The sequence below is a fragment of the Bubalus kerabau genome, chromosome 9 (assembly GCF_029407905.1).
Source record: "Bubalus kerabau isolate K-KA32 ecotype Philippines breed swamp buffalo chromosome 9, PCC_UOA_SB_1v2, whole genome shotgun sequence".
NCBI lineage: Eukaryota > Metazoa > Chordata > Mammalia > Artiodactyla > Bovidae > Bubalus > Bubalus kerabau.
In genome coordinates this window covers 77,547,237-77,659,858 of record NC_073632.1, presented here as the reverse complement: position 1 = coordinate 77,659,858, position 112,622 = coordinate 77,547,237, and the positions used below count along the sequence as shown (strand labels likewise).

Sequence of the window (112,622 nt, the reverse complement as noted above, 5' to 3'; positions counted from 1 at the left end):
GGTGGGGCTGGAAGGCTTCTCTCTTCCTCAAAGTTCACTCCTTTGTTCATACACCCAAAATGATGGTCTCAATAGCTGCTGACTCAAACTACCCATCCTGGCTTTCAGAGCTCTCCAATTCTGAGACGTACTACTCTGGACTCATCCTCCAGGCAGACCCAACTATTTGTCTGAAGGCCGGCTCTAACAGTGATCTGGCCTTCTTTACAAAGACACCCTAGGTGATCTCACTTTGTCCAAGTCCTACTGGTCACCATAATCTCCTTTTCCACCTTTGCTTGTTTCCTGAACTTTTGATGCATTTCCTGTTCCCAGTGCCAAGCCTCTGCTTTGAACCAATTTAATCACATTGGTGTGACCACTAACACACTTCCTTGGGTACACTTTTATGTTCACCCTTTTGCTCCATCTGTTTTGGTCGGCTCCACATAATTTTTCTTTTTGCTAAAAAAGGAAGAAAGCCTCTCTTTTCTTCTCAACCTCTCAACCTCACCACTATCTCCTCCCATGCTTGGATGCCCATGTCATTCCAGTCAACTACCTACAAACTCTCCTGAGCTGACCCCCATCCCCAACCTGGATGACAGAGCATCACACCAAAAGCCTCAAAATCTAAAGGAAATTGCCCAGCTACGTTTCAGAGTTGCTTGGAACTTGTGACCCCTTTATTTCTTTCATTTTTCCCTTTTGGACATGGGGATGTATATCCTAGGCTGTTCTACCTTTATGCTTTGGAAGCAGATAACTTGTTACCTGGTTTCACAGATTCCCTGTTTTTGCTGTTCAGCTGCTCAGTCATGTCCAGCTCTTTGAAACCCCATGGAATGCAGCATACCAGGCTTCCCTGTCCTTCACTATCTCATGGAGTTTGCTGAAACTCATGTCCATTGAGTTGATGATGCCATCCAACCAATTCAACCTCTCTCACTCTCTTCTCCTCCTGCCTCAAACTTTTCCAGCACCAGGGTCTTTCCCAGTGAGTCGACACTTCGCATCAGATGGCCAAAGTATTGGAGCTTCATCTTTAGCATCAGTCCTTCCAATGAATATTGAGGGTAGATTTCCTTTAGGATTAACTGGTTTGATCTTGCTGTCTAAGGGTCTCTCAAGAGTTTCCTCTAGCACTACAGTTCAAAAGCATCAATTCTTCAGCATTCAGCTTTCTTTATAGTCCAACTGTCACATCCCTATATGACTACTAGAAATACCTTAGCTTTGACTGGACAGACCTTTGTCAGCAAAGTGATGTCTCTGCTTTTAATACACTGTCTAGGTTTGTCATAGCTTTTCTTCCAAGGTGCAAGCATCTTTTAATTTTATGGCTTTTTAACTCATAACTGGAAGGGAATATTGCCTAAGGATGCCTCACACCTCAAGTCTGACCTACACCTGATTTAGATATTTAGACAAAATTTTGGACTTGGAGTTTATGCTAGCATGGCTAAGATTTGTGAGCTATTGTGATGGGTGAAATGTATTTTGCATGCTACAAGGACAAGCATTTGGTGGCCCAGAGGAAATAGTTTTGAGGCCGAATTGTATGCCCCTCAAATATACATCTTCAAAACATAATTTTAGTTGGACATGGGGTCTTTAAAGAGGTAATTAAGTTAAAATAAGGTCATTGTGGTGGGCCCAGTATGAGTGGTGTACTTATAAGAATAGAAGTCAGCCACAGACACGCACTGGGGAGGACCATGTGAGGCACAGGTAAGACACAGCCACTCACAAGCCAAGGAGAGAGGCCTCCAAAGAAACCAACCAACTGATATACCTATGAATTGTAAATATTTCTGATGTGTTTATAAATATAAATAATGATATTAATGGATTTTGACATACTGAGAAAAATAGGAAATTTTGATCTCAACTTTTTACCAACTTGATCTTGGATTTCTAACCTCCAGAACTGTGAGAAAATACCACTTTAGTTTTTAAGCCACCCATTTCTGTTGCTATGGCAGCAAACTAATACACTCAGGATAACTCTTGAAGTTAGTCTCCAGCAGAAAATTTGAATTCTTTATATCAGGTTTTTAGAAGTTCTTCAGTGCAGTTCAGTTCAGTCACTCAGTCATGTCCAACTCTTTGTGACCCCATGGACTGCAGCATGCCAGGCCTCCCTATACATCACCAACTCCCAGAGTTTACTCAAACTCATGCCCATTGAGTCGGTGATGCCATCCAACCATCTCATCCTCTGTCATCCCGCTCTCCTCCCGCCTTCAATCTTTCCCAGCATCAGGGTCTTTTCAGATGAGTCTGTTCTTTGCATCAGGTGGCCAAAGTATTGGAGCTTTAGCTTCAGCATCACTCCTTCCAATGAATATTCAGGACTGGTTTCCTTTAGGATTGACTGATTGAATCTCCATGCAGTCCAGAAGACTCTCAGGAGTCTTCTCCAACACCACAGTTCAAAAGTATCAATTTTTCGGTGCTCAGCTTTCCTTATGGTCCAACTCTAACATCCATATATAATTACCGGAAAAACCATAGGTTTGACTAGATGGATCTTTGTCGGTAAAGTAATGTCTCTGCTTTTTAATATGCTGTCTAGGTTGGTCATAGCTTTTCTTCCAAGGAGTAAGCATCTTTTAATTTCATGGCTGCAGTCACCATCTGCAGTCATTTTGGAGCCCAAGAAAATAAAATTTCTCACTGTTTCCATTGTTCCCCCATCTATTTTCCATGAGGTGATGGGACCAGATACCACGATCTTAGTTTTCTTAATGTTGAGTTTTAAGCCAGTTTTTTTCACTCTCATCTTTCACTTTCATCAAGAGACTCTTTAGTTCTTCACTTTCTGTCATGAGGGTGGTGTCATCTGCATATCTAAGGTTATAGATATTTCTTCGGGCCATCTTGATTCCAGCTTGTGCTTCAACTAGCCTGGCATTTCTCATGATGTACTCTGCATATAACTTAAATAAGCAGAGTGACACTATACAGGCTTGATGTACTCCTTTCCTGATTTGATGGGCTTCCCTGGTGGCTCAGACGGTAAAGCCTCTGCCTGCAATGAGGGAGACCCGGGTTTGATCCCAGGGTCGGGAAGATCCCTCGAGAATGGCAACCTACTCCAATATTCTTGCTTGGAAAATTCGTGGATTAAGGAGCCTGGTGGGTTACAGTCAAAGGGGTCGCAAAGAGTCGATCACGACTTCGCTTTCACTTTCCTTTTCCCAATTTGGAACCAGTCCGTTGTTCTATGCCCGGTTCTGTTGCTTCTTGACATGCATACAGATGTCTCAGGCGGCGCTGCCTTAGGCTGGAGGTTTCACTTGGGGGCGCTCGCATCTGGCTCGTGGATCGTGCTTCTCCACAGGCGGAACCATCTGGCTGGGTCTCTTGTTTCTGTGGGTGCCATAGTCAGCGCACACCCAGAGCCCCAGGCTTCCGTGCGGGTTCCGGCTGATTGCTGGGCCCGGGAGGGGACAGTGCGGGCTTGGTGCCCAAGGAAGAAGTTGACCCCGGCGAGTTGAAGTTACCTGCAGGCGTCTCCGGCCCTCTGCCCATCCATTGACAGAGCTCGGGCCTGACCCGTGCCGCGCTCCTGGCGTCCAAGGCAGGCGAGGGTGATGGTCCAGATGGAGACGCAACTACAGAGCATTTTTGAGGAGGTGGTGGTGAGTGGAACTGCCAGGGATCCTGGGCGATGACTGGGTGAGGGGGTGGCTGGGGAGCAGCGGCTCAAGAAATCTGGCCCACGCAACCTCCCCCCACCTCTTCCTTGTTGTGACATCGAGTATGTGTGCAAGGGTTGAGCGATTCTCAAACTGCTGTCAAATTCAGTCTCATTTGAAATCCACAACACCCTTTGTTACAGACCAAGCAGGTGGGTATTGTTTGTTTCTCCTCGTTGCTGATAAGGTGATTTGCCCTATGTTGCACTGTATCATTTTGCTCGGGGAGGCCCCTCTCCCTCCCTTAAAATTAAAAAAAAAAAAAATCATGTTGTTTACTTTTTTTTTTTTTTTTAACAGAAAACGGAGATTATAGAAGAGGCTTTCCCTGGGTGAGTGTATACATGGCAGATCTTTGAGTTTTTACCTAATGGTATCTTTGTAAGATTTTCTTTAGCTCTGTCTTGGAGGTTTATAAGATCTACTATTCTGCTTATGTTGAATTACATTTTTAACACTAGTGGCAAATAATTCGATTTTTGTTTTTTAGCATGTTTATGGACACCCCTGAAGATGAAAAAACAAAACTTATTAGCTGTTTAGGGGCCTTCAGACAATTTTGGGCTGGTCTTTCTCAGGTGAGCACTGCATGTTTAATACAGTCAGCTGATGATTTTTGGCCCTTTATTTTTTTACACTTACTTTGATGTTGCTGTTAAGATTTTTCTGGAAAAGGTGAAATAAAATTGTCATCATCTTTTATTTGTCTATTCTGGCTTCCGTTCGTTTCAACTTGTATTCTTCCAGTAGAGAATCTATATTGAAAAATCAAGTTGACCATAGCACAGTGTGAGTTGTTTTTATAAATCTCTCCCAAGTTAGATTACATAAAACCATTTTCATCCTATTCTGATTTATTTAGTGCACTTCAGAACAACTGTGTTAGGAGTTGTAATGGATAAAAACTTCATTCATTTAATCAGCAAAGGAACTGGTCCAGCATTGATACAAAGATATTATAATAAAGATACTATAGTAAAGAAACAAAGATGCCACAGTAAGGATCCAAAGATACTTTAACAAAATTGAGGCAAGTACAGTAAAACTTAATAACAAAGAGCACTCACCAGAAACTGCAGCCTTGTAAAAGATAAAATGTTTGAACCTTAAAGAATTCATGATCCAGTAGTATATTATTACCTTCTTATGATGCCTTATAAGTAGGAAAATGAGAACTGTTTACAGTTGAGCCACTAGTGACTAAGACTCACTACTCAGAAATGAATTGCATAGTTGCAATACATTTGTTCTTTTACATTTCTTTTACTTTTGATTATTTTCTAATATATTCATACGATACAAAATGCAAAGAGGTACCAAAAATTCCACCCAGTGAGTAAGATTTTCTGCCTTCTGCTTCTCTTAGCTTAGTCATTTGTTTTTTTTTCTTCTGCAATCAGCGTTTCCAGTTTATGTTTCCTTCTGGAGTGTTTAATGCATAGAATCATTGTTATAGAATGTCTATGCCATGTACATTATTCATTAGCACCTTGCTTTTTCCCTCTTAAGTTCTCAAATTGATATACTTTTATATCAATCCATTTAAAGTTACTTCTGTCCTCTGTCTTTCTTCAGTTCAGTTCAGTTCAGTCACTGAGTCGTGTCCGACTCTTTGCGACCCCATGAATTGCAGCACGCCAGGCCGCCCTGTCCATCACCAACTCCTGGAGTTGGAGCAGCATTATATCCTAATATATGGCCGCAGCATCCTTTGTTTAACCAGTCCCCCCGAATCCCAGGGACAGAGGAGCCTGGTAGGAGGCCATCGTCTATGGGGTCACGCAGAGTCGGACACAACTGAAACGACTTAGCAGCAGCACCATGTGATGGGTTGCTTCTTACCTTTTTCTCTTTAAATAATACTGTAATGAATAGTTTTAGGCAGGGGACACAGAATATATTATTGCTGGGTCAGAGGATATTTCTATGTATAGTTTTTATAAAAATAATCTAATAGCTTCCATAAGGGTTTTACCAATTTATCCTCCCACTAGCAATATATCAGTGGGATATATATTGCTATTCCCTCAAGCCTCACAGTAGCATGTTATTGAGCTTTTTGATCTTTACCAGTCTAAAACATGAGAAATTTTATCTAAGTGTAGTTTTATTTTGCATTTCTGTGAGTGATATTGAACATCTTACATCTTTCTAACATTTTAATGTTTTAATAATTGATTAAACACTGTATGATTTAAGATAAAACCCTTGTCTTCAAGAATTTTGTTTTCTGACGGAGGATCCAGGAAGAAAATAAGTATTTATAAACCAGCACTATTTATTCAGCAATAGAAATGTGTATGAGGGACAGTGGTAGCACAGAGCAGGACATCTTTAGAATATTCTGGCAGGTAATCTTTGATTTGGGCACCACGTTTTGGTATCATATTTAAAGTTTTGCAGGTCTAGAAATTGGATATGTCATTAGTTCATAACTGATTTGGCTCTTAGGGATCAGATTCACTAAATTCTCATGAGACTGATGTACTAATTCATAGTGGGTTTTTCCTCCAGTGACAGGGATATTTATATCTGCCATTAAGGGCACTGCTTACAGTGCCTTGCACAGTCTTTGCTAGACTTTTTTGTTGATCATGAATATGTTAATAAAATCATACTCTTTTTGGAGGTCCCATATAGTAAATACGGTGGAAGTTTTAATCTATATAATTGTGTGATTTTAAGCTTAATATAACTCAGCTACTACATCTGAATTTTTTCAGTTCTTTTTAAATTGTTTTCATCCATTAATTTATAATGAAGTATCTCACTCATAGTCTTCATATATACTCCCAGATGCTATTAGCTTTTTGTTACTTATAAAATACAAGTTTAGACCTAAAATGTGATCATTTTCTAATTTTCCAGGAATCTCATGAACAGTGCATCCAGTGGATTGTTAAATTCATTCATGGTCAGCATAGTCCTAAAAGAATTTCTTTTCTTTATGACTGCTTAGCAATGGCAGTCGAGACTGGTCTCCTTCCACCCAGGTATGGTTAATGATGAATATGAGCAATCTAAAAAATTTTCTTTTTTTTAATTAATGTTTAGAAATTGGTTGAGGTGGTTGTTGTAAAAGGATAAGAGAATAAAGAAGGCAGTTACAGTCAACAAAAAGTGCTTCATAGTATCTCAGTTTTAATTTTGAGGATGCAATATTCTTAAAATTGTATACTTCAGGTGCTCAAAACCAGGCAGGCTTTGCCTTTTAGTCCAGGGATTAAAATCACTCACTTTGACAAGCTTTTCCAGGTAGTGTTTGTTGTATTTGTTATAGTCACTGATTTGTTTGTTGAATTTTTTAGATTCCACATATAAGTGATGTCATATAGTATTTGTCTTTCTCTGTCTGACTTATTTCACTTAGCATAATACTCTTCCAGTCTGTCCATGTTATTGCAAATGGCAAAATGTCATTCTTTTTTTGTGGATGAGTAGTACACTGTGTGTGTGTGTGTGTGTGTGTGTGTGTGTGCGCGTGTGTGAGTGAGTGAGAGGGACATCTTTACCCATTCATCTGTTGAGGGACACTTAGGTTGCTTTCTTATCTTGGCGATTATAAATAATGCTGCTATGACCATTGGGATGTGTGTATCTTTTCAGATTAGTGTTTTTGTACTTTTTAGTTATATACCCAGGAGTGAAATTCCTGGGTCAGTTCCAGTTAACTTTTGCTGGATGATGAATTGCCTCAATACTTCATGACTTAAAACAGTAATAATCCTTTTATTATTAACATTCACGATTACAGTGCTTGCTTGGGCAAGGAGTAGGAAGGATTTTCTCAGGTTTTGTGTTTGCAGTCGGATGGTGGCTATGACTGGAGTCATGACAAAGATTTTCCCATTCATATGCTTAACTGTCACCTGAGACATCAGCTGGCACTATTGGCCAGAACCTACATATGCCTTCTCTGTGTGACCTTGACTTTCTCACAGTGTAGTGGAGTCCAGGAGCAAGCATTCATAAGAGGGCTAGGCAGAAGCTGTATCACCTTGCCTTGAAAGCCTTTCCATTTGCCAGTCTTGGACCTGCCCAAACTGAGGATAGATTTTTTTTCTACCCTTTTGACACTGATACTCTTCCTGGGAGCAGCATCAATATCACATTTTAGAAGAGTATGTGGGGTCAAAAGTCTTATTGCAGCCATCTTGGAAAAACACAGTTTGCCACTAATTGGTTAATGATACACATTTAACCAATAGCTTTTGGTACATTTCTTTCTAGCAAAAATATAACATAATTAATATTACTTAGTTCTACTTTGGAGAAGGCAATGGCACCCCACTCCAGTACTCTTGCCTGGAAAATCCCATGGACAGAGGAGCCTGGTAGGCTGCAGTCCATGGGGTCGCTAAGAGTCGGACACGACTGAGCGACTTCCTTTTCACTTTCATGCATTGGAGAAGGAAATGGCAAGCCACTCCAGTGTTCCTGCCTGGAGAATCCCAGGGATGGGGGAGCCTGGTGGGCTTCTGTCTGTGGGGTTGCACAGAGTTGGACAGGGCTGAAGCGACTTAGCAGCAGGAGCAGTTCTATTTTAGGACTTTGCTGGTGGCTCAAGACGGTAAGGAGTCTCCTTTGGGTTTAGTTCTACTTTGGGTTTAGTCTTTCATATAAGTAAAAAATATAAAATGCTTTATGTAATTTTTTGAAAGTGTGCTTGAGTAATGTACCTTTATGACAATTAGTAACACTTACTGTGACAAATATAATATCCAGAGTTTATGGACCTTAGCTATTAGAGAACTTACAAAAATCCTGTCTTGTAACTGGAATGGGTATTCCTTTTTTCTAGGATGGTTTGTGAATCCCTGATAAACTCTGACACACTTGAATGGGAAAGAACACAGCTTTGGGCCTTAACATTTAAACTGGTTCGGAAAATAATTGGAGGGGTGGATTACAAGGTATTTTTTTTCCGATTATAAAAAGTAATTGCTGTCAGATATGATTAATTTTTCGGTGTATATTAATTTCACATAAATGAAGTGGAAGCATTTATAAAATCTGTCTCTTTTTTGTTGTATTTCCTGAAGGAGTTTTAAAATCGCCCAATGTTTCCCACAGCTCTCTGCTCCTCTCCCAACATTCTTAAAAGTGCAGGTGGCTGGTGAACTTCTATGACAAGTAGGGAGTCACCAAGCAGACTCGGTTCTCTCATGCCACAGATCTTATGATGTCGGGGCCCCTTTCCAATGGAAGGGCATAGAGCAGGGAGGTGTGGAATTGAGAAGGGATGCAGGCATCAGCTGACAAAGGGAGCAAATCCTGCTTCACCTTGGCCACCTTGGACACTGTCATTCCTTAACTGGTATCTTCAGCACTCTGCTCTTGACCAAAACCAACAGCATACACTCTCTAATTGTGTCTCATAACACCGCTCAGGAGTTCCACAGCTGCAGAAGCTTCTGCTTCATTCAAGCCACTTGAGTTATTGTCTCTTGAAAGACTTGGCGGATACCTGACCCTGTGCATTATATCTGTATTTCCACTGATCTCAAATGATTTAACATAATTATTGGCCAGAGTCATGATTTCATACAAAATTGGTTCTAAGAAGCCTTTTCTGATTATTTACTTGTACTTCACTTTCCTTAGCAGGTTAATATGTAGTTTTTACTTCCTTATTTGTATGGTGCTTCATAATTGTTTCTTTCATGTATATGTTCTGTCTTTGACTGATCACATAGTTTATACTATGGAATGAAATGTCTTCTCTGTGTATTAGATTCTGCTCTGAAATAATGCAACTGGTAATAGATCTGAATAGATGACCAGTTAGCAGAATAGCCTTATTGACTAAGTTTGAGGGGTTAAAGTATGTGATGGATGATGAGAAAGAGGGAATGAAGTTAGAATATATACCAAAAGGAAGATGCAAAAAAGGTTGTCTGCCAAAAAGTTGAATATTTATTGTCCATGTCTTTCAGAGTATTTTCAAGTTCTTCCAAATATAATTTTGTCTGTTAAGCTCAAATTAAACTTTTTGGTCCCTCGTAATAATAGAAACTTTTCTAATGTTATGAGGGTGAGATAAGCTGAATGGAATGCGAAAAGTTTAATTTTTATCTATAAGTGACTTCCTTTGTTCATTCATATGGCAAGCCAGTCTTCAGAATTCTGCTTTGGAACATGATGCTTCTCTTGGGTTAGTTAGGGGTTTGAATGTTAGCTTTGTTACAGAAAAATTAAAAGTGTGACTTTGAGGATTACATATTTTTCCAAGTATATAATCTTGAAAGCTTTAGGCATTTTAACCGGCACCCGGGACTTTTAAAAAATTTAATCCATGACTTTTTGTTCTATCAGGGTGTTCGAGATCTCTTAAAAGTGATTTTGGAGAAAATCTTGACAATTCCCAATACAGTGAGCTCAGCTGTTGTACAGCAGCTTTTGGCAGCAAGAGAGGTAATTTAAACTTGTCTGCAATTCTTTGATCATCTCCTAAAGATGTCTAGTTTTATAGTTCTGTGCTTTTAAAATTTACAGTAGTGTGTAAAATGTTCCATTTCTTTACTTCTACAAAAATCATATTTTAAAGGTACAGTTTCACTTCCACTGTATTTCCAAAGGAAATTTTACATTTTAATTCATAGTTTTTAATTATGAAAACAACAACATTGATATTATTGTATCTTCAACCATTATAAGATGTCGTCCTATGGGCCACTTTAAAGATCTTTGTGCTTTGTACCTAATGTTGCAAGAATTGTTATTTTAGTCTGTGCCTTCCGGTTGGTTTTCGTCAGTCAGTCGTTTCTGACTCTTTGTGACCCTATGGACTATAGCCTGCCAGGCCCCCCTGTCCATAGGATTCTCCAGGCAAGAATACTGGAGTGGGTTGCCGTTCCGTTCTCTAGGGGATCTTCCCGACCCAGGGATCGAACTTTGGTCTCCTGCATTTCAGGCGGATTCTTTGCCACCTGATCCAACAGGGAAGTCTACCAATATTTAATGTATGTTCAGTGTTACTTGCTATCAGGAATCTAGTCTGTTATTTACTATCAGCAATCATTGTATTAATCTTCATTTTTAGATTTCACATTTAAATGAATTCTTATATTTAAGCCAACTGAATCCATGAAATCATATCTCTACTTTTTAAATATCATTGTTGTTGGATTTAAAGGGCACATCTGTGGGACTATTCAAAATAATAACATAGCCCTTTTATTTTTCCTAGGTTATAGCATATATCTTGGAAAGAAATGCTTGTTTACTACCAGCATATTTTGCAGTCACAGAGATCAGAAAACTATATCCTGAGGGAAAACTTCCACATTGGGTAAATTTGATGTTTTTTTTTTAATAGAAATTTTTATTAAAAATTATTATATTAATCTGATTTTTTGTGTGCTTATTTTTTAATGGTACTTTATCCTTAGATAATATGTGGTTTTTTTTTTTTATGATGCATTTCTTTCATTTCTCTGCTATCCTGTTGAGATAGTTTATATATATATATCATTTCATAAAATATACACAGTTTCATCAAATAGCTAAGGACATGGTGGTATGACCTGGCTTAATTCAGGGATAAATGAACTGGCAAGTAATTGTTTAGGAGGACGTGAAAGAGAACTAACCTTTTAGTAGTTTTACGTGCCAGGAACTGTACTAAATCTTACATATTATCTCATTTTATGTAAATGATTCTTATATTCAGAGCATCTTGATTTTATTTTTCTACTTACTTGTTTTCATTTTATTTTGTTTTAGTTGCTTGGAAACCTGGTATCAGACTTTGTGGATACCTTCAGGCCAACAGCAAGGATAAACTCCATTTGTGGTAGGATTATAATTTAAACTATTCTAAATAGTACCTGATTTTTAGTGAGCTGACTACTGAACCTAGTTGATGGATGAAATCTTATACATGTCTTGGTGACTTGCCATTTTAGTATAACTCTAGGAGCTTTTATACTCTGTAGAGTATAACTCTACTCCCCAGGCACCTGGAAGTCTCAGCAAATCTGTCTCTCTGGCTCTAGCCCACCACATTGTCTGACTCCCAGCCCCTTCCAGTTCATACCTTTGCTCTGTATATAATTTATTTTGTTTTCCACTTGTTTCATGTTTATTAGAGTCTCTGAATTTCCTTTTAAAAATAAGCACATGATTTACAGTTTTTACAGTTCTCATATGTATATTCCTGAATTACTTCTAGAAATCATGGTAGCCTCAGAACAGCCTGGCATTATAGACCCTTATTTAATCAATGACCAAGTTTTAGCACTTTCTGTGAGTCAGGTACTATTCTGGGCACTGAAAATACAAAAAGGAAATGAAAAGGACACTAGACCGATAATTCTTAGGCTTTTAGCTTTCATAACTGAGAGGATATTGACATCATTTGATGAATTACGGAAAGTGGTGCAGGTTTGAGAAGAGAGGATGAATTTAGTTTATGTTATATTGAACTTAAGGTGCCTGTAGGACATCCCAGTGACAATATTTATCAGGCATTGGATACATGAACTGATTAATGGTCATATTACTACATCTAAGGCCTCTAGGAACATCGTGTTTAAAGTTACTTAGTTTGACCTGAGATTAAAGGTCTGTAAACTTTTTCTATAAATGGTGATACAACAGATATTTTGGCATTGTGGGCTATGCATTCTTACAGCTACTCAACTCTGCCATTAGAGTGCAAAAGGAATAGCATTCCAGTAAAACTTAATGAGAGCAGGTGGATTTGGTTCATGGATTGTAGCTTGCTAAACTCTGTCCCTGGACAAATGCAACATTTGTGAGTTTGGAAGTTTTGTACAATTTGGTCTTTAACCAGCTGGGCTAAAAATATTCAAAGAAAATCCCCAGACTTCTAGCTAATTAAAACATATTTTTAACCAGTGCCTGGTTCAGCATGATATTCAGCATGATATTCATTAACATTAACCAGTGCCTGGTTCAGCATGATATTCATTAAATTTGTAGAGTGAATGAAGGACTAGGCATTGCTATGTTCACATTTATTTAGAAGCATTTTTTGTAATACCTACAGGCCGTTGCAGCCTTCTACCAGTTGTAAATAATTCGGGTGCCATTTGTAATTCATGGAAATTGGACCCTGCAACTCTCCGTTTTCCTTTGAAAGGCCTTTTGCCATATGATAAGGTATGTTGCTCAATATGATGGAGCTTTTGATCCATCAGAGTCTTCATCCAAGATTATATATTGTGTAATGCTAAATTGTCTCTTCATAGACTGAAAAAGTAAATATTCAATGAAAGATAGTTTATAACCATATACTATGGTTTATGTCATATGATTTCAGGATCCAAGTTTAGCCTGTGGTTTGTGATATTATTGTGTTTATGTTCCAGCGGCCCACTTCCTGGCCAAGTACTTGGTGTTAGATAATTGAATTTTTAAATTGATTCCTTGTTTTCACTTTTCCTTTACAAAGCAAGGACTAAACATGAATTTGCAGTGTCCCTAAAACTTGGAGAGTGAGCCTCCTTATTTGTTGCATTTTTTTCAAAAGGGGAGAGGTGGGGAAGGACAAAAGTAGAGTAGAAATTTCTCAAGGAGAAAAATCCACATATATCCATAATATGAAATATGAGATATAGACATAAAGCTTTGATGAAACACATATGGCAGATTTATCTTACTATCTTGGGGTTTGGAGGGATGACAGAGCAGGTTATAGGGAGGGCCAGATAGTTTTCTATAAATGTTTCATGTCAAAAATGTTGTAGAGAGTGATTGGGAGACTTATCCCAAAGTGAAGGAGGGTAAAATAGTACAACTAAGGTGACAGTTCACAGCTCTTGGGATATTAGTCAGCAAAACTTTGAAAGATGAAAAAGTGATAAACTAAATGGAATTTACAATCATAGCAGTAATAAAAACAGATAAACTTATTGTGTACTTCCTATATGCCAGGCCCAGTTTTAAGAACTTCACTTCATAACAACTTTTATTCTTAACTATCATCTTACTATTTCCATTATCCGGGTGATGAAACTGAGACACAGAGTGGAGTGTTAACTTTACAAACAGTATGGTCAGGATTTGAACTCAGATAGTCTGAGTCGGAATCTACACTATAAATCCCTGTGCTGTCAAGTCATTTGTCTTCCCAAATCTGGAAATGATGTTTACGTTTATACTTACAGAAGAATGGTTAGAAACTGCCTCCTTTCCTCTTTGATAGATTTCTGGGCAGAAAATCCTTTCCTTACAGTGATGCTTAAGACTTTCACATGACTGTGGCCGAAGCCATTCCTAAAGTTCTCTCTATGACCATGAGCAAGTCCCTTCAACTCAGTAACATCATTTATCAAATGAAGGGTGGGAGCAGATTAATGTAAACACTAAAATCCTTTGATTTTTTCCCACTAGATTCTGCCTACTGTGTGAAGGTAACAAGAGCCTTTAGAGGATTCTTTTATCCCAATTTCAAATTTTTTGAATGAACATTAACTCTGATCTTGAAGCAATGATTTTCTTTATTTTCTTTAAAGGATCTGTTTGAACCACAGACTGCTTTGTTGAGATATGTTTTGGAGCAGCCTTATTCCAGGGATATGGTCTGCAATATGCTAGGTTTAAATAAGCAGGTACTGTACTGTGCTGGACACCTAGTAAATTCTGCATAGAATCTGCACTATTCTTTTCTCTTTTCTTTGCTATAGCTAACTGAGCAAAACAGTTAAGAACTATTTGATGATTTTTTTTAATATATGGTTTATTAAGTAATATATTGTTTCTATCATTTATATATTGCTTTAAGAATGTTTAAATTAAAAAGGAGATATTTTAAAAGTTGGTTTATTTTGCATTGCTTTTTTTTCTATAAGGCCAGTTTCAAGTATACCTTTTGCCAGAGAAACCTACACATGACTTAACCATAATTTTTGACTTTTTTTTTTGTTGTTTGGGTGTCTATTTTTATAACCCTTGGTATCTTCAGCATGGCCTCAATTGCTGGTTTTTTGCCTTTTTTTTTTTTTTTTTTCTTTTTGGTGTATGTTTTTGGTGGTTTAACATGTGGGCGGGTTTGTGCTGACTCTGGGTTCCTTGAGGCTGGCCTCATAGTCACTGTTTTGTCTTTTCTTTTTTTCTTCCTTTATTTTTGTTCTGTCCTGTCTTGTCCTGCCCATCCTCCAATGCTCTAGACCTTGAACATTGCTCAGGTATGTTCACAACCTTACTGTTGTATTGTGACTAACGATACGCTGGCCGCTTTGTAGCCACTGATTCCATTTAGAGAATACATGTATGGTCAGGGCTTGAAATTGGCAGGACCATGCTGAGACCAAGGCCACTAAAATGAATTTCTTCTTGGGATATGAGAGTTGTTTTTGGTGGATTGTTTTTGGTTTTGGTTTTTGGTGTTTGTTTGTTTTTTGTTTTTTTTTTTTAATATTCTTTTTTTTTTTTTTTTTTAATCAAGAGACAACACTTGGCATTTGATAAAGCCTGTCACTTTTTGATGAGTTGTTTTTCCTTCCCACTCCATTTTACTGTTTTTCCTACTTTAGGGCTAAAGCTAGCCTGGTGGAATTTTCAGAGATGGAAAGATTTGTGGTGGCCTTTATCTTTCCAGATAATTAAAACATAAACAAACAACAACATCAATAAAAATACCTGCCTTGCTTTGCCTAAAAACAAAAACAAATTAAAAACAAAACAAAAAAAGAGAAAAAAACAGTTTAACAGAGATACGTTACTTTTACAAGTTGGAGTGGTAAGCGTCACATGGGGAAGTTTTTTTGGAAACGTGGAGATTGACTAAGAAATGTCACACTCTTAGGTGACCCCACACCTGCTTGACAAACACCCTTCTTTGTCAGTCTTTGCCGGAAGTGACCCCCTCCTGGAGTGAGCGCCTCTCAGTGGAAGCCCACCTGTGGCAGGAGGAACACGAAATGGCCAGACTTTATAAAACAAACTCTTATACATTCCCAAGTCTGTTCCAGGACTTTTCACCTTTGAGATTTTAAGCAAAATAGTGATTCTAATTATTTTTGTTAAAAATTTTTGAGCCCAGCATATTAAAATAGACCAGCTTTTTGATTTTAATAAGACGTTCTTGTCCAAGTTGTATAAAATAGCGTTGCTGTTTGCAATACTATAGTGAAGGTTGTGCCAGTGCTTCCATTTATAAAGCCCTATTTTTAAGGACATATAGCTTGGCCATAAAACTTGCTCAGTGTTGAAACTTTGCATGCCAAACCTCACCCTAGTAGCAGTATCTCTTTTATTATTTTAAGTTTTTTCTTCTGAAAAATTTACCAAGTCTCCTTGTTTGGACAAGCCGTTGTTCATGTGAAACTGAAACTGCTTCACAGCACAGTAGCTGACAGTTACCTCACATAACCTGTCAGTGTAACAGCTTAAACACCAAGTCATTAACTCTGATGAGCTTTCACTTGAGTTAGAGGTAAGTATTCAGTTAACCTTGAAAGAATGCTTTCATGCTATGTCTTAAACCTAATTTTTGCAATGAACTTTAAGGCATACTTGACTCAGGTTTTTTTTGCAGTTTGGTGAATAAACATACCCATGGTCATTTGAATCCCGCCCCCCAGATATCCTTAGCCATCCTTAACTTTTTGCTTTTGGAGGGCAGCTCTTCTCAAACAAGAAACTGATGAAACTCTTTAGAGAAGGATATTTCTGATCTGATCCTTTTAATAACAAGTTTCAACCTAAAAAAAGTTTATGACTAAGACATAAATCCGTAAAAAATAAAGTTTATAATGGAAATGCTGACAGAACATTATTAGTATTGATCCCACTGTAGTGTAAACATTGTCAAAAGTTCACAATTCATCAGTAATTGTTTTGGTAGAAAACACTGTAGTGAGTGGATTTGTAAATGTAAGATTTATGCTGAATTGACATATTATTTTTACCACCTAGAAAGTAGGGTGGAAAATGAGAGCACACTGTATAAGAAGCATATGACTAAAAATTAACAAGTTATCATATCTGTTATCATTACAGAACTATATCCAGCACTATACTTTCTTATCCTTTCTCTAGCAATGCAATAATTTACTTAAAGCTTTGAAACCTTTTAAGAGCTGTCCATATTGTATTTTCCAGTAGGAATTGGGCTATGGTACTTTATCCTAAAATCGGTTGCATTCAGAAGGTCATAAATAGCCCAGTTCTGTGACCAGTAGGGTAGAGTGTTCACAGTGGAAGAATCCTGTTTTGTGTGTTTGCACAACAGTTTGTGTTCCTTCTCCTGAAAAAGAGCATTACAAAACAGATTCATTCCTCAAGCTCTTAGATGTGGTGGTGTATGAACTCTGGCAGTGCTAAGACAGTGAAGTACTAGACTGATCATTCAGTTTATCCTTAAAAGGCACCATTGAAAGTGGTATTAACTGACAGGGGACTCCAGTTCTGGTTGGTAGAGAATATGATAAATGAAATACAAAGAGATTTTTCTTCCCAAGTTGTCCTGAATAAATACTGCTTTAAAATTAATTTCTATCTCTGAAATAATGGTTTTTAAATTAACCAATGCCTACCTAAGTGCATGGGCTTCCAAAGAACCCACCTGCCAGCGCAGGAGACAAGAAACACAGGTTCGATCCTTGGGTTGGGAAGATTCCCTGGAAGAGGGCACGGCAACCCACTACAATATTCTTGACTAGAGAATCCCATGGACAGAGGAGCCTCGTGGGCTACAGTCCATAGGATCTCAAAGAGTCGGACACAACTGAAGCAATTTAGAATGCACACACCTAATTATAATATGTTAAAATTGTACCACATAAGCAGTACCAAAACCATTACATGGAAATATCAGGGGCCACTTAATATAGGATATGGTTACTAAGACTGAAGGCATTATCATTTGCCATTTTAAATAGTGGTGGGAAAAAAATCAAGGGCATGGAGGGGATTAATATTCATGTTTCCATTAATGCCTTGTGGCTGATTTTCAGATTGAAAATCTAAAATAAGTTTCCAATACAGTTTGACCATTATGCAGAAATTAAAATGCTAAATTTAGATTCTTACTGCTAAAAAGAGGCTTTAACTAAACATTCATATATGTATGATGTAAGCTAATTCAACTTGTATACCTACATCTTGAAGACTTAAATTTATGAAAGCTTTCAGCAACTTGTGAATAGTCATAGACATAGCATCCATTGGCTACCAGTCTAGTGATTGATAATTAAAGTCATTAAACCGATTTACAGATATGTTCCACTTTATAAAATAATTTATGTGGTAGAGAGTCTTAATTTTAATGAACTTACCTTTTAGCAGTTGAAAACTAAAACAAAACATACTCTAGTTAGCAGCACAGCTCATTTTATAATCCATACTTCTCTCTCTCTCTCTTTTTTTGGTATTATTAAAATTGGCAAGTAAAAGAGGAATGTAAGTTTAAGCTATTCCTAAGCATGGTGTGAGAACTATCCTTGGATTTAACCAAAAACACCTGGGAAATGCAGAGTTAATTTTGACAGATGTTCTTCTACCCTCAGACTAAGTAGCTGCATTTGGTGCCCTAGATATACCTGACTGATTTAACTATTAATAGAAAATTTGGGGGTAGTCTTGAGTCTTAATACATACTGAATGATTGTCAGCTTTGACTTTAAATTTCCTAGTTCTTACTTTGCCAAAATCTTAGTATTTTTGGTTTTCCTCTGAATCATGAACTCTTTGACCATAAATCACTACACTTCTAAAAATATGTAGGTTAAAATTCAGTTCTTTAAAACAAATAGCCAGTACTAACATGGAAAACTCAAAAAAATGACCCAGGTGCTAAAAACCAACCTTGTTTAGTTTATTCTTTTTTCCTGAAGCAGATTGATGGAAGACTGTCATGGGTGGAGGAATAGATGACAAATTGGTTAGTTTCCAAACTAGAACCAAATTCCCATCACTAACGAAAAATTCCTACTGGAAATCCTGGCTTTACTTCTTTTCACAAATTTTTCTGACTCTTGTATACTTCGAATGATCTCACTCTAAATTTGTGTTGTCTGACACATTTCTTAGGTTGTTGGTGGTTGGCAGAACTAGTGAATTTCAAGCCCTGTACACAGTAGTTTTGCATGCTGATTTAAGAAATAGTTTGTAGTGTTGTCTGTTGCACTTTGCTCTGCTTCATAATGATAATTACATTTGGAGGAAAAGTACTGTAGTCCCAACTGGTGGTGTTAATATTGCTCTTCGTAAAACTGTAATGTGGTTGAACTGTGATCATGGCATTGTGTTTTTGGAAAAATTATGAAACAACCATTGATGCTTACTGTTTTGGATAGATGTTTGTTTTATTTGCATGCTTTAAGGAAGTGCAGCTATATTGGAGCTTTACAAGTTTGGAGCTGGCAGAAAGCATGCAAAAGAGGGGATGCTATTCATTATGTTTTGTTTTTTTCCAAATTCGTCCCCATTTTGCATTTTTCCCCTAAATTTAAAGAAATCATATCCCTTTTTCATGGCAAAAGACTAATAATCACATCTAAAGTTTATAGGGAATGCATCTATATTAGTATTGTATTCATTAGTAAGGCTTCCAACTGCCTGGCTATTAAGTCATATAACATTTTATTAAAATATGAAAATGGCTTAAAATATGGCTTAACATTTCTTTTGATAAAAGCTTTTGAATCACTTTCAAAGCATAAACCTTTTTGCCTCTAGAAAGGGAAGTTGCATTTTCATTTTAGTGTTTAAACTCAATTCTTTTTCTTGTTTTAGATTTTAAAATAGTCTAATTAAAAATTAAAGCTGCATAATGTTTGACTTCTAAGAGGGAAGAACATAGCTTTAACTTTGAGGTCTTTTTTTTTTCTAATAGAGGAAGTTTCCATTTCAGTATCAAATAAGTACCACGCATTGAAAAACAGACATTGAATATTTAGATATACATCTGTATATAAAGCTAGTGTAAACCAGTGGTGACTACTTTTAGATCACACACTGCTTTGTTCGCTCTCTTGTCATAATATGTGATTCCTGGAAATCCAGGATTTTCATATTTTGAATTAGATTGTAAAATTAATACTGTTATCACCATTTCATATATCTTTAAAATGATCTTTGTTCAAGAAATAAATAACAGAATTTTCTACTATGTAGTTCCCTCTGTCATTCTGGAACAATGATGTCTGTAGTAAAAGTTAATGGGAAGCCTGTTTTAGGTGAGACCTGAAAACTAATTTTTTATGAAACTCATCCTCTGTGATAATATAACATGATGCAGCTTTAATGGACTAAACCTAGCCTTAACTTTCTAAGTTCAACTTCATTCCATGCTTCTTGGCCTCTTTGTTACAATGAATACCCATTAACTGGTAACTTCTGAAACTAACTGGGAGGCTTTTGGAATACTGTATTTAATCTCTGCCCTACAGCACAAGCAGCGCTGCCCTGTGCTGGAGGACCAGTTGGTGGATCTGGTGGTTTATGCCATGGAGCGATCTGAGACCGAGGAGAAGTTTGATGATGGGGGAACAAGCCAACTCCTCTGGCAGCATCTCTCGAGTCAGCTCATTTTCTTTGTGCTTTTCCAGTTTGCAAGTTTCCCACATATGGTCCTTTCTCTTCATCAGAAGGTAAGTACACACCCTTTTTCAGAGCCACTTCACCTGTTGATTAGTATATTTTAAACGAGTGTATCTAGTGAACAGAAGTTCCGAGCTCTGATTTCTCTTTTGTTCAGTGCTCTTATGGTTTCTTCACTTTTCACTTTCTTGTCACTGTAAAAACTTGATTCAGGTATTCATTACACATATTCACAGTGCCAGGACCAGGAGATTCAAAATGAAAAGGCACTAATATAGTACCCTCAAAGAGCTCCTTACTGGTGAGAAGATGTTGGTATAAACAGTTGGATTATAATAATAATGGAAGCATGTTTCCTTGCAATAGAAATGAAGGAGAAAAGTCTCTGTTAAAGACACCCAAGAATGGCTTTATCAAAGGGGGCTTGAAACTATTGCTTGAAAGACAAGTAGAAATTTGCCAAGGGGCAAAAGAGAGGACTGTGTTTCCATGGCAATAAAATTATCATTTAGAAAGAGGCAGAAATTTGTGAAAACATGAAAGAAAACTATAGAAGGGAAAGTGTTGGTGAGATGAGGAAAGCAGGAAAGTAAGACCAGACATGGAGACCTTTATATGCCCCTGTGTTTGTTCTAAGGATTTAAATTTACTTTGGGAAGTAAATGAGGAACGAAAAGACATCATCAGATACAAGCTGGAAAAATTACTTCTAAGCATCACATATGGGAAGACAGTGATGTAGAGATGAATGAAGCCAAAATCAGAGGCCAAGAAACTAGTAAGGGAGCCCTTGCAGTGGTCTGGGTGAGAGAGGCTGAGGGCCTAAACCAGAAAAGAGGAGGAGCCAGAAACCAGGTAGGCTGGGAAGTGTATTAATAGGACTTGATGGCAATAGGTGACAGAGAGAGTAACAGGAATCCAGGATCACTCACTGGTTTCGGCTTTGGCAGTGAATGAAAGAGGAGGACAGTGAATCCAAAATAGAGAATACGAGTGGAAGAGTAAGTGTGTGGGAAGGGTTGGCTTTAGGCATAAGGCTTTATACACATTGAGTGGGAGTGGGAATAAAATAAGTGTTGTTATATCTGTAACATCTTGATAGCCTGGATTATCTTGGGGAAATTCTTCATAAGACTTGTTAAAATCCTTTTGACCACCACTTACTTACACCCCTATCACCACCAGTGGTTTCTGTTACAATCTATAGGAAACCAGGAAAAGTATTTTTGATAACCAGTCCTTGAAGAGTTAAAAATAAATAAACTTAACCTTTTTGTTATAATAATAACAAACTCTGGTATTTTTTTTTATACTTATCTATTTTTAATTGGAGGATAATCGCTTTGCAATGTTGTGTTGGTTTCTGCCATATATCAACATGAAGCAGCCATAGGTGTACATATGTTCCCTCCCTCTTGAACCTCCCTCCCACCTCCCACCCTAGACTCCTTGTGTTTTGATGCAGTATTTTTAGTAATATTCCCATATTAAACTTGATTCTTGTGCACACATACTTGACTTAATTATGTCTAAAACATTTCATTTTTGATAAGCATAGTTTTGGAGATCAGGGAAAAGCAATATTAATTTTAAAAACTTTGCTGGGTGTGCCTTGAGTAGAGACAAAGTAATCAGTAAATGCCAAAGTTAGATGCTAACTTTCTAAGAACAAGATTTCTCACTCTATTTTTTTCTTTAAACTTTATTTATCTGTTTCTTTGACTGCAGATGTGCATTTAAATATCTTTTACAGTTGGCAGGGCGAGGACTGATTAAAGGCAGAGATCATCTTATGTGGGTTCTCTTGCAATTCATTTCTGGAAGTATTCAGAAAAATGCACTAGCTGATTTTCTTCCTGTCATGAAGCTCTTCGACCTTCTGTACCCAGAAAAAGAAGTAAGTTTGGCTAGTGTGATTAGAATTATGTCTAGTTTATGTTTAAGAATGTTAGTGTAATTTTGTGAAAAGAGCACCGGACTTGAAAAATGGAAACATGGTTCTTTTCCCGGTTTTTGTAATACCTGTAATCATGGGATGGACATTCAGTCTCTCTTGACATTAGTTCATTTCTATGTAAAATGAAGAAATTTAACTGGTTTGTTTCTGAAGTTTATCTTTAATCACTGTCAGATCACAGTCGAACATCTAGTATAGCAAGTTCTTTCTCTATATTTTAAAAAGGTTTACAATTTTTTAAGAGCGTGAAACTGTTTTAATATATACACATTTAAGGACCAAATAACATCAGTATCTGTTAATTTTTTTTTCCTTTGGTTGTTTGCTAATTGAGTATGTCACACTAGTAAAGTCACTGTCATGTCTGATTCTTTGTGACCCCATGGACTGTAACCTATGAGGTTCCTTCATCCATGGAATTTTCCAGGCAAGAATACTGGAGTGGGTTGCCATTTCCTTGTCCAGTGTCACACTAGTGCTTATTATATAAGGTGTTTGAAATATGGTATGTATTGATGATTGCCATTTTTTAGGAACATTTTATTATGGAAGTTTTTAAATGCACCAAAAATGTAGAGTAAATTAAAAAAAGAAACTCTTATGTACCCATCACCAAGAAATATTCTTATTTCATCTTTCCTCCTCATCTTGTTTTTCCTAATGCTGGATAATTTTAAAGCAAATTCCAGACATCTATGTCATTTCACCCATCAATATACAGTACATCTGATGCTGCTCATTTAGATGGCTTATCTCTTACATGTTGTTGAAAAGCATACATGTGACTCTTAGAAATTTTCTATTCATGTTTATCACACTCAGTAAAATAATATGATTAATTTTTTCATATGATGTGTTTAAATTTTAAAGAATAAAAATTTAATGATTGTAAATGCTCTGTTTTCTTGGAAAGTAAAAGCAATCTTTTAATAGTTTCAATATTTGATAGCTGTTAGATCTGATTTGTATTACTGAACAAAGGACAACTGGAGCTAAATTAATACAGGATATTTTAAAAAGAAGTATAGCAGAAATGGATTACTATAATATATATAATTAGTTCATTCTACTCTTTCTTATAATATGCAAATTGTTCTTTTTTAGTTTATCCCAGTTCCAGACATTAACAAACCCCAGTCAACTCATGCCTTTGCCATGACCTGCATTTGGATTCACCTCAACAGAAAAGCCCAAAATGACAACTCCAAACTACAGATTCCAATACCTCACTCCCTAAAGCTTCACCATGAGTAAGTTGTTTGTAGCTTGACAGTTCATTTTTTTAACGTAATAGTGGGTTGAAGGCTAATGATAATTGTCTCAGTATTTATATGAAATATGAAAATCTTCCAACATCCACTGGAGGTAAGGATAAATATTTAATGTGTACATTATAACTAAAAGAACTTAATCAATACCTGCAGCAGAAAACAACTAGAAGATTAACCAGTCCTGTTTATATGTACGGGGATATATATGTATATATATATAATTTTTTTTAATTTTCAGGTCTATTTTTGCTTTTATGTATTTTATCTTAGTTAAAATACTTAATTTCCAAGAATATATAAAAATGTTTCAGAATTTCTTAGATTTGAGCCTGATTGAGATATCACTCACTCCCTGGGCTGCCAGGATTGACTGAAATGATCTGGCTGGCATGCTCCTTATATCATTTCCAAAGCTGTGATTACCCAAAAAAGACGCACTTTTTTAGATAGGACTGGGCTTCCTTCAAGGGTGTTAATTCCCACCTAGACCTTCTGAAAAAGACTGTCATATCTCTTCATAGAAGACTTTAGGGTAGTCAGATTTCACATTTCATTTGACTTTCATTGTATGATACCCCTTAACCATTTTTCCTTAGTGACATCTTTAATGAAGGCATTTAAATGTACTTAAGCAAGTAGATAATAGATAGAAGCCTAGTTCATGAATCTGTGACTTATTTCTTCATTATCTGAATCTTAGTGCAGTATATGTAGTACCTACTTAACAAATAACCATTCATTGTGCACTTTTAACTGCTAACATTCTTTCTGAAATGCTTCTTAAACTTTTTGTGTGTCAGCACTCATTTGGCAGAAACTATGATATCTGTAGGAATAAAGATAGTATACTTGTTCAGTCGCTCAGTCACGTCCAACTCTTTGTGACCCAGTAGACAACAGCCCACCAGGCTTCCCTGTCCTTTACCATCTCCCAGAGCTTGCTCAAACTCTTGCATGAAATTAAACTTTTATTTAAAAAAAAAAAAAAAGCAGATTACCTTCCTGGAATTTATTCTCATTTTTTCTATTTAATGGAACTTGAAATTTTAGGTTCCTGCAGCAGAGTCTTAGAAATAAGAGTTTACAAATGAATGACTATAAGATCGCCCTGCTATGTAATGCATACTCTACAAATTCAGAATGTTTTACGTTACCTATGGGAGCGCTGGTGGAAACTATTTATGGAAATGGAATTATGAGGATACCACTTCCTGGAACGAGCTGTTTGGCTTCAGGATCTATTACACCCTTACCAATGAACCTCCTGGATTCACTGACGGTTCATGCCAAAATGAGGTATATTCTTTTCATTTGTTTGATTTTATGTCAGGGAATTGATATCAGTGTAGTAAAGACGTGATTTCACAATTAGGTGTGTATATTTTATGGTCAGATATATTTTAAAAAACCTTTAGGTTTATTCTATAACAAAAATGGTATTATTATGGGAATTCTAGAATATACATATAAGCCCAAAGAAAATGAAAATAATTGCTATAATCCCTCCTTGAAAAATAAGCATTGTAAAATTACATTTATATATATGTATTCTGAGTCCTTTTTCTATGTGTATATATATGAATTTATAGGGGTTTGTTGTTTTTTTCTCAAAATGTGCTCTTAACTACAGTACTATTTATGGCCACCTTTTTCTCATTGTTGTTCTGTTGCTAAGTTGTATCTAACTCTATTAAACACCTGTTTATTTTCATTTTTTAATTAAACATCTTCTTAGGGCCAGTGCTTTTCAGAACCATCTGTTTTAATTGCTACATAGAGGTCTTTTTTTAGGTCTATATTGCATATTGTTGGATACAGAAATTATTTGCAGTGTCTTAGTGTTATAAAAATGGCTATGAAGATTATCTTTTTGGCTGTCTTTGCACCTATCCATAATTCCATTTTTATTAAATAATTTGCTAGAAGTAGAATTACTGCATCCAGGGATGCAAAACCTATAATAACTTTCTTGTATTGACTATATATATAGGGGTGCTTTTAGAATTGACATTTATGGTTTCTAAAAGACAGAAAAGGCCCCAAGTGCCCACAGGAGCTAAGCTGATGATGTAAGTGAGTGGTGCCTGGTGCTGCATGCAGGCAAGTCAGGTAACAGCGTGCCAGGAAGCTTGTGTATAGAGAGGGATTGTGAATGACTGGAGTGTGTGGGGCTCAACTCACAGTACTGCCACTTGGGCTAATTTCCATTATGTTAAACTGCATACTAATGTAGTTAGTTCTTCTAAATGTTTTTTGGAAAGGACTAGAAATCCAGATTTTTATTTCTAGACTTTCAACCATTAAATATTGACGCAAGCTTCAAACACTGCATAGGTCAAAGAGAATGTGTGTGTGGGCCTCCAGGTGGGGAGAGCATTGGTTCTAGAAAAGCCACTCTGTTTTTCAGACGGTAAATGTTATGCTAGAATCATACATGCACTTTACTGGCTTATGGATGGAGTTGAATATAGCCCTGTTAATACCTTATGTTAATAGGTAATCCTGTTATTTGGATTTTGCAGCTATTTGTTAAGTGGTTCTGTAACAAAAATTAATTTCTTAAATGGTTTTAGTTACATATTTGGAAAAGGAAAACAGCCTAAAACCATTCAAGCATAGTATTTTTTTTTAAAGATTTTTTTTTTAATTGAAGGATAATTGCTTTACAGAATTTTGTTGTTTTCTGTAAAATATCAACATGAATCAGCCTTTGGTATACATATGTCACCTCTGTCTTGAAACTCCCTCCCATTTCCCTCCCCATCCCACGCCTCTGGGTTGATACAGAGTCCCTGTTTAAATTCCCCGAGTCATACAGCAAATTCTCATTGGCTGTCTCTTTTACATATGGTGATGTAAGTTTCCATGTTACTCTCTCCATACATCTCACTCTCTCCTTCCCCTGCCCTGTGTCCGTAAGTCTATTCTCTATGTCTCTGTCTCCATTGCCACCCTGCCAATAAATTCATCAGTACCATCTTTCTAGATTCCATATATATACACTACGATATTTATCTTTCTCTTTCTGACTTACTTCACTCTGCATAATAGGTTCTGGGTTCATCCACCTCATTAGAACTGACCCAAATATGTTCCTTTTTATGGATGAGGAATATTCCATTGTATATATGTATCACAGCTTTTTTATTCCATTCTTATGAGTTGTACCCAAATTTTGCTGTTTTGTGAGCAGAGAGACCCTGATGCAGGTTGAAAGCAACATGGAAACCAGAATCAGTCTCAGGTTGTACAGTGCATCACTACCGTATGTCCTGCATAACCTAAATGACAAAAAAAAGCTGACTCATTTCGGCTAGAAGTTCACATTTATACCAAGTTCCCTATAAGTAGAACAATCCCTGTATTTGTGTTAAAAATCTGGATTTTTATTTTGTTTTATTTTATGTTGTTGTTTCTCCTCAGCCTTATCCACAGCATTGCTACCAGAGTGATAAAACTTGCTCACGCAAAGTCCAGTGTGGCCTTGGCTCCAGCCCTAGTGGAAACTTACAGCCGTTTATTGGTCTATATGGAAATAGAATCTTTGGGCATCAAAGGATTTATCAGTAAGACAGGACTTTCTGGTGTTTTACAACCATTAACCTTTTTCTTCATTCAACATATACTTTACGAGTTTCTAGGAATGTAGAAGTGTGCAGAAGTCACTCTCATTGTAGAGATCACCTGCTAGAGAGAAAAATGACAAAAAATATATATAACTGAAATATAAAATAAATCTTACAGAGAAAAATAGAGCAAAAAAGAGGGATAAGACCCTCACAGAGGATCCAGGGAATGGGATACAATTTTTAAAAGTTGTGGTTAAAAAGTGGGGTGGGGGTGGGGCATGCAGTTGTACTAGGTGCTTGGGATGCAGTAAACAGGACAGGACAGACCTGTCTGTAATCATAAAAATCCATGATCCCATTTGGCTGGCTTGCTGGTTTGCCCCCGGACAGCAGTAAGTTCCAAGTCTGACTGGCAATACGGAAGGCATGTTCCTGCATTGCATTACAATTCAGTGCAATTCAATGTAATAACAATTCAATTGCATTACAATTCAATTCCTGCATTACAATGTCTGTTAGTTATTATGCAGTTCTAAATAATAAACACTTTCTAATATGAAAGTGTTTTTCTGATTTGTGGTAATTCTAATTTTTTACCAATGTGGTATCATTTTAACCATGGTTACTCTTCTTTCCAGATAATTGAAAGTCAAATTAAGCTTTCTTAGCAGAAAGGATGGGTTATGATATAATTTGTATATTAAAAAATGATCCTCATGCTTTGAAAGGTTGGGAATATTAACTTTATTAAAATAATTTAAACAATAACTAAATAAAAATAAATGAAGACTTGAGGAAGGCTAGAGTAATTTTTTCCCATTTCCTGGCTCTTTACTTTCACAGATGAACTTGTCTATCATTTTTCAAATTCCAAAGAAAAATGCAAACTTGGTGTTACAATAAGAATCTGAATTTTCTTGCTTACAAAGTGAAAGTGAAAGTTGCTCAGTTGTGTCCAACTCTTTGTAACCCTATGGACTATACAGTCCATGGAATTCTCCAGGCCAGAAGTGGGTAGCTGTTCCCTTTTCCAGGGGTCTTCCCTTCTCCAGGGGATCGAACCCAGGTCTCCTGCATCGCAGGCGGATTCTTTACCAGCTGAGCCACCAAGGAAGTCCTCTTCCTTATAATTAAAGTACCAATTTTGGAGAAAATTAGGGAAATATATGTGTGTATCTATGTGTTTGCATGTGTGTGTGTTCATGATCAAAATCTTTGCATAGATTTTACTTGATGTGACTTTTTTTTAAGTATCTTTTAATTCATAGCTTTCACTGATTGGTGTCTTAAATTTTCTTCTTCTTCAAGGTCAGCTTCTGCCAACTGTTTTTAAGTCTCATGCCTGGGGTATCTTGCATACGCTTCTTGAGATGTTCAGCTACCGGATGCACCACATTCAGCCCCATTACAGAGTTCAGCTCCTAAGTCATCTTCATACTTTGGCTGCAGTTGCACAAACAAACCAGAACCAGCTCCATCTCTGGTGAGCTCACTGGAGACTGTCTTTCCTTGGATTTGTTAGAAAATTTGTTCAAGATGGTGAACTTAGTCCATTACCTTATAATATTCACTGTTATAAAATTCCTCTGCTTATGGAGTGTTTTATTTCCAGTATAGAAAAAGTAGAGTTCAATGTCTTAAATAGAAACCTACTAAGATAGTTGAATCATTGCCTGGAGATTTTTGGACTGAGAACAAGTACTTCCATGACCTTTGACATTGTGTTTTAACTTAGTGCTTATTTAGGTTATGGTTAAAGTATCATGTCATTTTGATTTTGCTCTAATTGAAAATAATTTCCAAATTTTAAAGATGTCATTTTTGAAATGCTGTGTATCCAGGTGACATCTTTTTTTTAGTCCTTAAAGCTACATGCTATCTTTTTCAAACGGGTAAAAATGTCACATGATTTTTGCTATTAAATTTGACACCTCAGATTTTTAAAAACAAGTTAAACAAAGCTTGTTTTCATACAAAAGAGTTTGTTTTTAATTGAAGAAGAGAAATTTATAGTTTGCATGTTTCCCCATTGTGATTAACCTAGAATTGCATTTAATTCTAGAGTTCTGAGTTTATATGCAGCTTAACTTTTTCATGATTGTGTTTGTTCTCCCACTTTGCAGTGTTGAGAGCACTGCACTCAGGCTTATAACAGCACTAGGTAGCTCAGAAGTACAGCCGCAGTTTACACGCTTCCTCAGTGATCCCAAGACGGTGCTCTCAGCGGAATCCGAAGAACTGAACCGTGCCTTGATACTGACCTTAGCTAGAGCAACTCACGTAACAGGTACAGTGACCATGCAGCCACCAGCAACAGAAACAGATGTGTCAGAGGGTGCTGTGTCTCCTGACTACTGGGCTGGGGGTCGGGGGGTAACATATTGAAAAGATTCTTCTCACTTGTTTCCAAAAAAACCAGTTGTTTGGTTATCTTTACCATTTCACTCATTAAAGCAAGTTCTTCTGTATTACCATTTTAATTTGGTTGAACGTCAGTTTTTAGTCATCTGACATCGTTTTAAAGTCATGGTTCCTGAGCTTTTTGGTTTCAAGACCACTTTATTCTCAAAAATAATAATAGTGATTAAAATTCCCAAACATTTTCTGTTTATATGGATTATATCTATGATATTTGCTTTGTTAGGTATTAAAGTAGGACTTTTTAAGATCTGACTCATTTTAAAATAACAATAAAAAGCCTATTGCATGTAAACATAAATAATGTAATTTTTGGTGTAAAGGAACATAGCTGAATTTAATGTCTGGTTTAAAGGAACATAGCTGAATTCTCTTACATTTCACCTATTATAGATGTTATTTTAGAAGAAGTAAAAAAAAAAACAAAACACTATGGTTTCACATAGATATGAGGTTGAGAAGGGAACCTTTTAAATAGCTTTTCCAGCTAATTATGAATCTGCTTTAATGTCACACAAAATTGAAAAATTGGTCGTTTCTTAAATGTTCGTTGCAATGTAGAATGCAAAGTCCTATCAGGGAACTCTGTACTCAGTCACATTATAATCCACTGATCTGTTTTGTACATTTAGTGGATTTTGTGTTCATGCATATTTTAACTTTATGGATTGGTTTTTTGGAAAACATTGATTTACTGGATTATGTAGATAGATGTTATAAATGTTGACACATTTCATTATACAGTATCAGAAAATTATATTTTTTAACCTTGCTACAAATTTCATTAGGAAAAAAGTCTTTAAGTTTTAGAAAGCTATTAGGCTTGTGGTAGTGGATACATGTTTTCCAAAATTCAGATGTTCGCTTGAAAGGTCAAATTTTATCATTGGTGAACGATACAGTTATTTGTTCTTCTTAAAGTTAGAGGCTCCCTTTATTAATTTTCAAGAAAAATATCTGCCTAATGCCTAAATCTGAAAAACTATATGTTCTTTCAAGTAAAATTGGGAGTCCATGAAAAAAGAGCTAATTTGACCCAATATTCAATCACAAAGTATTTTTCCTCAAGGTAACCTTCATACTTTGATATGTAGCTGGAACACCTTATGCATACTTCCATTTTATCACACAAGATGTTACAAACAGATATACTAAAGGGCTGAGACATAATCTTTTTTACAATTTTATCAGAGATCGTTTTTTTCCTGCTAAGAGTGTGTTGTGGTAAAGATGACAATGGCTGTGAGTATAGCTTGGTACCACTGTTGGATGTGTCCAGTGGCCAGCAGTGCTACCCCACCATTGCTTGGTACCACTGTTGGATGTGTCCAGTGGCCAGCAGTGCTACCCCACCATTGCTTGGTACCACTGTTGGATGTGTCCAGTGGCCAGCAGTGCTACCCCACCATTGCTTTGCCCCATCAGTGCACATTTCAACATGGTAAAGAGGCCAATGGTATCTTAGTATTAGTAGTAGTATTATTTTAATAGTGTTGACCTCATCAAATCCTTGAACGATATTGGGGACCCACAAAGTCTGCAGACCACACTTTGAGAATGGCTATTTTAGAGAAATAGTTACTGAATTTAGCAACCTCAAATACATTTGTGTATACTGTCTTATTTTACATAAATAAACCTCCTTGATTTAGAGGATTATAGACTATAGGTGTTTCAATCGCCAGAAAAGATATCTGCTGTACTCTAACAGTTCTATTTCCTTGGCTCAGTAAAGTGATAATACCTCACTCTCAGGAGTAAAGTAAATGAGCAGCCGTGGTGGGCCTGTACCACTGTTATGTCACTGATGTTCTGTAATCTTAAAAAGAAAAAAAGGTACCAATGTCTTTTGTAATTTTTTCACTAGTTATCTTCATTATTTACTGATGTGATTACTAGTTAAGTGGTGAATGCTCGGCAGTGAAATTCTCTGACTGTACAAACTTGTGACTTTTTCTGTGATATCATCTATGAATTATGGACATGATCTTTTATATCTGGCTTACATTTATTTGTTTGTGTTAGATTTTTTTACAGGCTCTGATTCAATTCAGGGAACTTGGTGTAAAGACATACTTCAGACCATCATGAGTTTTACGCCTCATAATTGGGCTTCACATACTCTTAGTTGTTTTCCAGGCCCACTACAGGTAATTTTGTTTTGAATTATATATTGAATGTACAGTATATGAAATCAGTCTTCCCATTTACTGTGTTATTCTGGAGAGTTTTGATGGCATCCAAAAAATATTAGCTTTTATTTCTCTTTTTGTAAATCTTTGGTATTACTCCCAAAATCTCTTGAGTTGTTCCTTGTCCTATTAAAGGAGCAGACATGTCTCTAAAACTGTAATTGTTATGGCTTCATCTTATTAGTTAACAGTTTTAGAATCTTGTGAGATGTAACACATGACCTAAACAATTCTTTCTCTCTCACCGAACAGTAATGGGGAGAAACACAGTGTAATGGGGTTTCACAGAATACACATGTGTACATTTGACAGATTTTTCTTTTTTTAATCACATGGAGAGAAAAGCTATAAACTTGGCTATTATAATATGAAGAAAGGAAAACCTCATCTTTCTTCTACTTTTCAGAGAAAATTTTAAGCATAGTAAGCATCTGTTTTCTATAACTTCTAATAGAACTGGAACAGTAGGTCTCAAACATATCAGAATCCCCTGGAGAGGTGGTTTAGCTAGACTCCTAGACTCCAGCTGCAGAGCTTCTGATTCATTAGGTCTGAGATGGAGCCCAAGAATTCACATTTCTTACCGGTCTGAAGTCATGCTAATACTGATGGTCTGGGGACCATGCTCTGAGAACCACCTGGCTAGTGCAATGGATTTTCCTTATAGGAATATTAAAACATGTAACGGAAGAGTACATACATATCTTTTTCTTTTTCTCTTTTTTCAAAGATGAGCAGAAGTATCAACAGATGACTGAAGAAAGTTTGAATTCAGGTTTTCTTGGAATTTCTGTTTAGAAAATCTAGGAAAGGAATCTTACAGATAATCCAATCAAAGCCTTTGTATTTTCCCAATATAGAAATTTAGGCCTTGATTACTGAGTTACTTGAGGGCACATGGAATTTATTAGTGTTAGAGTCAAGCCTGAAACTGGTTTCTTGATTCTGCAGCTATTGCCCTTTTTACTATTGCCATTGAAATAAACTTCTGGTCTTCCTTGTAGGCATTCTTTAAACAAAATAATGTACCTCAAGAGAGTCGTTTTAATCTGAAAAAAAATGTGGAGGAGGAGTATAGGAAGTGGAAGTCAATGACCAATGAAAATGACATTATCACCCACTTTTCTGCACAACGTTCTCCTCCTCTCTTCCTTTGTCTGCTCTGGAAAATGCTCCTGGAAACAGATCACATTAATCAGATTGGCTATAGGTAAGTCAAAAACCTAGATCTGCATTCCATTTGTCAGTCCATCATACTATACAGCAGTGTAATTTATTTTCTACTCTCTGCTTTCCAGAGTACTGGAGAGAATTGGAGCCAGGGCCTTAGTAGTCCATGTGAGAACTTTTGCAGATTTCCTGGTATATGAGTTCTCTACGTCAGCTGGAGGTCAGCAACTCAACAAATGCATTGAAATTCTTAATGATATGGTATGGAAGTACAACATTGTTACACTGGACAGATTAATTCTCTGCTTGGTAAGAATACACTTACTTAAAAACAGAGGTCTAAGCAGTCTCATTCTCTTTGGATCATTGTTAATGACTAATGGATCATGTGCTGATCTGCTGTATGTTGTTCCTAGTAAAGTAAAAGTTGCTCAGTCGTGTCTGACTCTTTGCGACCCCATGGACTATACAGTCCATGGAATTCTCCAGGCCATGATACTGGAATGGGTAGCCTTTCCCTTCCCCAGGGGATCTTCCCAACCTAGAGATCGAACCCAGGTCTCCTGCATTGCAGGCAGATTCTTTACTGTCTGAGCCACCAGGGAAGCCCAAGAATACTCAGGTAGGTAGCCTATTCCTTCTCCAGGGGATCTTCCTGACCCAGAAATCAAACTGGGGTCTCCTGCATTTCATATGGATTCTTTACCAGCTGAGCTACCAGGGAAGCCCCATATTGTTTTTAAAGATTTAATGAATTTATACTGTAAATCATACATTGCTATCAATTCCCTAAGGAATTAAAGATTCCCCAATTTCTTTATTCATCCATTCAGTAAGCATGTATTGAATATCTACTATGTTGTATGTACAGAAGGTATAGAAGTAAGTAAGACAGATGTGGTCCTGGCTTTGTGATGCTCTGAAATGATTCTCAAAAACTCCTAGAAGAGGCAGGAAGTAGTAAAAAAAAGAAAAGTCATTAAGTTTTTTTTCAGAGTGCTAATAATCATTTATGTATACTTTGTTAGCCATAATATATAAGAAACTGAATGCTTCTTAGAGTCACCCAGTATTCTTCAAGTGTTTTTTTTTCTCTTGACTTTGATGTCTATTTCAGGCCAAATTTTAAGAAAAATCACTGAATCAGGCTGGAAACTGCTACATGTTTTAATACTATAGTAGTGATATTTGACTCTAGTACTCTTGCCTGGCAAATCCCATGGATGGAGCGGCCTGGTAGGCTGCAGTCCATGGGATCGTGAAGAGTCAGACACGACTGAGCGGCTTCACTTTGATTTTTCACTTTCATGCGTTGGAGAAGGAAATGGCAACCCACTCCAGTGTTCTTGCCTGGAGAATCCCAGGGACGGGGGAGCCTGGTGGGCTGCCGTCTATGCGGTTGCACAGAGTCAGACACGACTGAAGCGACTTAGCAGCAGCAGCAGCAGCAGTGATGTTTGAAGGGTGTAAGTGCTTAACATTCACCTCTCAGCTCTAGAGCATAGATATAAAGATGGTCACAGTCTAGTAAGGGAAATAAGATAAGTCTATGAATCAGTAAATAAAAGAGTAAGTTAGAGGTGTAGGGAAAGTATTACCAGGCAGCACTGAAAGATCACATCTGCTTAGGTGATGGGTCTTCAAGAGAGGGCTAAATTTCAAAAAATAAAGATGGACATTCCAGGTGAGAGCCCAAACTAGGCAAAAAGGGGTCAGGCATGTTTGGGGAATGCTGAACAATTATTTTGGGATGGATTATACAATAAAGTTCTAATTGTGAGATTTTACTGTTTTCAAATTTAGGCTCTCTGGAGCCTTGCTTTTGCATAGGATGGTCATTTTCATTTAATTGTTCTGTTTTTCTCCAAAGGCCATGCGTAGCCATGAAGGGAATGAAGCCCAAGTTTGTTATTTCATAATTCAGTTGCTGTTACTCAAGCCAAATGATTTTAGAAATCGAGTAAGTGACTTTGTGAAGGAAAATTCTCCAGAACACTGGCTACAGAATGACTGGCACACCAAGCACATGAATTATCACAAGGTACTAATTAAAATTAGTGCTTCACTTCATCCTTTTTAAGGCCAAACTTTAGGTCTTTGGCTAATTGACTTGGTGTTTTCTCTGCAGGTCTGTTCTTGTCTGTCCGGTCTGTGTAGAAGTGACTTAGCTGCCTAAACTTTCTTAAGGTTCTAGAGTCTCTCTAATATTAAGAACAAATTGAAACTACAGTTTTAGTAGGTGTGGGTACTTACAATAGAAAATGAAGAGTTAAATCCAGTCCTTTCATATGTAAATCTCTTTTGGTATTTCTTTAGGAGAATAGAAATTTTTGTTAAGGACTCTAGATTTCATTGTATTACCGGAACAAACACAGTTCTATATTCTTTGAAAAATGACAGGTTTATTTAGCTCTTTTTTTTTTTTTTTTTAAGAAAATTAAAAAAAGATGCCCTAAACATTTACCATTTCCTCACTTCCACAGAAATACCCGGAGAAGCTCTATTTTGAGGGCCTGGCGGAGCAGGTTGATCCTCCTGTGCCGATACAGTCTCCATATCTGCCCATCTATTTTGGAAATGTGTGTCTCCGATTCCTCCCAGTGTTTGATATAGTTATCCACAGGTTTTTAGAGTTGCTCCCGGTATCCAAATCATTGGAGACTCTACTAGATCACCTGGGAGGCTTATATAAATTTCATGGTGAGCTTTTTCAAATTTTAATTCCATCTAAGCTCTCTATAGACAAAAGTAGGCTGAGCATGATCATATGGATAATAATAGTTATAAAGGTTTTATTTTAATAATTTTTAATAAAAGCATTTTCAGGAGAAGTGCTATGTGATGATATCTTGATGTATAAAATAGACAACATAAAAATATCAATAAGTAAATTATAGCAAAAATAAATAATATGCAAGAGATGCCTTATTTTATATATTGTGTGATTAATTATCAAATCAGTACAGAAAGAGAGAAGTATTATTTCAGAACAGATGGATATTACTGTGAACTAAATGGATCTTGGCAAGCTTCGTGGATGGGTAGGGTTTGAACTATAATGTATGTGATTTTTATAAACAGAAAGGAGAAGAGAGCAAAATAGGCAGGAGAAATCCTTTGGAAAAATCATGGAGGTATTAAAAACAAGGCATTTTTTAAAAACAATTGCCTCATTGGGCTAAATTGTACCTGGCAATTCATCACTGTAAATGCCAGGTTGAGAAGTTCTGGTTTTATAATCTACAGATAATGGAGAATTAACTAGAAGTTCTTGAGTAAAGTCATGGTATGGAAAGCGTTATTTTAGAAAGGTGAGTCCAGTTCTAGTAGCAGCGTGTCTTAGAAGGAGGAAGCCATTTCAAAGATTTGTGTCAGTTAGCATCTAAACAAGTATGCTGCTGCTGCTGCTAAGTCACTTCAGTCTTGTCCAACTCTGCAACCCCATGGACTGCAGCCTACCAGGCTTCTCCGTTCATGGGATTCTCCAGGCAAGAACACTGGAGTGGGTTGCTATTTCCTTCTCCAATGCAGGAAAGTGAAAAGTGAAAGTGAAGTCACTCAGTCGTGTCCGACTCCTAGTGACCCCATGGACTGCAGCCCACCAGGCCCCTCCGTCCATGGGATTTTCCAGGCAAGAGTACTGGAGTGGGGTGCCATTGCCTTCTCCGGAAACAAGTATGGTGACACTGAAAATGAGAAGGAAGGGAGAGAGAGTCAAGAGTAGGAATTGAGCTTGGTTGACCAATTATGGGGAGAATATCGAAAGAAAGAAATCAAGGACAACTCTAAAGTTTTGAGCCTGGTGACCAAGAACGGTGAAGTAAGTGACAGGACATGGAAGTCCTGGAGCAGCCACGGACTCTACCCACTCTAGGGGATAGAGAGTATTTATCTGGCGGGGTGGTGGAGGGGGTGGGGAGGCAGTTCTTCTTAGTCCTTGACCTAAGATATCTCCTTTATCTAAGATATCTCCCTTCATAGCAGAAGTCTGAATTGCATGTTAGCACTACAGAGTAGATATGAACTTCAAGGGAGCTTTCCTTTAAAAATACTCTTCTTTTTGGATTGGGTAATATATGCACCTGATGCAGTGAAAGTGGGCAGTTCCACCCCTGTCCTCTAGCTTATTCTTGTATCTCCTCCTTTCTTTCCCTGTAGGCAGTCACTGTTACCAGTTTCTTATGTATCCTACCTTAAATATTCTGGGGTTGGTAGTGTATTTTTTTCACAAATATACACATTATTTTTTATTAACCTTTATAAGGTTTTACAGTTGATTATTTTGTATCAGATCATACAAAGCTGCTTCATACATGCCATGATTAACAACCAGTCCCCTGTTTTCATCATGTAGGCTATTCTAATCTTTTGCTAGTATAAACAGGCTGCAGCTATATTACTTACACATACATCATTTTTGCAGGAAAATTTCCAGGAGTGGAATTGCTACATCTAAATGTGATGCGTATCCTTCAGTAGAAGCTGTGTATGTTGTTAGAAGGCTTCTGCCTTGTCCTAAAATAAAAATAGCCATTGTATGCAATTGCCTAACATGTATAGTAGTTTTATAATCTTCTGAGCTATTTTTTGGCAATCTTGAGAATAGATCAGTTTTTCACAGTTGTCAGTAACCAGGTAAACATTGTAGTGATGTTTTCTTCTTGGCAGATCGTCCAGTGACTTATTTGTATAATACTCTGCATTATTATGAAATGCACCTGAGAAATCGTGAAAGTCTCAAACGAAAACTTGTCCATGCAATCATTGGGTCGCTCAAGGATAACCGACCACAGGGCTGGTGTCTAAGTGACACTTACCTGAAAAATGCTATGAATGCACGAGAAGACAATCCCTGGGTCCCAGACGACTCTTACTACTGCAAATTGATTGGCAGACTAGTAGATAATATCCTTTTCATTGTGATTTTCCAGACTCTGTAGAAATAACTATATGTTGATTTGTGTGAAAATATATTGTCATTTTAAATATTCCAAAGTTTTTATATATTCTAAGACTTCAGTTTTTTAGAACATCTTATTTTTTAATGTTTACTTCTGTAAAGGTTTTGAAGTCTTAAATCAGCAGCATAATGCCAGATAGGCAGAAATTTACTCCATTAAAACTTTTATTTAAAAAAGACAAAACCTTAGAGAAGAGATTTGTTTCAAAGAAAAACATTCCTAAATAAATATACTATGTATTATAGTACATGCATTTGTTCTATGGAGAACATAGAACTTTAAATAAATCCCTGAATAATTTTTAAAACATTAGTAGATAATAGTAAAACATTTTTTTGTAGTGAAAAGGGTTCTATATTGGTGTTTTCTTTCTTTACTTCTGTTTTAAATTATTAACCCACTCTACTTCATATATCTATACATGATGCCACTCTATTTACTAAATAGAGCAGTTTTACATATATGGGCCTGATTTAATTTTCCTACACAAGAATTCCTTCCTGAAGTAAAAGAGCTACTCATGAGAAAGTAATGTTCTTATTAACTTTCCTACAACTGAAAGAAAAGAGGTTGCTAAAGCCTTTGGATACCTTGGTTGCATCTACAGTTGTCATGTCACAGTAATAAGAACCCTCTTACATAAGACCAGTCATCGATACCTGTGGCTGATCACATGGTTGCTATCAACACGTCAGATTTATTTGTATTCAGTTTGTATTGTTTGCCTCTTAAGCTCTCCAATAAATCACTTACTGAGGGCTCATAATCAGATATATTGATAATCAAATGAAATGTTTACATGTTCAACCTTTGAAAACTGTAAAGCACTATACAAACAGGAGCCTTTAATCTCAGAATTATCAACCAGTTATTGCTTTAATCGTCTGCACCGATGGCTGGCAAATCTCCTGGTCCATTCCCAAACTGTGACTGGAGGTTCAATGAGTTTCCCAACCCCGCTGCCCACGCACTGCATGTTACTTGTGTGGAACTCATGGCCTTGGCTGTTTCCGGCCAGGATGTTGGAAATGCTCTTCTAAATGTTGTCCTGAAGAGGTGTGTATCCTGTTTCATGCAATAAGATTCAGTGTTTTAAGAGAATGATATTTTATTTGGAGCTGTGAGACACACCTGTTGTCCCAAGGCTAGGGCACATTGAATAGTGACTATCTTTAGGTTCCAGATCTTGTCTTAGTGATAAAGGTGAAATGGAATGAGCCCTGAACAGCCAGAAAACCTGGGTTTGTTCCTTCTACTCTTTATTAGCTGTTTGACATTTAACTTAGGAATAACATTAACTTTTCCCTAAAGACAGTTTTTCAAGATTTTCTTCTTAAAGGCCAATATAAAGTAGGGGATAATGATTGGAGAATAAATATAAATAAGTGAAATAGTCTTTCAGCTCAGCAACCATTGTTAAAGAAGAAAATTGAAAAAATTGAAAAGCCTTACTTGGTTTTTATTTATATTTTTACTCACTAAAAATCCATTGTAGTTTTATTGAAATAGATCAGTGTCAGCCCCCAAATTATATATATTCTCAAAGTAAGATACAGTGTCAACCATATAAAATGTTTTTATAATTTCACCTTTTTGTTCTTTTTCCCAACTAATAGTCAGCCTTTAGTGCCAAGAGAGAACATTACAGCATGGATGAATGCCATTGGATTGATCATCACTGCCCTACCAGTAAGTCAATCATTGTGATTTAAACAAGGTCATCATGCAATTAATGAAATGTTTCATTTTTTTTTTCACTTTATTATTGCTTCTAAAATCTACAGTGCCTCTTCTGCATCAGATCTAAATAAATCTACCTGACTATGGGTCCCTGCATCCCTTGGTCCCACTTCCTATCCAACCTTAGTTTTCCAATTAAAATCTGATCTATTTTTGACCCCTTAACATATTATGTATCTAGATCCTTTCAGTTCAGTTCAGTTCAGTAGCTCAGTTGTGTCCAACTCTTTGTGACCCCATGGACTGCAACATGCCAGGCCTCCCTATCTATCACCAACTCCCGGAGTTTACTCAAACTCATGCCCATTGAGTGGGTGATGCCATCCCAACCATCTCATCCTCTGGCATCCCCTTCTCCTCCCGCCTTCAATCTTTCCCAGCATCAGGGTCTTTTCAAATGAGTCAGCTCTTCGCATCAGGTGGCCAAAGTATTGGAGTTTTAGCCTCAGCATCAGTCCTTCCAATGAATATTCAGGACTAATTTCCTTTAGGATGGACTAGTTGGATTTCCTTGCAGTCCAAGGGACTCTCAAGAGTCTTTTCCAACACCATAGTGCCAAAGCATCAATTCTTTGGTGCTCAGCTTTCTTTATAGTCCAACTCTCACATCCATACATGACTACTGGAAAAACCATAGCCTTGACTAAATGGACCTTTGTTGGCAATGTAATGTCTCTGTTTTTTAATATGCTGTCTAGATTAGTCATAATTTTTCTTCCAAGGAGTAAGCATCTTTTAATTTCATGGCTGCAGTCACCATCTGTAGTGATTTTGGAGTAAAAATAAAAAGTCAGCCACTGTTTCCACTGTTTCTCCATCTATTTGCCATGAAGTGATGGGACCAGATGACATGATCTTTGTTTTCTGAATGTTGAGCTTTAAGCCAACTTTTTCACTCTCCTCTTTCGCTTGCATCAAGAGGCTCTTAGTTCTTCTTCACTTTCTGCTATAAGGGTGGTGTCATCTGCATGTCTGAGGTTATTGATATTTCTCCCAGCAATCTTGATTCCAGCTTCATCCAGCCCAGTGTTTCTCATGATGTACACTGCATATAAGTTGAATAAGCACGCTAACAATATACAGCCTTGACGTACTCCTTTTCCTATTTGGAACCAGTCTGTTGTTCCATGTCTAGTTCTAACTATTGCTTCCTGACCTGCATACAGATTTCTCAAGAGGCAGGTCAGGTGGTCTGGTATTCCCATCTCTTTCAGAATTTTCCACAGTTTCTTGTGATCCACACAGTCAAAGGCTTTGGCATAGTCAATAAAGCACAAATAGATGTTTTTCTGGAACTCTCTTGCTTTTTGATGATCCAGCAGGTGTTGGCAATTTGATCTCTGGTTCCTCTGCTTTTTCTAAAACCAACTTGAACATCTGGAAGTTCATGGTTCACATATTGCTGAAGCCTGGCTTAGAGAATTTTGAGCATTACTTTTCTAGCGTGTGAGATGAGTGCAATTGTGCAGTAGTTTGAGCATTCTTTGGCATTTCCTTTCTTTGGGATTGGAATGAAAACTGACCTTTTCCAGTCCTGTGGCCACTGCTGAGTTTTCCAAATTTGCTAGTGTATTGAGTCAAGCACTTTAACAGCATCATCTTTTAGGATTTGAAATAGCTCAACTGGAATTCTGCCACCTCCACTAGCTTTGTTCATAATGATACTTCCTAAGGCCCACTTGACTTCCCATTCCAGGATGTCTGGCTTTAGGTGAGTGATCACCCCATCGTGATTATTAGTCGTGAAGATCTTTTTGATACAGTTCTTCTGTGTATTCTTGCCACCTCTTCTTAATATCTCCTGCTTCTGTTAGGTCCGTACCATTTCTGTCCTTTATCGAGCCCATCTTTGCATGAAATATTCCCTTGGTATCTCTAATTTATCCTTTCCTCCTGCAAATGATGCTTGTTGAGACATTTTCCAGGTACTTCTGCCATATAAGAGAATATACCAGGATGCTTTTCCTTCTGTTACCTTCCCTAAAACTCTACTCATTCTTTGCTAACTTAGGGCTTGCTTTTTCAGCGAAGCCTTCTATAACTTCTCTACTCATGCAGTGTCTCCCTCTGTGACCTCCACACATGTCTAGTCAGCACCACACTGATGTCTGACATCTTTGCGTGTCAGTAATATTGTCTAAAGCTGTGCTCTCCAAACTTGTTTGATTATGCATCTTTATGAATCACTTTTTCCTTACACTCCTCCAAAATATATATATATTTGTGAATTATAAATGTGTACCAGCATTACCTGTATAGTAAATATAGGTAAAGTCAATTTACCATGTAGTAAATATCAGCTATTAAGTTAACTGGACAGACTTATGTCTGGAGAACTCTTAACTCACAGACACTTCTCCCCAGGTTGTTATTGACTTAATTTGACTCATTGTGAAGCCACACAAGCTAGATAAATAGAAAACATTAAAGAATGAGAAAGTGCTATTATTTTAGGCTTTTAGAGTATGATACTGGATATGGAGTGGAATACTAGAGAAATGGTGTTTTTCTTCAGGCTTTTTCTTGGTTTTAAAGGAGCCGTATTGGATTGTCCTTCACGATCGAATAGTGAGTGTTATCAGCAGTCCCAGCTTGACGTCTGAGACAGAGTGGGTCGGCTATCCTTTCCGGCTCTTTGATTTCACCGCTTGTCATCAGTCCTACTCTGAGATGAGCTGTAGCTACACGTTAGCTCTGGCGCATGCGGTGTGGCACCACTCCAGCATCGGGCAGCTTTCTCTCATTCCCAAGTAGGTATTATGATTTCCTAAAAACATTTGACTTATTTTGTTTTTGCTTTTTAATTTCTTGTACACCTGGGGTATATATCTGATTCAGTGGAACAGCTTACACAGTAAAAGTCTTAAGTAGTTTCTGGGTGTCAGAAAGACTCCTTTATGTCAGAATTAATTGAAGAAAATTAATTTATATGTATAAGTAATAGTCTCATATTCAGTTTTCCTTTATCATTTCAATCAGTCAGTCAGTTCAGTCGCTCAGTCGTGTCCGACTCTTTGCGACCCCATGAATCGCAGCACGCCAGGCCTCCCTGTCCATCACCATCTCCCAGAGTTCACTCAAACTCATGTCCATCGAGTCAGTGATGCCATCCAGCCATCTCATCCTCTGTCGTCCCTTTCTCCTCCTGCCCCCAATCTCTCCCAGCATCAGAGTCTTTTCCAATGAGTCAACTCTTCGCATGAGGTGGCTAAAGTACTGGAGTTTCAGCTTTAGCATCATTTCAATGGGCTTAATCAAATGCATGCTTTTTCCAGAATATATCGCAAAATTTGCCTTTTGTACTGCATACCTGATACTAGCCTATCATCTGATTATTATTTTTGACTGTATAATTGTATTAATTAGATTTAAATTTCTTGAGAATGGCATTTATATTAGGTTGATTATTCTCTTTTTATTTCAAATAATTCACATTCCGTCATTCAGTAATTGTACTGTTAGGAACAACTCCTAAATCTGAAGTAAATTGTTTCAATAATCAAATGAAAATAAGAGCCAGTGAGAGATGTGAGATTAATTAGAAATGTTACCAGAATTAAAATAAACTTTAAAAAAATTATTACAGATTTTGAAAATACTTGAATAGTCTATATTAACAAAATTCAAACAATTTAACTGATTTCGAGTCACAAGAAATTTTTTATTTTGATCTTTAAATTTTAGATTTCTCACTGAAGTACTTCTTCCTATAGTGAAGACTGAGTTCCAGTTACTTTATGTGTACCACCTTGTGGGACCATTTTTACAAAGGTTTCAGCAAGAGAGAACTCGATGTATGATAGAGGTAAAATTTAATCTGGGTTTTCGATGCTAAGATTAAGTTCTAAAAAGTATATTAAGGTTTCTTTCCTAGTGTTTTTCAAACTGTATATCATTACCATTAGTAGGAAAATCAGTTTAGCAGGATCTAAGAGCAATGCTTAAGGCCTTAGTGTCCCCGTAACTTAGTACGCCTATGAGTTTGGTGTGGGATGTGCTGAACTGGAGATGCAGGGGAAAATACTCATCATCACGGCTGAGAAGAAAGCTGAAGATGGAGAGGTGCATTTGAGCATGTGCACTATAGTACAGAGGAATTCATCAAAGTCATGGGAATGACTAAAGTTGATCCCCTGTAACAGAAGTGTAGAGAAAAGGGAATGCACCAAATATAGAACTTTGAAGTATGAGACACCCAATGAAACTAAGAAGGTACAGTATATAAAGGCTCCCTGAGACTGCCAAGTATCCCAGAAATTGAGAGATGGTTTCCAGAAAAGGGGTTGTCTATCTCTTAATTTTAAATTTTAAATTAGGAAGAGAAAGTGTATTTAATTCCCGTTTGGGGTCAGTTGGTAGCACTCTGAATTCCATTATAAAGACAAGCAGTTTGGCATCACTCACGTACATAGAGGTTTGCGTGATAGTGAGAGTTCCTCAGCAAGGGTGTTACCCTCTGTGCTGTTCTTGTCGTGGAGACCGGCTGCATCATGACTGAACCATTTTTGACCATTTACATAATTTTATTTGTTAAATAGATTGGTGTGGCATTTTATGACATGTTGCTGAATGTAGACCAATGTAGCACCCACTTAAACTACATGGATCCCATCTGTGACTTCCTGTATCATATGAAGTATATGTTTACTGGTGACAGTGTAAAAGAACAAGTAAGTTCACTTTAATTATTTTTCAATGATGTTTAGTTTTGAAAACTTAAACATGAGGGGACATAGGTATACTTACAGTCGATTCACGTTGTATGGCAGAAACCAACACAACATTGTAAAGCAATTGTCTGCCAATTAAAAAAAAAATACCTATTATAATTTCTCACACTTTTCCCTTTTGACATTTGCAACAGAACGTCTGAAAATGACCTGAGGAGTTACTAATGGTAAACTCATCAGGAAGAAACAGTACAGCGTGGCTACTGAAAAGATCAGAGAGGCCTTGTGTTGTGAGTGAAGCAGAGACTGTTATTCCCCACAGTGATTAGAGTACACTGTGAGGACATAAGACAAATTGCAGCGTGACTACAAGATTAAAACCAGGAGGGTCAGGAGAATAACTCATGAAGGGTATTTAAAAACTGAGAGTGCTGAACTTGAATTTTTTTAAAGTCCTAGGGAATTAATTCTATCCTTACTGTTTGGGGGGTGGGGGGTTGCCATTTGGAATAGGTATTAAATTTGTTCTGTGTCACTTTGAAAGGCATGCGACTCAGCATATAAAGAGCCACTCCCTGGGAGGGCTGTCTCCAAGTGGAAAGAACCTCCTTGAATACCTCTTAAAATCCTGAGTTTCCTGTCTGTGGGAACCAGAATCTCAGCTCTTTTAGAAGGGTGGAGGGAGGGCAAATAGGTGAAGTTAAGTGACCTCCTCTCCATACTTGAATGTTATTTCTCTCTGAAATGGGAAAGGAGTATACATTGATAGACGTAAGCATGTAAATCCTAGTCTTGAGGATTCACTCTATGAAGCTGGTGACGTGGAGTTGGGAGGGTGTTGACTCCTTTGCGCCTCCGCAGGATTGTGAAGTGGAAACCAACAGAGAAATGTTTTCTTTAGCATATTCCTTATATTTGAGCCTAAGAAACTTTGACACAAGGGAATATAGAAAGGAAGGATTTTTAATGGACCGATCTTTCCTGGTAAGATCCAAGAATATATAAGTAAAGCTAAGAAAGCTATGGAACTACTTGATGTATTTATTTCTTTAAAGCATTTTAAGTAAGAGTAAGTCTAATATGATTTAGTTTGCATTCCAGGAGTAAATCAAAACCAAAAAAAGTTAACTGTATAGATAAATGTTTGAACCTAAGTTATTCAAAGATCTTTGAAATATAATGGTGCTTTGCATAAAGATGGCATTTTAAAAGGATGAGTCCCGTGGTGGATGTGTAGAACCCCCAGTGTAAACTACTAGCTTTTGGCAGGAGGGGGACTGGCTGTCTAGGTCAGTGAGTATGTTTCTGTTAAGTGTATGCATATATAGATAGATACACAGACACAAATGTACATATATATAATATGTGTGTGAGGGACAACACATGCTTTTTTCAGGTAGGAAAGAAATAGTTTTATCTGCTTTTGTTAAAACACAAAATATGAGAGAAACTTCTCATCCATCTGTTCCACTCCCTGGTTTATTGTCTCAGGAAATGTGTAAGTCACTTCTTTAAAAGTGGGAAATTGAACTTCTCTGGTGAAAATATGTTTTAACGTGCTTTTGTGTTTTAGGTAGAAAAGATTATCTGTAATTTAAAGCCGGCTTTAAAACTCCGTCTTCGATTCATCACTCACATTAGCAAGATGGAACCGGCTGCCGTGCCTCCGCAAGCCGTCAGCAGTGGGTCTCCAGCACCTCAGTCCACTCAGGTGCCAGGGTCTCTGCCAGTGACTCAGTGAAGTCAGAGTGTGCTGTGCTGAAAGTAGACTTGAGTCTATTAAATCTGAACCTGACAGTGCTACATTGTGGTGGAGTAGAGGCAGCGGTGTTCAGATTGTTTTATTTTGATTCATGTGGTGAATCTGTTGACTTCCAACTCCTGTCTTCCCATTGCTTTGTCTCTAAGAGATCAAGTAAGCTACACGTTGTTCATATCCACAACAAGGTATTAGAGCCACCTAGGAATACTGACATATCTGATCAAATGACTTTTACCAGGCACTCTCAATCTTTCCTGTTTGGACCATTGTTTTTGTTTTTATTTTTTAGTATTAATAACTTATTCAGTCTTCAAATCCAATTTTAAAGGCACCACACATGTAAAATAGTTATTACAAATTCTTTTATACATAAATCTCTCTTGATATATCTTTGCAACAAGAGATTTTTGTCAAGTAAAGGACTCTAGATTTCATTGCATTAAAGGAGCAAACACAATTTCATATTCTTTTTTAAATGGCTTAAACTTTTTATCATAGATTTCCAAGTAAACAGGCTAATATTTCTATTGAGATAGATTGGCAAGTTTTTGCCTTTGCTGTGGACTTGAACTTACTATATGAAATGTGTTGGAAGCCATGTAAGAAAATAACATAACTTAAGAAAATCAATTTTCTTAATACCTGTTTTTAAAAATAAATCAGTTACTTTTCCAGGTTGACACACTTACCTGGCAGATGATGTGATTCTTTGAATTTTTACAGTCTTATATTTTTTAAGTATTTATATTTTTAAATATCATACACATTTTGGTTCTTTAGAGTTTATTAGATTTTGAGAGACATACTGTTATTTTGGGGGGCTGGCATTAAGATTGTTAAAGACTTGGAAAATAATTAGTAAAATCTGTTGAAAGAATAAATTGTCTGATTAATTACTCAGTTTGAATGAGCGTCTGCTGGGTGCCAGGCAATATACTGGCTGGGTTAGAACAGAGAACTGAGCCACCTCCATGGATTGTACACTATAGTCAGTGACTGACATTAACCTAGGAATTAAGAGGTGCTGATTTTTTAAAAAAAGAATTAGTGACGTTTAACTGTGAACTTCTGTTTCCAAATCATTCCTCCTAGACCTTTATCTTCTTCGTGATTCATATTTTTATAATCACTGGATCTTTATTTGCCATGCAAAGACTGCTTAAAATTTGTATAATGGTATAAACAGTTTTTCTAAGCTAATGATATTCTTAAAATTCTCCAGAAATTTTATACTAGAAATGATTTCAAGTATTACTCTTAACCTAGTCTCAATATATTCTTGCTGCCTCAAGGAATATATTGTTTTGAGATCCCAGAATAGAAATAATTGTAACAATAGTATTATACAAATAGAATAAAGAGAAAAATTCAATATCAGTTTCTTAAGGACTTACACATTCCAGTTAATTTTATTAAAAATTCAGTTTTTCCTCTCTAGCTTAAAAAAAAGAGAATATGATTTCCCCAAATAGGCTTTTAAGAGGTTAGTATTAATCAGAGACATTAATAGAAGACAGAAGCTTAATTTGTATTTAGAATACAGCTGAGAAAAAAATACTTATATCCATTACATCCTAAAATTTTTCTTTTTGAAAACTAATGATAACTTTAGAGTGGCTATGTTCACTAGGCATTTCTGCAGTGTAGAAATAGTCATATCTGTGCTGTGCAGTTCAATAGTTAGTAGCTCCATGTGCCTGTTAAGCACTACAGTGTGCGACTGAGTATTTTATTAAGCTTTAATTAATGTAACTGCCTGTGACTGCTGTACTGGATAAGGTTCCCTAGAGTAAGATCCACTATAATTGCTCTTATCTAAAAGCTATTCAGTAAAACACTTACTCTACAAAGTCCATAGTGTCAACAGGTTTAAAATTCTGTATTGCAGATAAACAATCAGATGGTAGAGGCTCTTTAACACATAAAGCTGTTATAACAAGAATAACAAAAGAGAAGGGATATATATATACCTATGGCTGATTCATGTTGAGGTTTGACAGGAAACAACAAAATTCTGTAAAGCAATTATCTTTCAATAAAAAAAAAATAAATTAACTTTTTTAAAAAAAGAATAACAGTAAAAATTCTTTCATGGAGCCTGCTTCATTACAGACTCCACTTTGAGTTCCATGTAAGTTGGAGGAAAGGGAAAGAGTTCACTTCCCTTGTTTTGATTCTAGTTTATTTTCACTTACTTTTCTACTTCCTTCACTATATAATGGAGCTGAGATGAGTTTTTAGGATGTTCAGGAGTTCAGCCAGTGAGTACACTCTAAACTGCAATGAGTGAAAGGTGGGGCATTTGGAAACTTGGGAAAGTGTTAGTTGCTCAGTTGTGTCTGACTCTTTGGGACCCCTTGGACTGTAGCCTACCAGGCTTCTCTATCCATGGAATTCTCCAGGCAAGAATACTGGAGTGGGTTGTCATTCCCTTCTCCAGGGACTCTTCCTGACCCGGGGATCAAAGCCAGGTCTCCGTATTGCAGGCAGATTCTTTACCAACTGAAATAAGTGAAAGGTGGGGCATTTGGAAGCCACAGATAATTTTCAGTGAAATCGCAACCTAAATTAGCATATCTTAGAAACAAAAATAGTTGATTTCTTTCCTCTGTTTCCCAAAAGACTATCTGAATAGCAGCCATGCTTAACATGATATTAACCAATATCATGCTTGAAGTTTAAAAAAAGTGAAACATGGTCATCTAACATCAGTGAACTTAGAGATTGCCCAAACCCTATAATAATCCATTTTACAGATGAGGGAACCAAAGCAAAAGAGTTTAAATAACTTAACCAAGGTCTTACAGTGTTTTGGAGATAATAATTTCACTGTGGTTTTTTTAAGTATTTATGGTAGTCTTAAGCAGGGTGTGTGTGTGTCAGTATCTGTGTGTGTTGCGTGTATTTAGAAACTTATATAGGGATGACAGAATCTTATAAAGAGATAGAGAAGAGCAGTTTCTAGGCATTACAGCTTTGAACAACATGAAAATATGGTCCCTTTTCAGGTTGGGTAGCTTTATCTCCTGATATCAGGAGTCCCACTGTACATGTGGGGGCTGATAAAAGTGTTTATTTTTAATGCCAGTAAATTTTTATTTGGATATGAATGTATGTTTCTCTAAGGATAAGTCTTTTGCCGAAATGGGAATATAAACTTTTTAATTTGACAAAAGTTAGCATTTCCATATCCTGAATTTCACACCAAGAGGGAATTGATAGAGTTTATACTAATTGTACTAATATTTACCAAGGCAAAAGATTTTCCTGAAAGACCAAATCTTTGGGATGATAACTGTAACTTTGAACTATTAGATTTGCTAATTATGTCACTTAGCTGTGAGACTTTTTTATATGATGATTCCATGTTTACTTTGGTGGTCTAAGGTAATCAATAGGTTTATGGTTACCCTCTCGAGCAACCCCAAAGCAAGCCATGGTTATTGCTACTGTTGTGTTCACTGTTCGAGTCACTTCTTCTGGTGTCTTCCCCAGAGATGGATTCACTTCCATTATATCTAATCCTGAGAGTAAACCTATAACAACAAATGGAAATAATGTAATTTATTAAATAGCTGACATTTGTAATTTAGTACAGATTGACTTGAAGTATTATCCAGGAGTGCAAAGAGGTAGTAACAACTGAAAACATTTCAGTCCTTGTATTATGCAATGGAAATTCAGAAAGTGTTAAGTTGGGGCTTTGTTTTCAGATCAGGGAGGTATCAATATATATTGGCCAGATGTACACTTTGTCTTGTATTCACTCAGAGTTTTACTCACCTGTTTTGTAAATTTCTTCTGTGATGTAGAGACCTTCTCTGTAAGTCAGACCTCCCTGGACTGGTGTGCCAGTAGCTGGCGTGAAATACGGGTCCAGTCCATCAACATCAAAGCTCAAATGAATTGGCCTTTTCTTTCTTTTAAAAGGTGGGAAGGAATTCAGGTTAAAGTTGGTGGTTTAATATTTAGTAGAAGAATACAGTTCTTACTTTGTTTTACAAAAAGTGACAACCCTGTGAACTTTCATGATTATACTTGCAGGCTTTGTTAATAACTTACATTGACTAGTGTTAATAGCAAGTCGTTTTAATAATATTTATGTTTATACACACACACACACACACACGCATCATACCTTCCTAGTAGATAGCTGAATGTTTCTTCCATCACCTTGCCAATTCCCAGTTTATCCACTTCAGTCATTGAAAAGTATTTAATTCCCAGAGTTTTCAAAATATAGCTATGAAAGAGAAGATATTAAGATAATCTACAGTTTATAAGGAGGCTGACCCTCTTGTTTCCTTTTAGAGAAAAGATCAGTGTGGTAAGATTCAAAAATTATTTAAGGGGCTTCCCTGGTGGTCCACTGGTTAATAATTCACCGTGCAATGCAACAGACATTGGTTCAATCCCTGGTCTGGAAAGATAATCACGTGCTGCAGAGCGACTAAGCTAGTGGGCCACAACTACTGAACCAGCGTTCCAGAGCCCATGAGCCACAACTGCTGAGCCTGCACACTGTGACTGCTAAAGCCCCCATGCTCTAGAGCCGATGCTCCACAACAATAGAAACCACCACGTTGAGAAGCCCAAGCACCACAACAGAGTAGCCCTCACTCGTCGCAACTAAAGAAAGGCCATGTGCAGCAACCAAGATTCACCATAGCCAAAACATAAATCTTTAAAAATATATATTTAAGTTTGGTGAACTGTATGTATGTATCAATAATTTTTAAACAGCAAGTCAAGGTTAAAATCACCTAAATACATACATATATATCTATGTTGTTGCTGTTTAGTTCGTAAGTCTTGTCTGACTCTTTGCAACCCTATGAACTGTAGCCCACTAGGCTCCTCTGTCCGTGGGATTTCCCAGGCCAGAATACTGCAGTAGGTTGCCATTTCCTTCTCCAGGGGATCTTCCCAACCCAGGACTCAAACCCATGTCTTCTGCATTGGCAGGCAGATTCTTTACGGCTGAGCCACCTGGGAAGCTCATATATGTATATACATGTGTATATAGATACAGATCTAGATACAGACGGATTTCCTAGGTGGCTCAGCAATAAAGAATCCACCTGCCAATGCAGGAGACATAAGAGACATGGATTCGATCCCTGGGTCAGAAAGATCCCCTGGAGGAGGGTATGGCAACCCACTCCAATATTCTTGCCTGGAGAATCCCGTAGAAAGAGAAGCCTGGTGGGCTACAGTCCATAGGTTTCAAAGAGTCAGACATGACTGAAGTGACTTAGCATGCATTTAGATACAGATACAGATACATGGGGTTTCTTAGGTGGTGCTAGTGGTAAAGAATCTGCCTGCCAATGCAGGAGACTTAAGAGACTATATTCTCTTATCTCTATCCCTGGGAGGGGGAGATCCCCTGGAGGAGGAAATGGGAACCCAGTCCAGTATTCTTGCTGGGAGAATCGCATGAACAGAGGAGCCTGGCAGGCATGGGGTTGCAAAGAGTCGGGCACAACTGAGTGTCTGAGCACACACATATAGATATATAGACTGGATGCTGAAAATAATTTTTCCTCATTGACTTGACCAGCATGCCTAACATGAGAAAGGACAAAAAGGAAGGTAAACCACATCAAGGAATAAACTTACTGTTCCCCAGGGTCCACATCTCTCAGACCAATATACACAATGTCTTTGGCAGATATGCAGGGAACCACCCAGTAGAATCCTGGGACCTCGGGCATCTAGAATTGCAATGGTTCCATTGGGTTATATATAAGCAAATCTTACATTGAAAGTTAAGGACACTTGTTAGATTGCATATATGTTATATTCAGAACATAAAATTCAAGAAAATCATTAAAATAGAGTACAAAATTAGGAAGAGAATGTCTGTCCTCCTGTGCTACCCTTGGTTGCTTTGGCCTCACTCAGCCTCGCCTGGTAGCCCAGACCTAACCTGTCAGCATTTACCTGCTCTACGCTCCATTTCCACTGGACCCTGTTCTCCTGGAACTCTTCTATAAAGAAATCAGTGTGCTTTTGTAGCTTCCTTCTTTTCTTCTCTTTCTCAAAAAAGACTTTATCCAGAGGATGGTTTAGAGTGGCTGATGAAAATTTTCAATCAGACCTTCGGTTTGACCATGTCTTCAAATGTCCCAGAGCCTAGCTTGGCTGTTCTCATGAGCTAACAACACATTTGCAGGTGTATAAACCAATCATGTTGGTCATCTGTTTGGAAAATATGGCTGCTGACATTTAACATAAGGAGGTTTGGATCCCCAAGTATCATCACATTGTCCAATTTACTACAATTGTATCAATAAAAATTATGAACCACAATGTTAAATCTTATTCTGAAATTTCATCTTACATTTTTTAGAAAAGAAGTTTCCAGGGAGCAAGGAGATAGTTCTCCCTCTTGTGATTTAGACATATGCTTCTCATAGTAAAGATGTTAAATAATAAGCCACCATAATCTGCATTTAAAATCTCCATGTTTGAAAAGGCCCTGTGTTGTGAAGGGGACACTTGGTTAGGATGAGAGGCTGTGGGGTGTGTATCAGAAAGAGGAGGCACCAGGAGCAGAGTTATGGTCCTTGCTTTTCTCCACATTTGGTGTGTGTGTGTTAACCTCTGAATGTTGCTCACTTGGTCATAAAGGATGCCTCTCTGCCCCACCTGCTGCTGCTGCTTCAGTCGTGTCCGACTCTGCGACCCCATAGACAGCAACCTACCAGGCTCCTCCATCCCTGGGATTCTCCAGGCAAGAACACTGGAGTGGGTTGCCATTTCTTTCTCCAATGCATGAAAGTGAAAAGTGAAAGTGAAGTCGCTCAGTCGTGTCCACCTACTAAGAATCAAAAGGATGGGGACGCTGAGGACTGGGGGCTTTTGCCCACCCAGCGAGGAGCGAGCACACCGTCTGTGGCCTCCCTCCCTCCACAGTCACCCGCTAGTCTGCCTTGCCCCCCGACCTTGTGCTGCCTGCCCTTTCTAGAAGGATTATGTATCTGAAACAGCAGGCTGTGCCCTGAACCCTGTCCCCTCTGTCACCAACCCTTAGAACTTCTTCACTTAAGGTCTTCATTTCTCTAAACCTACAGATGCAAGGGGCCAAATCTCATGCTCGGATGACTGTAGGAACAGAGACAGCACCCATGGAAGAAGTCTGGAGAGCACCGTGATCCTGGGAACATAGGCCTTGCCAGGAATTCATACTACTTTAGGGGAAGGCTCTAAACTAAGCAGCCATATTCTCCACTTAGGAGTGGAGAATTGTGTTCCACCTTTCTGAGAGCAGAGAATCTACATAAACTATTTGGAATTCTGAGGGGAAAAAAAAATAAAAGGGAAGCTACACCTGAAGTCAGTTTGCAAACTATTAAAAATGTAGAGATACACAGTCTCACTACCTCTGTCCACCTCCCCCCCATTGCTTATTGGCTGCTGAGAAAATGGTTTGAAAATTAATCAAGAATAAAATGACACAGGGGTTCTTACTTCCCTTCTGGCTTCTGAACTTCTGCTAAAGATAATTCTTTTGTAACAGAATACCAACCAGCTGTTTACCTTTTCCTTGAGTTCCTTCAGAAGGAAAGACACAGGTTGTCCATGCAGGTTCCCGGTTGTGGTTGTCAGTGGAGTGTTGATGTCCGTGTGAGCATCCACCCAAATGACACAGAGATCTGGGTGGACCCTGGCATGACCAGAGATGCTGCCGATTGCCATACTTTAAAGGAAAAGAAGTTCGTGTGAACATCAGGTTTGCAGTATCAGTATGTTTATCATATCATTTACACAATATTCTTGCCTGATTTTCCTTTAAATCCAAGCGGCTACTATTTCTGAAAGATTTTAAACTGAAGATCCCAATTAAACAATCGCAATAGAGAAAGTATACCTAGCACAGTATTTACTAACAAGTTATATTTATTCACTGTAACGGCATTACTTAAAAAACTTTCATTTTTCTTTAAAACCACCTTCTAATAAAATTGCAAATTCTAGTTTCACTAAAAATTAAATGTGTGAAAAGACAGTAGCCACACAATAAGGTTTTTTAGCGTGAGATATCACTCAGTTCTCAGGGTTAAAACAGGCTTATTTTCTGTACTCTCATCTCTCTTGGTAAATACTTAATTCTCCCAAGTGAATTATGACAGAGTCCTCCCATTTTTCTTAAAATCCAATTATTTTACAATTGGGGAACACCACTCAAAACCTTTACATCTACTTCAGTGTATCCTGGACGCTCACTCTATTCAGCATTCAGATCCTCTGCTGGAACTTTCTAGTCTCCTGCTGCGTATTTAAGGACTCACTCTTAGCCAGGTCCAGAACCCTCAAAATTCATCTCAAACACTCCAAGCTCCAGAAAACTTGCCAGAATGGCAAAGCTAAGTAGTATCTCACACAAAAGTTAAAAGACCAGGATTTGCCATACAAAGCTGCATTCTCCCACTTGTGAATGCTCAGGAACCTTCCAGAGAACCGTGAACTTTCTGAAGCAGTCCTTTCTTGATGCTCTGTCTTCAGGTTTCTTTTCCTTTGTCCATGTGCCATTCTTAAAATTCCCACTTACAAATTTTTTTACTTAAAAAAAGAGAGCTCCAGTTACTCAACATGAGTTTTGTCACAGAAGTCCTGAAAACACTTTGGCTTTCAAGGAAAATATGGAGGGGGCTGAAGTAATTCTAGTCAAGGCTATGGTTTCTCCTGTGGCCATGTATGGATGTAAGAGTTGGACTGTGAAGAAAGCTGAGCACCAAAGAATTGATGCTTTTGAACTGTGGTGTTGGAGAAGACTCTTGAGAGTCCCTTGGACTGCAAGGAGATCCAACCAGTCCATTCTGAAGGAGATCAGCCCTGGTATTTCTTTGGAAGGACTGATGCTAAAGCTGAAACTCCAGTACTTTGGCCACCTCATGCGAAGAGTTGACTCATTGGAAAAGACTCTGATGCTGGGAAGGATTGGGGGCAGGAGGAGAAGAGGACGACAGAGGATGAGATGGCTGGATGGCATCACTGACTCGATGGACGTCAGTCTGAGTGAACTCCGGGAGTTGGTGATGGACAGGGAGGCCTGGCGTGCTGCGATTCATGGGGTCGCAAAGAGTCGGATACGACTGAGCAACTGAACTGAACTGAACTGAAGTAATTGACTTCTGCATTAAGAGTCATTGTAATCTTTGTACTTTTGATCTAATCGTACTTCTGATTACATGTCCTGGGACCTTGAGAGTAAACATGGGCAGACTCAGGCACAACATTATCTTTGCCACATTATTCATAATGGTGAAATTTGAAAATAACCTGAATATCTGACAACATGGATATATATATATATATATATATATATATATATATACACACACACACATACATATATATAGAGAGAGATCCTACTAGATGAAATATCAAGAAACAGTAAAAAATTATGCTCATATGTATTGTGAGGTATTAATAACATAAGGAAATCTGTAGTGTAGATGAACAAAACAGGATAACACATACAATTGTTAAAACTATATACAAGGGAAAAATTATGGCAGGAAGGAAATGTAACGGATTTTCAAAATTCTAGTAGAAATGGTTTCTAGAGAACTACAATTGCCACTGTTTTTTTCTTTTATATATGCATGTGTATTTCAAAAATTTGATAATTATTACTTTGATAGTGAGAAACACATGCTTTAATTGTTGACATAGTTATTTCTATTATCACTAATCAAGTACAATAGGCTATTAATTTCCTCAGTGCTTATTTATTTAGGAATGTAAGCTTGAATATTTTGCTGAAATCCATTCACATACCATGTATTTTCTGCTGTCATAGAAAAAGGTCATAACAGACTTCAAATAGAGGGAAGTTTTTGTTTCCAAAATAAAGTAGTAATCAATAAAATTAAAAGAAACAAGGCAGAAAATGTGATATAAAATATTGATCAATACTTTCCTTTCCTATTTTCTCTCTTCTCATGGTTTTGGTTATACTTCCTTCACCGTATTTATATCACACTCCCATAGAGATAAACATTTAAAAAAAAGACCTGTGGTCTCCGCCCAGGACAAGGCTGATCCTTCCAGTCTTCTTGACTTCTGCCACCACATCAGCCAGTTTTTCATTTGCTTTTCCCACACACCTTGGATTCTTCACAATTTGAAAGGGACTGTCATCAAAGTTATCAGCAAAGGACAGGTCCCCATAATCTTTCACATCACACTCTATAATTAAAAGTTTTAGGTTAGTAAGTGAAGTGAAGTGAAGTCGCTCAGTTGTGTCCAACTCTTTGCGACCCCATGGACTGTAGCCTACCAGGCTCCTCTGTCCATGGGATTTTCCAGGCAAGAGTACTGGAGTGGATTGCCATATCCTTCTCCAGGGGATCTTCCCGACCCAGGGATCGAACCCAGGTCTCCCGCATTGTAGACAGACGCTTTACCGTCTGAGCCACCAGGGAAGTTAGGTTAGTAAAGGAGATTATAAAACAGACTGTAGGATAATTCCAATTTTACCAAATAGGTGTATTTGCAAAAAAAAAAAAAAAAGAACCCAGAATGGCTATAAAATCTCGTGAAAGTAAAAACCATATCCACTATTACCTGACATCATCATCCCAACTTCACTGCACACCGGTGCCTGCTGTATACTGGGTTCTACACCGCTGTCTGCTATATACTGGGTTCTCTGCAAATTCTTCTTGACTCAAGTCAGTTAGGCTAGACATGAAATTGTAACAGTGATAAGCTGGTTTGGGCTTGACGCCTGGCGACACTGTCTTGGGTTCTGTTTGTGTGCTGTTCACTTTTCTTTTTTTTTTTTTAATTTTATTTTATTTTTAAACTTTACAATATTGTATTGGTTTTGCCAAATATCGAAATGAATCCACCACAAATATACATGTGTTCCCCATCCTGAACCCTCCTCCCTCCTCTCTCCCCATACCATCCCTCTGGGTCGTCCCAGTTGCTGTTCACTTTTCTATGATAACCTTGTTTTGTGTAGGTAATAAAAAGCTGTTTTTTAAAAAATATATTTATACATATATATATAGGACTTCCCAGGTGGCTCAGTAGTTAAACGTCCACCTACCAAGTAGAAGACCTGGGTTTGATCCCTGGGTTGGGAAGATCCCCTGGAGAAGGAAATGATAACCCCTTCTAGTATTCTTGCCTAGAGAATCACATGGACAGAAGAGCCTGACCAGCTTCAGTCCATGGGGTCACAAAAGAGTTGGACACAACTTAGCAACTGAACAGCAACAATATATATTTATGCTCAGAAAAAAAAGACACCAATATTTTCTCAATTTCCTTACACTATATTAAGAGCCCTTGGTTTCATCCCAAGCGGTCATCCAACCAAAGCCACTCAGCTTCCTACTCTGCCTGCCCATTGTACCTGCCTCATAATGGGATTGTCTGAATTAAATAAGAATATATGATTAGCCTAATGCTTCCATGAGGTCAAGAAATAAAGGCTCTATTTTTATACTTTTTAAATAAATTACAGGTAACCTGAAGATTCTAAAGACCTAGGCTCACTTCCTAAAAGGCCCTGCTTAGGCTTCAAGGTACAGGTTTCATGCAAAAGTGTGATATGGGATCAGTACAGTGTTCTGAATTAATCAGTCATGGTATACTGTACTTATTACATGTCCATGTGTGTCCATGAATCAGTAACACCTTCAAGAGATTCAAGTGGATATAAAATGTAGCCAAACTACGCTTGTTAACTGAAGGATCTAGCTTTCTATTCTCGCTTGGGGTCTTTTTTTTTTTTTTTTAACTTTATGGGATATAATTGTTATTCACTAAAATACATTCATTTTAAATGTACAAGTCAGCTAGTCTTAGAAATATCCACAGTCTTGCAAGTACCACCATAATAAAGATTTAGAATTTTTTCACTTTCAGAATATTTTCATTACTCCCCAAATTCCCTCCTGCCCTTTAAGTCAATCTGTGCCCTTTCACACAGGCAACTGCTGATCTTTCTCTTGCTAGGCTTTTGTCTTTCTTAGAATTTCATATAAATCATACAGTTTATAGCCTTTTGTGTCTGGCCTCTTTCATTCAGCATGATATCTTTGAGATTCACCCATGCTCTTGCCTGTGTTCCTGTTTATTGTTGAGTATTACCCTCATGGTATGGAATGTACCACTTTGTGTTTATCCATTCACCAGTTGATGAGCATTTGTTGTTCCCATTTCCTGACTTTTATAAATAATGCTACTACAAACATTCAAGTAGAAGACTTTGTAGTGTATGTTATCACTTCTCTTGGTAAATCTCTAGGAGAAGATTTGCTGGGTCAAGAGGTAAATGCGTGTTTATTTAAGAAACTGCCAAACTGCTTTTCAAAGTGGCTGTGTATTTATGCATTCCCACCAAAAATACATGAGAGTTCTGATTGATCTATATCCTCCCCAACATTTCATCAGGGTTTTACATATAAAGATGACCTTTACTTTAGCCCATACTTTTAAAATTATACTACTTTTCATCTGCATGCTCATGTGTATATATAGAATATATGTATATATGTACACACATTAGGATGTTAATGCAAATACTAGGTACTATTATTATTATATAGCCATCTTATTTTATTTCTTTTTACAAATAAGGATCGTTTTGTTTGTAATGTTCTTTCTGCTGCCCTGGCTTTTCATTTTCAGTTTCCCTGAATCCCCTACCACGCACCCACCCCCTAGTTCTTCCACACACAGATTACTCCAAGAGTAGTCTCACTGGAAAGACAAAATATCTGAGTGAAGATACTCATCCAGCAGTGTTTACTGAGCATTCTCCCCTTCACTGCATTTTTTTTTTTAGTAAGATGTACTTCTAAGGTTATAGCCAATGCTGCTATAATGTCACTGTGGTATAAATGTCACTCCAGACACACCCTCTTTTACCAGAAGCCTGGACCTTCCTTCAGAGTAAGAAAGAAATTGGGCTGATCAGCTTTCAACTTAGGAATTACCTTGTTCAAACCAGTAGTTACCAGTGAAGAAGGGGTGTGGGGGGGGCAATATAGGAGTAGAGGGTTGAGAGGTACAAGCTATTACAAATAAAATAAGCTACAAGGATATAATGTACAACATAGGAAATACAGCCAGCATTTTACAATAACTATAAATGGACTGTAACCCTTAAAATTATGAATCACTATATTGTATAAATATGTAACATATAATATTGTACATCAACTATACTTTAATAAAAAATTGATTAAGTAAACAGTTACCTAGTTCCTTAAGTTTCTCAAGCAGACCAGCCTTTCTAAGTACTGTAGGGCCTTCTTCCACCCCTCCTCGTGGCTGAACAATGAAAACATAGAGTAATTCAGACATTATCATATCATCAAACCCCCACAATAGAAACCTTTCTCATTAATCAGTTGAAGAGTAACTATCACTTTTTGAGTACCTACAGGGTCAGGAATTTACATGATCTCACTGTCGTCACAGCGAGGTAGATTGAATTACTCCTATGTCAAATATGAAGATATAGAATCAATAAGGTTATATAACTTTCCTACAGGCACACAGCGAACAAGTGGCAGAGCCTTAGTTCACATCCAGGTGGTTTGGATCCCAAAACTTGCAGCTTCTCTTCTCCATCACACTATGTTACCAACACAGTGGACGCGTTTTGTACAAAAGCACTCTGAGAGATAGAGATACAATGATCCAAAGGAGAGGGCTTTTGCTTTGAGTGACTCACAAGTGAATAGGGGATTTGGATATTTATTAATAATCCCAATTATAATACTTAGAGATTTACATCAACACAGTTTAAAGATATTGTAACCACAAAAACAGGATATTCTTAACCCTGTCAGGGGTGGAGAAGTTTCAGAGACGTTTCAGAGAATTCTGCAGAGAACAGGCTGACATTTCTGCTGAGTCTTGCAACATGAGTAGGTCATTTAGGAAAATAGATGGGGTGATGAAGAAACTTTGCAAACCTGGAGAACAGCTTGAGTCAAAACATAAGGTTAAAAAAAAAAGAGCATGACATCAGACAGACCTACGTGCAGGTCTGCATGGTAGTAAGTTAGGGCTCTTGCAGAGAAAGGAGGAGCAGGGAAAATCATCACTTGGGAGATGAACTCATAAAGACCAACCCAGTATTTCAAGTTTTGACCTGTCTAAGCATGGTTGGCACAATGCTACCTTTGCTCTTTTTACATCGGGGAAGCTAGCACACTTCTTCCTTGCAGTAAGTCTTCTCCAGCCCCCTGGCATATAAGCCATCTAAAGAAGTAGTTCTTTTATGTGTCTCTCTGATTCCAATTTCCAACAAGGCTTTTCAATAGATAAAGTTACTCTGCGCTATTAGGTGGGAGTGAAAAAGTGAAAGTGTTAGTCAGTCAGTGGTGTCCAACACTTTGCGACCTCATGGACTATAGCCCACCTGTCTCCTCTGTCCATGAAATTCTCCAAGCAAGAATACTGGAAAGGGGCTGTCCTTCTGGATTCCCTTCTCCAGGGGATCTTCCCAAACCAGCGAACGAACCCTTGTCTCTTAGGCCTCCTGCACCTCACCACCAGTGCCGCCTGGGAAGCCTGCCGTCAGGTGGGAAGATGTGCCGAAAGACACCTGTGTCCGTCCTCAGGGTTGCACTGTGGCACCAAACTAAGCGGAAGTTCCTCCCACCTCAAATTACCAGATGACTTGCCCTGACTACCGGGCAAATCCTCCATGGCAAATTCCTGTCCCTGGCAGCAAGGGACTCCCCTCCAACACCAGGCTCAGCCAGACACATTTGCTCCTTCACTTCACTGCCTTTTTTTTTAATGACTCCCACCCCTACCCCCTCAACAAGTAGGTACAATTTTTAAACTCCAATGGCAACCCACTCCAGTACTCTTGCCTGGAAAATCCCATGAACAGAGGAGCCTGGTAGGCTGCAGTCCATGGGGTCGCTAGGAGTCGGACATGACTGAGCAACTTCACTTTCACTTTTCACTTTCATGCATTGGAGAAGGAAATGGCAACCCACTCCAGTGTTCTTGCCTGGAGAATCCCACGGACGGGGGAGCCTGGTGGGCTGCCGTCTCTGGGGTCGCACAGAGTCGGACACGACTGAAGTGACTTAGCAGCAGCAGCAGAGTGCTACTTGGCTGAAATTTTGCCTTGATTGAGTTATTTGTCATTGTCTTCTGTCCTTTATTAGATTTCTGTCCAATCTTCTCTACACTTCCAGCACTGTATTATAGAGCTGACACTTAGTAGGTGTTCAGAAATTGTCAGTGTCATAAAACTCCCTGACTTTTGCCCTCTCCCTTTCAAACTTTGGAACAAATTTTAAATACTCCTGACAAATGAACTTATTTACAAAACAAAAATAGGCTGACAAACATAGAAAGCAAATTTATGGCTACCAAAGGGGAGATAGAGATGAGGGGATAAATTAGGAGTTTGGAATTAAAATATGCACACTAATATATACAAAATAGATAACCAAAGAGGACCTATTGTAGGGCACAGAGAACTATATTCAATATCTTATAATAACCTTCAATGGAAAAGAATTAAAATTATATATATATATATATAACTAAATCATTTTGCTGTACACTCAAAACTAAAACATTGTATATCTAATATATTTCAATAAAAATTTCAAAAATAAAACCACTCTGAACTTTCAGAATTATTAAAAAAAAAAAAAAAGAAGAAATCTTATACAACCCCTTAACTGATACTAAAATTTCTCCTCCAGATCTGTATAGGATTGACCAGGACACCCTCCCCTCCCCCACACAGATGCTCAAGTGCCTTACATAAAATGACAGTAAAGACATTCCCACAAATACGGAGGGCTGGCTGTATATTTAGCTTCCCAGATTGACACTTTCTAGCTTTTATTTTCCATCTGATTTAAAATGCTTCTCATGTTTGGTCTTTCCTCGTTGTTCCTTGTTAGCACTACTGACTTTGAAGCTAGGCTCCAATCCCTAATTGACCACAACTCCAAGATCCGCTGTAGAACTAAAGATGTAACAGCTCAGGTCAGGAGCACAGGCTTCGGTATCAGTGTCTGGAATTACAAAGTCAAAGAAGTGTGACCTTGAACAAATTACCATAGCCCTCTGAGCCTTAGCTAACACGACAGGACAATAGATATAATACCTACTTCATTTTTGGTCACCACCCCCTCCCCTCAACCACTGCCCTGCAAGGGTGTGGGGCTGAGGATGGAGTTCTTTTTCAGATTTAACCTTCTAGTCATCTGCCCTTTAATCCTCTCCTTTGCTTGTTTATCCAAATTTTACGTCCCTTGGCTGAAGACAGAAATTCACATGTTGGCTGAATTTTCCCTTCTATGCTATGCCTTAGAGTAGAAAAATCTCTTAAAATAAGAAGCTTCATTCTCGTGTGTGTGTGTGTGTGTGTGTGTGTGTGTGTATGGGTCGGTAGTGTTTTACTCTTTGCATGGTGCCACGTTTTAATAAGGAGGGGCTATAGAGGCAGGAGAAAGAATCATGGAGAACGGAAAATGCTATGTTTCAAAATGTTACCCCCTAGAGGGCCTGTTATCATCAGCATGTGGCCTTCTGCTGGGGTCCAGGGATCAGAGCATGTTCAAGCCATTTCCTCCCTCCCTCTCTCCCTTTCTTTCTTCCTTTCTCCCTCCATCCCCTCTTTTCTTCTTCTTTTTTTTAATCAGTTATTTTATTGTGATCTTTGTTAGAACCTGTCAGAATAGGTGAGTACATTGTGGAATTTGCAATTAAGCCCAGCATTATAAGAAATACCTCTTTGTCAGCAAAACCTCCCTGTGTTTCGGGAGAGAACTTTGAAAGATTTCCAAGGGAAGTGAAGCAGTTTTGACTGACATTTCAAATAACAGTTCGCATCTCTAACCTCTGACCTGTCCCAATTTGTTTTGTAATTAAAAAAAGTCACAGAGTGCAAAGCAAGAGTTCAGAACTAAGAAAAGCAATACACTGCTCAGTTGGGCAAAGAGAAAGTTCTAAGAAACCCGAGAAACCTCATTTAAAACAACCACAACCTCAAAAAAATCTGCATGGTGAGTTTTAATTCACACTTTATCTTATTTGCTTTTGTTTTATTCTTCCCCCACCCCTTTAGCACAGACACTTGGAGGAGTTGAAGATATCTGTAATCTCATTAGATTTACCAGAATGAGTGTGCCTGGGCAAGAAAAAAAAGACAGTATATTTAAGAGTTGCTGGCATGTTTTAGAACTTGGGAGTTCCAATAGTCTTTTCAATGTGATCAATCTGCAGGTGGGTTTCCTTTTTCGCTTTTCTTTTTTCATCCCTCAAAAAGAGGTACACAAAGAACTCCACCTAATCCATGAATCAACAATTTTATAGAATCATTAAAGCTCTAACATAATATAAATAACTCAAAATGTTGATAAATCAATAATATTTAGTTTATTCACATTTTTAAAACTTAAAATTTACCACCCATCTATGAATTTTTCTAGGTATTAATTACATAACTAAAAAAATATATTTTCCTAAAATTCTATCTCCTTCTACGTATACACTACAGTAACACCAAGAGCGATAAGAGCATGGAAATCTAAATGAGTAGCTACAAGGCAGAAATGGTCTATTTCCACTCAAATAAAATTATTTTCTCAAAAAATGAGGAAAAGTTCAGCACATTTAAATAAAACTGGCTGTGGCTGGGATTAGGTGTTATAGTTATAAATCTAATGTTATAAGTGGATTTGTGACCATAATTATACAATGATGTAAAATGATGAAAAGACTTTAGTATAAATTTCAGGTCAGGTTGTATCAGGCTGTTTAACTAACCAGACGGTGACACCTTACTAATTTTGAAATTCGTAACTTTTCTCATAAACTGCAGTTATTCAAAGCCAGAATTTGACTCACCTGGCCCTTTGAGAAAGGAGCTCCAATGACCCCGATGGACTGTGGCTTGGAACTCATGCTCCAACACTGCTCACCTCGGCACCCGAGGTCTCCAGGTAGTCGTCACTCTCTGCAACTCTCAATGGCGGAGGGCACATATTTTTTTCTATTTATAATTGAGTTGAATCTGTTTACTCTAATGAGGAAGAGTGGCTCCACCTACTGAACCAAAGCAACAGTCAAGTGAAGTCCAGCACATTCATACTCGGAATAACTTTGAGTCCTCCTGAGTCTAGGTCTCTAATTAATTGAGGTCATTCATGGAGCCAGTTCACACCCAGTTCACAAAGACACCTGGTAACATTAATGTTTCCTAATCACAACCATGATTTCTTAATCACAGTCATCTTTTCTGATCATAATTAATTATAACCACAGAAGAAGTGCCATAGTTCTAGCTGTGCAAACTCAGAGCATGGTACTTACTTCTTTCAGGTCTTTGCATCTGCCTGTGTCAAAAACCGGGGACTGGCAAGATGGTGTCTCACATCTTTTCCAGCCCGACAACCCTGAATTCAGTTTTCACTCTAGGATTAATGGTTAATCTACAAGACACACCTCACACACTACCAGGGTAGGTCTCAGGGAAGGCATATGACTTCCCTTTCTGATTATTAATTAAAGAAAAAATTAATTGCCTGATTAATAACCAGAAGTGTTACCATACTAATTTTGAAATAGCATATGTCTGTTGTGCTCAGTTGTGTCCAACTTTTTGTGACCCCATGGACTGTAACCTGCCAGGCTCCTCTGTCCATGGAATTCTCTAGGCAAGAATACTGGAGCGGGTGCCACTTCCTACTCCAGGGGATTTTCTTACCCAGGGATCAAACCCATGTCTCTTACATCTCCTGCACTGGTAGGTGGAATCTTTGCCACCTGGAAAGCCCCATGATATGCGTGGAGAAATAACAATTACTGGACTCAATATCAACATGAAATAGAGATGTAAAAACAGTCATGATTGAATTTTTATCGTGTGCCAGATGCTGTTTTGTTTTATATTATCTCATTTAATCCTCATATGAATTGTATGAGCTGTCTCATTATTTGTTATTTTACTGATGAAGGAACTAAAGCTCAGAGAGGTTGCCAAATGGCACAAAATGGAAAAGCCGTGACTCAGTCATAGCAATTCTGGACCCATCTAACTACTGGCCTTTACATTCTAAACACAGATGAAGTGTCAACTATGTGTCATAGGTGACACTTCATCTGTGTTTATGTGTCAGGCCACTGTGCCCTGGGAATATTATCACAAATGTATGGAATTAGAAGAAATGCACCTAAAAAATTCTTCCAATTTTAAAATGACACAATTATAATTTTAAAGGAAAATTCATTTAGTAGAAACTAATTTCTTTCTCTTATTGGTAAGAGAGAAGGTTGTGGACTATTTAAATTTCATAAGGGCAGGAAATTTGTCTGCTGTAACCCTGGTGCCCAGAGCAGTGTTGACATGTGATAGGCACTCAATAAATATTTATTGAATGTGTAAATTCAATAAGGTCTTACAAGGTCCATTTTAAGAGGAATATTTTCCATGGTCTTCCTATCTTTTACTTGTGGATTTGCTTGCATATCCTAGATATTTACCTCTGGGATTTTGTATAGTTAATTATTAACCTCTTACAGAACTAAAGAGGACCTAAAAAGCCTCTTGATGAGGGTGAAAGAGGGGAGTGAGAAAGCTGGCTTAAAACTCAACTTTCAAAAAACTAAGATCATGGCATCTGATCCCATCACCTTATGGCAAATAGATGGAGGAAAAGTGGAAATGGTGGCAGATTTTATTTTTTTCAGCTGTAAAATCACTGTGGACAGTGACTGCAGCCATGAAATTAAGAGATGCTTCCTCCTTGGAAGGAAAGCTATGACAAATCTAGATAGTGTATTAAAAAAGAAGAGATGTCACTTTGTCGACAAAGACTTGTATAGTCAAAGCTATGGTTTTTTCAGTAGTCATGTATGGATGTGACAGTCGGACCATAAAGAAGGCTGAGTGCTGAAGAATTGATGATTTCAAACTGTGGTGTTGGAGAAGACTCTTGAGACTCTCTTGGACAGCAAGGAGATCAAACCAGTCCTAAAGGAAATCAACCCTGAGTGTTCATTGGAAGGACTGATGTTGAAACTGAAACTCCAATACTTTGGCCACCTGATGCAAAGAACTGATTCATTGGGAAACACCCTGATGCTGGGAAAGATTGAGGGCAGGATGAGAAGAGGATGACAGAGGATGACATGATTGCATGGCATCACTGACTTAATGATCATGAGTTTGAGCAAACTCTGGGGTATAGTGAAGGACAGGGAAGACTTGGTGTGATGCAGATCTTGGGACTGCAAAGAGTTGGACATGGCTTAGCGATTGAACAACAACAACCTCTTATGGTTTCAGATTGCAAATAACTTTTCCTCAATTCAATTCAGGTCAGTTCAGTTGCTCAGTCATGTCCAACTCTTAGCGACCCCATGAACTACAACATGCCAGGCCTCCCTGTCCATCACCAACTCCCAGAGCCTACCCAAACTCATGTCCATTGAGTCAGTGATGCCATCCAACTATCTCATCCTCTGTCATCCCCTTCTCCTGCCCTCAGTCTTTCCCAGCATCAGAGTCTTTTCAAATGAGTCAGCTCTTCACATCAGGTAGCCAAAGTATTGGAGATTCAGCTTCAGCATCAGTCCTTCCAATGAACACCCAGGACTATCTCCTTTAGGATGGACTGGTTGGATCTCCTTGCAGTCCAAGGGACTCTCAAGAGTCGTCTCCAACACCACAGTTCAAAAGCATCAATTCTTCGGTGCTCAGCTTTCTTGATAATCCAACTCTCACATCCATACATGACTACTGGAAAAACCATATAGCCTTGACTAGACGGACCTTTGTTGGCAAAGTAATGTCTCTGCTTTTTAATGCACTGTCTAGGTTGGTCATAACTTTCCTTCCAAGGAGCAAGTGTCTTTTAACTTCAAGAACGCAATCACCATCTGCAGTGATTTTGGAGCCCCCAAAAATAAAGTCAGCCACTGTTTCCACTGTTTCTCCATCTATTTGCCATGAAGTGATGAAACCGGATGCCATGATCTTAGTTTTCTGAATGTTGAGCTTTAAGCCAACTTTTTCACTCTCCTCTTTCACCTTCATCAAGAGGCTCTTTAGTTCCTCTTCACTTTCTGCCATAAGGGTGGTGTCATCTGCATATCTGAGGTTATGGATATTTCTCCCGGCAATCTTGTGCTGAAGCTTGTGCTTCATCCAGTCCAGAATTTCTCATGATGTACTCTGCATAGAAGTTAAATAAGCAGGGTGACAATATGCAGCCTTAACGTACTCCTTTTCCTATTTGGAACCGGTCTGTTATTCCATGTCCACTTCTAACTGTTGCTTCCTCACCTGCATACAGGTTTCTCAAGAGGCAGGTCAGGTGGTCTGGTATTCCCATCTCTTTCAGAATTTTCCACAGTTTATTGTGATCCACACAGTCAAAGGCTTTGGCATAGACAGTAAAGTAGAAATAGGTGTTTTTCTGGAACTCTCTTGCTTTTTCGATGATCCAACGGATGTTGGCAATTTGATCTCTGGTTCCTCTTCGTTTTTTAAAACCAGCTTGAACATCTGGAAGTTCACAGTTAACTTTTCCTAATCTGTAAATAATCTGATAATTTAATTATATCATCATTTGAGATTCTTATTTTTTAAATAGGCAATTGAAAAAATTTTCCCTTGCACTTTGCATTTTGGAAGTTTCACTAGTCCTTTCTACTCAAAATTCACAAATATATATTTCTATATTTTCTCCTATTTGCTCTAGTTTGTCTTTCATGCTTAGTTCTTTAATCCATTGATACCCATCTTTGTACCTTGTGTAAGTTTTCCAATTCTCTTTTCCCCTGTAGAGTCCGTCAGTTTCCTCAATAACATCCATTGAGCAGTCCATCCATTTTGCTTCATGGATTCAAGTAGTATTTCCCTCATGTACCAAGTTCCCCAAAACATACAGGTGTGTCACTGAGCTCTTTCTTCTAATCTATTGGTTCATTTACCTATGGCTGCATTAGGTCCACACTGCTTCATTATCATGGCTTTTTGGTAAGAAAGTGAAAGTTGCTCGGTCATGTCTGACTCTTTGCAACCCCATGGACTTCACAGTCCACGGAATTCTCCAGGCCAGAATACTGGAGTGGGTAGCCTTTCCTTTCTCCAGGGATCTTCCCAACCCAGGGATCAAACCCAGGTCTCCCACATTGTGGGCAGATTCTTTACCAGCTGAGCCACAAGGGAAGCCCAAGATTACTGGAATGGGTAGCCTGTCCCTTCTCCAGTGGATCTTCCCAACTCAGGAATCAAACCAGGGTCTCGTGCATTGAAGGCGGATTCTTTACCAACTGAGCTGTTAGAGAAGATTTACCAACTGAGCTATGAGCTATTAGGGAAGCTTTATGGTATATCTTACCATTTTTTGGTCGAGAATAGCATTTTTCTCTTCTTTTTCCAAACTGATTTAGCTATTTATGGATCTCTATTCTACTACATATTCAGAATAAGTTGTTGGATTCCTTTTAAAAACTTCTGCTAGAATTTTTAGTAACTTTATAAATTAGTCCATAGAGAGTTGCTGTCTCTCAAATTTCACTGTGGGTATATCATTTTTATTCCAACATCTGAAGTGTGTGTCTTTGCGACTCTATGAACTACAACCCACCAGGTTCCCCTATCCATGGAATTCTCCAGGCAAGAATACTAAAGTGTGTTGCCATTTCCTTCTCTAGGGGATCTTTCTGACCCAGGGATTGAACTTGCATCTCCTGTATTGGCAGGTGGGGCCTTTACCACTGACCGACCCATCAGAGAAATTCTCTCCTAATAATACAAATCTCTTAACTAATATCTCTCCTCCCTCTTTCTCTTCATCTCCCTCCCCGCATCTCTCACTCTCTGTCTCTCTCTTTCTGAAGTCTTATCTAACATATCCCTGAGGATGGGACCACACCTTATTTCACTTTGATCCAGAGCCACTAGAATGAGGTTTGGTACATAGGTCCTTGTGTTAGCCTACTAGAGCTGCCATAACACAGTGTCACGAACTAGATTTAAAACAGCAGAAATGTTAAGAAATTACAAACATTAACTGACCCTTAAAGACATTCAGGGATTTTAAGGGTTGCACTACGTTCCGCAAAAGATATGGTGAAGTCCTTATCTCCAGTCCCTCAGAATGTGGTTGTATTTAGAAATAGGGTCACTGCATACATGTATCATTAGTTAAATGAGGTCATACGGGAGTAAGGTGGGCCCTACTCCAATACAACCTGTGGTCTGTAGGAGGCTGTAAGTCTTACCTCAAGGTGTTGCAGAGCCATGCTCCTTCTGAAACTGATATAAGAATCCTCCTTTGCCTCTTCCAAGCTTCTAGTAGTTTTCCAGCATTTCTACCATTCCTTGGCTTTTGATGCATCACGCTAATCCTCCATCCTCACATGATATTCTCCCTGTGTCTCTGTATTTCCCCCATGGCCATCTTCTTATAAGGTCACGGGTCATATCTCCAGGCAACCACTCAATTTTTTTAGTCTATATCCCATAAATTCTCTGGTGAAGGATAGCACTCCTCTGACGTATATAATTGCACACCTTCACTATATGGGTGGTTCAGAACACACATTTCTACTCAGAGAGAGGAAGGCTGATGAAAGCAGAGGGCCCTACCCACCTAGATTTCTTGGTAAGCAATCAATAAATAGGTATTTACTGATAACCATTTTATTTAGTGCTTGCTTCCATGTTTTTTGTTATTTGGGACTAGAGGTAGAATATATAGACACAACCCTTAACTGAGGCCGAACCTAAGGTCACAGATTGCATGAACTTGTCAGGTCCCCTTAGTCTCCTTTAATCATCAGAGTTCCTCAGGTTTTCTTTGTCTTTCATGAACTTCAGACTTTTAAAGAGTCTCTCAGTTTAGGTTTGTCTGAGGTTTCCTCTGACTATACTCAAGTTTTACATTTTTGCAAGAATATCACAAAAGTAGTATTGCTTACTCTCAGCGTGTCACATTGGAGGGCATGTAATGCTGATTCACCCCATTGCTGTTGAGGTTGACTTTGATCTTTTGGTTAAAGTAGGATTTGCCAGGTCTCACCACCGAAAAGTTACTGTGTTCCTTTTTGTAATTAATATCATGTGAGGTTTATTAACCTTATGAAATTATCCTGTTTTTTATTGTACTTCAACCCACTCAGTTTAACATTATTATTCTTGACTAAAACTTGATTATTGCTGTGACATTTGCCAAATGATGATCATTTATTCCCATAACTTTTTACATTTATTAGTTGGAATTCTAAAGAGGAGCTTTTATTCCTTCTCCATTTGTTTACTTATTCAGTTATTCACATCACCATGTATTCCTGGTTTCCTATTTTACTCTATGTGTACTGAGTCATCATATTCTGTTATGAATGTTGGCATACCCCAACTCCAGATGATAGGTTGAGCCCTTCACCCTCCATGGTATTTGAAAATAGGAGCCTTTGGGAGGTAATTAAGGTTAGATGAGGTCATGAAGGGGGCTTCTCTGGTGGGTCAGTGGTAAAGTACCTGCCTGCCAATGCCGGAGACACAGGATCAATCCCTGGGTAGGAAAGAGCCTCTAGAGAAGGAAATGGCAACCTACTGCAGTATTCTTGCCTGGAGAATCCCTTGGATAGGGGAGTCCGGCAGGCTACAGTCCATGGGGTCCAAAGAGTTGGACACAACTGAGCACAAAGTCATGAAAGAGGGGACCTCATGATGGGATTATTGCCATTATAAGAAGGGACACCAGAAAAATTGCTGTCCTCAAGAAGGAAATGGCAACCCACTCCAGTATTCTTGTCTGGGAAATCCAATGGACAGAGGGACCTGGAGGGCTGCAGTCTATGAGGTTGCCAAAAGGTTAGACACGACTTAGCGACTAAACAGCAGCAGCAAACATTGAGTACATATTAGCCAGCTTTTTTTAAAATCAAATAACTTGATTCTTGTTTTTGTTCAATTTAAGTCACAGAATGTGGATGAGTAGTATTATTGATCTCATATGTAAGAATAGCCACATGCTATAAGTAGAAAAATTTGACTCATAATTTTATCACATGGGATTTTTTTTCTTGGCCTTGGGTATTAATAAAAGGCCTTGCAGGCAAACAATTTAACTTTTAAATTCCACTTGTAATTTATAATTTTATTTGAGCTTTAAATTATTGTCCCATTTCAGTTCTAAGACTTTTCTTCCTAAGAGGCATAATTAACCAATGAAAATTATTTTTTATTAGAAATTAAAAATAAATATAATATTTGCATACAAATGAGAAAATTTAAGATCAATTCATTTAAAAGAAATAATGGTTTTAGATTACTTCCATGAATACCAGCTTTATATATAGAAATTTAGAAAGAAAAAATAAGAATCATTGTTTAAAGGTATATAAAGATATGCAAACAATTTCAACTGTAAAAAAAAAAAAAAAGCTAGCTGTCTTTCTCCATGGATGCACAAATAAGAGGTCACTTGAGCACACAGAGAGATGGCAGCTGCTTACAAGCCAAAAGAAAGAAACCTTTCTGGCACCTTGATTTTAAACTTTAGAACTGTGAGAAATTTCTGTTGTTTAAGCCACTTAGTCTATCGTATTTTGTTATAGCTGCCTGACCTAAAACATTACCATTTATTATTTTGTTCTCAGATTATCCCAGATTTGGCCAGTGTTTCAAGTTGACTTGTGCATCTTGTTTTAATGACCCCATGTTTACTGAGCACTTCCTTACTTTCTGACACCACTTGTTCTTTCCCTGTGATCACCCTGGCCCTAGCCATTTGTCTAAGGAGCCCCAGTTCCTTTTATTTGGGAATGGTAGGTGGAGACCAAGATCTGGGTGTCAGGAGTGCCTATTGATCTTGGGAAATCATTGCCTCTGTGCTTTTTTAGTAGACAGAGTTAGAAAATACACACACAAACACACACCCCTGTTCCTGCAACCATCCATCCATCTTGAAATAGCCCCCCTCACAGAACCAGGACCAGACAATCTAGAAATAGTTTGTGCGAGGGGACACATCCACAAGGAGAGAAGGCAAGGAAATTTCCAGGAAAGAGGGAACTCACATGTTTATGTGATGTTTCTCAGCAGTCCAATAGGAAGTCTCTGGGGGCAGAAAACTCTGAAGGGCATCAGCGGTTTACAGCCTCTATAACCACAGGGTTTGTCTTACCTGTGACTAGCAGATGTTGGGCGCTGACTGGTGAAGCGTGAAAAGCAGGCAGGCAGCTCTAAATGGCTAAGAATGTGCTAATTTGGTTTATGCTTAAAACAACTAGTTGTGTAAAAATTTGAATTTGGGGCTGGTAAGCTTTTGGGTTAATTGGTCCCAGTCCTTGATGGTGTTTTTTTTCCAGTTTGCTTGAGATATAATTTACATACAGCACTATATAAAGTTAAAGTCTACAGTATAGTGATTTGACTTACCTATGGCATGAAATGACTAATGCAATAAGTTTAGTGAGCATCCATCATCTCATATAGATACAAAGTTAAAGAAATAGAAAAAATGATTTTCTTTTGATAAGAACTCTTGGAATCTATTCTGAACAACTTTCATATATAACTTTGTTGTTGTTTAGTTACTAAGTCATGTCCAACTCTCTGCAATTCCATAGACTGCAGCCCACCAGGCCCACCAGGCCCCTCTGTCCATGGGATTTTCCAGGCAAGAATATTGGAGTGGGTTGCCATTTCCTTCTCCAATATATAACTTACAGCAGTGTTAACTATATTTATTATGTTTTACATGGCATCTCACATACTTATTTATCTTATAATTGAAAACTTGTACCTTTTAACTAACTTTAGCCAATTCCTCCTTCCTTCGCCCCACACTTCTGCTGCTAAGTCACTTCAGTCGTGTCTGACTCTGTGCGACCCCATAGACAGCAGCCCATCAGGCTGCCCCATCCCTGGGATTCCCCAGGCAAGAACACTGGAGTAGGTTGCCATTTCCTTCTCCAATGCATGAAAGGGAAAAGTGAAAGTGAAGTCGCTCAGTCGTGTCCAAACCACAAATCTGATCTCTTTTTCTATGAGTTTATTTTTGAAGTATAATTGACCCATAACAGTATGTTAATTTCTGTTACACAACATAGTGATTTGGTATTTATATATGGTTTAAAATGATCACCACGAGAAGTCTAGTTATAATATGTCACCATGTGTGCATGCTTTGTCACTTGGGTTGTGTCCAACTCTTTGTGACCCAATGGACAGACTGTAGCCCACCAAACTCCTCTGTCCATGGGATTCTCCAGGCAAGAACACTAGAGTGGGTTGACATTTTCCTTCTCCAGGAGATCTTCCTAACCCAGGGACCAAGCCCACGTCTCTTACATCTCTTGCATTGGCAGGCGGCTTCTTTACCACTAGTGCCACCTGGAAAGCCCAATACCACACCATACTACATAATTATTGACTATATTCCCCACACTGTAGGTGGATATATATATGTATATGTGTGTGTGTGTATATATATATATATATATGATTGTTTTACATTGCTGATCTCTCAAGTACAAACATATTTTAACAACCTTGTATTTTTCCTACCCCCACCAAGGTTTACTGTTTTTGACATTGTATTTTACATCTTTTTTTTTTTTTGAACTGATTTATTTTATTTTATTTTATTTTTTTAAATTTTATTTTATTTTTAAACTTTACATAATTGTATTAGTTTTGCCAAATATAAAAATGAATTCGCCACAGATATACATGTGTTCCCCACCCTGAACCCTCCTCCCTCCTCCCTCCCCATACCATCCCTCTGGGTCGTCCCAGTGCACCAGCCCCAAGCATCCAGTATCGTGCATCGAACCTGGACTGGCAACTCGTTTCATACATGATATTTTACATGTTTCAATGCCATTCTCCCAAATCTTCCCACCCTCTCCCTCTCCCTCTCCCACAGAGTCCATAAGACTGTTCTATACATCAGTGTCTCTTTTGCTGTCTTGTACACAGGGTTATTGTTACCATCTTTCTAAATTCCATATATATGCGTTAGTATACTGTATTGGTGTTTTTCTTTCTGGCTTACTTCACTCTGTATAATAGGCTCCAGTTTCATCCACCTCATTAGAACTGATTCAAATGTATTCTTTTTAATGGCTGAGTAATACTCCATTGTGTATATGTACCACAGCTTTCTTATCCATTCATCTGCTGATGGACATCTAGGTTGCTTCCATGTCCTGGCTATTATAAACAGTGCTGCGATGAACATTGGGGTACATCTTTTTGTCTTGTATATCCTTTAACCACTTCTTTGGATATAGGCGATTTTACTGCTTTTGACTTTTAACTTTCCTGAAAGCTTTATGTATGGTTGATTTATTATCTTTATTATATATTTGCCTTTAAAAATGAGATATTCCTTTCATAATCGTCATGTTCTAGTTATGGCCTTTCCTCTTCTGCTTAAAGTCTCCTTAGCTTTTCTTGTAAAGCTGGTTTGGTGATGCTGAACTCTTAGCTTTTGTTCATGTATAAAGCCTTTGATTTCTCTATCAAATCTGGATGAACACCTTTCCAGGTTGAGTATTCTTAGTTATAGGTTTTTCTCTTTCACCACTTTAAATATATCCTGCCACTCCCTTCTGGCCTGAAGAATTTCTGCTAAATAGTCAGCCAAGGGCCTTATGCGAGTTCCCACGCACATCACTTTTTCTTTTCCCTTGCTACTTTAACCGTTCTCTCTTTGTCTTTAATTTTTGCCATTTTCAAATGCAATTTGTCTTTGTATGGTCCTCTTTCAGTTGATCTTGCTTGGGACTCTCTCTGCTTCCTAGACCTGAATGTTTCTTTCCTTTCTTAGGTTAGACAAGTTTTCAGCTATTATGTCTTCAAAAAAAGTTCTCATCCCTTTTCTCTCTCTCTTTTAATTCTGGTACACACTATAATGTAAATGCTATGCTTGAAGTTGTCTCTTAAACTATCCTCATTTCTTTCTTATCTTGTTCAGCTTCAGTGATTTCTACTACTCTGTTTTCCAGTTTGCTGATCCTTTCCTGTATTATCTAACTTACTATTGATTCCTTCTAATGTATTTTTCATCTCAGTTATTGTATTCTTCATCTCTGTTTTGTTCTTCTTTATGTTTCTTAATCCTTTTTAAAAACTCCTAATTTCTTACCCTGTGCTTTCTCTCTCCTGAGTGCTTGGAACATCTTTGCAATCATTATCTTGTACTCTCTATGAAATAGATTGCCTAGTTCAACCTCACTGAGTTCTGAGATTTTATCTTGTTCTTTCATTTTGGACATAATCCTCCATTACTTCACTTTGCTAATTTGCTGCTTTTATGTCTATGCATCTGGTAGGTAGCTTACATTTCCTGGCCTTGGAGAAGCGGCCTTTGGTAGGAGACTGTCTACGCATCCCAAGAGCTGTGCTGCCAGTGTCCATGTCCCCAGAGTGCCTCCTGCCTCTCCAGGAGGCTCTCCAAGATTAGCAAGCAGATCTGACCCAGGCTCTCTTCAAATTACTGCTTCTGCCCTGGGTTCTGAAGCCTGTGAGATTTTGTGTGCACCCTTCAAGAGTTGTGTCTCCATTTGCCTCAGTCCTCTGGCTCTTCTGAAAGTGTTACTGGCCTTCAAAGCCAAATGTTCTGCAAGTTCCCTTCCCAAGGTGGGGACCCTGATATGGAACTCAGACTATTTGCTCAATGAGAAGACTGTAATTATCCTCTCATTCATAAGTTACCCACCTGGAGGTATAGGACAATACCATATCTCTGCCCTTCCTACCTGTGTCATGGTTACTTTTTTATTTATTTAATTGTAGAAGATCTTTTCTGTTGGTCTTCCAGTTTTTCCCACCAATAGTTGCTCTGTAAATAGTTGTAAGTTTGATGTGCCCATGGGAGGATATGAGCTCAGGGTCTTCCTACTCGGCCATCTTGGTCACTCCCCTATTTGGTTGATCTTACAGTATTTGGCTGGAATGTCCTTCAATCCATGACACTTTATACCTACATCTATTAATAGACGAGTGATCTCAAGTGAAATAATTCATCCATTTTGATTTTTTAAATGTAGGTTTTATTCAGTGTTTGAACCACAATCTAAGAAAGTGATATCCTTGACCTCTATTTTGATTCACTGCATACTGATCTCCCCAGGTTGCTTTTTGGTATCATGAAACTGATCTTTTTGGAAAGACACAATAAAAAGTAACCTTATGACATCTATAACTGTATTTGCAGTGGAGATATTATTGAAGCCATTGTGTGTCATATCTTTAAGTGTTTCCTACATGCAGTCCTCTGAGTAATTTCTTTCAAAACTGAGTTCTATAAAGTGTTGCTTGGCCTTAGAAAGTGTAAGTTTTCTTCTTTTGGACAATAAATACTATTCAACTAAATTTTGGGGGTGCTATCTTTTTCAGGAAGCTGAAAGCTAAATTTGTGTCCCTCCTGTAGCCAGTTATGTTGAGTCTGTGTATGTGTGTGCTCATTTCACTTTCATTTTATCCGATCCTGATTTTTAGCGTATTTTTTTGTTGTTAGGTATTACATGTTACCTAAAAGCACTCTCAAATTCTCCATAATTTTAAAACACGGGAAGAATATTGGGTTGGCCAAAATGCTCATTTGACTTTTCCATAAATGTTCTCTTGGGAAAACCAAATGAACTTTTGGCCAACCCAATAAATAAGCAATTGAATAGTAAATTTAAGATGCTTTGATATATTCTTTATTTTTTCTTGAAATGACATAGATTGATTTGTCTGTTATCTGTTGAAAAAGTAGTCCTAAATTGTTCATCAGACAGTGGCAAATAGAGACTGGGAAATGCCAGAGAGCCCTAAGAGTATAAAAATACAGCTTCAGGTAAGGACAAGTGGTTTCTCAATTGGGTGAATCTAGTCACTGCTCTTTTCTTGGATTTAGGAATGTCCATCACTTTCCATTCCCACTGAGGTCTACTTTCTGAATATGGTACTTCCAGAGTTTCAAAATTTTTGCCAACAAGGGCATTGAAGGCAAGAATATAAATAGTATTTACTATGTAATATCTGGTGCGGTTGCCAAACTCTATTACAAATGATCTTCCAGGAAGATTTGTGCTATTGCAGGAAGCTTCTACTGTTTTCAAGACTTTCAGGCAAGTGTATGCAAGTTTAATATTTGATGCTCTCTTTTCCATATTGACAAAAAGAAGTTACATGCTCATTAAGACACATGTATTAAATAGTTTTAGTACTGGTTGAATTTATATCTCTGTTTTAAGCATATTTCTACTAATCCTCCAAAAGAAAATTATGATTAAAATACTTATAAGACAATGTTCATGAATATACTTGCTGGTTAATAAAAAAAAAAAGAATATAAGATTGCAATGGTAAAAGAAAATTAACAAAAGATAACTGATTTTTTCATGTATTACAACCTGAGGAATTATCTCTTACCTATTCATTCATTCAACAAATATTTATTAAGAACATATGTTGTATCAGGTACCTTCTACTCTATTTCTAGCATGAAAACCATGAATATATATAAACCAATATTTTATAATACCAAACTCCCAAGGAAAGTCTTAGTAACCTGTGGTTTTTCTATAAAACATAGTTTCAGAAAAGTTTTATATCCAAATGTGAATATCTCTGATGAGACTAATTAGAGACATTTGTCATTTCAATTAGGCAACTCAATTATTCACTGAAAGATATGTCAGATTCCTCACTATTTTTATTTTTCTTACTGATGACAGACCAACATAATATTTTTATTTTTAAAATGGGTGTGTTCCCATAGTAAAATATTCAAAATATCAAAAAAATAAGAAGAAAACATTACCCACAACCCTACTTCCAATATATGAATTCTTCTAATATTCTGCTATGCCATTCTAGTATTTTATGCATTTACATATGTTGCTCATTGGAAACAATTTTATACCTCATTTTATTCTCTTAGAGTTATTTGCTGAACACTTCTTATATCAGTAGTTTTTAAAGAATACTTTAAAGAAATATCAATGTGCTATCAAATGATCATAGCATAAGTAACTTGAATGATGAATATTTAGATTCACTCTTTACTATTATTGAAATCACAGTTAGACTTTATAAGTTATTCAGTCTACAAGCTCTCAAACAACAGCCAAGAAAATCCAATATTGAATGAGAGCATTTTACCAGCTTAAAACAGAAGCAGCTCTTATTGGGACTAGAAGGGGGATGATGAATCTTGTGCAGCTAGTTCCTCAAACATTGTAAATATTGAGTTGCAAGAGAAGTTTGGAGTTCTGTCACAGGACTCTTCCCCATGGTAACTGATGAAACATGATATGAATATTGGGATTCTATATGTCATAATAGGATGGAAGATAATGCAATATTGTGAAAAGTTCATAGATTCTGGAATCAGAAATGTCTGGTTTTGAATCCTGAGTATCCCACCTTGAATAACACCCACAAAATGGGGAAAATAATAACTTTGAATGATTCTGGTGAAGAATATGTTAACTAATGTATATAATATGTCCAATATAGTGTGCATCAAAAATAAATGCCCAGTTTATTGTAGATTGATTATGATTATTAATACTGGCTGTTTTTATTTTAAAATTATATGTAAAACTAAGATCATGGCATCTGGTCCCATCCCTACATGGCAAATAGATGGGGAAACAATGTAAACAGTGAGATACTTTATTTTCTGGGCTCCAAATCACTGCAGATGGTGACTACAGCCATGAAATTGAAAGACACTAGCTCCTTGGAAGAAAAACTATGAGAAACCTAGAGAGCATATTAAAAAGCAGAGACATTACTTTGTCAACAAAGGTCCATGTAGTCAAGGCTATGGTTTTTCCAGTAGTCATGTATGGATGTGAGAGTTGGACCAGAAAGAAGGCTGAGCACCAAAGAATTGATGCTTTTGAACTGTGGTGTTGGAGAAGACTCTTGAGAGTCCCCTGGACTGCAAGGAGATCCAACCAGTCCATCCTAAAGGAGATCAGTCCTGGGTGTTCATTGGAAAGACTGATGCTGAAGCTGAAACTCCAATACTTTGGCCACCTGATGTGAAGAGCTGACTCATTTGAAAAGACCCTGATGCTGGGAAAGATTGAGGGTAGGAGGAGAAGAGGAAAACAGAAGATGAGATGGTTGGATGGCATCACTGACTCGGTGGACATGAGTGTGAGCAAGCTCTGGGAATTGGTGATGGACAGGGAAGCCTGGCGTGTGACAGTCCATGGGGCCGCAAAGCATCAGACACCACTGAGCAACTGAACTGATAAGCATGTTTGTGTGCTCAGTCATGGATAACTCTTTGTGACCCCATGGACTGTAGCCTGACAATCTCCTCTGTCCATGAAATTTTCCAGACAAGAATCCTGGAGTAAGTTGTCATTTCCTACTTCAGGGGATCTTCCCAACCCAAGGATCAACATATATGTGTGTATTTCATTATTTAATAAAAATTACTCTATGGGGCAAGGCAGTGTCCTTCATCTGACTCTAGTGACGCCATGCAGATATTCCAGAGGACAGTGACTTGCAAAAATTCCTTCTCATGTGAATCGAAAGCCCACAAGCTCTTCAAAACAACGATTTCTCCATTTGTTGTGAAATAGATGTCTTAACAGAAACTGTTAGCAGAGCGGCTGATCAGTAACAAAAATTGATCTATTTGTCACTAAGGACAGCAACTGGAAGCTAAAAACCTCTACCCCAGGAGCAGATTTTCTATCCTCTTCTTGTCGCTCAGTCGTGTCTGACTCTTTGTGACTCCATGGATGGTAGCCTGCCAGGCTCCTCTGTCAATGGAATTATCCAGGCAAGAATACTGGAGTGGGATGCCATTTCCTACTCCAGGGGATCTTCCCAACTCAAGGATCAAACCCATGTCTCTTGTGTCTTCTGCATTGGCGGGAGAATTCTTTTAGCATTAGCACCACCTGGGAGTCCTTGGAGCCTTTTTATCTTCTAGTGTCATATAAATCACTCAGAGATTGTGTTTTATCTTTTCCATTAAAACAACTCTAAAAGATAAATTAGTATTTATTAAATAACCTGAAAGTAGGACTTGGGGCTCCTGCTCTTAAACAATAAATTAATTGGAAGGAGGAAGAGCACTGAAACATTGCTTACAAAGTGCCCTTGTGATTACAGAAGGGCTGCCTAGTTGTACTGGACACCTTTAGTCTCCAAGCTAGTGCCACCCTACATGCCAGGAGCCATAGAGACATAGGTGTGGACATCGGATTTTCTCCCTTGGGGGACTACAGATGGTTATCAGGAACCAGAGAGTACATATCCAACATTTCAACCAGAGACTCAACTCTGACTGCCAGTAAGAATTTCTTGGAGAGGTTTTAAAAGCATCAATGATTGGACTCCCACACCAGCCCAAATGAACCAGAACCTGTCAGGGACAGGGCTTGAGGATGACATATTTTGGTTTAGGCCAGCAGATATCAAACTTTAGCATGCATCAGAATCACTTCATGGGCTTGTTAAAGCACAGATTGCTACACTGGGACGACCCAGAGGGATGGAATGGGGAGGGAGGAGGGAGGAGGGTTCAGGATGGGGAACACATGTATACCTGTGGTGGGTTCATTTTGATATTTGGCAAAACTAATACAATTATGTAAGGTTTAAAAATAAAATAAATACATATATATATAAATAAATAAATAAAAGTTAACATTTTTCCAACCAAAAAAAAAAAAAAGCACAGATTGCTACCCCACATCTAATATAGTGCTTTTACCTGGTCTAGTAACAAATGGATAAATATTGCTAGATTTGTATTTGAAAACAACAAATGTCTAGGATAAGGAAGATTAACTGGTGTCCATGGATGGAAGAGCCTGAAAGGCTGCAGTCCATGGGGTCGCTGAGGGTCGGACACAACTGAACGACTTCACTTTCACTTTTCACTTTCCTGCATTGGAGAAGGAAATGGCAACCCACTCCAGTGTTCTTGCCTGGAGAATCCCAGGAACAGGGGAGCCTGGTGGGCTGCCATCTATGGGGTCACACAGAGTCCGACAAGACTGAAGCGACTTACAACAGCAGCAGCAGCAGCAGCAGCAGCATGGATGGAATTGGCTTCCCAGGTGGCACTGCTGCTGCTAAGTCACTTCAGTCGTATCCAACTCTGTGCAACTCCATAAATGGCAGCCCACCAGGCTCCCCTGTCCCTGGGATTCTCCAGGCAAGAACACTGGAGTGGGTGGCCATTTCCTTCTCCAATGCATGAAAGTGAAAAGTGAAAGTGAAGTCGCTCAGTCATGTCTGACTCTTCATAACTTCATGGACTGCAGCCTACCAGGCTCCTCCATCCATGGGGTTTTCCAGGCAAGAGTACTGGAGTGGGGTGCCATTGCCTTCTCTACAGGTCGCACTAGTGGTAAAGAATCCGCCTGCCAATGTAGGAGATGCCACTGACACAGATTTGATCCCTGAATCGGGAAACTCCCGTGGAGTAGGAAATGGCAACCCACTCCAGTGTTCTTGCCTGGAAAATCCCATGGACAGAGGAGCCTGTAGGGCTACAGTCCATGGGGTCACACAGAGTCGGACACGTCTGAGCATGCATGCATGCACACATGGATGGAATTGTCTGAAGTATTTCATTGGCTTGGGCATTTGTACACACAGAGACCGGCTCCTCACTTTCATGGGAGTCTTAAGTGGGAGTACAGTTTCATGATCTAGAAATGTTACAAACCAGTCTTATAGGAATTGAAAGTTCTTTTCTTTTAGTCCTTTGTCTTCATAAATAGACTGAAGAAAAAGAGGTAATCTTCTTTTTTCCCCAAAAAACAAATTCAGTATTAACAAGCACAAAAATAGGAATTTTGTCTTATTAAAAATAATGAACCACTAAAAGCAGAGACATTACTTTGCCAACAAAGGTTCGTCTAGTCAAGGCTATGGTTTTTCCTGTGGTCATGTATGGATGTGAGAGTTGGACTGTGAAGAAGGCTGAGCACTGAAGAATTGATGCTTTTGAACTGTGGTGTTGGAGAAGACTCTTGAGAGTCCCTTGGACTGCAAGGAGTTCCAACCAGTCCATTCTGAGGGAGATCAGCCCTGGGTGTTCTTTGGAAGGAATGATGCTGAAGCTGAAACTCCAGTACTTTGGCCACCTCATGTGAAGAGTTGACTCATTGGAAAAGACTCTGATGCTGGGAGGGGTAGGGGGCAGGAGGAGAAGGGGACAACAGAGGATGAGATGGCTGGATGGCATCACTGACTCGATGGACGTGAGTCTGAGTGAACTCTGGGAGATGGTGATGGACAGCGAGGCCTGGCGTGCTGCGATTCATGGGGTCACAAAGAGTCTGACACAACTGAGCCACTGAACTGAACTGAACTGAACTGAACTGACTTCTCCATCCAAGAGCCAGTCTTTCCTCTACCTCTTTCACATGATAGACGTGGAGAGGAAACGAAAGATGTAGACATGTTTTGAAGCCTGTCTATTTCATCAGCATTTTGCATTCTCTTGAAACACACTGCACACCTAGTTTTTTCCCCGATACTGTTCTAGCCTGCACACCCAGTAAATGCTTCTCAACTCGGAGGCTGTAAATGGACTCTCCCAGTGTTTGTCTGCCACCTCCCAGTGAGTCACCCAGTGGATGAGTTAAGAAAGTAAATTCCTGAGACATCCGCCCCCTATCTGGTGAATTAGAATCTGTGTGTAAGAGGAAAGTTTCAAGTGGAGAGGCCCTGGATTCTGACTATTCTCAAATTTCTCAGATTATTTTGAAGCAGATGAAAAGCAGAAAACCAGTGGACTAGGCTGACAATGGTATTGCCAGTCTTCTTTGAAAGGTCCCTTGAAGGAAGAAGTTTAATACTACTTCCTTGACTGGAGAAGCAAGTTCAAAACAGGAAAACATCCGCATCATAGGGTCTTTAGAGATCCATCTTAGAGTGGGCACACTACCCAAAATAGTACATTTTCTGTAATCAATTTCCCAAGAGGGGTTACAGCTTTTTAGTTTTAGAATTGTGTGGATAAAATATTTGGCTGAATAAAATATTACCTGCCATGACTGCTAACAGTCATGCTGAATGTGGGCTGTGCAAAATATCCCTGTGGAAATAGAAAACTAGGCCAGCCCTTTCTGGGTGACAAAGGCCATGAATAATACACAGAGAATGCAGTTTCTTTTCATGTAGTTTGTACTGTGCTAATATTTGTGACCACTTTAGAAAGTAGAAAGTGCAGGGAAAATAGGAGAAGGCATACCTTAAAATACATATTAAGCAAAAAAGTCCAACAACTTAGATGTTGCTTTCTCATATAGTGATATATGATTATGGGAGAGAATGATGAATACGGTGATTTCTTTGCACATCAGATAGTAAGATTAGCTCACATAAGGAGAGTTTGCTTGGTGTCAAAGCTGTGTATTTTACATTTTTATCTTATGAAACCTCATTAGTTTGCCACTTACTGTAACACCTTTTAATAAAATTAAATATGGAACAAAGTTAAGAACACATGAAAAAGTGTTCCAAATACTTGGAGGCAACAGGTAAAGCCAGAAATCCTGGTTTGTCCTCAAGGTTATTAGCTTCAGCTTCTATGAGGTCATCTGTCAGGCAGATTTGTTGGACAGGGTTACAGTTTGGTGAGCCACCAAGTGAAATGGCTTAGGGAAGCACTAAGCAGTCCTCTTGGGAAAGAAAAACAAACACATTTGGAACATCCAGTGCTATTTGTTATTTTCATTTGTGACGCTGAAGACAGAGTCACCAGCATTACCATCAGAATGGAAGGGTCTAGGTGTCAGTCAGTTAACATTTGAAAATTCTCCTCTGTTTGCATCAGTTCAGTCACTCAGTCATGTCTGCCTCTTTCTGACACCATGAACTGCAGCACACCAGGCCTCCCTGTCCATTGCCAACTCCCGGAGTCCACCCAAACCCATGTCCATTGAGTCGGTGATGCCATCCAACCATCTCATCCTCTGTCGTCCCCTTCTCCTCCTGCCCTCAGTCTTTCCCAGCATCAGGGTCTTTTTAAATGAGTCAGCTCTTCGCATCAGGTGGCCAAAGTACTGGAGTTTCAGCTTCAACATCAGCCCTACCAATGAATACCCAGGACTCATGTCCTTTAGGATGGACTGGTTGAATCTCCTTGCATTCCGAGGGACTCTCAAGAGTCTTCTCCAGCACAGTTCAAAAGCATCAGTTCTTCGGTGTTCAGCTTTCTTCACAGTTCAACTCTCACATCCATACATGACCACTGGAAACACCATAGCCTTGACTAGACGGACCTTTCTTGACAAAATAATGTCTCTTCTTTTTAATATGCTGTCTAGGTTGGTCATAACTTTCTGTTTGCATAGTACATAATATAAGGCATCCTGTTGAAGGCAATTTCCTGTCTAAAAGAAGTTTACAATCTATTATGAGGGGAGGAAGATAAATTCTCACTTATTTTTATTTATAAATGTGTGTGTGTGTGTGCTCAATCATGTCCAATTCTTTGCAGCCCCATTAACTGTAGCCACCAGGCTCCCCTGCCTATGGAATTCTCCAGGCAAGTATACTGGAGTGGATTGCCATTCCCTTCTCCAAGGCATCTTCCCAACACAGAGATCAAATTGTTAACCCTAAAAAGCAACCTGAGCTTTGCAGATTCATGGGAAGGAATCAAGAAATGAAAAAAAAGTAACAGGGCTCATGGAGACAAGCCCCTGTCTTTGGAGGGGTCCCAGAGTCCAGGGACGATGAGGCATAAAGAGAGGGGTCATGGAAAGCATCTAACACCACCTCTGCGCTGGACAGAGCACAAGGGAAGGGGGAGAAAATAAAGTCCCTGGTTACCAGCCGTGTCCAGGCACAGTAGGCTTTCCCAGCTCTGTCTCTGGGGGTTCTGCCTTGTCTCTCTCTGCACCACAGGCCTCACAGGACCTCTCTTCCTCCCCCCTCTTACTGAGCCTATACAGCCTGACTATAGTGCCTTCAGAGGCACCAGTGAGGTGTGGGGTTCCTGGCCTCTCAGAACCCAATGCTCTACTTCATCCCCAACTCCACCCTCCCTGGAGGTCTGAGTGTGCCCAAGGCATGGCTGCACACCATGCTCTCAGAAGTCAGCCAGTCCCTCTTTTCAGTAGCCTATAGTAACTTGATAGTATCTTAATTAAGCATGGGCTTAATTCCAGCAGCAATCAAGTAGTGCTCCAGCTATTATTATTCATAATAATGTGATAACAGCAGGAGAATATTATTACTGAGACCCCATATTCCAGGCAGTGAGCTTAATACTCAACTAGGATTGTAGCATCTGGGGCAAGCAAGGGTCTGTCATGTGGCCACTTCTCTGTGAATGCTTGCTGCTGATGTTAATCGTTCCTTTAGTCCCTTAGGGCTTCCCCCATGGCTCAGCAGTAAAGAATCCACCTGCAATGCAGGAGACCCCCGTTCAATTCCTGGGTCAGGAAGATCCACTGGAGAAGGGATAGACTACCCACTCCAGCATTCTTGGGTTTCCCTGGTGACTCAGCTGGTAAAGAATCCACTTGCAATGAGGGAGACCTGGGTTCGATCCCTGGGTTGAGAAGATCTCCTGGAGAAGGGAACAGCTACTCACTCCAGTATTCTGGCCTGGAGAATTCCATGGACTGTATAGTTCATGGAGCCCCAAAGAGTCGGACACAACTGAGCGACTTTCACTTTCACTTTAGTCCGTTATTGACTGCTTCTACTGTGCCCTCTGCTCTTGGGTAGCCAGATCTGCAAAGCTCTCTACTATCTGCCAGCATCATCCCAAGGTATCTCCAGGTCCACTCACCTACTCGGCCACATTTCCTTTAGAAGTGGGAGAAAACCCAAACCTTCCCGTACGATATCCCTCATCCTTCTCAACCTGTTTTGGCATAAACATTAGTGAGTTCTCCTGATTTTGTTCTTGATGTTCTAAGTTATCTTAGAACATCTAGACTTTCAGACTTCTAAAAACCAAATAATCAAATTTTGTGGTGCCCTCAAATATTGATACCTGGCTCCTGAAATTAAAAATCACATTTCAACAGATGAACATCTCCCTTACTTCACAAGAATTCACAAGAATCTCCATAGAGACCCAAAAATCAGCAACTTGACTCTTTTCTCTCATCTTTTCTATCTTGAGAATAGTTCTCCTCAAAGCCATCTTAGCTGCTGGGAAAAGGGAAAAAGAATTCTGGCTACTGAAAAATGTTGGCATTGGGAAGATGGCTCAACTTCAATTTACTATCTGCAATCACCATCCTTGTACACAGGAGGTGGCAAAACAGAATTCCAAAAACAAATGTAAAGTGCAAACACATGGACACTAAGTGGAGAAGAGAGGGGAATAAGCCATGACACTGGGATTGACATATACACACTGCTGTGCATAAAATAGATGACTAATGAGAACCTACTGTAAAGCATGGGGGTGGGGGAAGAAGGTGCCATCTGTTTATAGGACACGCATTAAGTTAACCTTAAAACTGCATTCCAATATATAGCGGGTACATGCGTGCTAAATCACTTCAGTCGTGTCTGACCCTTTGTAACCCGATGGAGCCTTCCAGGCTCCTCTGTCCATCAGAAATTCTCCAGGCAAGAATACTGGAGTGGTTTGCCACGTCCTCCTCCAGGGGCTCTTCCCGACCCAGGGATCGAACCCACGTCTCTTATGTTTCCTGCATTGGCAGGCAGGTTCTTTACCGCTAGCACTGCCTGGGAAGCCCCCAATATACAGTTGGTGCAGACAAGCACTGTTTGATTCCATCCACACAACGTACCTGGCATAGCCAATTTCATAGAGTCAGAAAGTACATTGGTAGATGCCAGGGGCCCACAGGAGAGGGGAGGGAGAACGGGGAGTTGGTGTTTAGTGGAGACGGAGTTTCAGTTTAGGAAGGTGAAATATTCAGGAGATGGGTGGTGGTACGTTACACAACAATGTGAGTGTGCTTAGTGCCACCAAGTGAAAGTGAAACTGAAAGTCGCTCAGTCGTGTTCCACTCTTTGCGACCCCATGGACTATAGAGTCTATGGACTTCTCCAGGCCAGAATACTGGACTGGGTAGCCGTTCCCTTCTCCTGGGGATCTCCCCAACTCAAGGACAGTTAATTATGATTAAAGTAGTATGTTTTATACTGTGACTTTTGCCACAATAAAAAAAAACATTAAAAAACATTGGTTTCTTTTAAAAGCAGACTAATGAGGATAACAGAAACATTGAGGATGGACTGAGAGAGAGTGGGTCAACGATAACTTATTACAGATGAAGTAAGGACAGATGGCACACTCCTTTTCCCCACTCTCCATATTTAGTCTTATTTAATCATTACTTTTTCATAAAGAGTATTTAGGTCAGAGTTCCTAGTTGTAAGCAAGGAAAGCATACTCTGGCCAATTAAGCTGAAAGAGGAATTTATGGAAAGGATCCCAGGCAGCTCAGGGAAGTGCTGGGTGGGCTAGAAAACCAGGCTCAAGGTTGTTTCTGGGAACAAGCTCCCAAACATCATTGTGGAAGGGAATCTGCCCAAGGGCACTCACAGTGACAGTTGCCAACAGATGGTACTGTTTTTCCCGATGCCCTTAAGTGGACTGTATCAGGTCTGCAAATGCCATAGTCATTCTTGACCTTCTGCGCCAGGAACCGGTCTTGCAGCTATGCAGAAGCCTCACAAGCCTACTGCCACGCAGGCCATCAGAAGGGGTATCGTGCAGAAATGCCCTTCCCAAGTGCTCACTCCGCCAGTTCAGACTGACTGGAGGAACCTGGAAAATACAAGAAAATGCCATTTTGCAAGGAGGAAGAGGGGAGGGGGCAGTGTGAGAATCAATTTCTTTGGGCTCTATCTACCCTTGTGAGGCTACATAGTCCCCCAAACATAGGAAGACAGTTCAGAAGATGCTGAATTAGGAAAATTAATAGATGAAGTTAGAAAAGAGTAGACATAACAGTGCTGTGGAGAAATCACCAAGATATGTGGTTCTGTACAAAAAAGGGGAGCATAAAAATGAATAATACAGTACCCTTTGTGTAGGAAAGGAAGGAAACAAGAACAAAAAAGCCTTAGCAAAAATAAAGATTAGATAGCTAAAGAAGACGCCAGAAAAAACGATTACCCCATCTCTTTCCTAATGAGATGGAGTAAGGATGGAAGGAAGAATTCTTATCTAGATCTGTATTCTGAGTCATTACCTGCTAAAGAATGTCATTTTATTGAAACCTCAATGGTTGAAATTGAAAGCCAAGTGAAACAAATGACCTTGGTGGTATATTAAGTTATAAGCGCCACTCCACAGAAGAAAGATGTATGAAGCCCAACTTTAAAACATAATACCTTTACTGTACATTCTTACTAGGATGCATTTTAGGGGAGAAAAATCTACAAAAATTTTTTCATAGCTCTTTTAGTGGTAATATTGATATTATATTTAAAAGTAGTTTCTTTACATTGTAGGATAAAATATAAGGGAAGAAAGACAAAACTATAAAATTAAAGAAATTAAGTGAAAACCTAGTAATGACAAAATTTAATTGGAAATACCCATGCTATGCTAAGTCACTTCAGTCGTGTCTGACTCTGTGTGACCCCAAAGATGGCAGCCCACCTTGCTCCTCCGTCCATGGGATTTTCCAGGCAAGAGTACTGGAGTGGGGTACCATTGCCTTCTCCAAAAATACCCATATGAACTATTAATAATCATAGTAGTCTCCCTTGTATGCTTCCTTAAGAACATTGTTTTAAGTTGCTACCTTCTCCATTGACAAGCACTTCAGAGATTCGATCATCTTTCTCTGTCTGGTACAGAGAAGGGGACACCCTCAGTGGATACAGGGTTTCAGTTTTATAATATGAGAAAGTTCTAGAGTTCTGGTGTCCAACAACACGCCTATAGCTAACACTACTGTACTGTACACTTGCAAATGGTTAAGATGGTGAATTTTATGTTATGTGATTTTTAACACGCTTTTTTAAACAGAGCATCCCAAGTTGGCTTTATTCAGCAGACTTATGTTTTATTGCAATGTTTCCTAAGGAGGTAACTCACAGACAATGGCTGTTTCCTTTTAATGTATGCAATTTTCAAAGGTTACTCTCCATTTACAGCTGGAAATATTGACTGTATTCGTGTGTTGTGTTGTACAATGCATCCTTGTAGCCTATCCCACCTCTATATTCCCCGAGTCCCATTCTCTCCCCAGTAACTGCTAGTTTGTTCTCTATATCTGTGCCACAGCTTTGTCAAAAGCAAAGGTGGATTGGCGAGGGTGGGGGGTTGTTTATTTATTTATTTATGGCTGTCCTAGGTCTTCATTGCTGTGTGTGTGTGGATTTTCTCTAGTTGTGGCGAGCAGGGGAGCTCTTCATTGCAACGCTCAGGCTTCTAAGTGCAGTGGCTTCTCTCGTGGGCTTCATAGTTGTAGAGCACAGGCTTTGTTTCCGAGGCAGGTGGTATCTTCCCAGGCTAGGGATTGAATCCATGTCCCCTGCACTAGAAAGTGGATTCTTAACCACTGGACCACCAGGGAAAAAAGAGAAGTTTGCCGTAACACCATGCTCCATGTGAAGAACTAATAATGCCATTTAGCTTGTGTCATCCCACACGGTGACAGCAGTATTTGCACAGGAAAGAGAAATGCCAACCACATCCTGCCGCTCACCAGATCTCCACATTTTCTTCTTGCCTTAAAACTCCAAGAGTAACAACTAAATTCTCCTGTTTTACAAAATTATTTTTCCTATTTGGAAATTTTTTAAAAAGAGAAAGAGAGAAAATAATACCACTGTCCAATGACTATGTTCCTTTAGAAATTAGAAATCAAAAGATAGTATGTAAGCCATCCTAGTAAAGTGCTGCCTCATTGTGGTTTTGATTGGCATTCCATAAGGACTAATAACGCAAACATAGTTTCATGTGCTTATTGGCCATTTGTGTATCTTCTTTGGAGACACGTATTTTCAAATTCATTGTTCATTTTTTTTAACTGGATATTTGGATATTTTTTTTTTGTTGAGTTGTAAGAATTCTTTATATATTATGGATATCTGAACTTTATCAGAAAACATAGTGTGTTACATAAAGTGAAAGTGAAAGTGCAAGTCGCTCAGTTGTGTTCAACTCTTTGCAACCCCATGGACTATACAGTCCATGGAATTCTCCAGGCCAGAATACTGGAGTGGGTAGCCTTTCCCTTCTCCAGGGGATTTTCCCAACCCAGGGATGGAACCCAGGTCTTCCACTTTGCAGGGGGATTCTTTACCAGCTGAGCCACAAGGGAAGCCCAAGAATACCGGTGTGGGTAGCCTATCCCTGCTCAGCAGATCTTCCTGATCCAGGAATCGAACTGGGGTCTCCTGCATTACAGGCAGATTCTTTACCAACTGAGCTATCAGGGAAGTCCCAGTATGTTACATGCTGCTGCTGCTGCTGCTAAGTCGCTTCAGTTGTGTCCAACTCTGTGTGACCCCATAGACGTCAGCCCACCAGGCTTCCTTGTCCCTGGGATTCTCCAGGCAAGAACACTGGAGTGGGTTGCCATTTTCTTCTCCAATGCATGAAAGTGAAAAGAGAAAGTGAAGTCCACTCAGTCATGTCCGACTCTTCGTGACCCCATGGACTGCAGCCTACCAGGCTCCTCCGTTCATGGAATTTTCCTGCAAGAGTACTGGAATGGGGTGCCATTGCCTTCTCCGAGTATGTTACATACTGATTCCCAAATTTTGCGAAAAAATAGTATATTAAATACTGATTCCCAAACTTTGTTATTAAAATCTATTACACAAGAGGGCGCTGGGTTAACATATAATAGGTTGCCTTGTATAGGAACCAACATTTAAATTAGCTTTAGAATATAATTAAAAATAAATTTAAGCTATGGTTTTTCCACTGCTGAAAATTGTCAGTATTCATCAATTGGAGAGTTTTTTCACATTTCATGTGGGAATTAATCTCTTTTTACTTCTGATATTACAAAAGTTTCTTTGAATGAATCCTCCCAATACACAGACACACACAGACACAGACACACACACAAACACACACACACACACATGACAAATGCCTGACAGATCTACACACATATCTCTCACTTGATCCGAAACAGCAATCAGGTCTCACATTATTAACCATTTTTCTTACCCATGAAATGTGTTAAATTAAGTAATTAGAAGCAGCTGTCAAATAAAGTAAACTCTACATATGATGATGCAGCATGTCCTTAAAAAGGTTTTTCATTGACATGCATTCTGAGTTTAAATCTTTAAGGGAATTATGTGTTATCATGAATCATAGTTCATTCTGGCAGGCTTGTTACTCCTAACTTTAAACTTCCCCATTCCACAGAGTTATTTATAGGAGCTATCAAACCAAATCAGGAAAATTTTCAGGAGTGGGAAGAAATAGCCAGGTATATTCATGTCTTCATTTCATATTTGCCTAGTAAATGTCCACAATATAAAGATTTGAATGTATAGAGAGGGAAAAAAAAATCAGCAAGCTCTAATTTAAGTTCAAGAGGAAAAAATGCTCACAATCATAAATCTTATTCTGCTGCTGCTGCTGCTGCTGCTAAGTCACTTCAGTCATGTCTGACTCTGTGCGACCCCAGAGACAGAAGCTCACCAGGCTCCCCTGTCCCTGGGATTCTCCAGGCAAGAACACTGGAGTGGGTTGCCATTTCCTTCTCCAATGCTTTAAAGTGAAAAGTGAAAGTGAAGTCGCTCAGTCGTGTCCAACTCTTAGCAACCCCATGGACTGCAGCCTACCAGGATCCTCCATCCATAGGATTTTCCAGGCAAGAGTACTGGAGTGGGGTGCCATTGCCTTCTCTGAATCTTATTCTATAGACTAGGTATTCAACTTTGTAAGGACAACTCCAAATTTTAGTAAGTCTCCTGCTATCCCCATCACACTACTCTAAATTAAAAGCAGTGTGCATTCTGAACCTCAGTTTTCTCCTCTCTAAGGCAGGATCAGTATTCTCAATGTATTTGGTGCATTATGATGGCATTTTAAATAAGGTAATATTTACACATCATTCAGGTCAAACAATTTCTATTAAGTATTAGATATTATTCTTCTTTCCTTTCTTTTCCTTTTCTTTTTTCCTCTCTCTTCTCCTTTCTCCCTTCCTAAATTCTCTGATTTCAAAAGATATTAGGCTTCAAAGAAAGGCAAGATTTCTATGTTGCTCTTACAACCATGTTCAATATTTGGTTGTTTTTATTTGTCAGCTTCTTCTTGCCCCATCCCTGGCCACCCCACACACCACATCCATGTACAAAATCTCTCCAGGGATGCTCCTTCGGGCTGTGCTCCAAGCACCTTGCATTGTACCTGGAGCAGACTAATTCAGCTCTACTGTTTTGAAGGTCATCTTCTTTTCCCATTATTATTCATTTCAGCTCTACTGAGGATGCAATGATGCACTATAATCAATAGTCCTAGGTAGGACCTTTATTGTGAGGCGAAAGAATCCACTCCATTAGTGAAAGATTTTTTTGAGAGATAGACACAACTCTCAGAATTCTTGGGGTGGTTGCAGAAACCAGCTGAACTTCCAAGAGCTGCTGGTTCTTCCACAATAGGGAGCTGTTGAATCAGAAAGCCATGGCTGCCGACACCAATACTCTGATGGTGCCACAATCTCTATTAGCAAAGTGGATGCCCCAAACCCTGCCTTTCCTTCTACATTCCTCAGAGGGGGAGCCTCTTTGCATATTGGAACCTGAGCTACACCTGGAACTTTACCTTTAAGAGAGACTGAGGGAATATAACTGTTAGTTTTAAAGCACAGGAAGACACAACAGAATTGATATTGGGGAGGATTTTAACTGAGTCGGTCCAGAGAATCTCTACATTCTTTGTTTTCTATTCGGTTTATTTTCATATAATTATTAGAGTTTCTAAATTCATTATTGGGCGGCCGATCGGCCCTAGGGAGGCCGGTGGCAATGGTTGGATGACATCACTGAGTCAATGGACATGAGTTTGAGCAAGCTCAGGGAGATAGTTAAGGACAGGGAAGCCTGGTATGCTACTGTTCGTGGGGTCGCAGAGAGCTGGACATGACTTGGCAACTGAACAACAACAACAAAATTCATTATTAAATACAAGTCTATGTTTTTCTGACATGACTGGTGAGGAAGATGGGATGTGCAGAGGTTCAATAATGTGACACTATATTTAGGACTGCCTATTTTGAAACTATATATCCAGAATATTTTTAAAAGTTACCAAACTCAGTAATATCATATTATCTATTTTTCTAAACAGATATCTATATCATATCTATATAGATTAAATACAGAATTTTAAACACCAAGTAAGAGATTGGTCAGTTTATTATTGTTTTCAGTAATCCCTTTCTCCAGAGGTATTTGCTTAATCCCTGAAAAAGATGGAAAGCTGTAGTCTCTGATACCTTGGATTTTTAAATTTTTAATTTCTTTTTATCCTAAAATAATTCAAAACACACTACAAGGAAGAATATCATCAAATGAAGGATTGCCATAGTTTTTTTCACTGGGATGATTATTGAGCAATGTTTTGGTTTCAACTTAACCTCTACTGGGCCAATTATGTCCATCTATGGCCTTTTACAAATCTACGGAAGGCATTCCAAAATGAGAGATTGTCAGCATAACCGAGAAGAAAATTAGAGTAAACGTGGATTCCTTTTGATAATGTTAAGTAATTTTCTGTATCTTTCTTTCCAGGTCTGACTTGTGCTCTATAATTTCCATTGTAATATCACAAATTGGAGGTAATATTGGGTTTGCAGAGCACAGTGAGCTTGAAAATTATTAAAATGGCTCAAATTTTTGCTCCTGAAATCCTTCAAAATGTCCTTTCTTTCTTCCTTTTAAACAAAACAAATGCTAGAGTGCCTTTAAAATGCCTCGAAGCTTTATGGTAGGCTCTTTATATGCATTGCTTATTTAACTCTGGTTTGAACATTGCAAGTAGTTTCAATCAATGGCAACAGAGAAAACATCAGAAATAATAATCATTAATCCAGTCATTTAAATCAGGACAATGAATAGATGTTCTACTGAACGGAAGACATACTTGATTTAAAACTCATTCATTTCCATGTTCCGGTTATAGTGGTATGGAATGAACCATTTATTTGTATACATCAGGTTCCCAGGATGATACACAGGCACTCAGATTGAATCATTTGAGGACAGTTAAGTAAAAGGAAAAGCTGGCTTAAAACTCAACATTCAGAAAACTAAGATCATGGCATCTGGTTCCATCACTTCATGGCAAATAGATGAAGAAACAATGGAAACAGTGACAGACTTTATTTTCTTGGGCTCCAAAATCACTGCAGATGGTAACTACAGTCATGAAATTAAAAGACAATTGTTCATTGGAAGAAAAGCTATGACAAACCTAGACAGTGTATTAAAAAGCAGAGACATTACTCTGCCAACAAGGTCCGTCTAGTCAAAGCTTTGGTTTTTCCAGTAGTCATGTATGAATGTGAGAGTTGGACTATAAAGAAAGCTGAGTGCCGAAGAATTGATGCTTTTGAACTGTGGTGTTCAAGACTCTTGAGAGTCTCTTGGACTGCAAGGAGATCCAACCAGTCTATCCTAAAGGAAATTAGTCCTGACTATTCATTGGAAGGACTGATGCTGAAGGTGAATCTCCAACACTTTGGCCACCTGATGCGAAGAACGGACTCATTTGAAAAGACCTTGATGCTGGGAAAGATTGAGGGCAGGAGAAGGGGATGACAGAGGATTAAATGGTTGGATGTCATCATCAACTCAATGGACATGAGTTTGAGCAAGCTCTGGGAGTTGGTGATGGACAGGGAGGCCTGGCATGCTGCATTTCATGGGGTTGCAAAGAGTCGGACACGACTGAGCAACTGAACTGACTGACTGACTGAAGTAAAAGGACCTTTTACAAAGATGTGGCAGAGATTAAGGAAATCAAGGTGATGAGAGCAGGACTGAGAGTCTGATAATTGCAGATGGGTGTGGAGAGCTGTATCACCTCTGGGCTCAGGGAGGTGGGGAGATGGTATGCTTGGCAGAATCTGGATGGAGCAGCTCTGTGGAGAAGGCTACATGAAGGGAACTGAGCTCTTCAGTAAAGGGACACAGACAATCTGGTGTGGCCTGCTAAGGAGACAGTTGGGGGAAAGAAACACTCCATTCACCCTTTTCCAGTACTTCAAAAACCTGCTGCTGCCTCTCAGTAGGAGGTGAACTTAACTTGAAAGTTTACCTAAAATCTTTGTTGAGAAACAGAGTCAAGAATATTTAAAACAATTAGATAAGATCAACACATACCCTATCAGGTATTAAGACTTATGACAAAATTGTAATAATTAAGACAATGTGACAAGGAAAGACAATCAGAAGCAAAGAGCCTAGAAGCAGACCTGCACACATTTGGTTAATGTTTATGTGACAGAGGTGGCCATATTGATCAGTGAGGCTCAAGAGTGCTAGGACAATTGGTTATCCATAAGGGAAAACACAAAATCAGATTCCTACATTACACCATATACAGAAATCATCTCTAGTGTGTGAAAGACATTAAAAAAAATAAAGCTTGAACATTTAATAACAAAATGTCTTCATGACTTTGGGTAAGAAAGGTTTTCTTAAATGACACATAAAAAGTATATACCATAAAGGAAAGGGTGATAAACTTGTCAGCATCAAAATTAGTGATGCTTACAAATGATGTGACTGACAGGCCTTAATTTCCAAGATGCGCAAACAGTTCATACAACTCAGTATCAACACAACAACAAAAAAACCCAATCAAAAAAATGTGTAAAAGGCCTAAATAGACATTTCTCCAAAGAAGACAGTCAGATGGCTGATAGGCACATGAAAAGGTGCTCAACATCACTAATTATCAGATAAATGCAAATCAAAACTATAATGAGGTATCAACTCAAAAGGTCTACAAGTAATAATAGCTGGAAAAGATGTGGAGAAAAAGGAACCCTCCTACCCTGCTGGTGGGGAATGTGAATTGGTGCAGCAACTATGGAAAACAGTATGGAGGTTCCTTAAGAAATTAAAAATAGAGCTGCCATATGCTTCAGTCATCTTAGTCCTGGGCATATATCCAGAGAAAATTCTAATTTGAAAAGAGACATGTACTTAAGTGTTCATAGCAGTACTATTCACAATAGCCAAGACATGAAAACAGCCTAAATGCCCATCAACAGATGAATGGATGAAGAAGACGTGGTGCATATACACAATGAAATACAACCCCGCCATAAAAAAGAATGAAACGTTGCCATCTGCAGCAACATAGATAGACCTAGATTATCATACTAAGTGAAGTAAGTCAGACGGAGAAAGACAAATATACCACTTACATGTGAAATTTTAAAAATGGCACAAATTTTTTATTTATGAAATAGAACCAGGCTCACAGACATAGACAACAAACTTATGGTTACCCAAAGAGGAAGGAAGGAAGGACAAATTATGATTTGGTTTTTAAAAATAAGGGTATTAACAACAATACCTGTATCATGTGGCATGAATCCACTCCATGCCACCCACAGGAAAAGCGCTCAGCAGACAGGCCCCTGGCAAATTTTCCTCCTGCGACTCAGCCACATTATTGACTGAGCTACAAGGGAAGCCCTCAGAATGCCTGAAGCTTTCTTCAACTACAGACCTATTTACATGCTAATGCCATGTACTTTACTCCACAGCATTCATCTGACTGGGTAATTACGCACTTACATGAGCAACAGCTTGATTAATTTCCATCCCATTGCTAGGCTGTTACATTCCACAAAATCAGAGTCAGCATTATTTTGGCTCAGAATCATATCCCCAGGACCTAGTATATTTCCTGGCTCCTTCAGTACTTTCTGGTTGAAAAGTGAATGCATACACACTTAATAGATATTAGCTACTGAAACCACTTTAATGGCAGAAAGTGAAGACGAACTAAAGAGCCTCTTGACTAGGGTGAAAGAGGAGAGTGAAAAAGCTGGTTTAAAACCATATTAAAAAAAAAAAAAACTAAGATAATGGCATCTGGCCCCATCACCTTATGGCAAATAGAAGGGGAAAAGGTGGAAGTAGTGACAGATTTCCTCTTCTCAGGTTCTAAAATCACTGCGGATAGTGACTGCAGACGTGAAATTAGAAACAATTGCTTCTTGTCAAGAAAGCTATGACAAACCTAGACAGTGTGTTAAAAAGCAAAGACATCACTTTGCCAGCAAAGGTGCATATAGTCAAGGCTATAGTCTTTCTGGTAGTCATGTATGAACATGAGAGCTGGACCATAAGAGGAAGGCAGAAGAATTGATGCTTTTGAACTGTGATGTTGGAGATGACTCTTGAGAGTCCTTGGACTGCAAGGAGATCAAACCAGTCAATCTTAAAGGAAATCAACCCTGAATACTCACTGAAAGGACTGATGCTGAAGTAAAGCTCCAATACTTTGGCCACCTAATGCAAAGAGCTGACTCATTGGAGAAGACCTTAATACTGGGAAAGACTGAGGGCAAGAGAAGAAGGGAGTGACAGAGGATGAAATGGTTGGATGGCATCACCGATTCAATGGACACAAACTTGGGCAAACACCAGGAGATGATGAGGGACAAGGAAGCCTGGCGTGCTTCTGTCCATGAAATCACAGAGTTGGATATGACTTGGCTACTGAACGACAACAACAATCATTTGTAAGTATACAGTACAGTAGTGTTAGCTTTGTGCATGTTATTGGACAGCAGAACTCTAGAACTTTCTCATCTTGTAAAACTGAAACCCTGAATCCACTGAACAACTCCCCCTTTCCCTTTCCTGACAGCTTTCTTTCCCCCACCTCAGGAAATCTCACTTGGCAACTAAACAACAACAACAACAACAACTGATATGTTATTATTTAGTAACTTGACCAAGCCCATAGAGCTAGTAAGCAAAAGAGTTGGGATTTAAGGCTGCCTGATGGAGTGCAGAAGGAGAAGGCAATGGCAACCCACTCCAGTACTCTTACCTGGAAAATCCCATGGATGGAAGAGCCTGGTAGGCTGCAGTCCACGGGGTCACAAAGAGTTAGACACAACTGAGCAACTTCCCTTTCACTTTTCACTTTCATGCGTTGGGGAAGGAAACGGCAACCCGCTCCAGTGTTCTTGCCTGGGGAATCCCAGGGACAGAGGAGCCTAGTGGGCTGCCATCTATGGAATCGCACAGGGTCGGACACGACTGAAGTGATTTAGCAGCAGTAGCAGATGGAGTGCAGAAGTCCTTATCCCTGGGCTGACCCTATGTATTTGAGTCTCCTAATGAAGTGTCAGCTGGGTCACCAAACATAATAGGAGCTTGGAAAAGGGACATCTAATCCATTGGTTCTCTAAACCACTGGTGATTTTGCTCCACATGGAATGCTTGGGAATGTTTTTGATAGTCATGACTGAGGGAGGTGGTAAGTTGCCAGTATCTAGGTGGCACAGATCACGGATGCTGGTAAATACTCCACAAGGCACATGACAGTCCCACAACAAAAAGCGCCTGGCCCTAATGTCAGTGGTGCTGAGGCTAAGAAAAACTGGTCTGGGCCATCCAAACATTCATGTTGGAATTAGAACCATGTTTTAACCGTCCCTGGAGGACAAGAATCTTACAAAGCAACCGTTTTTGTTTTTTTTTTTCCCCTCAGTCACTGTAGATTTGAGTAATTAGGCAGCTCCGTAGTGAAGTCTCAGATTTCTGGATGTTCATCTAGGTTGCTTTCAGGTTTTCAGCACTTTGAAAGTTTATCCATTAACTCTGAGATCTTACAAAGCTCTGTTTTTTCTTTCTTTCCTTATATTCTGATTTTCTTCTCGGGCCACTTACAGGACTCTGGGTGAAATCTAATACTTTCCATTAACTTTCAGGTTCTAGTATCAGTGATTTTTCCCTTCTGTTTTCAACATTAAGAAATATTTCCCAGTCATAGAAAGATGAGGACAAAATGTTTTAACTAAGATTTTGACAGCACGGGGCCTCTAAGGGAACAATAACCATGCCTTTCCCAGTTATACTCCCAATCCTTTTTGTTGCCTCCGTGTACAGTAGACATTTTTATTTCAGCCCAAAGTGAGAGTCGTTTTCTCTTCCACCCACAGCAGTGCTGACTGCTAATGACATATTAACTAGGGTGGGTTGCATCATTGCCACCCAGAGTCATTGGTATGTGCTCTGAGTCAAGGATGCGGAACCGGGCTCCCAGAGAAGAAGGCGGAGGAAGATCCAAATGGAAACGTTAACATCACAGTGACCTCAGGGGTAGTATTCTGGATCCAGAGTCTAGCTGGAGATGTGTTAGTATTATAGAGCGACAGGATGTAGGTTTTACTCATAGCAAGAGAGACATTAATAACCTAAGGTATATTGTGAAGGAATAGAAATGTCTTTGCTTAAAATATTCCTTTGTAGTAAAAAAATCTGCTGCAAATGGTCTTACAGTTACTTTGAGAACAGATGAAGTAGGACCTTTTCATTAATGAAGATGAGTACCAAGAAGATTCAAAATTTCCTTCCCCTCACCTTCACTATTTAGAGGCTCAACAAATTACTTAATCTCTTTAAGCCCCAGATTTCTCATTTTCTAAATGGGGCTGATGATGGTACATATTTCACAAGGTTATGATCAGGATTAAATGAGGTAATGAGTATAAATAGGCAGACCACCATGCCTAACACATAGAATAACTACTATTACCATTGTTATTACCAACCCTGGTTAGTTCTGTACATTTTCCTATCCCTAGAAAAACCCAAAAGATAATAATTAAGACTGAAAATAAAATATAATTAAATAGGCTGAAATGCTTTTTATTTTCTGAAAATTTTCCCAGAGTATATTTTATTAACTGAGGTAAAGGAAACTGCTTCTTTACCAAATGTATTTTAAAATAAGACAGGAAGACAACCCACTGATTGGAATTAATGTGCTGTCTCTTCTTTTGCTATTCTGACTGTCTTGTTATTTTTCAAGTTATAAGCGTTAGGATAATTTGCGACTCTCAGAGTAAAATGTAAAACAAACTGCAAATATGAGAGCATCAGTAGTCATCGTATTTGTGTTAGATGAAATGAGGGAAACACTATCTGACCATATTATCTCTAATTTTAAATTTACAGATTCATGCATCATACACATGAATAAATTATATGTTGTGTTGTAAGTGTCCCCAGGGAAGGAAAGGCATTTTTGTTTATCTTTTTGTTTCTGGCTCCTAATTTTACACCTACCAGATAAAAGTTTCTTGCTACTTGTCACAAGAACCAAATAAATAGTTTCTAAATGTTAAATGCTCATCACAAGTCTCATATGACCTGTGTGAACTATTAAATCAAAACCTCATGAGAGCACCATAGCCTGAGCTTTAAAGCAAAAACATAGTATATTGTTTATTAGCTCTGGCTTTACCACAAAAAAAAGTTAAGGCAAAATTGGATAGAATGAAACCGAATATTCTATTTATAAAGTATGTCTAATGGTCGGAATGGGACTAAGGACAGTACGTTGTCATGGTGACAGTATGTGGGTTTGTTAAGCACAATGACAGTGTCAGTGTGTGAAAGGAGACTATTTGGAGAAATATTCAATTATTCTTTTCTTATTCAAGGGTCCTAACAACCGTCATCCAAGAATGATGATAATGTAGCAAAGTAGCCAGGGATTTAAATTTGAGTCTGTGCTCTCTGAACTTCAATGTAACAATCGTAGAAGACTGAGTCATTCACTCAATATGCATTTAATGAGCGCTCCTGTGTGCCAGGTGCTTTGAGGGTGGGGACCAAAGAGCTAGGATTCTCCACTAATGTACTGGTATTGATAAGGGGATGTCTTAGTCCAGCTGGGCTGCAGACCAGGTAGCATGCAAATAAGAGAAATTTATTCCTTGCAGTTTTAGAGGCTGAAAACCCAAGATGAATGTTCTAGCATAGTTGGATGAGGGCCCTTTTCTAGAAGGCAGATTTCTCATTGTGCCCTCACATGGCAGAAGAATGGGCAAAGAATCTCTCCGGAGTCTCTTGTATAGGGGCACTCATCTCATTTATGGGCTTCCCTGGTGCCTCAGCTAGTAAAGAATCCGCCTGCAATGCAGGAGACCTGGGTTTGATCCCTAGGTCGGGAAGATCCCCTGGAGAAGGAATGGCTACCCACTCCAGTATTCTGGCCAGGAGAATTCCATGGACTATATGTCCATGGGGTCACAGAGTCAGACACGACTGAGTGACTTTAACTTTTATCCCATTTATGAGGGCACCACTTTCATGACCTAATTACCTCCCAAAGCCATCACTTCCTAAGAGCATCACCTTCTGGTTTAAGATATCAACATATGAATTTTAGGGGTACACAAGCATTCAGGGGATAGCAGGGGGTAACATTAGAAAGTTACTTGGTTTCTTTGAACCTCAGTTTCCTCTCTTGTTCTATCATTATACCCACAGAGAATATTGTTAGAATCCATTCAGGGCCCTGGGAGTCTCCCTTTGTCCCTGGAATCCAACTGTCTTTAGAGTTTATGTTGTTCATTTGACATGTTATCTGTGGCCCTACACATTATAATCAGTTCAGTTCAGTCGCTCAGTCATGTCCGACTCTTTGCGACCCCATGAATTGCAGCACACCAGGCCTTCCTGTCCATCACCAACTCCCGGAGTTCACTCAGACTCACGTCCATTGAGTAGGTGATGCCATCCAGCCATCTCATCCTCTGTCGTCCCCTTTTCCTCCTGCCCCCAATCCTTCCCAGCATCAGAGTCTTTTCCAATGAGTCAACTCTTCGCATCAGGGTGGCCAGAGTATTGGAGTTTCAGCTTTAGCATCAATCCTTCCAGTGAACACCCAGGACTGATCTCCTTTAGGATGGACTGGTTGGATCTCCTTGCAGTCCAAGGGACTCTCAAGAGTCTTCTCCGATACCACAGTTCAAAAGCATCAATTCTTCGGCACTCAACACATTATAATAACCACATCATAATCATGAAATAACATGGGCTGCATGAAGTAACTGTAGTATATAACTTGTTAAAAAAAAGAAGCTAAACAAACAGATATGAGAGAGGAGGAAGATGAGAGAGGACTCACAAAAGTAGAGGACTATGCACATGAAAGCACGATGGAGAGGCAGGGAGGTAAAGCACAAAGGTGAAAAGAATGAATCGAAAGTGGAGGTGGTTGAACTATAGCAATGAGGTGGAGAGGAGCCATTCTCCAACATGGACTATGTTTGTATTTCTGCATTCTGACCCCTTCGTATTCTCTTCTTTCTTCTTGCTCTTATTCCTTTAATAAACTTTTTATTTAAAAATAATTGTCAACTTACAGAAAAGTTGCAAAGATGGTACAGAGAGTTTCCATACACCTGTATTAGCCTGCTAGGGCTGCCACAATGAGGTACCATGGTCCGGGTGGAAAACATTTGTTTTCTCTCAGCTCTGGAGGCTAGAAGTCTGAGATCAAGGTGCCATCAGACTTGGTTTCTGGTGAGGCCTCTCTTAGTTTCTAAACAGTAGCCTTCTTGTTGTGTCCTTCATGGCCATTTTGTGTGCACAGAAAGGGAGATAGAGATCTGGTGTCTCTTCCTCCTTTAATAGGGCTTCCCAGGTGGTGCTAGTGGTAAAGAACCTGCCTGCCAATGCAAGAGACATAAGAGACACAGGCTCAATCCCTGGGTTGGGAAGATCCCCTGGAGTGGGGCATGGTAATCCACTCTAGTATTCTTGCCTGAAGAATCCCATGGACAGAGGAGCCTGGTTGGCTACAGTCTATAGTGTGACAAAGAGTCAGATACAACTGAAGCGACTTAGCACACCCCTTCTAATAAGGCTAACAGTCCCATCAGATTAGCGCACCACCCTTATGACCTCATTTCACCTTAATGATCTCCCTAAAACCCTATCTCCAAATACAGTAATACTGGGGGTAGAAGACATAATTCCTAGTTCATGGTAATACCCTGCATCCAATTTTCTGCTGTTCTTGCTGGCAGGCTATAGCTCATTGGCTCACAATCTCTCTTTGGGGAAGGTGGACAAAGAAAGGGTAGAAGAAAATCCTACACACTCGCTACTAAGATTTCCTTTTAGTTGAAAAGTTATGTGCTCAGCTTAAAATCAAGATTTTCTTATTAAAGGAAGTTCAGTTCACTTCAGTTCAGTCGCTCATTCATGTCTGACCCTTTGCGACCCCATGAATCACAGCACACAAGGCCTCCCTGTCTATCACCAACTCCCGGAGTTTACTAAAACTCATGTCCATCGAGTCAGTGATGCCATCCAGCCATCTCATCCTCTGTCATCCCCTTTTCCTCCTGCCCCCAACCTCTCCCAGCATCAGAGTCTTTTCCAATGAGTCAACTCTTCGCATGAGGTGGCCAAAGTACTGGAGTTTCAGCTTCAGCATCATTCCTTCCAATGAACACCCAGGGCTGACCTCCTTTAGAATGGACTGGTTGGATCTCCTTGCAGTCCAAGGGACTCTCAAGAGTCTTCTCCAACATCACAGTTCAAAAACATCAATTCTTCAGTGCTCAGCTTTCTTCACAGTCCAACTCTCACATCCATACAAGACCACTGGAAAAATCATAGCCTTGACTAGATGGACATTTGTTGGCAAAGTAATGTCTCTGCTTTTTAATATGCTACCTAGGTTGGTCATAATTTTCCTTCCAAGGAGTAAGCATCTTTTAATTTCATGGCTGCAATCACCATCTGCAGTGATTTTGGAGCCCAAAAAAATAAAGTCTGACACTGTTTCCACTGTTTCCCCATCTATTTCCCATGAAATGATGACACCAGATGCCAGGATCTTAGTTTTCTGAATGTTGAGCTTTAAGCCAACTTTTTCACTCTCCTCTTTCACTTTCATCAAGAGGCTTTTTAGTTCCTCTTCACTTTCTGCCATAAGGGTGGTGTCATTTGCATATCTGAGGTTATTGATATTTATCCCAGCAATCTTGATTCCAGCTTGTGCTTCTTCCAGCCCAGTGTTTCTCATGACATACTCTGCATATAAGTTAAATAAGCAGGGTGACAATATACAGCCTTGATGTACTCCTTTTCCTATTTGGAACCAGTCTGTCGTTCCATGTCCAGTTCTAACTGTTGCTTCCTGACCTGCATACAAATTTCTCAAGAGACAGATCGGGTGGTCTGGTATTCCCATCTCTTTCAGAATTTTCCACAGTTTCTTGTGATCCACACAGTCAAAGGCTTTGGCATAGTCAATAAAGCAGAAATAGATGTTTTTCTGGAACTCGCTTGCTTTTTCCATGATCCAGAGGATGTTGGCAATTTGATCTCTGGTTCCTCTGCCTTTTCTAAAACCAGCTTGAACATCTGGAAGTTCACGGTTCACATATTGCTGAGCCTGGCTTGGAGAATTTGGAGCATTACTTTACTAGCATGTGAGATGAGTGCAATTGTGCAGTAGTTTGAGCATTCTTTGGCATTGCCTTTCTTTGGGATTGGAATGAAAACTGACCTTTTGCAGTCCTGTGGCCACTGCTGAGTTTTCCAAATTTGCTGGCATATTGAGTGTAGCACTTTCACAGCATCATCTTTCAGGATTTGAAATAGCTCAACTGGAATTCTATCACCTCCACTAGCTTTGTTTGTAAAGGGGAGAGTAAATATTATTATGTAGCCAGTGTCTGACCCAAGGTCTAATATAGTTTGGTATTTGGCAACTCCTAGTTTTTCTGACTTTGAAAGCAAGAATACATCTGAACTACATGAGTATCAGTTCAATTCAGTCGCTCATTCGTGTCCAACTCTTTGCGACCCCATTAATCACAGCACGCCAGGCCTCCCTATCCATCACCATCTCCCAGAGTTCACTCAAACTCACGTCCATTGAGTCGGTGATGCCATCCAGCCATCTCATCCTCTGTCATCCCCTTCTCCTCCTGCCCCCAATCCCTCCCAGCATCAGAGTCTTTTCCAATGAGTCAACTCTTCGCATGAGGTGGCCAAAGTACTGGAGTTTCAGCTTCAGCATCATTCCTTCCAAAGAACACCCCGGGATGATCTCCTTTAGAATGGACTGGTTGGATCTCCTTGCAGTCCAAGGGACTCTCAAGAGTCTTCTCCAACACCACAGTTCAAAAGCATCAGTTCTTCAGAGCTCAGCTTTCTTCACATGTCCAACTCTCACATCCATACAGGACCACTGGAAAAACCATAGCCTTGACTAGACGGACCTTTGTTGGCAAAGTAATGTCTCTGCTTTTCAATATGCTATCTAGGTTGGTCATAACTTTTCTTCCAAGGAGTAAGCATATTTTATAGATGAATTTAAAAACCACTGAAGCTTGAATTGGTTATGAGTGGTTAATTGTAATGGAAAAGTGAAGTTGGGGGAAAAAATTCAAAGATGGTTGAGTTCAGAGTAAGCAAAACTAGGAGGTTTAGAGATCCATGAGGAGATAATAATGGGATGGAAGAGGATAATATGAGAATTTTCAGTTTAAGAGGTCTGTGGGGTCCAGATTCTTGGATCCAGGGAATGAAGGATGGTGGAGGTAAGCAAAACTGCTGGGTGTGGCTGAGAGCAGTCCATATAAATGCTTCATTTTCTGGTTGGCATGAAATGTTGGGACAAGCTTTACATGCTCTGCATTCAAATTCAGCAAGACAGGCATCTGGTCCCAGAGGAATCTGAATTCAAGGAGTAGCTTCTCTGTAATAGTCTATTAATTGTTGAAGCCTGAGACAGGGCCCTCCATTCCTAATTCAATCTCAGTTATTATCCATAAGTTATCAAAATGGCAGAAGGATAGATTGTTTCCCCAGTGGCATAAAAACCTCTTTCTGTTCATGAGGGATCTGCCTTTGTTTTAAGAAGGGAGAGATTAGACATTGTGATGTGGGAAGTTCATAGCTCTGGATGAAAGAAAAGGTATCACTGAATACCAAGATCTTTCATAAATTTGAATTTAGAAGTATAACCTTCTGAATAATTATTTTTCTAGAAATCATGATGCTCTTGATTACTGTAAAACAATTTGACAGCAGTCAAAGCAGAGTAGATCTACCTAAGTACCATTAAATATGCTAGTTTTATTTCCTTTCTGTCCTTAATGCTCTACTTACTCTAAACATCTTTAAATTATTCATTGCACTGCAGGGAAATCTCTCAAAATGACTGTCTTTATGTTATCATTCACACTAAATGAAAGTGGTCCCTCCTCTCCCAACTTTGTTTACTAACCATTCAGAAGTCCCTACTGTATCCAACAGCCTCACTCTCCACCACATGCCTTGCCACCAATTTGGACAACTTTCCTACGTATGTTGAAAATTTACCCTCAGTTATCTCGGCTTCTGGACCTTATTAGTAAATTGAGAGTACTCCACAGAGCCAAAGAAATGAATAAATTAGAAAGCAAACAGAAAAGTAGAATTAATAAGTAGAATCAGAGCTTTTTCTTCTAAAAAGACAGTAAAAAGAAAAACGATAGCTAAGATAAACCAAGAGAAGAGAGAAAACAAAAAACAAAAAATTATCAATGAGAAAGACAGTAAAACCACAAATAAGGATACATTTGAAAGATCATAATAATGTATCACATGTAGCCTTTTGCCAACAAATTTGAAGGTTGGGTGGAACTGCAGATATTTCAGAAAAATAGTTTTTATAATTGATTCAAGAATAAATAGAAAATCAGAATAGACCAATAGTCACTGAAAAAATATTTAACTTATCAAAGATCTACTTCTAAAAATGTGTCTTAGTCAAAGAACAGATGGCTCGTCTTTTGCTGAACATGCAAAGATAGAAATCTTTTGCATTTTGGAAAACTAGCATGTCTCATAAACTAAATCTGATATAGATAGACAGCACAAGAAGTAAAACATAGATCAATTTCATTTATGAATATGCTGATTTCTTTTTTTTTTTTTTTTTTGGTGTGCTTTCTTAAACAATGAAGTGTTGGATTGAATTTCTGTGCCAAATAACTCCAGCTTTCTTCCTCTTCCCTCATAAATCCTCTATTCCCATGCTGGGGTATGATGGAAGGTTAAAGGAATAGAGAGTGGAATTTGAAACTCCAGGAAAGACAAAGGCAGACCCCAAAATGTAGTTTAAATAAATTATGAGGTGTTTACAGATGACTTGAAAGTTATTACAGCCATGCTTTCAAATCTAAAAGCTTGTGATTGATTAGCTCACAAAGCTGTACTGATGATTGGCAGTTTGTCTAGATTCTGGAGCAGAGGGTTCATCTAATGCCTGATGATCTGAGGGAGAGCTGATGTAATAATAATAGAAATAAATTGCACAATAAATGCGATGTGCCTGAATCATCCGGAAACCATCCCCCGCCCCTCCTCAATCCATGGGAAAACAGTCTTCTATGAAGCTGGTCTCTGGTGCCAAAACGGTTGGTTACTGCTGCTGGAGGTTGCAACCGAGACTCAGGTCTCCCAGGAACAAACACCTTCTGCTTCAGCTCATGCAGTCTGCATGTGATGAATTTCTATGTGTGATTCTCAATCTCAGGATCAACACATCACAGTAATCAGGTCAGTGACTGCTTCTTGGCTTGACCCAAGACAACTTTTTTTTTCTGGATCATGTTCAGAAAATATGGTCCAGGGAGGAGTAGATGGTAATATGAGCACAGAAGTATTTCTTAACAGCTGGCTCTAAAGTGAAAGAGGAAGACTGTCAAATTCAGGTGGGAAAGCATTAGACAGACACATGCACATTCTCTCTCCAAATCACGCCATGGCTAAGATGATCTAAACAGAGGTTAGTAGCCCACTAGGTTGCTGCAAAAACCCCTCCCAGCCCACGTGCTCTCTTGTCATATAATCTGGTCATTCCCTCATCAAAAGGTGGAGTCTATTTTCTCTCCTCTTCAGTTCAGTTCAGTCGCTCAGTTGTGTCCAGCTCTTTGCAACCCCATGAATCGCAGCACGCCAGGCCTCTCTGTCCATCACCAACCCCCAGGGTGCACTCAGACTCACATCCATCAAGTCAGTGATGTCATCCAGCCATCTCATCCTCTGTCATCCCCTTCTCCTCCTGCCCCCAATCCCTCCCAGCCTCAGAGTCTTTTCCAATGAGTCAACTCTTCGCATGAGGTGGCCAAAGTACTGGAGTTTCAGCTTTAGCATCATTCCTTCCAAAGAACACCCAGGGCTGATCTCCTTCAGAATGGACTGGTTGGATCTCCTTGCAGTCCAAGGGACTCTCAAGAGTCTTCTCCAACACCACAGTTCAAAAGCATCAATTCTTCGGCGCTCAGCCTTCTTCACAGCTAATCCCATGACTTATTTGTTTGTAAACTTTTTAGTTTAAAATAATCTCAATTTGTAGAAGAATTATAAACATACTACAGTGGGTTCCTGTGTACCTACTTCACCCAGCTTCCCATGAGGTTAACATCTTACATAAGCAAGGTACATTTCTCTGATATATTTTGATCAGAAACCATTTGGAATTCAATGGTTTGTGTGTACTTTCTTAGACTAGGTTTGGAATTTCTTAGAGCCCAACATCCACTCAGAGAAAAGCCAGGTATCCATGTGAGAGAAGAACCAAGGCTTCAGCCAGTAATTTCAAAGCAACTTCTGGCAACTTGAGAGAGGCCATTATGGGCCCTTCCAGCCATCCCAGTGCTCAGCTGACACACCAGAATGCAGGAGAGCCATCTGGTCAACTCATAGCATTGTGAGACAAAATAAATTGCTGTTGCTTTAAGCCTCTAAGTTTGGAGGTAATTTATTATGCACCAGTACATAACTGAAACACCAACTTTAGCTATTTTGACATTTGTACTGAGAACTAAATAAAGCTACACAGGCAAGCTGGGTCCAAGAAAGAAGAGGAAATGATACAAATAAAAACCAGTTTGGATAAGCAGTATTCTATCCCTCTAATTCAAGCATGCTAGTCATTCTTATTATTAGACTAAATATAAAGTCAAGGTGTTTTTAAGCGATAAACCTCAGCCTCGGTGATGGGAGACTCAAAGATCAACACAACTACTGGAGAAAGGCTGATAAGAAAGCCTTTTAAATTCTGATTTGAATTAAATAATGTATATGTTTACCTCTTCAAAAATTATATTTAAAAAAAGAATCTGAAGACACCTGAACTAATTTGGTTAGTCACACATTTCTTCTAAGCTTAGCAGTGAAATTAGGAGTTACAAAAATGGCAAAGAAACAGGACCTTTGAGAATTTTCTTTCAATTTCTTAGATCAGGAGCTAGCAAACTTCTTCTGTCAAATATCAGACAGTTCAGGGTTTGCAGGCCAAGAGACAAAATCAATGGTATTATATAGAAACATACAAAAAGAGATTTTTTATTAATAAAAGTCGAGGTCTACATGGCTTGGTGGCAAAGAATCCATCTTCTAATGCAGGAGACGTGGGTTCAATCCCTAGATCAGGAAGATCCCCTGGAGTAGGAAATGGTAACCCGCTCCAGTATTCTCACGTGGAGAATTCTATGGACAGAGGAGCCTGGCAGGCTACAGTCCATGGGGTCACAAAGAGTCAGACGTGACTGAGCATGCACACACACATGCAAGGTATAATCAGGAAATTTTTTCTTTGTAATGTAGGTCTATTAATGAGAAAGGTAGAACTGTTTTTTGTGGGGCATATTGACTTCCTTTTTGGGGTTCAAATGTAAAATCCACCCTTAGCTCATGGATCATGCAAAAGCAGGTAGCAGCCAGATTTCATGCAGTGTATAGCTTGTCACCCTCCACTCCTTTGGGGGAAGCAATTTTGCCACGGGTCCTGAGCGGTCCTGCACATCCTTGCTTGGTATGTCAAGACTGCAAGACCCTGATTGATGTTTTCTAGGCCATTTTCAGGCTGGTTTTTGCAGGAAGTGATCTTGAAGAATGAGATACTTCTCCCCAAGACTAAGAATACAGTCACCCTAAAAGTGGGAGATTCCCCAAGATCCATGCTCTCCTGTAATGCAACTCAATGTGTCTATAGGCATCCATCAAGGGTTTGCATAGCCCCCAGACTTGAAAGTTATGGGAAACTGATACAAATGAACTTGAAAGTCTATCTGCTGCTTTTGTTGTAATATCTCTCACCCCACAGTCTCATGTCTTCTGTCATTATCCATGATAACTTCTTAGCTTGTTATTAGGATTAAAGTCTCAGACCCTTCATGATTCTTGTTATGAATCCTAAATATAAATTAAATAAACAACAAGAGCCTACTGTATAGCACAGGGAACTATACTCAATATCTTGCGATAATCTGCAACAGAAATATCTGCATAAAACATATGTACATATGTGTGTGTGTGTATAAATATATGATGGAATCACTTTGCTGTATACCTGAAACACTGTAAATTGACTATACTTCAATTTTTTTAAAAAGGAGCTCAGGTTTTTAAGAGACAATCAGTTCCACACTGGCTGAAGTAATAAAGCAGAGAAGACACTGACCGAAGGGCTTTATGCCATATGGAGAGCTGTGGAGGTGACAGTTGGTGTAGCAGAAGGCCACGGTGAAGATGGCCAAGATGTCTACATCATACACCCTCCGTCTCCCATCCCCAAGCACAACTTTCCCAGGTGGTGGTTACAGGTCCTCTTCCCCAGCTTCTGCTTAGCCCCATTCACCCATCTCCCTGCCTCGCTTATATGCTTTCCCTTGACCCACATCCTGGTCAGCTAATGCCAGCTTCAACACCTTTCCCTTGACATCTTCCAGCCACAATATAGTCCTGACCAACAAGTGGAGGTGTGTTGAGTGCATCATCTAGAAAAGTTTGCTAACATAATGAAAAAGCACAGGCTCAGTTGACACAACCCATTCACCCCTTCCTGCAGTTTTGGTGTCGATTTTGTGGAGCAGTTGGCAAACTAAGTATTCAATTCAGTCACTCAGTTGTGTCTGACTCTTTGCGACCCCATGAACTGCAGCACACCAGGCCTCTCTGTCCATCACTAATTCCTGGAGTTCACCCAAACCCGTGTCCATTGAGTCGGTGATGCCATCCAACCATCTCATCCTCTGTTGTCCCCTTCTCCTCCTGCCCTCAATCTTTCCCAGCATCAGGGTCTTTTCAAATGAGTCAGCTCTTCGCATCAGGTGACCAAAGTACAGGAGTTTCAGCTTCAACATCAATCCTACCAATGAACACCCAGGACTGATCTCCTTTAGGATGGACTGGTTGGATCTCCTTGCAGTCCAAGGGACTCTCAAGAGTCTTCTCCAACACCACAGTTCAAAAGCATCAATTCTTCGGTGCTCAGCTTTCTTTATAGTCCAACTCTCACATCCATACATGACTACTGGAAAAACCGTAGCCTTGACTAGACAGACCTTTGTTGACAAAGTAATGTCTCTGATTTTTAATATGCTGTCTAGGTTGGTCATAACTTTCCTTCCAAAAACTTAGTATAAAGAGTACTTATTCTTCAGATGAGTACACTGTTAACCCTAGAGCACTGTTGGTGAGAATGCAAGTTGGTACGGTCAGTATGGAAAACAGTGTGAAGTTTCCTTGGTAGGTTGGAGATAATGAACATAAAGTACCTGCCATAGTCCTTGGCACTGTAGTGTTTGCTGAGTAGATTAGTTACTGTAGGCATTATTATTTTTCACCTTGCAAGTGGGTGATGGACAGGGAAGCCTGGTGTGCTACAGTCCATGGGGTTGCAACGAGTCGGATACAACTGAAGGACTGAACTGAACTGATAGCATGTAGGGTCTTAGTTCCCTGCTGCTAAGCTGCTAAGTCACTTCAGTCGTGTCTGACTCTGTGCGACCCCATAGATGGTAGCCCACCAGGCTCCCCCGTCCCTGGGATTCTCCAGGCAAGAACACTGGAGTGGGTTGCCATTTCCTTCTCCAATGCAGGAAAGTGAAAAGTGAAAGTGAAGTCACACAGTCGTGTCCGACTCTTTGAGACCCCATGGACTGCAGCCTACCAGGCTCCTCCGTCCATGGGATTTTCCAGGCAAGAGTACTGGAGTGGGGTGCCATTAGTTCCCTGACTAGAGATCAAACCCATGCCCCTTGCAGTAGAAGCACAGAGCCTCAACCACTGGACCACAAGGGTAGTCCCTGTAGGCATATTTTTAAATCATTTATTGTTTCATGATTTAAGTTAGATAGTCCAGAAAATTTAAATCTATTGATCCTGAAGAACTGGCATAATGCAGGGAAAAGACCATGTTTTTCTTTGTGTGTATTAAAACGTATCTATGTTTTGGTTTTTTAGCATGTGCACACCGATGATTGGCACTGGAAATTTCTTACTTCTTCCTATGTTGTAATTATAAGTTGGGTGTTGCTGGGTTAAGAGGTCATGTAACAATATAGTGTAGGAACATCTGTGCTGGCAGCTTCTCAAGACTTGAAGAGGAACTTCAGGAAAATTAATCAGTGTCAACCGCAGAGTGGAGAGGAGAAATAACTTAGCAGTTCTCCAGGAAAGTGATATAAATGTCAGGCCAAACTATCCCACTTACATTAGTCAGGTAAGGCTGATCATGTTCAGCCTGCAAACCCTATTTGATAAGAATCTAAAAATTTTGGTGAAATTGTGCCTTTCTTTTACAGGTTTTTTTTGTGTGTGTGTGTGTTAATCTTTTTTTTTTTTTTTTGCAAGAGAAGACAATATTGTATCCAGGAAAGGAGTGGTAGGAAAACATGTGGGACTGTGACACCTGGAAATAGCTGGAAACTTAGAAAAATACTGCTCTTAATGGGCTGGTATGCTATTAAGGA

The 112,622-nt window shown here is 38.9% G+C and overlaps 2 protein-coding genes across 5 annotated transcripts; one reads left to right on the top strand and one right to left on the bottom strand.

Annotated features, from left to right (window-relative positions):
- The first annotated feature begins 3,356 nt into the window (after nt 1-3,356).
- On the top strand, nt 3,357-46,786 carry MED23 (mediator complex subunit 23). Of its 3 annotated transcripts, XM_055535645.1 has the most exons (30): nt 3,359-3,626; nt 3,984-4,015; nt 4,174-4,261; nt 6,552-6,676; nt 8,485-8,596; nt 9,999-10,097; nt 10,873-10,974; nt 11,409-11,478; nt 12,697-12,809; nt 14,165-14,260; nt 14,819-14,836; nt 20,045-20,245; nt 21,949-22,092; nt 23,257-23,402; nt 24,474-24,719; nt 26,847-26,989; nt 28,301-28,475; nt 29,116-29,279; nt 31,436-31,560; nt 32,607-32,812; nt 32,901-33,081; nt 34,643-34,813; nt 35,256-35,472; nt 37,441-37,677; nt 38,624-38,789; nt 39,350-39,422; nt 42,009-42,223; nt 43,158-43,278; nt 44,012-44,143; nt 45,717-46,786. In XM_055535645.1, exons 1-30 carry the CDS (start codon nt 3,579-3,581, stop codon nt 45,882-45,884), a joined length of 4,134 nt encoding a protein of 1,377 aa, XP_055391620.1. In that variant the 5' UTR covers nt 3,359-3,578; the 3' UTR covers nt 45,885-46,786. The 3 variants fall into 3 exon arrangements, with proteins under 3 accessions (XP_055391622.1, XP_055391620.1, XP_055391621.1); XM_055535646.1 differs by lacking the exon at nt 14,819-14,836; XM_055535647.1 differs by lacking the exons at nt 44,012-44,143; nt 45,717-46,786 and having other exon boundaries at nt 3,357-3,626; nt 42,009-42,227.
- Nucleotides 46,787-48,983: 2,197 nt separating this feature from the next.
- On the bottom strand, nt 48,984-64,085 carry ARG1 (arginase 1). Of its 2 annotated transcripts, XM_055535649.1 has the most exons (8): nt 63,774-64,085; nt 59,135-59,207; nt 55,931-56,105; nt 53,451-53,610; nt 51,528-51,622; nt 50,044-50,148; nt 49,689-49,825; nt 48,984-49,441 (listed from the first exon to the last, which is right to left on the bottom strand). In XM_055535649.1, exons 1-8 carry the CDS (start codon nt 63,828-63,830, stop codon nt 49,275-49,277), a joined length of 969 nt encoding a protein of 322 aa, XP_055391624.1. In that variant the 5' UTR covers nt 63,831-64,085; the 3' UTR covers nt 48,984-49,274. The 2 variants fall into 2 exon arrangements, with proteins under 2 accessions (XP_055391624.1, XP_055391625.1); XM_055535650.1 differs by lacking the exons at nt 51,528-51,622; nt 53,451-53,610.
- Between the last annotated feature and the right edge of the window lie 48,537 nt (nt 64,086-112,622).

Bases quoted from the DNA above. Each gene is read 5' to 3' on its own strand.
- MED23 (XM_055535645.1), top strand. From the start codon at position 3,579: ATGGTCCAGATGGAGACGCAACTACAGAGCATTTTTGAGGAGGTGGTG. The intron at 28,476-29,115 runs GTGAGCTCACTG...CCCACTTTGCAG, and splicing joins CAGAACCAGCTCCATCTCTG to TGTTGAGAGCACTGCACTCA. The intron at 29,280-31,435 runs GTACAGTGACCA...TGTTTGTGTTAG, and splicing joins TAGAGCAACTCACGTAACAG to ATTTTTTTACAGGCTCTGAT.
- ARG1 (XM_055535649.1), bottom strand. From the start codon at position 63,830: ATGAGTTCCAAGCCACAGTCCATCGGGGTCATTGGAGCTCCTTTCTCA. The intron at 56,106-59,134 runs GTAACTGTTTAC...TTTTAATTATAG, and splicing joins TGAGAAACTTAAGGAACTAG to AGTGTGATGTGAAAGATTAT. The intron at 50,149-51,527 runs GTAAGTTTATTC...TCTCTTTCATAG, and splicing joins GATGTGGACCCTGGGGAACA to CTATATTTTGAAAACTCTGG.